This window comes from Vigna angularis, chromosome 1, assembly GCF_016808095.1.
Source record: "Vigna angularis cultivar LongXiaoDou No.4 chromosome 1, ASM1680809v1, whole genome shotgun sequence".
Classification (NCBI taxonomy): domain Eukaryota; kingdom Viridiplantae; phylum Streptophyta; class Magnoliopsida; order Fabales; family Fabaceae; genus Vigna; species Vigna angularis.
In genome coordinates, this window is record NC_068970.1 from 13,554,765 (window position 1) to 13,697,965 (window position 143,201).

Here is a 143,201-nt window from a genome sequence, read left to right on the forward strand (position 1 = left end):
AATTAATAATAAATTTAGTTTTATATTAAAAGGAAAAATTATTAAAATTAGTATTATTAACTTTATAAATATTTTTATACTAATTTAATTATTGATAATAAATTTAATTAATGATAAGAATGGTACTAAAAATTGGTTGAATAATATACCATATTTAGAAGTAAGATTATAAATTTGAAAATTAAGTTATGCCCTTTTTATTCATTGATATTATTTTTTAAATGTAATTTATAGGAGCAAAACAATATTCATTGCGAAAGTGAATTAAAATTGAATACTAAGATTATTAATTCAATAAAGTATATATTTTATTAATTTAAAAACTTGTATTTAAGTTTTACTGAAGTAGTTATTTAAAATAACATTTTTGAATTTTGTGTTGTTTTCTAACAAATATGACTATAAGAATATAAAACATATACATTCCAAATTTTTAAATTAGGTTTTTATTTTAAATTATACAAAACAAAATTTATTATCATTTCCAAAAGAAACTCTAATAATGTATTTCCATTTTGTAAGATTCAAGAAAACAAGAGACTTTGAATTTTTGTTTGAAAATTAGTGTTTTTGAATATATATTTTGTTAGAACATAATTGTTACGTTATTGTTTTGTTTTTATATTTTTGTCCGAGAGTAAAAGGGTCTTTTACTTTTAATTAATTGATGTAGAAATCAATCAAGGGGTGATTGGTGTTTAGAAACTTTAAATCAAAGAGAGAAAACAAAGGAAGAAAAATTATTAGCATTTTGGGAGAAAAAAAGGGGGAACAAAGTGAAACTCTTAATGTGAAGGAATATTGATGGTGTTTTTGGATTGTAGATAAAGTCTTATGATCGGTCAAGTTATGGAAAAGCTTATCTTTCTTTGTTTATGGTTGTATATTATATGTGTTATTGATTATCTTGATTGGTAAACCTCGTTTTGATACATGTATATATGATTACGATTATTGTTGGATGAGAGTATGTGTATGAATGGGCATAGGTTTTATGTAATATTTGTGATAATTTTTTCCTATGAATGTATTATGTATATTTTGTTGGGTTATCCCAACAAAGGGTTTGATGAGAACAAAGTTATGATGCTTTGGAGTTTTCATGCAAATATATCTTGTAAGTGTTGGATTATTGGGTTCCCTTCCTATGTGGAGAATAGGCTAAATAATAAGGATCATTGTGTCTCACTTTATTTTAGTGGAGATAGGTCAGATTATTAAGGCACATTAGAGTCATTTCAATAGAAGGAAAAGCTAAGTGAGACATAAAGGAAGAAAAGAAGTCATTCCTGCATAACATGAAACTTACATTGGTGTTTCGTCGTTGTGAAGTCATTCACCGTTGGATCGGGCTTATTTTTATACAGTGGGTTCCAGACATATGGTTTTTCATTCTATCTGTTCAGATCGTCCATCAGAGGTTTAGTTTGGGAGAAAACAGCCTCGCATTAGCAGTTTTGTTTTGGAGAATTTCATAAAACCTACATTGGTGTTTTCGTTGTTATGAAGTCTTCCACCATTGGATCAAGTTGGTATTTGGACAGTGGGTTCCAGACGCATGGTTCTTCATTATGACCGTTCGGATCATCAATCATAGGTTCAATTTTCGAGAAAACAACCTCACAACAACAACTTTATTTTGGAGAATTTCATAAAATTTGCACTGGTGTTTCCACCGTATTGAAGTTTTTCACCGTTGGATCGAGTTGATTTTTAGGTAGTGGGTTCCCGACGTATGGTTCTTCATTCTAACCATTCGGATTGTCAATCGAATGTTTAGTTTGGAAGAAAACAGTCTCACATCAACAACTATGTTTTGCATAATTTTCATCTTCTTGGTTCTCATTTGACTGATTGAAAATCCTATTTGGTGTTTTTATAAGAGATTCTTTTGCATCCTATTATTGAGGGTATAACATGTCAATGATTGGATCTGAGTGATTCAAGTGATGTATTGTGTGTGTTTGAGTATGTTTAAATGGGTATGTGATGTGCTTGAACGCATGTATGATTTGTTAATTGTGTTTCCACATGATCTAGGGTTGATGTTTGTATATATGTTTGAATGCTTGAATCATGTCCAAGTTGTGTTTCGATTTGGCAATAATGGATTATCATTAGTTATATTCCATTATCTGCACGTTGATTTTGAGTGTGGTTTCGGGAATAATCGATTATTTTGTATGATAATCGATTACCCCTTCCTGTGTGATGTTTTTGGGTAAATCTCATTGAGATAATCGATTATCACAATGCATTATAGTGAAAATAGCGAATTTGATGAAGAATGGACATGAACCAAGCTTAAGGAGCTATGGAACATGATGATAATCAAAGATTGTGGTTAGTGGTTATGTTTAAGGTCAATTTGACTTGTGGTTAAGAGTTGAGCATGAATAAGTGTTGGGATGTACCTAAGTATGTGATTGATGAGCATGAGAGTGAAATATAAGTCTACTTGTTGTACATCGTAAATCCTGGTTCTATCTCCGAATGGGTGCTTCCTTTTGACTTGTGTGCATTGGAAGGAGATTATATGTATGGGAGGCTACAGATGTCCTGTAAGAGAGGCTACAGGTGGGTTGTAGGAGCAGCTACAGTTAGTGAGGTAGGGTACAATAGTGAGATGGACTATTTCTACTATGATATTATGGTGCGGTGATGCTCATGGTGTTGTTCATGACTAGGATAGTCATGATGGTGGTGTATCTATGATGATGATCATGGTACTTGAGATGTTTCTGGTTATGTTATGTTGATAATGATGTTACTATATTGGTTATAGTAAGTAGTTGGTATGAGTGCTAACAAGTGGATAAACCAAGGGTCTATGTGTGAGATGTTAGTAGTGACATTAGGGGTTAGAGATCAAGGATTGATATCGAAGTTTAAGGATTGAGAATCGAGGATCGAGTAATTCAATATGATTGAATTGATTATGTTAGAGGATTAAGAATCTTATTGTTATTACTACTATGTATGAGATGTCTGATTATGGTTGATATAATCAGAATGTATGTATCTTGTTGTGTGTTTGATTATGGTGGTATAACTAGAAGATATATATCTTATCGTGTGTTTGATTATGGTTTATATAATCAGTATGTATGTATCTTGCTGTTATGATTGTTTTATCGGTAGTTTACTCCATACATGTTTGTGTTTGTGTATTTGTGAATGAAATTATCGACAATGATCGTATAATGTGTTATACGTGAACAGATAATGTTAGAAATATTCCAGATGCGTGATGAGGGATGGCAAAAAAATTCGTGCCCACAAATTTCTACGGATAAAATCTGCGACGGATAATTGGTATCTACGGATATTTACTACGAGCGGGTTGCAGGTAGCGGGTATTTTAATACATACTTATAAATAGGTCGAAGGCGGGTATTATATTATTCGTACATGTAGATATCCGCTACGCGCAAAAAATAAAAATAAAAAATTAATTTATATTTTATTAAGTTAAATTTAATTAAAATTAACATTAATTTATATTTTATAAGGTTAAATTTAATTAAAATTAAATTTTAATTTATATTTAATTTAATTTATATTATATTTTATATATATTTTCTAATTTTATTTAAATTTTATTTTAATAATTTATAAAAATATATTTTTTTAAATATTTGTGGATATTCGCGAATATTCATGGGTGTCTGCAGGTTTTAAGCGGATACCCGTGTGGGTAGTGGGTCGGACAGCGGGTGTATTTTTCTTGTTGGGTCGGGTTACGGGTAGGCACTATTCGTGCCCGACCCGACTCGTTGTCATCCCTAGACGTGATTGACTTGAGAGAGGATGAGGAATAACCTTGAAATTCATGTAAAGTTATTTTGTTTTACAAGTTAAAACAATATAATTAGAGTATTTCCTTTGTTATTTTATTACTTAAAATAATGTAATTGAATAAGGTTTTATTTAAGTACATCTTCGCATTATGATAAATTTTGAATTTTAATAACATGTGACATCTCAAAAATCAGGATGTTACACGTTTACTCATATCGATAAGGATATTATTGTAAAAAAAATAATACAAACACAAAACATGTCAACAAAGAATATAAGTTAAACTAATTTACAATACAATAAACTCAAATAAGTCATATTATTATCACACTTAGAAAAATATACATTTCACAATTAGGGTAAAATTAGACTCAATTATCTAAATACATGCATTGATATCGAATTCACTAGAGAAATGCACTTTTGTTGACATATATGGCTCTACAAAGTCTTTGTCATTAGGTTTCATCGTACTACTCATAATGTTAATTCCCTTCACGTGTTAGGTCATTATCCCATCAGGGACTTTCTTCTACTCTCACCATACAACACATTTTACTTTATATGAGTATGAGTGCTTATTGCAGTGTTAGATATCTCATTACTTAAATCCATACATAAATGCATACACTAAAAAAACATATATCAAAAGGATTTTCTCCATGAAGTTTCCTACATTCTCATCAGTTCATACCTCATCCTCATGCATACATTACACTTCATATCACACATTCTCAAGAATATTTATATTGCACAAACTTAACAATATGAATACAATTTGTTTAGGATTTTAAGAATGAAAATGTAGTTTCCACAAAACTCATGAAATTATGTTTTTAAATTCAAATTAAAGATAATTAAATCAGGAACACAATGAAAAAATAAAAATAAACATAATTGGGTAACAGTAGAAAAGTTATATACCAAACAAGCAATATAGGTCAAAGTTGTTAACAACCTAAACTATTGAAATATTACGTGAAAAAATGTTTTAAATACATACCTCCAATCAAAGACCCGGACACTCAAAGTAAAAGAAAATATATTTAGAACCGATTATCAAACTTCCAGCTTTATCTAACTATTAATGAAGTGAGAGTCATAATTTTTTTTAAAATGAATCCAATTAGAAAATGAGGTGTTGCTTAAGCGAGAATTTACTCGATTTTTTGTCGTTTGGACAATAATTTCACAAAAAAGCTGGATTAGGTTATATTATTATTCTCGCTTGAATGACAATGATTTTACTTGAATAAGAATTTAGTTATTTTACGAAGAATTTGACAAAAACATACAAAAACTAAATATCATATATCAATGTCAACTTAGATTTAATTATACAAAACTGAATTAAACTCTAAAATCAACAAAATATGGACAACATCACCCCAATTAAAAAAAATCCATGTTTTCCTTAATACAATATTTCATAATGTAAACCAATATTGTTTAGCAAAAGCATTAAAAATCACAAACCAAACTCATAGCATGCATTTTAACTCATTTATCATAGTTTACATATAAAATCAATCCATCGGTACATGTTAATTCTAAATTCACAATCTCTATGATAAATTAGCACCAAACTGAAAACGAAAATTAAGTTAAAATTAGCTTTTCTTTCCTTAATAAGTTTGATTCTACCTAAAACTCGAAGTAAGAAGGGTGGCTTGTGTAGTATTGGAAGAAGATTGGAAGAGAATGAGTTCTCCCCCTTTCTATGCTGCTAAGTGAAATTGGAAGAGTGTAAAAGAGAAAATGTGTGAAAGAACGGAGGTGTCGGTAATGAATAATTGAATCAACATGAGTGGAGGTGGAGTGAAAGAATTGAAAGACATTATGTTGATACGTGCATTATTATATGAATTTGTTAACATACGTAATCCAATACTAAATGACATGGTGAGAAAAATTAAACACTTCCATCATATTAGTATTATTTTATATATTTCCTTTATAATTCTCCCATCATGGTAAATACGTGGTCCTAAAGTCTCCATGACAACGATACATTATTAAATAAAATAATTAAAAAATGTTCCACTTAGAAATTTCCATTTATACTCTTGGCTTTTATTTTATTCTCTTTTGTTATTATAGTGAAAACAATTTATGCATCATTTTCCATATACAACTATTGTAACATTTATAAATGTTTTTCTTATAAAATATTCAACCCTTTTATATAATATAAGTTTATAATGAAAATAAACGGAAGTTATTCATTAAAATATAATTTTATTCAATTATTCTCTAAAAATTAAATTTATTTTATATTACACATTTAAATATAGAATTTAGATATGTTTATTAATTAATATGAAAATAGAGGGTGTCAGTAAATTTATTGCTTAAAGTTATAAGGTTAAAAAAGAAAAAAAAAAGGCTCACTTAAAATTTTAGGGTGAGCTCATCTGAATCATTTAAAAATAACACTGTTAAATTGTAAAGATTAATAAAGAGTATACTTTTGGAATCTCTTATTCAAAATCATGTTTATATTTTACCTTTGTATTTTAAAAACATGACACCGTGGTGTTATAATTAACTCTATGTTGTATATCATTAAGTTTTTATTTGAAAATATCTAACTTAAAATTTTATTTTTTATACAAAAAATTTATTACCAGATTAGTTCAATGATTAAATCAACCCTTTAATTTTTTTTTGTTTCAATCGTAACTTAAAAACAAATAAATTATCTTGAAAAATGTGAATGTGACAAAAATTTTTAAAGCTTTTATATGATAAGTTTTTAGAATTCATATAGAAAACAAATTTTCTATAATAATAACTTGCATAGATAGTTTCGAGTTTTTATGATATATATATATATATATATATAACTAAATTATTTTTTCAGTTGGTACATTTTAGCAAAATATATCAAATTTAGTAGACAAAAATATCATTATATATTATGCATTCAAAGTTTTAAGGTTAAGGATATTTAAATAATTTTCATTTTTAAAACTAAAAAAAAAAAACAAGAAATCCTCAAACTCTTACTCACTCATAAATCATTATGTGGAAAGGGGATTCTAGAAGGGGTAAGTCATTATCCAAAAAATAGATTTCTAAAATCAGCTCTTAAAAAAAATTCTAAAAACACATCAAAAATTGAAACTCCTGCACATCGTACTAAAAACACAAATAAATTAGTGAAGAGAGTTATGAAAGAGAAAATTATTATTGTTGACTCTGTCCCCTTATTCAGAAAAGAAACCACTATTGGTTCCCTTTCAAATGTTTCCAAGAAGAAGAGCAATGATATACCAACTAATTAAAAATCAACCAGAATTTAGTATTAGTAAATTAGTTATAATGAACCGGTTAGTTCTTAGTAGAACATTACTTTTCAAAGTAAATCACATCATGTAAGTTTATTTTAAACAATTCACATCTTTAACTTGTTTGGTTAATATAAACATGATGTTGTCATTCTGATTTATCATTTGTCGTAGAAGTGAAATTAAGAAAAACAAAACACACTCAATTTCAAATTGGAATTTAAACTTAATAAATTTGTTATCATGCTCATAGTTTAACTGCTACTCCTTTCATTTATATGATTTTATCAAAATTTGTATTAAGAAACTAAAGGCTTTGCAACTATTATGGATTGATGCTAACGTCTTTTCGTGAGGTTTCTTGTTTTTTTTTTTAGTTTTGAAATTATTGAAATTATTGTAAACTTAAGTGTTTTAAACATTTAATAACAATTAGAAAGAAAAATATATAACACAACCCTCTAATAAAAAATCAACATCAACATCAACATTATCAATTATTTTGTTATCAGAGTGGAAAACAAATGAACGAACAGAGTAAGAACAATAAATTGCGGTGTCGCGGGTTGCTGTGTGTGGGTGAGAGACAGGATGAAAATGAGAGAAAAACAAATTGGATAAGTGACGAAAGTGGATTAAGGTTAGGTAAGTGTTTCTAACTTTTTTCAGTTATGCCTACTGTTGGGATGACAAAGAGAAGGTTTGAGTGAGAGAGATAAAAGAGAAATGATTGAGAGGAATGAGAGATAAGAGAGAGCTGAGAAAGGAATGAGAGGAATGAGTGATGAGAGAAAGGTGAATAAGAGTTTCTTGTTTTTTTAGGTTTGAGAATGAAAACGATTGAAATACCCACCTTAAAACTTAGAATCCATACTATATAAAAGTATTTTTATCTACTAAAATTCGATACACTTCACTAAAATGTACCAATTTTCATATGTTAACAAATTCATATATATATAAAAAGAGATTAAAATGAGTTAATGTATATCTTTAAGATATTTTTTCGTTAAAAATGAGATATAATAATATTAAATAGGTTAAAAATCTACTTATTAAAACATAACTTTATTTGAAAATAAATTAAAATTTTTGGTTATCTTACCGAAAGTAATTCATCAGTTTTTAAATTATTATTATAATATATTAAGAATATACTCTTTGTGCAAATTTTTAAATTTTTAATTAATTAATATCTATAATGAAATGAATTAAAAATATTATTACATATTAAATTGTTCTATTAAAATATAGTAATTAAAATAATTTATAAGTATTATTTATTTAAATTACATATTTATATTATTTAAATAATATAATAAAATATTTAAAACTATTTTTATTTAATTTTTGTAATTTGAAAAAAAACGAGAAAAAAAGTACAATGTACTCTGAATTAAAAATGTCAACCTGCCAAATTATATAACTCACTTTATGATTCCTAATATATTTTAATGGTCATAAAAAATTCCATATTGTAATAATAAATTTAAATAAATAATTTAATAAAAAATAGAAAATAACTTTATGAGGAGAATGATTGAGTGAAAGTGTTTAGGACTCATGATTTTTCAGAACCATCCTCTCGAGATTATGTGATGATTTTTATTTTTGTCAAAATTTTGTTCTGTTAGTGATTCTTACTTCAGTTAAATTTTTAATTTTGTTTGCTAAAGTTAGTTTCACCTCAAATATAAATGTTTTTATTTAAAAAAAGTGATTTAAAAAATTGCCGCAAAAATTATGACATAGTGTTCTCTTTAAAAGAAATAACACGTGATAAACATTTTTTTTTCAATTTCAAATCTCCAACAGACTAGAAATATTATTTTTTCCAAATTATTGACTTGTTTAAGTTTTTCAAACATCTAATATTTTTAAAATTTTTCATTAGATTTGTTTATTCTTCTCATCTAATATTTTTTTATATATAGTTTTAGCATATTGTATTTGAAATATTTTTGCTTCCTTTAGGTTTTGTTCACTTGAATAGATTTGGGGAGAGTGATTGAGGGGATTTGGATGTAAATTTTTTATTATTTATTTGAGTGAATTTGGAGATAAATAAAAGTGAATTTGGAAGTAAATTTTTTTAATTTGTCACGTCAATCAAATCTTACACTAATTCTCACAAACTTTACTCCAAATTCACTCTCACTTACTTCCAAATCCACTCAAATAAACAAAAAAAAAAATTTACTTTCAAATCATCTCAAATCTCCTCAATCACTCTTCTCCAAATTCATTCAAGTCAACAAAACCTTAAAGTTCTACATTTCACATCAACTCTACATTTTTTTTTTTCAATTCTAACCACAAGAAAACAATCTCACTAAACTTTTAACCTCAAGTAAATATTCCTCAAACCAAAAATCTTAATTTTAATACTTTATAATAAATAAATGTTAGTCATACCATCAGTACTATAATTAGATTATAAATAACTATTAGTTTCATAAATAAATAAATAAAAATATTTGACTAAAATAAAATTAGTCATACAATCAGTACTATAATTATATTATAAAACTTATTATACGAATAAAAATATTTTCTTATTTTAATTAAACTTAAAATTTAAATTAATACTTGTAATTTTGTAATATATTCCGAATTAAGACATTAAAAAAGTTTAAGAAATGATGATGTGACTCTAAATTTAGGACACATCTTATGTGAGAAATTTTCATAACAAGTAGAATAAAAAATCATAAAAATTGTGGTATGTAAGCCTGACTAAAATTTGATTGACAAAGAATATTCTTAAAAACATTTATATAAAACTATTTTTTGAAAATAAGAAAGTAACACGATATATTTATCAAAAGTTGATTATTTGTCACGTTAAATAATGCGACTAATAAATACTTTTATAATGTAATAAAGTTTCAACTCGTTAAACTTAAATTCTAAGGAAATTATTTAAAAAATTTTAGTAGTGTCCTTTCTAAAATGGGCGGCATTCCAAAAAAAAAATTATCTCTTCTTTTCTTACTAACTCAACTTTTTCTCTTTTCTCACTAACTCAACTTTTTTAACATTTACACTCACTGAAACTCTACACTCCTCTTTAAGGTTAACCTCGGTATTAGTCCCAAAACTCTTATCAGACTTTTCTTCCAACTTCTTAGTTATTTGTCCGATTTGCATCTCCATATTTCTAATGGATGCTTTAGTGCTGTTATGATTGGAGATGGTTACCTGCATAAATTGGTGAAAAGTTTCTTTCAACTTTGTATGTTTTTCAGTGAGTGTAGACATCTATTGTCATAATGATGGTTGTTGCTGTGGCCTATTAAATTGTCCTGATTGTCCCTGACCTTGACCCATGCTTGGGTGAAGTTTCCACCCTTGGTTGAAATTACCTTGACGGTATGGAAATTGATTATTCATGAAATTTACATCTTCTAGGGCCTCCACTGGAAAAGCACATTGACCATTGATATGGTCACCACCACATAGTTCACACATCTATTGTTGAACTTGAGCAACAATTTTTAATTCCTTCGGCAATTGAGCAAGTGTAATTGTTAGATTCTCCAACTGTTGAGTTATAATCTTATTATGAGCGAGCAAGGCATCATTTGATTGCAATTGTAGAATCCCTTTCTGTTGAATAGGAGCTCCTCTTTCACTATGCATTTCATTGTCATTAGTAGTCATGTTCTCTATCAATTCTATTGCTTCCTCTCAAGTCTTACATTTAATATTGCCTCCATCTGAGGCATCTAACATCAACTTGATTTGTAAACTAAGACCTCCAAGAAAAAATAGAACTACTGCTGCTTCATCAAAACCATGCATGAGAGTCTTTCTCAATAAACTTTTGTACCTGTCCCATGCTTGACCTAATGTCTCCTCCATGCCTTGTCTGAAAGAAGAGATCTCTTGCTTCCCTTTGTTGACTTTAGATTGTGGGAAGTACTTATTCAAAAACTTTGCAACCACAACTTCCCATTCTGTAAAAGAATTTAACCATAACTTAGCATTGCCTCCCAATGAGAAAGGAAACAAGCTAAGCTTGATTGCTTCATCTGGCACTCCATTTATCTTCACGGTATTACATATTTTATTGAAGGTGGTGAGATGTTCATATGGGCTTTCATGTGATAGCTCATTAAACTGATTACTTTTCACCAACTGTATCAACGCCGGTTGCAGACAGACTCTTGCAGATTACACCACTATGGTTGGCCCTCAACATTTTAACAGTATAGCAAGGCCGAGGGTCAATGCTGCAAACATGGAGGTAAAACCGACGTTGATACAGTTGGTGAAAAGTAATCAGTTTAATGGGCTATCACATGAAAGCCCATATGAACATCTCACCACTTTCAATGAAATTTGTAACACTGTGAAGATAAATGGAGTGCCAGATGAAGCAATCAAGTTTAGCTTGTTTCCTTTCTCATTGGGAGACAATGCTAAGTTATGATTAAATTCTTTTCCAAAAGGTAGTTTTACAGAAGGGGAAGCTGTGGTTACAAAGTTTTTGAATAAGTACTTCCCACAATCTAAAGTCAACAAAGGGAAGCAAGAGATCTCTTCTTTCAAACAAGGCATGGAGGAGACATTAGGTCAAACATGGGACAGGTACAAAAATTTATTGAGAAAAACTTCCATGCATGGTTTTGATGAAACAACAGTAGTTCTACTTTTTCTTGGAGGTCTTGGTTCACAAACCAAGTTGATGTTAGATGTCTCAGGAGGCAATATTAAATGTAAAACTCTAGAGGAAGCAATAGGATTGATAGAGAACATGGCTGCTAATGACAATGAAATGCATAGTCAAAGAGGAGCTCCTATTCAACAGAAAAGGGATTCTACAATTGCAATCAAATGATGCCTTTCTCGCTCAAAATAAGATTATAACTCAACAGTTGGAGAATCTAACAATGACACTTGCTCAATTGCCGAAGGAATTAAAAATTGTTGCTCAAGTTCAACAACAGATGTGTGAACTATGTGGTGGTGACCATATCAATGGTCAATGTGCTTTTCCAGCGAAGGCCCTAGAAGATGTAAATTTCATGAACAATCAATTTCCATACCACCAAGGTAATTTCAACCAAAAGTGGAAACCTCACCCAAACATGGGTCAAGATTTGGGTCAAGGTCAGGGACAATCTGGGCAATCAGGACAATTTAATAAGCCACATCAACAACCATCATTATGGCAACAGATGTCTACACTCCCTGAAAAACATACAAAGTTGAAAGAAACTTTTCACCAATTTATACAGATAACCATCTCCAGTCATAACAGCACTCAAACATCTATTAAAAATATGGGGATGCAAATAAGACAAATAACTAAAAAGTTGGAAGAAAAACCTGATAAGAGTTTTGGAACTAATACTGAGGTTAAGAGGAATGTAGATGTTAAAAAAGTTGAGTTAGTGAGAAAAGAAGAAAAAGTATAGTAAGAAAAGAGGAGAGAGAATTTATACACATAATTACTTCAAAATGGTATCCTCTGTTAATTTATTCTTGTATACTTAGCTTTTAAGCAGATATATAAGAAAAAAATGGCCAACAAAATAATGTCTCGGTCAATACCTATTATATTATTTTTTTCAAAGAAATATTCTAATACAGAAGCTACATTATGTTTAATAGCAACACACTATACTTTACATTTCTAGACACGTACAGAAGATTTCCTCATAATTGAACTTTTATTTTTAATCAAATCATTCAGCTAACAATACTATTACACCTTTCATTTTTTATTTTGATTTTCTTATTACTAATAAACGATATCTACAACTCAGTTTACGATAATTAACTCAGTCTTCTCCTGCAATTGCAATTAAAGCTTACTCCCTTTATAATTTAGACTCGAAAATCACACCTTGCTTTCTGTGTTTCAAAGTCAGCCAAACTTCACAACCAGGGTGACGCGGGAAAAGAATAGTCATATAATTGCCCTCGTATGGAAACTTCAATTCGCGCATAGAGATCCGGATGCAATGAGTCATGCCCATAATTTACCCCCATAATTGCATATTTTTCTTCTGTACATTGAATTCAGATTGATTCGAAATTCCCTAAATAAGGACTTTTCAGTGCCTTGGAGTGAGGAAGGCTGCAGAAAAACAGCCGTCACACAGATAAGTGTTCCTTTGTACACAAGTACATATCCTTGATAAGGTCAATGATGCAGTGTCTTAGAAAGTGAATTATCTCCTAAAGTGGTCTCTCATAAAGAAGGAATGTCTAAGAGCTTCTCTGGCTGTAAGCCTTTCAGAAGGGTCGAACCTAAGTAACCCCTGCAAGAGATGTATGACATCGCCAGCTGAATGGTCCACATGGTGCATTATAAGGTTCTGCATGTATTTGCGGAGAAAAATTGCTAATTATAGTTAATACACAATTCAAATTGCTAATTGTAGTTAATATACATAATTCAGATTGCTAATTGTAGTTAATGTAAATAATTCAAATTGCTAATTATAGTTAATATAAATAATTCCAACTGCTTTATACAGTTAAATTAAAAAGTGAAAAATTAAACAAACCTGTAGCCTTGGAAGCTTCATTACAGCTTTGATACTATCCCTTGAAGTCGCACCATCAGGCCAATGTAATCTACCTCTCCTAACATACTTCTCAGCATGTCGGCTAATCATGTGCAAAAAAAAAAACAATATAGAAACTCAATAATCAAAATTTAAGTATTAACCCCAATTGAAAGTTTCACATGGTAAGTCACTTACTCGACTCTCTTCAACATGTGCAGTGGTAATGGACCAAGAACCCTTTCCATCATTGCAAGATGTTCTAAATTTTCATGAGTCTGAAATAAAGCTTCTCCCTGTGATAGAAAGTCGCATTTTATAAAATAGAAATCGTAAGATGGATAAGTGCAACAAGTGTAAAAGGTTTGAAAGAGACAAACATACCGTACATAACTCAACCAATATACAACCCACACTCCAAATATCACACGGATAGCTCCAGCCAAGTCCTAAATCAATCAATTGCAAGAATTAACTATTTAGCAGACAGAATTGTCAAAGGAGAACATGCAAACACGCCGTTTAGGAAAGTATATATTATACCAAGGATAACTTCAGGAGCTCTATAATGACGAGTTGATACAATGTAATTCTGATCTTCTCTCTCAAAAGTGGTGCTGCCGAAATCAATAAGCTTTATAGCACTTGATTTGGGAACCCTTTTGAAATAGGAACCAGGAGATCTGGTTGTGCTCTGTTAAAAAAACAACGAATGTCAATGATCTGTCAACCAATCTAAACAAGAAAAACTTTCATTTTATGTTCTCAAGATCCACAACACATTCCAGATTGAAATTAAAGACTCGATCTTGCATAAATAAAAAACTTCCAGGTACACACTCATGCATGAAATGCACCCTAATAGTGCAAACAGTTCCAGAAACAAAAGGTGCACGAAGTCTAAAACAAAAAAGAACGATGTGTATGGAAACGAAAAATACCTTGTAGTCAGGAACTTTGACATACTCTGGTGACACTAGTAGTATGTTTTCCGGCTTGAGGTCAGTATGAATCATCCGCAAGTCATGCATGACTGCAGATTCATAAAATAATTCTATTAGAAAGTTCCCCAGGCGACACAAACAACACATCCACGAGTACACTAAATCTACAATGTGTATTGCCATTACCAGTTAAAGATATAACATAATAGTATATACAAAGTAAAAGATGTGGAAGAAATAGCTTAAAAGGAAGCTAGTTCAAGTAAATACTACACACATGCTATACATTCCAATAGTTGTCTGCCAATCTCACGGACAAGATCAATGGGAAAGGAGCGATAATTGTTTTTCCGAAGAAAATCGTATAAGCTTGGTCCAAGTTTCTCAAACACCTGTTAAAACCATTTAAATTCACCATTGTCTTAACCCCCAAAGTATTTGTAAATTTGGGAAATTATTCCATCACAAATTAAATACTTACAATACAGATATGATTACGATAGTCAAACCAGTTCCGTATTTGCACACAACTGCAAGGAATAAACGCATTTAACCAGCGCAATGGATTCAAGGACTTTTTATTATAGTTTGCTTGTACAAGCATAGAAAATAGATTAGATTAAATCTACTTACCGATTGCCTCCTTTGTCATGTTTACCAAGCTGTTCCAACACCTGAATTTCTATCATGGCTGCTTCTCTATACTTCTTTATCCCTCGAATAATTTTTATTGCAACCATGTCTTTCCTTTCTCTGTCCCAACATTCTAATACTTTCCCAAAAGTTCCTTCACCCATTTTGCTGTGGATCCTATCTGCAAACATAAGAAGTGTCAACAGTGGAAGCGTTAGGACACAAAATAGTTTTTTTCCAAAATATTTATGACAAAATGTTCCTTCGTCAGTTTGAACATATAATTCCAAATTGTTTTCCCACTTTGGTGCACCAACATATAAAAATCTTACAGTAACTTGATTAGCTAAGGTATTAGATATAAAATAAATTAAGTCCACATTTAAAAGTTAAAGATGTGAGGATGCTTGATATATAAGAATAGCAACTTCTTCAAGCAAATTATTACAGCTACAAAATACGTAAACTATTATTTGACCTAGATATATATATGAATGTAAATTTGTTAATGATAAAAATGTTGCAGGAACTTGATTAGTTAAGGTATTAGATAAAAAAAATTAACTCCACATTTAAAAGTTAAAGATGTGAAGATGCATATATATTATAATGCTAAGCTATTCAAGCAAATTATTACAACAACAAAACACGTAAACTATTATTTGCCCATGACATATATGAATGTAAATTTCTTAATGATGGTAAAAGTGTAATTACAGCGAGAAGTTAAATTTTCTCCAAGCGCAAACATGTAATGTCCATCTTTGTCATCGTCTCGCCAAGAGGGAGAACCATTTTGAGCAACTGCCTTAACAAATAGAGAACTAGTGCTATGTTCTGAGGGACCACTTGAAGGAGCATAGCTGGAAATAGTCTCAACATCTTGTCCACAAAACAATCCTACCTGAGCCTACACACAGTCACCCATTCATGTACCACTTAATAGTTAAAAAAACAAAACTTCATCCCGCTGTTATCAACTCAACCAATGCTCTCACAACCACTTCAGAATATTACAAAAAAATACAATCAGTTTAGTGTCAAAACAAAATAAGACAAGCACCTCATTTTCTAAATTCCATTTACATTTGGTTTCAAGGATCGGAACTTGCATAAAGGATTCCCTATTTATAAATAATAACTGCAAAAAGTTTATTAAATTATAAAGAAAATGAACGATCCGATTATACAAATAAAAAAATGAAAATTGATGACAAATTCTAGTTGCATACGTAGATACGAACAATGTTTCACGTCAACAAAATTCACAGAGCAAGAACAAATGCAAAAAAAATAAACACCCACGTCAACTTTTTAACCGGCACACGGTTTCGTTACGTTAATTAAAGGGGGTAAAACAGAATAAATCCTCACAGAAATCCTGAGACAAAAGAAAACGTTACCGACCCACATACCTAATCTATAGATATTCAACCAGATCTACAGGAAACAAAATGGAAGCACGATAACAAGAAAAAGAATGATCAGATCTCAGATTTAGGAAGAAGAAAGTACCTTAGAAGCCTCAGGAATGTCCCAGCCCAACCGTGCTCTCTTTCTCGGGCGTCGATCCATGTGAGTGTGAGGAAATTCGAAAACCCGTTCCATCTCCATGATTCAGATGACTATGAAAACTTCAAAAGAATGGGGAAATTAAGGAGGTGATGGAAAAATATATTGTTTTCGTGAAGATACAGAGCCTTATCTTCAGGAACCCTAATCTTGATGTTAGCCTAAAATTAGCGTCGACGGAGGAGGTTGGGATGAAATCTCAACTTCCACGTATCTACGCATTGAGCGACTTGGTTAAAGGGGGATTCTGTTGCCAGCTTTACACTATAGTTAAATAGGAACAGCCTTTTAACCATGGTTTACTATGGATGGGTGGATTCTCTTTTCCAATTATTTATCACTATTCCAAAACTTTATCTTAAAATAGCTGAAAAATTTAAATAATATAAATAATTGTTTCTATTGATAACTTCACTCTAATATATCATACAATTAGGAATTGTTCCACACACGAATTGTTTATGTTCAATTTCTTGATTAATATAATAAGTCAAAAATAGAATAAATAACTGAAATTAGATTTTTTTTGTTAAATTAATATTTTCCCCCCTTTATATTTATTGTATATATAATACAAATTATATAATTATTCATATTAATAATAAAATTTATAATAAAAAATATTGTTAAATATATTTTTAATGTTTAAAGTTGAAGTGAAATTGAAAATGGTTAATATTTAAAACATTGATATATTTTGATCTTAAAAAAATAAATGAATATAATTTTTTTAACCTAAATGAATTAACTTCTTTTATCTCTTAAACATTTTAACTTAAACCTCAATCCAAAACACTTCTTAACATCAGTTGGTTATATAATTAGCTAAATTAGTAGATAAATTTATTAATTTAAATCATTACTAAAATAATAAAGAATAATACATAATAATAAATCTATATATTAAGTATTTAAATTCTTCTAAAATCTTTAAGTAATTTTTTTTACAAATCAAAATTTATATTAACAAAAAACTATCAAATAATAAGTCTATGTATGTATGTTGATTCATATTCATCAATTCAACGTTTTGTTATTGATTTTCAATAATATTTTTATGATCCTTTACTCATATATTAATATATTAATATATATATATATATATAATCATCACTTGTGGAAACTATATCTATAAAAATATAAGAGTAAGACAGTGAATATTTCAATATTTCTAATGATAAAAGATTTAATAACTCTAATCAATATCTAATATATTAATCATCTTTATAACATACAGAATCAATAAAACAATTGACTTTAAACATAATATTCATTATACACTCTTAAATTAATAATTCAACAATAATTACCAAATATCTATATAATACATTCATCATGACCAAATACTCATAAATCATTTATAACATGAACATTTGAATTTTTCTCTTTCAAAAGGTCAAAAGTAACCCAAAAACTCTGCACTTATCATGTTTCTCTCCTATCTCTCATGAGCTATAACTATAGGTTTGAGAAATTGAACTCACAATTACAACCACACCATGAAGAGAAAATTTTTATATCCATGATACAAAAACCTTCATTGCCATTCACCACTAGAAGTCATACTCTATGTGTCTGATATTAGTCATGCTAGGATAATCCTCTCACGAAATCTCATCTCAATACACTACTCATGATTACTTCACATCAAAGTATTACTTTCACCCTATAAGTACAACAATGCACAATATCACGTAAAAATTCATATAGTTTACTTTACCATGATATTTATAACAAAAGTTCACCATTTAAGTTTTTACAATATTTTTTTTAATTAAGACTACGAGATAAATATCTCTAATTAAAGACATTTAATTGACAATTTCAATAGTTAAATTAAATAATAATGTATATATAATCAAAAGAATGACTCTAGTTTTTAAAATCCAAAATTATAAGGTATGAGAAAGAACCAAAGAGTGTGAAATTTTTGAAAAATTGGTTAATGATGGAGAAACGGAGCGCAAAGAGATAATGACATAAAAGGTTTACCTTGATTGAAGGAAAAAAAGGCAAAAGAAGAAGAAGACACTCTGAAGTGTTTGTTGTTTTGTTTTGGAAGTTGGAAAATGAGAGAAAAGTTGGAAGAAATGGATGAATTATTGGATAAAAAAAAACTGCACCAGTTATTGGAAGAAATTGGCATAAAAAAATTGTTATTAAAAAAACATCAATTTTGATACCGGTTGTGATTACAAAAGTGACATTTTATGTATCAATTATAATTAAGTTATAATTAAAATCAGTATAAAAAAGTAATACTTTTTCAGTTCTAAAATTGGTATAAAAAATTTAATATTTTTTATATCAATTTTAGAATGGATATAGAAAATATTTTTTTAACAAGTATAAAAAAGTTTTTCTGTAATATCAAGACGTCTATAATTATCAATATTATTACAATATTGTAATTTAAATATTTTCTTAATTATTACAATCCACGTATAATTTATAATTTAATAATTCAATAAATTATTTTTAGTAATAAAAGGTTAGAATATATAAAAATAATAATGATACTACAAAATAAACTTAACAAACATTATCCTTCATCAAACATAAAAAAAATAATTACATCAAAGTACTATATATGTTCAAGTATCAAAGAAAAGATAACATTAGTTCATCATGCAATTTTACAACTACAGTTATTCTATAATCCTAAGATGTTTAATTTCCACCACTTATCTGATTACATTATTTGAAGATGGCACACCACTTTCAACATTCGGTGCCTGTAATAAATAAGAAAAATATACCATTAGTACATGAGGGCTAAAATCAATACTACAAGAAGATCAAAGGAGACAAATAAATAAAAACATATTGGTACCTAAAGGGCTAAAATCTCTGTATGATGAGTTATTATCTTTGTACCAATCAACACATTAATCACAATTAAAGACACAAAATTTCAACATGAAATAGAATGTTAATCAAACAATGTTGCTGCACAGCAGGAGACAACAATATCAAACCTAAGTTGCATACCCAATATCAGTGTCACCAATTTGTTGCGACATTGATACTCCGTTTCGTGAGCTCAAATCTAGATAATATATCTCTCAATGCGCTGTTCTTAACAAGCTACAGAAGCATGTAAAGACATTACAAAAGGAAAGAAATCTACATTACAATCATCTTAAATCCATTCACTGTACCTGATGATCCTCATACCCCAAAAGATTATTTACAATATGGCATCTTTCACACTACTTATTTACAATAATTTCTCAAATCACACATCCTTCCATTAAAAGCTAAACTCGATAACATAATAAAGTATAACTCTCCCTAGTTCAAATTACATTAACTAGTTATTGTTTGATCTATAGCAACAATAAAGCATAACACTAATTGTGTTATCAAAGGATCCATATTTTTTCTACAAAAATACTTTAAATAAGTAAATATAATTGTGATTTTAGACACAAACACACACATAAAATGTCATATTAAAATCATCAGATTTTATTCTGACAGTTTTCTAATTACCATATTATAGTGTAAAAAAGACGATAATTTTAAACAATCATCATAATATACACAATTTTTTGTAATGGCAGTTCAATTTCTATTTCCATATTTTGCAACACCTTCAAAGTATGAAACTTTTTTTATGGATTCACTGCTAACCAAGATTGCAAAATTATAATATTATAAAATTATAAAACTATAAAGTTGTAAGACTATAAATTATAAAATAACATATGCTAACAATTATGTTGTCATACAAGTTAACAAAAAATAATGATATGGACTCAATTGAAATGTATAAAATATTTTGCAACTCAATCCACTACACAAATTTAATAGAGATTTTACTAAAAATATTAAATTTATTAGAAACTTATAAACCTAATTAAGAACAAATTATTAAATTTCAATTACATTGTTCATGTACATAAGTATTACTTCTAAGGTTATTAGTGGTTTCTTTATGCATGCTTCCAGTTGTTTTACACACAATATATTCAAGCATATTTTTTTTCAAACAAGTATCTTCAAGCTTTCAGCACACTTGTTATGTGATGATTTTCTGACAGACATGAAACACGCTTAGTATTAAGAAATGTGATTTTTTTATTACAAATATATATTTTAAACCTTTAAATTAACTATTAAATATAATATTTTAATTTATTTTATTACAAATAAAATTATTTAAAACCTTATATAAAATTTGGCATATATATGATTAATGTCAATTTTCTAGTAAATAATATTGTCTTAATTTTTACATACTAAAAATATGAAAATATTCTATCATAAGAATGTAAACTGTTTTATCTAATAGAAAAATCATCTTAATAAAGAAAGGTATAGAAAAATATCAAAATTAAAAATAAATTATATATATGTGTTTGAGTGCTAATAAACAACTATCCTAGTTTTATATTTTTTGTTTGTAATAATTAATTTGCAAATGAATAAATAAATTTAAAATATTATTATTATTTTTAAAATGTTATTATTTTCTTTTTATGAATAAAACATTTTTTATAAGTTTTTTTAATTTTTCATTTTGACTAGAGATGGATAGATGTTAGAGTGACAACATATTTCAAAGACTATTTAAAAAAAAAATCCATCCTTTTGAAAATCTTATATTTTTCATATAAGATATAAGATGCTTTAATGCAAATTTTAAATATTTTTAGTATTGTTCTCAATTATAAGTGAAATCTTACATTAATAATAATAGTCATAATAAATAATCACATTAATGTTCCATAGATAAAAATGAATTTATCAACTCTCAGTGTATAACACAGAAAACATTTCATTAGTAATTATTGTTATTATTTATTTTTTGATAAATTATTGACACACAAAAATTCATCAATAAAAATAATATTATTGGTAAAATTTATCAAAAAAATTATCATCATTAATAATTATTAACAAATATATCTATTGTTAATTATCGAGTTTCCAAAGAATATATATTTGTGGTTAATTACTAAAAGAAAAAATATTTATACATGACTGAGATATTTGTATATATATATATATATCGAACTCAACCACAAAACTTCTTTAACAAGCTCATCGTGTCTAGTTGTAAGGATTGAAGGTTTTTCTTTATTTTTGTGACATTCCAATTATATAATAACCACGATCATATAATATAGGTGTCAACATCCAAATAAAGAGAACAGTTAGAGTATGACGTGTAATTAAGTGTGGAATTACAGTCATCCAAATAAAGAGACGGAATTTTAAACTTAAACAGTTTAAAGTATTGAACACTTCAAGCGTTCAAATAGGAAATTCCTAAGTAGACTGCACTGCAACATCAGTATCCTCTAGTTCTTGCTCCAAGGGAACCTCCTCGACAACATCTGCTCCCATCCAAATGGATGATCATCGCCAAAGAAACATACCCAAACATCACACAACAAAACAAGCAAGGGTGAGCTAGGTAAACAAGCAATAAACATATAGTACAATCAATTCATGTCATCATGCTTAGTTACGTATAAAAGAACAATTAAAGCATACTCATTAAACCACGACTCACACAGTCACACGACTCATCCGGATTAACTGTCGCACTATTGGTCTTCTTTGCACTTGCATAGTTCAGCTGGCCCTCCCCAACACTAGCAAGGTAAATCCCCCAACTTGTCTATGTCTAAATTCAAAGACTATAGACGAGGACCTCCCTCTACTCTCACCACTTACATTGTTCTTCTCTACTTGAGTATGAACAATGCTTTGAGTGTAGGGATAGACATACCAGTTCAAAGTTCCCTACAGTTATACAGAACAACAACAATACTCCACACATCACTTTCATCCATCTCACCCTGAGATGTCCAATTCATACTCAATTTCATCATTTAAATTTGTAGTCATATTATCACAGTAATTTAACATATCTCATGCATTCACATACTTTCCACATAAATCACATCACAGTATACATTCCAAACATTTTGCACACTTAATTCAACCCAGAACACTATTAGACCGAACACTATTTGACTGAACACTATTTGTCGAACGCTATTAGGCCGAACACTATTTGGCCGAACACTATTTGTCGAACGCTATTTGGCCGAACACTATTTGGCCGAACACTATTTGGTTGAATACTATTTGGACGGACGCTAAGATCGAGCACTTAGGCTGAACGCTAAAACACCGAACGCTATTAGATCGAATACTATTAGGTCGAACATTGTTTGGATGAACACTAAGATCAAGCACTTAGGCTTAACGCTAAAACACCGAACGCTATTATATCGAATAATATTAGGTCGAACACTGTTTGAACGAACGCTAAGATCGAGCACTTAAGCTTAACGCTAAAACACCGAACACTATTATATGAACGATCGCTACCTGAGAGCAAGCATCATCAAGACCGAACGCTACCTATGAACGATCACTATCTGAGAATAAACATCATCAAGACCGAACGCTACCTATGACGAGCACTACCTGAGAACAAACATCATCATGACCGAACGCTACCTATGAACGATCACTATCTGAGAATAAACATCATCAAGACCGAACGCTACCTATGACGAGCACTACCTGAGAACAAACATCATCATGACCGAACGCTACCTATGAACGATCACTATCTGAGAATAAACATCATCAATACCGAACGCTACCTATGACAGGCACTACCTGAGAACAAACATCATCATGACCGAACGCTACCTATGAACGATCACTATCTGAGAACAAACATCATCATGATCGAACGCTACCTATGAACGATCACTACCTGAGAATAAACATCATCAAGACCGAACGCCAACGATTTCTACCTGAGAATACATGATCAAGACTGAACGCTAACAATCACTAATACATGACCAAGACCGAACGCTAACGATCGAAACCTGAGAATACCTGATCAAGACCGAACGCTAACAATCACTAATACATGACCAAGACCGAACGCTAAAGATTGAAACCTGAGAATACCTGATCAAGACCGAACGCTAACAATCACTAATACATGACCAAGACCGAACGCTAACGATCGAAACCTGAGAATACCTGATCAAGACTGAACGCTAACAATCACTAATACATGACCAAGACCGAACACTAAAGATTGAAACCTGAGAATACCTGATCAAGACCGAACGCTAACAATCACTAATACATGACCAAGACCGAATCACTAATACATGACCAAGACCGAACGCTAACGATCGAAACCTGAGAATACTTGATCAAGACCGAACGCTAACAATCTCTAATACATGACCAAGACCGAATGCTAACGATCGAAACCTTAGAATACCTGATCAAGACCGAACGCTAACAATCACTAATACATGACCGATCGGTACTAGATCAACACTTAACCGAACGGTAACAAACTAAAACTTATCCGTACGGTATCGATTTAGTCCTAACCGAACGGTAACAACTAACGACCGACCGTTATTTTTCGTGTTCTGCTGAATTATGCAGAATCGCAACCAGACTTCCAGAGCACCATTTTTATCCCCTTTTCCCCAGATTTTTACAACAGTATAGTTCTACAATCTATAAAAACAGATCTATCTTCCCTTACCTCTTGAAGACTTCCTTTGTAAACCTTGAATCTATCTCCACGAGACTTGCAGTACCTTGGCCTCCTTGCAACTCCAGAAGCTCTCAACTTCACTTCTCTCACGGATTTTGCAGCAAAGATTTCACTCCCACAAGTGCAGAACCCAATTCCTCCTTTAAATCAATGGGCTCTTCCCTTTAAGAGAAAGAAGAACTGTGCACTCCACTGGATGGTGCTAGCTGAACGAACCTCAGTCATCCCCTTCCATCCTCAGTGTCGTGTCCACTAAGAAGATGATGATTTCCTGGTGGCTGGAACACTCAAGGTGGAATGATAATTTCTCTCTTGGTGGCTGGAGCACTCACCGTGACTTTTGCTGGACATGTAGCCCCCATCTTCTTTAAATATATATATATATATATATATATATATATATATATATATATATATATATATATATATATATATATATATATATGATCTTACAATCTTCATTTAAGAAAACTTCCTAAAAGAGAGTTTTCCAATGGAACTATCACCTCTAACTTTAAGAAACTTTTTCATTGAATAATTAAAGTAAAAGCTTTCCCATGGGATCTTGTCTAACACTATTTAAAATTATTGAAAAACTTGGAGAAAAAATAATTATATCGGGTTGACGAAGACATTGATAATGAAAATGTGGTTCATATAAGTTGACATGATTGCTAAGGATGAAAATATCACATGGCAATAATATCAACGGTGATAAAGATACGCGTATTTAAATGATATATTGGTTTCAAAAATTGATTCATTAAGCATTAAATTTGTTAAAAAAATTATTTATACTTTATTTATGAATCTAATGATATAATGAAGATATTGGATAACGAGAAATTAAACGAGTTTTATTTTTTTAATTAAGATTTTCTATACGAGATGTTAGTAATTCTTTTAATATGATTTTTAATAAATATGTTTTCGATGAGTTACTTTGATTTGACACATGTTTATCAAATATTTTGGAAATGTAACAAATTATATTATATTATTGAGATGGTCTTCTAATAAAATATATAAATACAAAATTATAATTTACTTGAAAGTTGATTCTGCGCCAAACAAAAACAATCAAATGATATAAAATAAATAAATTGGAACACACATATAGAGTTCGATAAGTTAAAAGAAAAAAAAAATAATCTAAATCACCAAAAGATGAAAACAAAAGAGGGAAACTACTTAAAAAAACATCTTTCTTATTTACTTAAACATGTGAAAACCTTAAATTATTCACATTAAAAAGGAATTAGGTAAATATTTATTATTTTAAAAGAAAATTTAATCAATCAAGAATGGTCTTCATTCTACTATTGTCTACTAACTAATAGGATTGTCAGACCTCGGAAAAACGCATCCAAAACCCCTCCTGTCAGATCATTAAAACGCACTTCAAAACCCTTTTTAGTGGAAGCCAAGTGTCGAGTTGAGAGTTAAGAATTTCAGAGAATGAAAAACAGGTGGCTGCAAGGAATTGAACGTTCGATTTTGGCTGATAGAAGCAAAATCTAAGTTTCAAAAATTTCCTCTATTCCCTGCATGCAACCATTTTCATCTCTGATTTCCGAAACTCCATTTTCTCCTCCTTCTCACTAGAAACTCTATCTTCTCTCTAAGAAAATTCACCCTTTCTCTTCTCCGATCACCATTCAGAGACCGTAGAAGTGTTCCCGGCGACCCAAGCTTCATCCTAAACCAAACAAGTTTCAAGTTTGAACGGGTAAGTGTATCTGTCTTTAGTCGGTCGTCTTCTGTTACATGTAAACCAAGTTCTGGTTGCATGCGGGTGTGTAGTCTAAGTTATTTTTGATTTCATGTGGTTTGGTTTAGTTTGAAGAGTTGTTGATCGTTGAGAGTAGAAAGATTGTAGTCAGACGAACCAAAAACCTACCCTTAGGACGTTCAATCACGTATCCAAGTAAGGGAAGCTTATCTAATTTAATTGTATGTTCGTTTGCACGTTCGCTGAAAATGAATGCATGTTGCTGAGTGATTAAATGTGTATGAAGTATGAATGCTGATATGATTGTTTATGTGGAATATGATTTATTAGTATGATATGGGTTGTGTGAAGTATGTAAATTGATTTTGATATGAATTTTATAAAGTTATGAAGTTATAAGTTAAGAAATGAGTTTGAATGTAAATGGATTCTGGATATGAAATTTTCACTATGATAAAGCACGTTCGTTACTGAACGGTCATTGACCGTCCGGTTTTCCTGGTGAACATAGTTAAAAAGGGATTCTTTCATTTGGAGAGAATCCTAGTGTAGGACGAGCGCCCTCGTGTGGTAATACTATGCTTGAGCGTTCGGCCAAACATAGTTGTGCCTGAGTCTACTGTGATAAACCCAATATATATATATATATATATATATATATATATATATATATATATATATATATATATATATATATATATATGTAATTGTATATTATTGTTGTTCGTAAACACCACTTCAATAGTAACTTAATATATTTATCAAGCCTTTTATTAGAAGTATTTATTAGTGCTCGGTCTTACACCTAGCGTTCGTACTGAGTAGTGCTCGGTCTTATACCGAGCGCTCGTACTCATTTCTTGTATAATCAATCTTGATGAAATAGCGTTCGTCCAATTTCAGTAGCATTTCCTTTACCGTGTTCGGTCATTGACTAACATTCGGTTTCTGTATATGAATGAATTCTAAATATGGTTATTTAACGTTCTGACGTGTCTACATTCATTGGATCCGGCCTAGAGCCTCTGTACTTGATTTATTTTTTTGAGTATGGGTTTGAACTCACGAGAGTCAGTTCATTCAACTGATTCACGTTGTAAATAACGTTTGTCATATGGTATATGATTGTACTCGATTTATTCCTAAATCTATTAGTAACCCTTTCGGTCTTATTCTAATCTGGAACGGCCTCGTTCTTAGTGTTCAATCCTCGTTCTGAGTGAGGACTGAACGTTCGGTATTTGAAGTTATTAGAAATTGTGATAAAGGTGAAATTAAAATGATGGGTAATAAATGATGAAGAGTAAATGAGACTGATGAAATGATGTGAAATATGAACGAGCGTTCCGGGGAGGGACGACTCATGAGTGAAGATTTGAAATTTGGTAAAGTATGACTGTGGTAATGCTAAGCTGTCGATTCATCCTGATGTTCCGTGAGTACTCGTCCTCATGTAGAGGAGGGTAGGTCATGAGTGGGAACGGCAGGAGGTCCTAGTCCTTAGGGGTACTTTGGACATATAGGGCTAACATCGGGTGGCAGCTGTTGAGTGTATCCCAGTTACTACACCACCCGGGTGCACGAACGTCGTAGTTACACAAATGTCATACTGTCCGGACGGTCAGTCTAGTGATAGGCTTTGTATGATACATATGTTGGATTTCTCTTGTGTGTTGGATTGTGTATATATATGTTGATGTATGAATTAAATTATATAAGTTTACCCTGTGTATTTCCTTGTGTTGTCTTGTTTGTACGTTCGTCCTTGTCGTTGTAATGATCATCCGTGTGGATGTGAGCAGAAGGAGACGCGTTACTGGAAGAGGCGCTGGAAGAAGAGAACTTGGTAGAAATCAAAGTTAAGACCGAACAGTAGGGCGTTCGGTCAGTAGGGTAGTTTTTGGTAAGGTGGTCGTTCGATCACCTTTTTCCTTCTTTTGTATGACCGTTCGGTGTTGGTTTTGTAAACCATTCGGTCAAATTTCACTTATCTTGTACAGTTAAGTTGAAAAGTTTATGTAAGGTCGTTCGACCAGAACCGTACGTTCTTTTAATGTTAAGACTGATCTGAGTTATTATTAATTGTTAATATTCTATTATATGGTTTATTGCTATATTTTTGGAATGTTACAAGAATCTTATTAAAAAAACATTATAATATCTTATTAAGAAAAACATTATAATAAGTTTTTGAATGGGATAAAACACACACAAATAATGTAGATAAATTTTTGTTTAGAGATTATGTGATTTATAAAATAAATAATTAAATAGTTTATATTAGATTTTATATACTTAAATATAATTAAAGATTTTCACTTTTATTCACTCAATAAACTCAGTCTTTCTAAATAAAATAAAAATGTCCGAATTTTTCAAACATGGTTTCAAACTAATAAATATATGTGGTGAGATAGAGTGTAATTTTGAAAAAATATTTAAAAATAATCATAAAAACATTATTTAACCTAAAAATGACAATGTAAATTGACTTTCCCAATATAAGAATTTTGTGGACTAATTTTGTTGATTCGCAATACATAACAAATAAATATGTTAAATACTTCATTAACAAAGATACATATAAATAAATTATTATTTAAATTATATAGTAGTTAATTAATACTAAATACAGACAATATAACTGTTTTAAGAATTCAAAAAATGAAAAAAATAACAGTTGTGTGTAACTTAAAAATGAAAATAAGATAAAAAAAGAATTGTGAATTATACATATGAGCCCACTCTGTCTCGTCATGACTCACGGATTGGGAATTGTACATAACGGACTTGTACGAATCAGCATCAGCATATCAAACTACTTGAGATTCTCATCCACTTGATATATAAAACTATTCAATAATACATTCACATATTATTTTTCTACTTTTCAAGATTCCAAACATGAATTGTACGTGTCGTCGAAGAAAACAAACATCCTTTAGATTAAAATAATCCAGTTATGATCTTAAGAATTGAACCGGTGCAGACAATTTTGTAAGAAAAAAGTTAATTTGACACGGATCTGAAAAAACATTCATTGACACTATTTTTAATAATATAATAATATATATTATGATTCTAAATTACTTGGGTCGTACTTTTGTGCAGGGACATGTCAAGTTTACATGGTAGCTGATTTTTTATTTTCTTTTAAATATAAAAGTTATATTTTTATAACCATTTTATTATTATAGTGTGTGTCTGAATGTAAAAATTATATACTATCTTACGTTTACATCATATAATTTATAAATTTATCAATTTTATTCTTTATATGTCTATATAATCAAGCGTTTCTGGCAAAACAGCAATACCAAAAGCCATGATCTTTTTCGTAGTGTTTGGGTTCCTCACGCTCCTTTTCACCTTCACATTGCTCACACAGTTGAGAAAGCCCTCTGCAGAAAAGAGAAGGCTACCTCCGGGGCCAAAGAAACTACCTTTCATTGGCAACCTCCACCAGCTTGGAACGTTGCCCCATCGATCCCTTCAACACCTTTCACGTAAGCATGGACCTCTCATGTTCTTGCAGCTAGGTTCCATACCAACCTTGATAGTCTCTTCTGCTGACATGGCGAAAGAGATTTTCAAAAACTATGACTCTGTTTTCTCTGGGAGACCTCTAGTACACGCTGCAAACCGCCTAGGATACGGTTCAGCCGTGAGTTTTGCACCGTACGGTGAGTACTGGAGGGAAATGAGGAAAATCATGATCTCAGAGTTACTGAGTCCGAAGAGGGTTCGATCTTTTGAAGCTGTGAGATTTGACGAGGTCAAACGTATGCTTGAGGCTGTTTCTATGTCCCCTGGTCCTGTCAATCTGAGTGAACTTACTCTCTCATTGACGAACAACGTTGTTTGTCGAGTTGCTCTTGGCAAAAGGGAAAAGGGTACGGGTGATTCAAATAAGGTTTACAGAATGCTTAAAGAAACGCAAGAAATGTTGGGAGGGTTCTTTGTGGATGACTTCTATCCACATTTGGGGTGGCTGAACAAATTCAGCGGCCTTGAAAGCAGACTAGAGAAGAATTTCAGAGACATGGATCGATTTTACGACGAAGTGATCAAGGAGCACGTTGATAAGTCTCGTGAGACGGCAGGAACAGAGCATGAAGATGTTGTGGATGTGCTGCTTCAAGTTCAGAAGGATCCGAATCAACCCATTGCCATCAGTGACCATCAAATCAAGGGAGTACTAGTGGTGTGTTTATTAATAAGAGAAATGATTATTTGAACATATAACTTTTTTTTAGATTCTTTTTATACTATCTTTCCTTTTTTTCTTCTGAAAAACTATAAAAAATTATTTTTTTAAAATTATTTTATCCTTTTTTTAAGTACTTAAATAAATCTGTGTCATATTACTTTTACTCTATTAATTACTATTATACAAAGGATGTAACACCAACAAGTTAATAACTATTATATTAATATTTTTATTATTTTTTAATTAGCTTACTTATATATATATTATAATTAATACGAGTTTTAAAAGGGATTTTATTTTAAGGATATCAAATTATCATTTCTCATTTATTATTTATTTTTTACCAACATATATTTCACATGTAATAGGATATCATATCTTAGATTATTCTCATTGCATCTCTCTATATATTTTATAACTTAGTCTTATTCTCTCTCTATATATTTTATTACTCAGTCTTATTTAAGAGTAAAACTTGATAACTTTTTTGTATCTGAAGTTAAGATGTCTTATTTTATAATTTTTTTGAGAATCACCTTCTTATATACTTTTTTAAGATTTTCTTACTAGTTTTGTTTCAATATATGAAACTTATAAAAAAATTATACTTTTATAATTTTCACTTATATTTCAATAATTTGAATTTTTAGAAAACAAACGAAATTTTTTAATCTTATATTCTATAATATTATTTGAAATTATATCATATTAATAAAATTTTAAAATTTAATTCTTAAGCTTAAAACTCTTGGACTAAAATTGATTATCACTTATATATATTTTTATCACTTTATTTTGTTATTATGTGTGAAATAAATAGATGATCTTCGCTTGTCATTTCTGGGATTTTTAATCGAAATCTTGTCGGTAGGTACAGAAAGCACGTGGAACAAATGGATGGTTAAACAAAGAAATTAGAAATCAAATGAATTTTTATGAAATAATGCAAAAATAAAATATATTTTTGTATAAATATGAATAATGATATATTTTGACACATTTTTATATTTATATAATATAAAAGTAAAATAATCATAAAAAAATATTTTTTTTATATTTAAAAAATAAAATAAAAAGCTTAGTATTGAATGTAAAATATTTATGTTTCTAAATATCATTTTTCATAAGATATTTGTTTCATCTAAAAGAAAAATACAAAGAGTCGGTGTTGATTTCTGTGGTCCTTTCTCTTTCAAAGGAAGATGTGGAAGGATTTGATTTCCACTCTTTTGAGGATCTTTTCTTGGAGACGTTTTTTTAAAAGAATTTCAGCCACAAAATAAAGTTGACTTTAATTCAATTAGAATTAAGAGAAAAAAGAAAACAAGTCATGTTGATACAATGTTTAATAGAAGACATGTCACTTTTGATTGGTTAGTACAACTGAAGTAGTGCTCATTACTCGCTAATCTGATACAAATAATAATTTTTGTGATTGAAAATATATGTAGGACATATTTGTAGCAGGAACTGATACTGGTGCAGCAACAATGATATGGATAATGAGCGAGTTGATTAGGAATCCGAAAGCAATGAAAAAGGCACAAGAAGAAGTAAGAGAAATTATGGAGGGAAAGGACATGGTAGAAGAGATTGACCTCCCAAAGCTCTTGTATCTCAAGTTAGTTGTGAAGGAGGCACTGAGACTCCATCCCCCTGCGCCATTGCTTGTGCCAAGAGAGACAACAGAGGCCTGCATCATCAGAGGGTTTCAAATCCCTGCCAAAACGAGGGTGCTTGTCAATGCAAAATCAATAGCAATGGATCCAGCTTGTTGGGAGAATCCAAATGAGTTCTTACCAGAGAGGTTCTTGAACAGCTCAGTAGATTATAAAGGGCAACACTTTGAGATGTTGCCATTTGGGGTAGGCCGAAGGAGTTGCCCTGGAGTGAACTTTGCCATGCCTCTTGTTGAGTTAGTGCTTGCAAATCTTCTGCTTCGTTTTGACTGGGAACTGCCTGTTGGACTTGGAATACAGGACTTGAATATGGAAGAAGCAAATGGCATAACCATGCACAAGAGAGATCATCTTTGGCTGAGAGCCACCCCCTTTCACCAGTAGCGCTTTTCTTCTTTTTCCTCAATGTTCAGCTTTGAAAATGGTGATTGTTCATGTTATAATTTAAGAAATTAATAAATATAAATCTTTCGTTAAAAGTTTCAAACGTTTTAAGGTAAGTTTGTTGAAAAGTGGAGATGGAAGAAAATGCAATGCTGTGGAGAAGTTAACATTTAGATGTGTCTGTCTTGATCACATCGGTGTAATGTAAACATCTAAACAGCTTCTGTCTAGTAGAGAGATCTATGGTTAATTAAGGTTGATTTTTGATTTTCATCGTTGTTGTGATCTGACCAAGTTTTGGTTGGTTATACTCTGCTACAAGTGTTGTGTAGGTTGTACATGATCTTTGAAAAACAAGAATGCTCTTATTGTTGGTATGGGAAAGTGAATAGGTGATGCCTAAAGTGTTAAGTAGACCTTTCTTTAATACTCAATTAAAGAAAAGGAAAAATGGTCTTGTGACTATAGTCAAGTCAAGTAATGTAATGTACATTTAAGGGAAGTGGTTGAGATGTAAAAACAAAAATTGAACCTTTTGAAAAAGTAAATCGGTCTTCTGGCTGATAATTTTATTAAGATGGTATAATAGGAGGTGAGAAGGGTGTAAAAGATTCCATTAAATGGGTTTACCAATAAATTCCAGCACCATTAGTCCCATTAATTGCAGCCAACTAATTTGCACATGCAATTGCTTTTAGTTGCCAAAATTATCCAAGAAACATATCTATTCCCGTGATTACTAACGACCAATAAAGGCATTCTGATGCATGGTAGCTCCGCAATGGCTTCAGTAGGCAAACCATCTTACAGAAGACTGAAAAATGAAGAATTGGAAGAAGAGATAGTAAAGAAAGAAGTGAAAAAAGCAAGGGCGTGGCTTAAGTTTCGGGCTCTAGCGGGTAGAAGAAGGCCAAGGCTTCGTGTTGCAGCACTGAGAATATTTCTTAGAAAAAGAAGCAAGTTTCTTTCTAAATTCAGGGTTCGGTGGCGCAAGGCCTTGAAGAGATTGAGGAATGGACAGAGTCACATGAATGATCTGTTTGGAGGAAATTTGTTGCTGATGCAGGCAAATCTTGCTCCTTTCGATTGCGGTAAGAAACCTTACATGGCTCATGGCCTTCAACGATCACCCACGATCATCCTCTAAGATTTTTCGTTTTCATCCTATAAGAAAATTTATATTTCTGTTACTCTCTCCCATTACTATTTATGCAACAATCAAAGATAACAAAAATAAATAATAGTGTTGTAAAAAGAATTCTATAAATTATAAACTATCGTTTTCTTTTGGGGTAGATGGGTTATATGCCATTTTTTCTTTTCTTCTTCTTGTTCCTTAATGTGGACATATGGAACCACAGTAACAATAACTCACTTTATAACCGACAAGTTGTTTTGCTAAAAAAAATATAAGGAAAGACAAATATTTTTAAAGCTTAAACTAAAATAGTTAATTGATTCAAGTTTTGTGGAGGAAAATTTATTTAATAATAAACTTATTTAAACCTAAAAACTATGTATTTAATACAATATGTTATTTACCTTAAATAAATAAATAAGTTATTTTATTAGAGAATCATAAGTCTTTCCTTAATTGTATTTATTTGATTTAGTTAAAATAAATAAATAAATTTATTGGAGAATCATGCCATGTTACACTCTTTTTATAGCTGTATTTATTTAAGGGGATATGGTAGAAAGAAAAGAATTTTCAAAGAATATATTATGGAAGTGATTGATAGGTTAATTGATATGTGATAGACTCTTATAAGTTTCAAGTCTTATTTTATTATAAGTGTTTAATAAATTAGTTAATAAACTAATTAAAAAATGTAAAATGATATAAAATAATATAACGGCATAAGTTTTAAAATATATAAATGAAAATTTTGTTTCAAAATAAAAATATACTATTTAGATTTTTTTAAACCAGTTAAATTCTAATTATTTTTTTAATATTTCTATTTATATTTTAAAACTTGTATAATTTTTTTATTTGTCTTCTTTAAACAAGTTATATATATATATATATATATATATATATATATATATATATATATATATATATATATTTTAATTTTTATTGTTCGTAATTTTCAAATTACAGCATTTCATAAATTATTTATTTCTTTATTTAAAATATTAAATCTTTTTAATTTGAACTATGTTAAAAAAATTTATTTAAATAAATCTGATATTAGAACACAACAATACTGAATTGCATAGAAATGATTCACTTTTATTAACAGTGATCTTGACTTAATAGCCAATCAATGCACCTTTACGTTCGCACTACAAGTGCAAAATAGTCCATTTAACGAAAATAAAGGCTAATGGTAATAGAAACAACAATAATTTAAAATACATAAATACTCTTAAAGACTAAGAATTCTTAGTAAACTAAGATATTATTCAAAACAGAAAAACTGCACTAACACTTCTTATTTCCTCCCTTCAACTAAGTTCTATGAAAGGTTTAGTTTATGTCAGAAACGTCACTTCGAATAGCTTTCCAAGTTTTTGAAAAAATTCAATCTTATTCTTATCCGCCATCTAATTTTGACTTTTCTAATAAACTAATTCAATTGTATCTTTTTGGTAAGATTTTTTAATAAATGAACTTGTGGCCACACATAATAGGATTTTTGGACAACTTGACGATTGAGTTGTTATCACACATCACAGTTGTAAAATCTTCATAAAAATATCCCAACTCTTTCAAGATTTTTTTCATCCAAATTCTTTGACAAACACCAATAGCAACTGCTACAAATTATACGATGGTTGATAAATAGACTGTTTTTTCTAACATAATGAGACAACACTTGAACTCATTAAAAATACATAATCAGATCAACTCATCATCTCTTATGGTATTGTAATAAATTTTATAATTCACAATCCTTTTAGACATCGAAGTACTTTTTATAGCTGAATATCCATTGGTTTTCATATATATATATATATATATATATATATATATATATATTTATTTATTTATGGGTTTGCTAACGCGCGTACGCCTGTTTTTCAATTGGTACGTTTTAGTAATGTGTACCGGGTTTTAGTAGACAAAAATATCTTTATATATCATGGATTCTAAGTTTTAAGGTTAAGGGTATTTTAATAATTTTCATCCTCAAGAAAAAAAAAAAACCCAAACCCTTACTCACCTCTCTCATTCCTCTCAACCCTTTCTCTTTCATCTTTCTCACTCTAATCTTTTCTGTGTCATTAGCTCCAATTGAAAAAATAAAAAATTTCTCTCAACCCTTTCTCTTTCATCTTCCTCACTCCAATCTTTTCTCTGTCATCCCTACTGTAGCCCCAATTGAAAAAATCAAAAACACTTGTCGTTAAACAAGCTTACAAAAAAATGATTTTATAATGAGTTTTTATCTTATAATTTTTGTCTAATATAATTTTATCCAATTTTCACAAGCATAAAGGAATTGGTAATTGACCTGGTCAGAAATACTCGTGGTTAAACAAGTTCTTACAAAAAATGATTCTATAATGAGTTTTTATTTTATAATTTTTGTCTTATCTAATTTTATCTAATTTTCACAAGCATAATGACATCAAAGGAATTGGTAATTGGCCTGGAAAAAAAATCAGAAACACTCATTGTTAAACAATTTCTTACAAAAAAATGACTTTATAATGAGTTTTCATTTTATAATTTTTGTCGTATATAATTTTATCTAATTTTCACAAGCATAATGACATCCAAAAGAATTGATAATTGGCCTGGAGGGTTTTTTTAGAGATGATGATTCAACATATGCAAATTATGAAATTAGAGAGGTTAGTGAAGATTGTGAAATTGAAGAAATCTTCAATGAACCTTTGCCTGAAGGTGAATATGTTAATGACTCAACTCTTTACAAAGGCAAATGTTTCTGATTTTTTTTCAATTGGAACTACAATAGGGATGACAGGAAAAAGGTTGGAGTGAGAGAGATGAAAGAGAAAGAATTGAGAGGAATGAGAGAGGTGAGTAAGGGTTTGGGTTTTTTTTTTTTAAGTTTTGAGAAGGAAAATTATTAAAATACCCTTAACCTTAAAACTTAGAATCCATGATATAAGGGTATTTTTGTCTACTAAAACCCGATACATATTGCTAAAATGTATTAACTAAAAAACAGACATACCATGCGTTAGCAAACCCATATATATATATATATATATATATATATATATATATATATATATATATATATATATATATATATATATATATATATATATATATATATATATATATATATATATATATATATATATATATATATATATATATATATATATATATATATATATATATATATATGGGGTTTGTTAACGCGCGTACGCCTGTTTTTCAGTTGGTACGTTTTAGCAATGTGTACCGGGTTGTAGTAGACAAAAATACCCTTATATATCATGGATTCTAAGTTTTAAAGTTAAGGATATTTTAATAATTTTCATTCTCAAAACTAAAAAAAAAAACCTCAAACCCTTACTCACCTCTGTCATTCCTCTCAATCCTTTCTCTTTCATCTCTCTCACTCCAACTTTTTCTCTGTTATCCATATGTAATCTTAAAAAAAATGATTTTATAATGAGTTTTTATTTTATAATTTTTGTCTTATCTAATTTTATCCAATTTTCACAAGCGTAAAGAAATTTGTAATTGACCTGGAAAAAATCAGAAATACTCGTTGTTAAACAATTTCTTACAAAAAATGATTTTATAATGATTTTTCATTTTATAATTTTTTTCGTATCTAATTTTATCTAATTTTCACAAGCATAATGACATCAAAGGAATTGGACATCAAAGGAATTGGTAATTGGCCTGGAAAAAATCAGAAACACTCGTTGTTAAACAATTTCTTACAAAAAATGATTTTATAATGAGTTTTCATTTTATAATTTTTGTCGTATATAATTTTATCTAATTTTCACAAGCGTAATCCGAAGGAATTGGTAATTAGCTTGGAGAGTTTTTTTTAGAGATGATGATTCAACATATGCAGATGATGAAATTAGAGAGGTTAGTGAAGATGGTGAAATTGAAGAGATCTTGAATGAACCTTTGCCTGAAGGTGATTATGTCAACGACTCAACTCTTTACAAAGGCAATTTGTTTAACAACAAGTGTTTCTGATTTTTTCAATTGGGGCTACAAATGACAGAGAAAAGATTGGAGCAAGAGAGATGAAAGAGAAAGGGTTGAGAGGAATGAGAGAGGTGAGTAAGTGTTGGGAGGTTTATTTTTTTTAGTTTTAAGAATGAAAATTATTAAAATACCCTTAACCTTAAAACTTAGAATCCATGATATATAAGAGTATTTTTGTCTACTAAAACTAGAATGTACCAATTGAAAAACAGGCGTACCCGCGTTAGCAAACCCCTATATATATATATATATATAATTCTTGTTTAAATATTTTAATCAATTAGTATACTTGTTAAAAATACTTTGATATTTAAATTAATTTATTATTTAATTGATTTAAAAATTAGTGTTGTAATAAATACATAATAAAAAGTTCCAACATAACTTTTACATGTATTTATAGGTTTTTTTATGAACTTATTATTAAGATCGAACAAATTTTGATCTAATTCTGTTAAATCTAATTATCAATCTATTTAGTTTAACTGAATGATTAATTGATTCTAATAGATACTAATAAGTTTTCTCTCAACTTAAAAGATAGAATAAATCAGTTCATAGATACCATTTATGCATATACAATATAAAATAAAATAAAAAAACTGACATAACCTAAGAGAACATTAGTGCGGTTCCTATTTAACATATACTAATAAACATGTTTTACTTAAGAACATAAACTATTTAACAGGGACCGCAATAATGATCCATCACTAATACTATTTCAGAAGGAGAAAAAAATGGTTTTGTTTGACTTTAGAAAATAGAGATGAGAAATGTGTGAAGCTTATTGAGTCCATATTGAGGATAATTATGGTAAACAATTACATAACGTAATTACTTTAATAATGGGGGAAAGTCAAATAGATATGTCCAATATAATAGGTTGTATGCTCAACAAAATCTATAGTGTGCATTGTTTCGGAAACTAAGCCGATTTAACAAATAGATTAAAAAATGACTAAAGTGTTAGCATGAGGATAAAATCTATACACATAATCTAATTTCTCTTTTTTTTTTCTAAATCAAACCGTCTTAAAATATTATTTCATTCTTTTTTAAAAAAAATCAAACAACAAACCTCTTTTACCACGTTTTTGTATATGTTTTGTCTGGTATTTTCATTCACTATATTCCTTTACAAATTGTTCAAAACAAAAAAGGGTGTTTCACTCTACACTTATAAGGATTTCATCTTGTATCCTCAATTTTTATAAATGCTCTCATCATTACTGAGGTTGTTGTGCATTAAAAATTTTGACCGAAGAAATTTGATGATGCATTGAATGAATAATGAGCGGCGAATATATACTTCAGTATTCACTTTTCTCATTGCACCCCATTTCATTTCTTCCTCTCCTTCCTTCCTTTAATGGTCCTTCAGATAGATTGAGAAAGACTTTTCGCGAGGTTGTTCATGTTCGAGACAACTGGAGTGTTAATGTTGTGTTGGTGGTTGACATTTGAGCTGGGAGAATTTTTTTTAAGATTCTTACATAAAACAGATGCCTAAATTCATAATAAAACTCTCAACTTATAGTCGATTATCAAAATCCGATTTTTTTTATCGGATTTTGATATGCAATAGAGTATGAATTGACATCCAAAGAAGAAAAAATCAAATTTAATAATAAAACATGTATTGGATACAGAAACCCGAAAAAAAACAAAATTGAATCTCGAAATATGATTCTCCTTGTGGATCCATATGGGTTTTGAAGTTCTTTTATTTAAAATGTTATGCATGATTTAGACCAATCTATTTGGTGTGTCTACGAATGATATTAAATAAATTTAGCATAAATTTTCTCACAAAAAAAACCTCCATTATATTTGGCTTATGCTAAAAAAAATTGTATTTTGTCATGAATAAGACCTATCCAATCTTTGTACTATAAGTTGACGATGTACAAACTAGCTGTACTCATAATTAACCATGAATTATAATTGATATTATATAATTCATTTGACAATAAACCTAAAATTTGGTGTTTTATTTTTTAAGTTTTGCGATCATTCAATTTAAGTACTATTATTTTGGTGTTTTATTTCTTAAGTTTATTACATTATTTTATTAATTGTATAATTTAATTATAAATTTTTAATTTATTCTATTAGTTTTTCATTTTTAATTTTTTTTATAAAATAAATTGTATGACTTTCTTTAATTTATTAAAATAAAATTGGTATGTAAAAAATTGATATGAAAAATTTAAATAATTTTTTAGGTAGTTTTAAATAAATATTAAATATTAAACAAATCAAACATTAAATTCTATAAAATTATAAAAATTTTAAATAAATATTAAATAATTACAAACAATTAATTTTAATTCAAAATAAATTTAATTAATTAAAATATTTATATAATTATAAAATCCTAATATTTCATTGAAAAAAGTAACAAAATATCTTAAAATTATAAAAAATTAAAAACCTATAAAACAAATAAAACATTAAATAATTAAAAGCAAAAATTTTAATCAATTTAAGTAATTCATTAATATATTATTAAAAATAAAAAACTATAAATTCTATAAAATTTTAAAAAAATAAAATAAATATTAAATATTTACAAACTAAATTATTTAATTTAAAATAAATATAATTAATTCAAATATTTATATAAATAATTAATTAATTAAAATAAAACAATTTAATTAAAATAAAAATAAAAAAACTACAAAACAAAAAACAAAAGACAATTCAAATCAACAAAATTTAATCAAAATTTAAATTATTAATTAATTAAAATAAATATATGTATCAAATAATAAAATTTATTAACAATTAAAAAACAGCTTCTACAACCCACATCCACAGCCTAATTTTACATATACAAATATGCTATAAGGAAAAAAAAATTAACAAAATGCACTTAATAAGCTGAAGCTGGAAGCTATCCACGAAGAAGAAGAAGCGAACCTGGATGTGGAGAAAAAACCAAAGTTGTATTTGGAAAAAAAAAAAAAAAGCAAAGAAGAAAGAAATTGAGATTCGAAAGATAAACAATAGTTTTCGAAAAAAGAGATAGTTGTTGAAAGGTGAAAGTTGTTAAAAGAATTGAAAAAAAAAAATCTTCTCCTTTTATTAAAAATTAGGAAAATATTCTTTTAACAATTTTTTTTTTTTACAATTTTTTTACAAAGGCTACGTGGTAGTTTATGATTGATTCGTTTCAAATATTTTTTTGAAAATAAATTCAAACAAATTAACAAAATAGTGACACGTGATCTATTGTAAAAAATTGTTATGAAAAATTGTTAATATATCATAGTCCTACAAATTTATAACATTTTAATTGTTTTCAATTGGGAATAAAACCGTGATTTTTGAAATATTTGGAGGTGCAAGATGAAACCTTCAAGGTGCAGGGTGAAACCCCAAAACAAAAGATTACGAAGGAAGCGTTCTATCAATATTAAGCCTAATCAAGGTCATTAACCCATTTCTTTCACTCTTTTGAATAATTAAGTATAGAGCACTTTCTAAGTGAGAAAAGAGGATTGGTTGGAAAATAATGATATAATTATTTTATTCATTTGATAATTTGTTTTTTAGGTTTAATACTTAATTTGGTTATCTAGTTTGTTAGTTTTGTCCAAAGAAGGTTGATTTTTTATTTGACATCTACACTTGAGGTGTTTTCTTTCCTTTTTATTTATTGTAAAATTGATCATTATTGTGTATACTTGCTATGAAAGTAAGAGATTGTGTGAAACATTACCTTAAAGAGTCATTTTTTATTAGTGCCGTCAAAATGGGTTGAAACCCGTGAGCCAATCCGCCTCACCACGGGTTTGAACCGGGTTGGGTAGGAAAAAAATGCAAACTTTTTTATGCGAGCCAATTTTGACCCGGCTCACTAAGAACTTGGCTTACACGGGTTGAACCCGTGGTGGGTTGGGTTGACTCACCAACCCACCTATTTTTTTTAATTTAATTAAATTAATTATTCAAATCCTATTTCTTTTATTGAAATCAAATTAATTAAATTAATTATTCAAAATGCACAACCTTTACTTAGAAATAGAGCCTTTCGTACTGCTGTCTTTCCAAAAGTTCCGCTATGCAAATAAAACCCTAAGGTTATAGATAAGATAATATTATAGATGGAGATAAAGAAGAATATGCTTCAAGAGAGCATAATAATGTGAATTTATCCATTCAGGACTCCAATTTAATAGATGGATAATATTATAGATTGGATAATTCAGGAATATATCATTTGTTTTATCTTGTTTTTAGACCTATCTAGAAGCATGACAATTTTATCTTGTGTTATATATTTTTGTTAACGACTATATGTAGTTTCTTGGTCAAACGGTTGTATATGTCTCATTAAACTAAATTGACAAAATTTTATGCTTGATAGCTTATAATATATATAACAATATTTCTTTTGTTTCATTTTCTTTTATATCAATTGGTCCAATTATTACTGTTTCAATTTGATCGATCAAAGTAACATGTTAAGAATCTAAGAAGAAGAGGGTGAAAAAAAAGTTAATTAAGTGAGCCAATTAGCCAATCCGTTTAATCCACCAATCCGTGGTGGATCGGGTCTGATTCAAATTTTTTCACCTTGCTAATAAATGAGCCGAATTGGGTTGACTCACTAAGTGACCAACCCGTGGTGGGTCGGGTCGGGTCAGACCAGCTTACCCGTTTTCACAGCTCTATTTTTTATTGTTAGAGGTTAAAGTTACCATGTGAACTTGTAATTTTGTAATCTCTACATCTTTACAATGAATTCTCTTCCAAACTGAGATTGTTTGAAAGAAGACTGTATGTAGGCTCTTTTGAATTGGATCAGTATAAAATATTGTCTGAATCTTGCCTTTCTTTCTTTACATGTTTCACATCTTTGATTGAATGATAAAGTTTATTTAAAACAGCCATATACACTTCATTCTCAAAAGAAGCGTAGATCTAAAATTTTAATCTAATGCATCCCCACTTGGTTGAGGTATATTGCTTTTAACACTTTTATCAAAAATGAAATTATTTAGAATAAGGAAAAGAGAGAAAAGAGTGAGAAAAAAAGTTTATAATTGATTTGATAGAATAATTTTAGTTATATATTAATATATTTAAAAATAATTTATAAACTAAAATTTTAAAAATAATTTAATATAAAAAATGAAAACTTTAAAATGTAAATTAAAGTTAAAATAAAATTTAAATTAAAATAAAAAATTATTATATAATTTTAATAAAAAAGAATTACATTTCATAATAAAAATTTAATAAAATAAATCATCAAAATTTTAAAGAAATGAATTTATCTCATCAACAAAATATATATATATTAAAAAGACATTGAATTTATCTTATTAATTATTTTAATATTTTAGTTTAATTAATCAAACTAAATAATATATATAATTAATTATTTTAATATTTTACAAAGTATATTATTTTTTACTAAATTATAAATTTATTATATATTGAGTATTTGATAAATTTAATTTCATATTTTTTGCTGTAATTTTCTATTTTAATGTATGAAAAACAATTTTTTACACTTAACATCTCACTTAATAATATAGCACATAGTCAATATTTCAAAACAAATAACTCACGAATACATAATGTTAGTTAACCAAAATATAGTTATAATATCAAAATATTTACAAAGATTCTATACATTTAAAGAAATGTTATATTGATCGAAAGTACAAAAGTTTTCAAACAAAAGAAATTTATACATAGCAAGGTCACCTAGAAATTATATTGTACCACCTTCATCTTCTGCTGGACCAATACCTAATTTTTCTTTTACTCACACCTAAAAGTGATAATCATAGCAAAAAGAGAAAATAATACAAACACAGAACAGATAAAATGATAAACTAATTTCAAAAGAAACACTAATATAAAATTGACATTTTAAGTCTTTGAATTTAAATTTGTTTAAAATAAAATAAACTTAAAAAATGCTATGTAATATTTTTGTAAATAAAAAATAATTATTTGAGTATGTTAACCTCATAACAAACTTAAATAGTTACTTTTTAAATATGTTGTTTATTAACAAACTTAAATAATAACCTTTAAGTATGTTTGAAGTTAAACAAACATAAATAAATACATTTTAACATATGTTAGTTTCTCAAAGATACTTAAATTAATGTTTTAATATTCCCAATTAGCTTCCTTAGCTACCCACAACATATTCGCGAGTCCATCTCCTTCTCTAATGGTGACGTCTACTTCCAATGACGAGGGCATAACGAAGAGCGATGATAATATAATGTAGAACTTTTTATAGTGTTACGCCCAATTATCTTTTGTTTTCTAGTGTTACTCACAACATATCTTTGATTAGCCAAGTATACGAAAATTTTGAAAGCGACAGAGCATTTTTATTTGCTGAGACATTGCTAGGTAAAGAAGACGAATACATGTTTGAAGAAAATTTAAGTTAATAATTGCATCCATGAAGAAAAATCTGAATCTCAATATTGGTTCTTGCATAACAGTTTATAATTTGGAGCTATGAATATGACTTTAACTTTGTTTTTATTTTATAGAGTTTTGATAGGTTAATGCATCTAGAATAAACTACAATAATATGACACAAAAATTCAGACATTTAAGTTTTAATTACTATTTTAAATTTTATCATTTTCATTCATGTGAGATTTATATTTTTTGTTTTTTTTTCTAACTTCAAAGCATTGATTTTTGAATTGATAAAAATATGCACATGCACTATTTTATTTTAAGTCCTAGACTATCAATTTTAAGTCAGATATTTTATTATTTATTTTTTATTTTGGAAGTATTTATTACGTATTGGAAATTTAAAATATATATTCGGTTTTGAAAATTTTTGTGTATTGTAGGTTTTGGTTTCGTGCCAAAACAAAATTAATTTAAAAAAAATACTTAAATTCGTTGTTTTTTTATTTAAAAATTTATTAAAATTTAAGTACGTTGATTTACACCATATTTTAAATTTAAATATATATATGAATCTATAATTTACTTAAATTTTAAGTTTATTGATCAACAACAAATTTAAATTTGAAGTTTGTGTAATCAAAAAGCTTCAAAATAATAATCCATTTTGTGGTAGTGAAGGTTCATATATATATATATATATATATATATATATATTTATTTATTTATTATTTGGATACTTCAATTAATTAATGAAATATACATGCTAAAAATAGTTCAATATTTAAATCTATCAGAATCCATTTAAAACTCACTAAAAATTCCAAGTAGTGGAAAACAAGTGTCAAGGAAGGAGATCTGGAAATCAGAAAGTGGAAAACAGGTGGCTGCAGGAGAGTGGACGTTCGTTTTTTGTGACGGCAGTAGTTAATGCCAAATTTCAAATGTTGTGGCACTTCTCTGCATGCTTACCTTCTCCTCCAAATCTCTGAACCCATTTTCTCCTCTTTCTCTCTAAAACCTTCATCTTCTCTCTAAGAAATTCTCATCTTATCTTTCTCCGATCATCACTCAGGCACCATTTCCACTCTTACGGTGTCAAGGGCTTTCGATTGAACCGATCGGTTTGTGAATCTGAGCTGGTAAGTTCTTCTCTTCACTCAGCCGTGCAGTTTCCTGGACGTGCAAACCAAGTTCTGGTTTCATGTGTTGATCACTCTTCTAAAATGATTGGTTCTGATAGTGTTTTGGTTTTTACTTGGTTTAGTTTTGGAAATTGTTGAGCGTTGAGGGTAAAAGGACTTATAGAGGTGAACCAATAACCATATCTTGAAGCGTTCGGTCACGTAAGAGGTAAGGGAAGCTTATTTAATTTAATTTTATTCTTACTTGGAATGATGACATGTTTGTGTGAATATTGGATGAATATGAAGTATGATTGTTACTATGTTTTGGCTGTATGAATGTATGAAGATAGATGTTGAGAAATGTATTGATAAGAGTATGAATTCTAAGTCTGGAGTTTTATGTGAAAATTGATGTTCGTCAATGAAGGTCTTTGATCGTTGGGTTTTCTTGTGGACTCGGTTAAAACGAGATTCTTTCATTTGAAAATAATTCTAGTTGAGGACGAATGTCTTCATTTTGTAATATTTGTACATGAGCGTTCGACCAAGGGTAGTCGTTCCTTGGTATTTGGTTATAAACTTAAGTATATCTATATGTATTTGTATATTTTGTTCGTTCGTGAACACTATTTAAATGGTATCTTATTATATTTATCAAGTTTTTCTTCTATAAGTTTAGTAGTGCTCGGTCTTACACCAAGCACTCGTACTAAGTAGTGCTCGGTCTTACATCAAGCGCTTGTACTAAGTAACTGCTTGGTCTTACACCAGGCACTCGTTCTCGTTTCCGTAATCTATCTTTATAATAAAAGCGTTCGTCCAAACTCCATAGAGTTCGCTCTCAGTGCTCAGTCTTCAACTGACATTCGGTTTCCTTGAGGTTTAGCTTATTAAGAAGCTAAGTATTTATTGGCGATCGATTTCTTCATATGATTCCGTCAAGTACTTATTTGGTGTCCTACAGTACCTGTCTCAATTGGTTTCGGCCTAGAGTCCTAGTACTCGGCCTAGGCTTTATGGTGTTTGGTTTGAACTCTCAAGAGTCAGTTAATTAAATTGGCTCACTTGGTAAACAACATTCGATTATATTAGTCTCTGAGAAGTATTATTATATTCGGTCCTTTTCACAACTAGTGAGTAACTCTCTCAATTTGATTATGTTTGAGTTGGAGACATCTCGGTCTCACTCCAAGTGTTCGGTCTTGTTCTAGATTAAAAACTAACGTGCGATATTTAGTATCCTAAGGGATCATTATTCAAATTGGTTCAGTTGAGGTTTTAATAATGAAAGATGATAGAATACGATATGGATGAAATGATTTGGGTTATGGAAGAGTGTTCTGGGGAGGAATATCTAATGATTTGATATTGGAATGGTAAAGTATGAATGTGGGCACGCTAAGCTGGCGGTTCATCCTGATATTCCGTGATTACTCGTTTCTCACGTAGAGAAGGGTAAGTCATGTGTGGGAATGGCAGGAGGTCCTCGTTTTTATGGTTAATTTGGACGGAACGGACTAACCTCAGGTGGCAGCTGTTGAGGGTATCCCAGTTACTACATCATCCGGGTGCACGAACGTCGTAGCTACACAGAATTCATACAGTCCGGATAGTCAGAGTCTAGTATTAGGCTTTGCATGAAAGAGTTAATGAGTTATCTTGTTTAAATTGATTAAGTGAGATATATGTTGATAATTGAATTAAATTACATAAGCTTACCCTATTTCCTGTCTTGTCCGTTTTGTACGTTCGGTGGTTGTCCTTCTGTTGCAATGATCATCCGTGTGGATGTGAGCAGAAGGAGAAGCTTTGCTGGAAGAAGAAATTTTGGTCGAGGTAGAAGTTAAGACCGAACAGTAGAGCCGTTCGGTCAGTAGTTAGTTTCTTTGTGTGATAATCGTTCGATCATCTGTTGTTTTCTTCTTTTGTATGACCGTTCGGTACGTCTTCTGTAAACCGTTCGGTCTAGATTGCATATTTGTACAGTTTTAATTTTCCCCGTTATCTTGTGAGGCCGTTCGGCCATAAGCGTACGTCTCATCTTTTGTAAGACTGATCTATTAATATGTGATTATTCCCTTATATAATTTTTATATTGTATTTTTGGGATGTTACAAAATCAGTTTAATATTCAATTGGTTTAGGAATTAATATTATAAGGCTTAATACCTCTTTTGGTCTCTCGAAAGAGGGGTTGTGTTCAAAATGATCCTACCTTTTTTAAAAAGTAACAGTTGATCCCAACTTTTGAAAAAACGGTTCAAGTTAATCCTTTTTGCCAACGTCGTCAAAAATTAAACGGTGCAGCGGCTCCCCTGGACAAAACTCAATGACGTGTCAATTTTATGTGATTGCGTGACAGTATTAGATTTATTGACGTGTAAAATTAAAATTGGGAAAAAATAAATTGAGTATGTGGCAACAGATTTTACGAGAGAGGTTAAGAAAAAGAGGAGTTAGGGTTAAAATCAAAATCGCGATTTGGGATTAAACATTTTGGTGAAAACTTTGTTGAAATTGAAGTCTCGTTGAAGGTGAAATTTCAAGAACAAATTGAAAAGCGTAACTCAAGTTAGAGCGAATTGAAAAGCGTAACAAGTATTGCTGGCATGACATAAAGGAAAAGGGAAAGGATCTTGGAAGGGTGGAAAATCCTCATAAACGAACAAAGATCGCAAGACTAGTGATGTAGGTGAAATAAAATAAATTGAAGCACAGAGCAACACGTGATCCTGACACTATATATTTGAAATTAGAAAGGAATTATTTTTAGGAAGGCTAGAATAGTTTTGCTAGTTCCGGTGCAATAATTCCTGAGTAAGGGTTTTAGCTTCTTCTTCTTCATCATCAGAGTACCCCAATATTCAATCACGTATCTCCTAGCAGGGCTTTACCCATGGATTCTCTTCCAAAACTGTGCCACTCTAATATCACTCTCAATCACCACACTTTACCATTTCCCATGCTCTTATCATCTTCTCTCTCTTTCCGCTCTCGACCTCCATCACAGTTTTCCTCTTCGTCGTCGTTCAGGTTGCCTTCCATCAGAGCCTCCATTTCATGCTCCTCAAACGACCCCACGTCTCCCTCCTCCAAAAACGCCCTCCCTCTATCCTCATTTTCCCAAACCCTAAACTCCTTCCTTGCCCCCCTCGCCTAACCACCTGCATCGTCATCGCTGCCACCGCCTTCTTCTTCATGCGCTTCCACCACATGCTCGCCACCGCCGTCACTTTCTCCCCGCCCGCTGCCGACTTTGAGATTGCGCTCACCGAGGAGGAAGCCGAGAGAGTTCTGGAGGAGCGGCTCAGCACCAACCTCGTAAAACCTGTTTACTCAATTTATTTTCTCCCACTTTTAATTTACACGTCAATGAATTTAATACTGTCATGCAATCACATAAAATTGACACGTCATTAAGTTTTGTCCACCGTTTAATTTTTGACGCCGTTAGCAAAAAGGATTAACTTGAACCGTTTTTTCAAAAGTTGGGATTAATTGTTATTTTTTAAAAAAGACAGGACCATTTTGAACACAATCCCTCTTTCGAGGGACCAAAAAAGGTATTAAACCATATTATAATAAATGTTTGATAAAAATTTCAACAATACACATTTAATATATATTTTAAATTTTTTCATATATACTTTTGGTTGAGGTCAACCTAATTACAATTCAATTCTATTAAATATGATTATTAAGCTATTTAGCTTAACTTAATAAGCTATTTTTATAGATAGTTAATTCTTTAACACCGATCATTTTCCTTTCAACTATGTACCTACTGCATTTACACAATAATATTATTAAAATAAATAATCTAACATAAGATGTCTAATACGAGAGAATCACTGTCATCAAATCAGTTAACGGAAAACTTAACAGATTTAGCATAAACTAATAAACGTATTTTACTTAAGAACATAAATTCTTTAATAGGGACCGCACTAATGACCCATCACTAATACTATCTCAGAAGGAGAAAAAAATGTTTGACATGAGAATATAGAGATGAGAAATGTGTGAAGCTTATTGAGTCCATATCGAGTCAGGATAAATATGGTGAACAATTGAACAACGTAACTACTTCCACAATCATTTATAATGCCGGAAAGTCAAATAGATAATGTCCAATATAATTTCTTATAGCCTCAATAAAATCTATTAAAATGGGTTAAAACCTGAAAGTTAACTCGGTCTACCATGGATTCGAGTCGGGTTAGGTTTGAATTTTTTTTTTATATGAATCAATTTTTAACCTGACTCGCTTAAAATTCGGCTTATCCGAGTTGAATTCGTGGTGAGCCAAGTTGATTCATCAACCCATCTAGTTTAATTTAATTATTTTTTATTTTTTGTTTCAATATTATTTGTTAACATTTATTTATTGTATTGTAATTGAAAATAAAGAAAAAGATGTTTTAAGAGAGTAAAATATTATAAATTTATCTAAATGAATGGACAAGTGACATAGAAATTATTAATATTATAAACTTATTTATTCGTCTTTGAGTTTGTTTTTAGATTACATTTGAGTTGTATTTTAATTTTTTTTTATTTTGAATTGACTTTGGAGTTTAACATCATTTTAGTTGTGAAATTTATTTAGATTTGAATTACAAAAAAAATGTAATATTTTTTGGGTTTAAAAAAAAAAATTGTAATGAGTTAGTGAACCAACCTCTTTAACCTACAAACCCGTGATGGATCGGGTCAGATTCAAATTTTTTTGACTTGCTAATAAATAAGTTGGGTTGGATTAACTCACTGACTAACTTGTGATGGGTCGAACCGAATTGGACTGGATGACCCGTTTTGACAGCACTAACTGTGCATTGTTATCTTTGGAAACTATGCCGATTTGACAAATTTCAATAGATTAAAAAAATATTCAAGTGTTAGCATGAGGATAAAATAGTATCTATACACAATCTAATTTTTCTTTCTCTTTTTTTTTTCTAAATCAAACTGTCTTATATTTTATTTTTTAAAAAATCAAACAACAAACCTCTTTTACCACGTTTTTGAATATGTTTATGGTATTTTCATTCACTATATTTCTTTATACATTGTTCAAAACAAAAGATTATGAAGGAAGTGTTCCATAAATATTGAGCTCAGTCAAGATTATTAACCCATTGCTCTCACTCTCTTGAATAATTGAGAATAGAGCACTTTTTAAGTGAGAAAAGAGGGTTTGGTTGGGAAATAAAGATATAAATATTTTATTCATTCGATAATTTTTTTTTTAACTATTGAAGTTCACCAATTATTTATATTTAATTTCTGCATACCTAATTTTAAGTGAAATGAAGGCATACGTGAGATTGAGATGAGGCATCATGCATCTGCAAAGAAATGATACTTTTGGATGTTGTCAACTATCAACCGAACTGCTGAAATCGTGGTTGCTATTGTGAGAAGAAAAGAAAAAACAATGTTGAACCAGTGCCACGCCTTCTTCTCTATGCTAGCCGTTCTTCCCTTCACCTAAAATTGAAGCAAAGTTAAGCCCCATATAATATGACCAAGTTTGACTAACTCTAGTATAGGTAAAGCTTGGTTCTGTGCGTTGTATTTGTAACTATAAAATAATAACCTTGATGAAGAGCATGCTGGGGAACATGAATGTCAGAGGAATGAGAGAAAATGAGCCGAGAAAGTTTACAAAGTCACCCATAAAAGGAAATGCTGCAGCAACGAAGGTGTTCCCAGTAAAGAAAAACGCACGTAGGAGAAATAAGCGCTTTAAGTTCTCCCCTGAATGCATTGGCATGTCGATTTCTAGGAACTTTGTGTCCAACGCCTCCAGAATTGGAGCCACAAACATCTGCATTTTTTTAAAACATCAAGACATGACATCCTTGGATTTGTCACGTGTTTTAGTTTTCTTAAAGTAGTCAAACTCAATTAACCATCTAAAACCAGCAATGGTGAAATATGTACGTACATGTTGGGAGACGATGGACTGCAAAAAGACGATGGCATTGATGAGAACATTAATCCATTTGGGACCACTTAGGTTTTCAGGAAGGTATGCCGACACCGCTGATCCATAAGCCCAATATCCCATTACGAGAACACCATAGTAGAACACAACTCCCACTGTATATTGTAAATACAAGGCCTTCCTCATGTTCTTCACTGCTGGCTTACGTAGAGTGGACTGCATACAAATTGTGCCAAAAGACAACTTCTAATCACACTTACAAATACCAAACCCCGTTTTTCTATTCACAAAAGTATTTATGGTACATTAACAAAATTATTATTTTTAGAGAAATGATAACATATTCTAGATGATATGCCATGGGTTTGTTGTTTTCTAAACGATCGAAAAAATGTATATGAAATTGTTTTATTACTAAATCTAATATGTCCTTCGAAAACTAAGTATATTTCTTAATTATGAAATAAATCTTAAAATATATAAAAAAAAAATGAGGAGTAATATTTTTGAGTTGAAATGGTATAATAAATGATTAAGTTAAATTTGTAGAAATATGACCTGTATCTCCGGGAGCAAGCCACTGGTGTTGGCGACAACGATAGCAGAAATGGCACCAAAGGAATTAAACACCTTACTCACTTGACTGCCACTGATATCGAAATCCCTGTTCGAATTTGATTTCCCTACCAACCAAAAAGATCGGTGGGGCTAGCACAATTTAGCATATGGTTTTTGAGGAGAACAATCATTTTAAACGCGAAAGCCATGCTTAGTTACCGTACCATCCTTTTCTAAAACAAAGAGAAGAAATACTATATATGTGAAGGTGAGCCCCGCAGAAACTCCCAACCAATTTTTCATGGCAGACATTGTTGGGATGGAGAATGAATACAAGAAGTAAGCTGCTCCTGTTATCACTATGTAGTATTGGAGCCTCAAGGGAGAATCGCTAAATTCCGAGTTGATTTCCTGCACACAATATATAGCAATTTTTATCTTTTTTTTTTTTTTTTTATTTTAATATCTTGAATTAGTTTCTCTGAAAAATATTTGACAATGACTAAAAAAAATATCTCTGGGTATTATGCGGCCAGCTCTGAATAGAAAACGAAAAAAAAAACTAAAAAACATAAAGAAGACATTCTAGTAGGAGTAAAAGTCAAACAATTTTATGCTTGGTGATAATAAAATAATGTACATTATTTGTCTGTCATAATTTTTGTTACCTTTAGTGCCTTGCCGCCTAGGAGGATGAAACCCATATTTCCAAGAAGAAGGGTCAAAAACTGGAAAACCCAGGTGATGTGGTACATACCCTTACCTTGACAGAGCAAGGAATAGTTGAGTTGAAGTGTAAATATATGATGCAGAGAAAATGAAAAAAAAAAAAAAATATTACCGTAAACATATCCCATAAGGTCTCTGTATCTAATGAATCTGCGATTATCAACGAAATGAAATGCTGCCAAGAGCCAGTTTGCATAGGCGGTGTAGAGACCCACAAGAAGAAGGCATATGATACCCCAAGTCCAACCCAGTGGCCACATGATCAGATTGGAAAAACTCAATATCCACCCACAGTTGAAGGTTGTCACCAGCATCAACCCCACTTGTTTCCACGAATCTGCATCTCGTAACCAAATTCATCATGAATAGAAAACAAAACACAATCTCATGAAGTTACTGGATACAGTTTCAGAAAGTTAATTCACTACATATACAGGGAATTACCACTATCAATAGTATGAGCAGTAGCCAGCCCAGAATCATTGTTCTGGGTACCCTTTTCTTGACCTTGTTCGATATTCAGAGTGCCTCTTCCTTCTACATCCATGGCCAATTCTTGATCTCTAAAAAAATGAAAGAACCTTTAGCTCCTTTAAAATATGAAAATTTTTAGAAGTGGAATGAATATTTTTTTTTCTATATAAAAATGACAGTTTTGACATTTCCTTCAATGGAATGGGATTATTTTATATTAGCAGACACAGACAAAGGGGTTTATTTTTTTATGAATTGTAATGAAGACCCCTTACTTAGAAAAATAAACCCTTTTTTAATCAATGAAACAATTAATTTTTCTATTTTTTTTTTATATTTGGTATACTAGCTTTGTTTTTGTAAATAAATTGATTTTAATAAATTTTTCTTTTTAGAGTTTTATCAGAGTTTGGTTCAAATTTTTATTATATAACACTATTTAGTTAACAAGTGTCTAACAACCACGACCAACAAGACTAATCTTAACACTTTGAATCATCCAAACGAAAAAAAAAATGTTTATAAAGATTAAAAAGTACATTAAGTTTTGCTTTTGTTTAATTTTATAAATGGATGAATGAACATATATTATTGCACAAAAATAATGACACCTTTTTAATAAAAAAAATCATCTGTAATATGTGTTGACGGTAATTGTTATATTATATATAGTGAGTTTATGATTAATTTAAGAATAAATGACTTCACCGTTTTTATTTATTTTTGGATAACATGTCTCTACATTAAAACTGTTTTTATTTAACTTATTAGATAAAAGAGTTCAAAGTAGAAAATATTAGGAATGAATACGACGAGATAATGTGAGAGAGTTCAACTTTAACTATCTAAAACTAAATAGATGAGAACTGATTTATTCAAATGAAATGATAACGATCAGATCAAATATAAATAGTTTTTACCCATGATCCATAAAAAAATTTGACTTGCAATCTTTCTTTTACCCTCCACGAATATCTTTTTAAAAGAAAGTGAATACTAAAATAGCAACTATCTATTATATGATAATAAATATTCGCAAATAGATTTTATGAGCAGATTTTTTTTTCATCCCAGAAGAAACTGAGGAATACAAGTTAAATAAGATTAAGAATGTAGAAGGTGTAGTAGAAAAAAGTTTGAAAGATTGGGCAAATGCCACAATTATTGCACACCCAAGTCAATTATATTTCAATTAACTAACTACTTCCGTTGGGTAGACGTTATTATTCAGTCAATATATTTTATTCGTAGATTCACCCAACCTCCTTCACTTACTCAAATATATTTTGGGAATCATAAGATTTTGAAACTTAACTTTTATATCCACAAAAACTCTAAAGTTTGACTTTAGTGTAACATTTTATTAGACTCACATTCTTTTACACACTTACAATTTTTTTCAATTCCAATAAATTCAAATAATACTAAAAGGTACTCTACTCAAGAGAAACATTAAAGTTTAAAAAAGTGATTTTATTCTTTTAAAAGTTAAGGTCGATGGATATCTTGTTCTATAATTGTCACTTGTTGTATGATACCTAATTTCGAATCCATATTTAATATGATATTTTAGGATATTTTATCTTATTAATAAAATATTTAATTTATAAATAAATAATAATAATTTATAATTTTCTATATTAACAACTTTAATATATATGGTTTTAAGTTAAACTTATATAATAACAATCATATATTTATTAATAATTTTTAAAATTATTATATATTTTTCATTATGTATATATCTCATATCACATTATATTATTTTTAAAATAAATGTATTAACGTATATAGTATCCAATAACATAATATGCATGGAATGATTTAAATACTTACTATATTACATAAAGGCACTAATCTTTGATCATTGTCAAAACAATATTGGAAAAACCAAGAAAAATAGGTAGAAATTAGACTTAATTATCTTTTTTTCTCTTTCTAAAAGTAATATAAAAGAGTGATAGTAGAGTAACAATGATTTATTATCCGTTTTGTATATAGAAAAGTTCAGTTATGTCATATGTTACTGAACCTGGAAACACCCCCTTGCCTTCTTTACCTTTTTATTCTTTTTTATTTGTTTCTTTCCTACAATTCTCTCTAGCTCTAAGCGTTTCTCTTCTCTTCTCTCCAGCGTCTCTTTACATCTTTTGAAACAGTTTTTCATCGTTATTTCTCATTATGTGGACAATGATCAAATTCTCTCGTGATTTTCAATTTATGACATTTGAACTCACTTAGTTGAAAGAAAAACACACTAACAATTACAAAGGAAAATTAAAAATTATATTATGAAGATATGGATTAAGTTTTAGGATTTTGTGGTGTACGTGGGACCGTATGGGCGTGGTGAATGTTTGGTGGGTCAAGATCATTGAAAAGGCAGACAAGTCCAAATTATCAATATCATTAAATATCATCCAATCAAGATTATTGGTAAATGCTGTCAATGAATTGTGGTTAGAGGTAGTTAATCAGAAATTCATCTTAAAATTTATAAATACAAGTCAAAGATAAGAAGGTAAATAATTACATTTATTATGAATTTAAAAATTTAATGTAATTTTCAAGTTAATCACTTACTTGAATGTTTGAATGTTAGAATGTCTTTAAAAGATATAACATAGACTTAGATAAAGAAAGATTTTAAGTAAAAGTATTCATAATAACCTAAGGTGATTTGAAAGAAACTCTAAATAAGTGTTTTGTGGATTTCCTCACCCTACATCCGAAAACAATTATATATGTTTGGTTAGGAATTTTAGTTGTTTTTGTATAATGAGCAGTGGAAGTTGACATGGGTTGAGGGGGATTGTTTGCTCTATGTAGCATGCAAATTATAATGCTTCACAAAACGAATAATAGAATCCCAGACGTATTTCACACCATAGTTGGTGTGGGCTACAGTGTACTTTCAGTTTCATTTTTTTTCTTATGTTCTAATATGTATTAATTTATTATTATTATTATTTATCTTGCTTGAAATATTTTTTCTTATTTTCTTATTGCATATTAATTTTTTATTATTACTATTATTATTTATCTAGATGATTGAAATCTCAACACACTGATATTTTTTTGTGTACTTGAAATCTTATTTAACAGTCAATATTCTTAGCACGTTTTTTGTGGCGTAATCCTAGGCTTACTTTTTCTTAGGTACAATTAACAAATTAATATTATGAGTAAACTTAATTATTCCACTAAAAAACAAATATCCTTATTATCTATGCATTTTCTGTCACTTCTTATTGTCCATGCTTATAAATTAAAATAAAATTTGCAGTCGCATAATATATATTTTTGACCATTCATATTTTTATATATTTTTTTCACAAGACCGATGCTATTGTGGTCATGGCAAGGATTGGAAAGAAAAACAAAAATTGACATTTTACTCAGTTATTATTTTCCTAGTTTTTCTTTTTTCAATAGTAAAATAATACGATGATTCTTATAGTAACTCATTTTTTATTTCTTTATCATTTATCATCGTTAATACATAACTCATTTTTACTTTTATTAAAGCAAATTCCTTAATTTTTAAAGTGAAGAGTAATATAATTGCCCAACTTTCTATTACCATATTACTTATTACTTATAGCTCTGAGTTTTTTAAAGATGGACACACACCAAATATATAATTCGAAAGTAAAAAGTAATACTCTGTTGAAACAAACCGTTTCTGTATTTCCTTATTATTAAAAGGCTACAAACCTTTTTTTTTTAAATAAAGAATGTTCATTTCATCTTTCATATTTTAAAATCAAAAGGAGATTGAGGCAAACCTATATAGTTTTTTCCGATAAAATCCATAAATGTCTTGTTTTTCTTAAGATAATGTGGAGGAGATAAATTTAGTTTGCAAAGTAGTAAAGACAATCTATTCACTTAACATTTTTTAATAGTATTCATTGAATGAGTTATATTGGATTGGACTGAATTTATTATTTAATCAATTAAAACTAAACTAAGTTTCATTCAATTTTTGTAATTTTATTCTCAAACAATCGATTATAAATAGATTGGTTTATGTTAGATTACTTGAGTTTTTTTTTAACTAATTATATTAATATAGCTTTGTATAACTTGTAAATATGTCATTCTTTCATAGAGATAAAAAGGATATTAGAAAGGAAGAGTTCATGGTTAAATTGTTTTATCAAAATAGAACAAAGAAATAAACAAGAATAAGGAATGGGAGAAGAGGAAACGGGAACCATGAGAATGATGTTATACAATGTTAGATGACTACGGTCACTAACAAAGAAATTCATTACATAAGTGATTTAATAAAAGAAAACACGTATACTTTGTATTCAAGGGTAAAAAAAGACAAAGATGATATAAAGTTATACTAAGACTTAAGACTTATGGGGATAAAGATGTGCATTGAAAATCAACCTTATCACTTAAACGGAGGATTGTTGTGTCTATGGGATAATGATGTTTTTCTTTTTTATGAGAATGGAAAGATAGCATAATAAATATTGTGATTGTTAATATAAGTCATCCTGGGATCTGGAGAAGAAAAAAGAGACTTTGAATGATTAAGAGAAAAGAAAGAAGCCATAAAAGTCTAAAATACATCCATTAATATTATAAATTATAGTGCTGTTAAAACGGGTCATTTGACACGACCCGACTCACTATGTGTTTGTCACTTATTGAGCAAACCCAACTCGACTCATTTATTAGTGAGCCGAAAAAATTTGAATCTGGCTCGACCCACCACCACGGGTTGACTCACTGACTCATTTAACTTTTTTTCACCCTCTTCTTTCAGGATTCTTATAACGAGTTACTTTGATTGATCAAATTGAAACAGTAATAATTGGACCAATCGATATAACAATAACAAAGGGTTTTGCATAGGCAGAATAAGAGTTTGAGTTGCAATGTTTTTAGTTTTATTGAATAATTAATTAATTTCATTTCATTAAAAAAAATAGATGGTTTCATTGACCACATATCACATAACAGTTTTCTTAAAAAATAAATGTAGTATGTCCTCCTGGTGAGAGAAACTACATGGTTTATGTTTAGAAGAGATGTTATATATGGTCTAGTGATACATAAAACATCAGTTTTAGGCACAACCGATATAGTCTCCCTTACTAAGAAAACATACTACATTAGTTTCCTAGGAAACCGATGTTATATTTCTTTCTTTAGTTGTGCATAAATACTACATGTCCTACTATTAGTGATACATATTTATAACAAGTTTTTCTTATTTATATTATTTTGATCATATACTTTTTTAAATAGTTATTCATTTGTACTTGTTTTAAATATATATTTATTTTTTTATAATCAAGAGTGATTCAAAACACTCCAATTTATTTTGTTAAGAGAGTTAAACGGTATTTTAGTCGATTAAACTGGTGCAAACCAAGATTAGTGAAAATTGTTTGTAATTTATTGAAGTTAGTAAAACTTTTTAAGAATTCTTATAAAAGAATTTAACTTAACTTAGATTGAACGAGCTACTATAAAACGAACTTTTATTTCTATCCTCTTTTTACTGTGTTTTTAAGTGATTTTAAAAAATTTCAAAATTTCAATATTTGTAAACCGTCTAATTCCAACAAACAACCTCTCACACTCTTTGCAAAAAGAAATTTAAACTCTATTCAAAATTTTCCCTATTAAAGTTTACATATTATTTCAATATTTGAAGTAAACATGGTCATATCACTGTAAATCATCCATCATGAAACATTAAAATAGAACTAAATAGATTAATCACAAATATATATATATATATATATATATTTTGAGATAAAACAAAAACAAAAATATATTTCAACTGTGTATTCTCTTTTGTACAAAGCAAAATCTTCGAGCAAAATTTCTTCTGTTTGGTTTCAGTGACTAAAATAAATCACTTTGTATTTTAAAATACCGAAAAAAAAACTCATTTTATGAGTAAATCAACAATACCTCGTTAATTAAAAGACTAATGTTTACTTAGAATATTGAACACCAAGATTAATTCGCATGAAATTTTTATTATTTATTGACAAACTTATTAACCTGGACAATAATAGTTAGGACCAATTTTAATATTTACTTAAAAGAAGTTATTCGAAGTAAGATTTCTCCGATAGAAAAAAAAAAAAAATCTGGGGTATTTTTGATTGTACTTCCTAGGAGCAACCAAAACCCTCCACTTCTAATGTTCAATTATACCCCTTATCCTCTCTTCTCCTCAATCTCGGTGTGGTGCTTCGGTTCTTCTGTGATGTCATAAACTCTATCCATGTCTATGCCTTTCTCTCTCACAACCACGTCTTCCTTCAACTCTCTCACAATGGCGGAATCATGCATTCTCTCTCTCCCTTCTCTCTTCCGCGTCAATAACAAAACCCTTTCTCTCTCAGTTCCCTCCAAGCGCCTCAACCTCAAGCTTCCATGCTCCAATTCTTCCTTCTTTCCCCTCACCACCAACACCACCCGCCTCCCCTCTCTCCTCACATTCGTCGCCCAGACATCGGATTGGGCCCAAGGAGAGGAAGGCAACGCCATATGGGAGAACGAAGGCGAAACCGCGTGGGGAACTGAAGAAGGTGGCGATGACGGCGCGGAGGAAGTCACCGGAGGGGGTTTCGCTCAACCACCCGAGGAAGTTAAGATCTTTGTCGGGAACTTGCCTTATGATATTGGTAGCGAGCAATTGGCTTTCCTTTTTAAGGAGGCTGGCACCGTTGAGGTTGCTGAGGTGAGTGAGTCTTTGTTTATGTTGGTATTTTCTTTAATTTGAAGTTTCAAACGTTTGATTTCAATGTGGGTGTCCGTGGTTTCAGGTAATTTATAATAGGGTCACTGACCGGAGTCGTGGCTTTGGATTTGTCACCATGAGTACACTTGAAGAGGTTGAGAAGGCTGTCAAGAAGTTCAGTGGTTACGTAAGTTGTTATGTTGCTTTATATTTTGTTTTTGAGTTAGTAGGGTTATAATTGTGGTCCAATATTCAAGTGGAAAACTGTGTTAGAATTTGGATGTTTAATGGTGGATGTGTAGAATTATGGAATTTAAGTATTATTCTATTGTTTGGGTAATTTTGTGATGGAATGGAACAGTAAAAAGATTGAGCATCAACATTATGTGGTATATTCCCAGATTGTCATGCCCAAGATGTAGTCAGAAGTTTGATTCCTTTGTCCATGTCTATGAAAAAACATCTTTTGAGAGATGTTAGTGTGGGTGCTTTTAGTAATTAGTTTGTGACTCTTGGCCCGAAAAGAATCTAGGTTCACAAAAAATCAATTGAAGGGGAAGAAAAAGTGGTATTGGATAAAATGGGATGGGATGGGATGTGTGTGTCATCTTGTTATACTTCTTTCCATCTAGTTTTAAACAATCCAAACAATGGTGCACAGGAGGGTAGGATCAGTCCACTCCATTCAAATGTGACATGCTGACACTATTCTTATTCTCAATGTTAAGATCCCAGTGTAAAAGTATAAACAAATGTGTCCAGGTTTGGCTACTTATGGATCCTGAATTCTATGACTGCACATTACTATCTCCCTCCTTCCCCCTTTATTTTCCCCAAATGAAATAAAATTTGGGGTGAATGTGAGAAACTATGATGATAGATTTGTATAGACAAGAAGGGGAAAATGTTATTAGTATAGTTGCTTCTCTTTGATTATCTTCAAAGTGGTTAACCTATGACACTATGAGGTTTGGCCTTGTTCTAATGATGCTTTGTTCTCCTTGTAATAAATGTCTTCGAGATTTAAATTGTGGCAAGGAATTGGTACAAATGTTGAGACCCAAACTTGTAATCGATAGATTTTACCCAATGTCATCTGCATATCTTATTGCTTCAGTGCCTGCGTAAATAGAAAAATTGGGACCTCCATGCTATTGTATTTGAAATATTATTGTCTGTGTAGACTGTTACTTTTACTGAACGAAATAAAACTGAATTTTATATTTTAATTTTGTTCTCATTAGATTTTGTATGAGTATGGACACTTTTCTGCACATACAAAGGCCTTTCGACTAAGCTGTTCTTCCAAGTTGAAATGTGTCTTTTGGGTGACATGTCCTTTGCTGGAATAAGCATGCCTATTGATTTTCTTATCTGTCTAGTTTTATTGTGGTTTCTTGAGTTGTTTTTGATCTTATCCATCTTTCCGTGACAGGAACTAAATGGAAGAGTGTTGACCGTAAATAAGGCTGCTCCAAAAGGAGCACAGCCTGACCGCTCATCACAGCCACCACGAACCTTGAGTTCTGGTACAAGAATCTACGTTGGGAACTTGCCATGGACTGTTGACAATGCTCGGCTAGAGCAAATTTTTAGTGAACATGGTAAGGTTGTGGAGGCTCGGGTGGTCTTTGACAGGGAGAGTGGTCGATCACGTGGATTTGGCTTTGTCACAATGGCCAGTGAGGCTGATGTGAATGATGCGATTGCTGCTCTTGATGGTCAGGTAAAACACAAGTACTTTATTACTTGATCATTTGTGGTAACATTACAAGGACTGCTTGTGTGTTTCATTCTGGGGAGTAAAATTCTGATATAGTGGTTCTGATATTATTGCAGGAATTGGATGGGAGACCAATCAGAGTGAATGTTGCAGAGGAAAGGCCTAGACGCAACTCCTACTGAGTGGTAACTTGAGAGTAATCTTCCATGTCCGACTGATTGAGTTCCCTTTATACAGTGTCAATTTTTACCTTCTTTGGCAGCTGGTTTCAGATTGAATTTGCAGATCTTACTGTTATTAATTCGATGTCTAGATGAAAATGATTAAAAGTTACAATTCAAACTCTAGGGATTTTGGAAAAACTATTCATTTTCTTTTCTCAACCGTTTTGTTTGCTATTGATGCTCGAAAATATAATGTTCCTTTGAATCTTCTGGTAAATAGAAATTGATGCGAGCATATTTAAGACTGACTTCATGCAATATAGATGTCAATCTGTCACGTCATCTGGTGGATTCCTTATTCAAATGGTTACACCTTTTACAGTAAAAGAAATTACAAGCACAGATAAATCGGCTTGTCCCTTCCCTTTGCATGGGGAATTTCTCTTGTCTGAAGGACCAGGCTTTTCTCCTGCCATTGCAGCATAATAACTAACCAATGGTTACAGTGTAAAAGACTCTCTTTGAATGAATATTTAGTAACAATAATCAACACTGGAAGTGATTAAATACGTGTTTAAATCTATTTGTCAATAATCCGTAAGGTTAGTGTAATTTCTAAGCACCAATTCTCTAGAAAATTAGAAAAATTAGGAAATATTTAGAGCACCGAGGCCTTCAATGTTTGTTTTCATGAAAGAGGATCGTCAGTACAAAACTTGGCACAAAAATCCCAGACACATGCATGATTTTTCACGAAAGTCACTCCGGTACGATGATTTAATCTTTGAAATTATAAGATAAGTATGGTTGACTAATTTTGCCTTCGGTGCCAAAAATATTCTGATATCTGACAACATTGCGATGTAAGTGCAGGATTTTCTAAAAGGAACAAAAATATAAGGTTTTATAAAAGCAATAAAAAATAGCCTATGGTCTTTTAAAACAAAAAACATGTCAATTGATTTGTCTCACTTTCAAAATTAACAAGAGAAACTCAAAACTATATAGTCCTTTCAAATGGTTTCTCTAGCCAATAAGTTCAGAAATATCAGTTCTACCTTATTCATTTTAAACCTCGAATTAAATAAGTTTTAAGTTTCGATATTTTGAACAAACTTATTTGCAAACACTTCTACAGAAGAAAAACATGAAGGAAAATAAAATTAGTTTTTTCATAAATTAGAATTAATTTATTTATAAACTAATTTGTAAAAGTTCATTTATATTGTTCTAATTTTTTATTTCTAATTTATGGGCAATAGGAAGAAGCATTTTTTTCTTTACTTGAAGTACTATGAAGAAAATTGTTAAAATAGATCCTTGATCAACTCAGATTCAAAAGATAAAGACTAAATTTAATTATCATTGATTAACACTAACTATTAATAATTGCTAGCTTCAATAATTAAACTAACTAGTAATATATATAATTTGCGACTGATTAATATATTACTTCATAATTAAGTCTAGATTTTTTATAAGCCAACTGATGATTATCAATGCGTAAAGAATAATAAGAGATGTGTCATTATAATACATCCAGATGACACAAGACATACAAATTAAACACCCACATCCCTACCAATTTTAACAATCACAAAAAGCATCTTAAACCCTTCTACTAAGAAGCATTAAACATGCCCCAAATATGTACTCAATTTATAAGTTAACATCTCAAACTCAACCGATGTTGCAGAAAAAGTGTGAATATGAATAATAAATATGATTTTAACCTATGCTGCTACATGAACACAGTAAGTTAAAGTTTAAATTGTACGTCAAGCAATCAGAAATATTGTGATAATAACTTCATGATACAACAGTTACCATATATAGCAGGTTTTTTATTTGTTTATAGGAAGACATTATCAAAACTGTATTCTGTCAATTGTTCAAAATCTTCTTCTCAGAAAGTGCATAATACGACACAACTGTTCAAGTTTTCGACTCAACTACTTACATAGAAAATAATTTTTTTATATATTATTCAAAGCCAGAAATTAGATTCAGATTTCAGACAAAGAATGAGAATGTTTATGATGTAATTATTACTACTTACTACTGTTCTGAAGGACCAACACGAATCATTTGTTTTAGGGCAAGAAAAGAACAGCAGCTTCAACTATACAAATTCTTACAGCACGTGGTACAGACAACCAAAGCCTTCCAGACATCCATTTCACTAACCACGTAACTGAGCTTCTCTGCTAGTGAGAGGCACATAACGAACCGAAGTCTCAGTCCGGATACTGATAGAACCATCGGAGTTCTTGTCCAAGACCTTTAAATCTTGAAATATGTTCCCAACAGGAATAACCATTCTACCGCCCGGCTTCAACTGGTCAATAAGTGGTTGAGGAATTTCTGGTGCCGCTGCTCCCACATGAATGGCATCATATGGAGCAATATCAGGCCAACCTTGCCTCCCATCTGTCAACACAACAATCACTCAAACATTTGAAATTATTGATCCGCCAACTTGACATAGCAAATTATTTAAGTGCTAAAAAAGCATCAATAACCATGCAGTTACCACCGCAGAACAGAGGACAAGAGTTACAGAAAGTGAATATGGACACTCGCAATCCACGATATCTAGGAGTGTCACAACATGAATGCTTATGAATAAACTCTACTTTTAGATGAAGTTTACTCAGTCACATTAATCAAAGTCCAAATCCTAACCATCAGGTTACTTGAGTATATTCAATCACTTCAAACTGATGTCAAATCCAGATCATCAGGTTATAAATTTTTGTTTAACTGAATGACTCGTTAAAGTTATTCAATCCTTTGCCTCACATTAAGCCTTCGACAGCCATATCTAACAAATGGACTAGGTTAAACCGTCATTATCGATTACATCAAGTGGAGTTGTATTTTGTTGTGGAAAAGAGTTTCGATATTTCATATAAAAGGAAATCATAGAAACCGTACCACCACAATGCACTGAAAGGGAACCATCTTTCAGTGGTTGAGCTGCAGCACTTTTTTTAATATTCTCAATTGAAAAAGAAACCAATTCAGGAATATGTTCCACACCAACAGCACGGCCTTGAGGTCCTACCATCAAGGCAAAGCATCCAGTTAGGTATCCCGTTCCTGCAAAGGGTCCAAAGTATGAATAGTTTGCATCAAATGCAGAGAATAAAGAGAACGAAGGCACTAGAAGTTTGTTCCTGTTATATAGAACATCATTTAATTCTGTATTGCACAAAGGAACGAACAACATTGCCACATTGAATTGGGATTATGCAAATCTGAGAGTAATGGTGCTATCAATACAAAAAATCAAGGATTTTTACATTATAAATCTCCACATCTACCTTCTACAACCTCATTAAGGGAAGGAAATAAAGCATTCACTATTTTCTGTACACCCTTGCCAGTACAGCCACCATCAACATTTTATGTAGTCTATCCATGACTAGTAAACAACAAATCCACTACACCAATAGTAGTTGAATAAATTTATTTCAAATAAGTTTTTTTTTTCATTTCTCTTTAATAAATTAGAAAAAAAATATAATAATAGTAGCAAGAAAATAGTTCATAGACTATACCAGAGCCAACGTCCAGAGCACGCATCCCAGGCTGCAAATTCTTCTCCAGCAACTGAAGGCACGTTGCATGCATATGTGGCGCAGAGATAGTAGCATTGTAGCCTATCGGCATAGGACTGTCAACATAAGGTTGAAGTCCACCAGGCACAAACAAAGCTCTATCAATGGTTTCCATTACTTCACCTACCTTCCTGGAAGAAATAATTCCATAACTCTGCAAATTATCTACCATCCCTTTGTTCTCGTTGAGGGCACTTCCAGACCAGTATTGCTGAATTTTTTTGAAAAAAATATATTTACTTTAGATTACTTCTAGTTTTAAATATTACAGAAAATAAGAGGATAAACTAAGAAAGCACAAGCATGTAGCTCCCGTTATTCCTTTTATCTGAACTGCACCCCTGTGGTGAGCAATCAGAGAGAATAAAAAAGCTAAATTTATGGTATAAAAGCAGAAGGGACCCAGAATCATCATCGGCCCAAAATGAGTAAACAGTTCATACAAATACACTGTAATTGAACATGCATAACACTGGTCAACACTAAAAGGAAGCCCAATAACCATTGTAAGTTATAATACGGAAGACGATGTTTATACTCCTAAACGAGAATTACCATAAAATTCCAGTCATGATGAATATGTTAAAAATTCAAACAGAATTAGTTTACACACACTCAAGGAGCCGCTCCTCAAGTAATGCAGTTGAAAGACGGAAACAAATTCATAATTTATGAATTTAGTAGCTAAGTTTTAATAAAAGTTGAGAGCAATACAAGGATTCGACGTAAATGAGGGAAGAAAAGACAGGAGCTGTTTCCGTCGGTGAGGAACTATGTTCGACGATCGATCGCAGTGATAAACGACGAAGAAAGAGAAAGGGGTTACCTCCATCGTATAGAAAATAGCGTTCTCCGGAGCGAAATTAGGGTTCAGGGATCAGTAAGGATTTATTGTTACAGAGCGACACTGATGCAGTAATTGGGACAGGTTTAGATCATTGTTTTGCGTTTAAAGAACGTCGGTGTTTTTCGGTGTCTTGTTCAGTTGTAGTGCTGCAGTTTGGTGTCGTTGGCATGATGCCATCTTTCTTTTGCCACTTTACCTCACGCTTCCTCTTCACTAAGGGTACGTGGGCTTTTTATTAAGTTACATTTGGTGCTGGCTTTTCCTGCACCTCCTCTTTTTCTTCCTACACCCTATAATACTTATAAATCTCAAATTATTTCTCATGAAAATTATAATAAAAGATAAAAATATCTCTACACCTCTTATTTTTTAATGTATTCTAAGTTCTGAAAATTAATTTTGGATTTACATTTTCAAATTATTATATAATCCCTGATATATTTTAAATTGTGTAATTTAAAAAATATTTTTGAATTCAGATGTATGTTATGAATTTTAAATATATTTTTTAAATATATTCTAAATTGTGCACAAACCTTATAGAGATACTGCATTCTAAAACATTCCGTGTATTGTTGAGGAAACAGCCAAAGCAAAGGGAGAGAGAAATTGAGAAGCCATTGGCGTCTGCCTTCGCGTTCAAAGACCATCTCATCTTTGGTCTTGCTTGTGCTTCCCCAAGCAACCCTTCACCTTTGGTTAGTGTTTCCAGATTTAAAAAAATATTTTGAATTATATAATTCCAAATGTATTAAAAAAAAGTTGGAGGAGGATTTTTGTCTTTATATTAAAACTTTAATGAGGAGTAATTAGGTATTTGTGAGTATTATAGGTGTAAGAAGAAAAAAGGGAAGTGTAGAAAGAAGCAACCTCGTTTTCATAAAGAGATATTGGACTTTATATAAGTTGGGTTTACCTTCTCTTAGTTTGATGATGAAGGAGTTTCTTCTTGCATCTTCGTAGTTTCCTTTAAGCAATTTGAAAGTATAAATTACTTTCAAAAATGCACAATTTAAAAGTAAAAAAAAAAAATTTAAATGGTATAATTCGAGAGTTAAAAATGATTTATAAACTGAGTGATTTGATTTTTTTTTTCAAAAAATATTTTGGAATTATATAATTTGGACGTTATTTGGCTTTTGAATTAAAAATCTGAGTCGTTTGGCTTTTAGATTACATAATTCAAAACTTATTTTTTTGACTTTTGAATTGTATAATTTGAAATTCTTTTCTAATAAAAAAATGGCTTCACAATTTTGACGTTATTTTTAATTAATGATTTTACTCTTTTTTCTTCGGTATAGCAAAAAGAAATTACACTTCTTACATGAACTAAATGAAAATGTAGACTTCAACTTCAAAATAGTTAGATAAAGCGAGTGAAGGAACAACTTCAATAGTCAGTTTTCATCCCTTTAAATGTCCCTGGAAAGAATTAGTTGTATACGACATCTTCAGACCAACCAATCTTAATGTCCTTTCTACTAAATTGATGATGCGGGGAAGTAGAAATTGCATATAAGGATTTCAAATGAATTAGAAATCTAATAGTAACTGAGGAAGAATAATCTCAAGATGAGTTGGCTCTATTTCACTAGCACCCTCCGCTTCTGCAACAGCAGCAGCACGTTGAACAGCCTCTGCATTAAGAGAAAGGTTTATGTCAAGGTTAAAAAGATTATGAGCAAACTTATAGTCAAGACCAAGCAGGCACAATGCGTTTCTCTTTTAAGAATAAACCTGTGATAAATAGCCGGAGAAGTTCACAGGTAAGCTTCAGAGTATTGCCATTAGCTGGATTAGAAACGATGAAGAAATGAGTAAAACAAGTCAATGTTCAATTTGCAATAACAAAACCATGGCGTGACGTGATCACAGAACACCCCCCAGAGAATAAATCCATCAATAGAATGAAAAATGGAGACATGGCATAAATACCAGAAGTTGTGCGACTCTTCTTGGATGTTCCAACTCCTACCTGTAGGAGTAAACCCAATGCAACAGTGAAGCAAGGGATATCATGTAGTTGAAGAGAATAACTAAAATATTAGAGAATGTAGATTCTACTTAGGATGTTATTGCTGTTGATGGCACCCAGTCAGCCATAGATTACAAAATATACTATGAAAAACAAGATATTTGTTGAACTAGATATATAGACATCTTAAACTGAAGACAAATATAGCAAAACCTAAAAAGTGAATACAAGAAATTGAAAGGGGAACAACCAGAGCCAATTCCCTCGCCAAAAATTTGGGGAAGGTTGTATTTTACAATGTGATGTGTTGAAAAAATTACGCACTCCTTGTATTTCATGCTTGCTACAGAGATCTCTCATCTATGACAAAATCCAGCAAAAAGCTTCCTTGCATACACAAAATAGCTTCACAACTAACTCCAAACATTTATCAACGGCCAAAATTTCTTAATCAGATAGCACATTCTCTACATTGAACTTTTCGGTTCATTGTCATTCAGGGTTATATGATCAGAGTTTCAATTATAATTTTCTTGAAGAATGCGGCCAAAAGTAACGATTGAATAAGATTTTGTGACAAGCGTATTCGTATGCACCAAATCAACAGACACTGAAGTATGATGTGTAGGCACCATGTAGCTAATAAAGCGGTTGAACTTGAAATACCTCACGAACAAGACTTACAAAACAACAAATGAACAAAGCATGAGATAAAATAAAAGGAAAGAAAGAAATGGTAAGTTTGCATTGCCAATAAGTGGATCACTCTTGAACCAAAAACAAATCATGGGACTGTACCATATGTCAATAGGGACAATAGAAGAGACCATGGAAATAACCTAAACCAGTAACAAAAAAATGACCTTACGTCACTTCACACTACTATAAATAAGAACAAGGACACTAATAAGGACATAAATGTGATTGCCAAGGTTTCTAAAAAGCTACAGAAACGTAGTATCAAAATTAAAATCCAATGCAGTAAACTTAACAGAATCCTAATATATGAGCAGATCTGCTTTTTTTTTTAATCGTAAGAATCGGGTAGTTTAGCGAAGTAATTATTGGAAATAATAGCACAAAACAATCCCAAATTTTCGAAGTCCCACAGCATAACAAGGGAAATTCAGAAATTATATCGTTGTGAAGAAACAAACACAAACAAAAGGGTTACGAGGAATAGAAAAAAAAAATGAGAGGAAATTGCAAAGAACCTCGGAATCCGGAGCGTCGTTAGGTTCAACACTTTCCCGCTCTGAAAATTGGAACAGAAGAAAAAGAAGTTAGTGATTGGGGTAAAGTGGGAAGGAAAGCAGAGTAAGAGAGAAGAAGTGTGGGACCAAGGGCTCGCAGTGTCCAAAAGCGCTTCAAAATGGAATGAATGAGATCCTGTTACCCAATTTGAAGGAAGAAGTGAGGTATACAGAAAATCAATACATCATTTGCCTTGTAAAGAGAGAGTAGGAAAGGGTTTTAGGGCTGTACACACTCCAAGGTCACTTCCTCCATCGTAAAGCTATACTTTCTGTGCTATTCCGATCACCGCCACAGCCTTCACCAAACACGCCTTTGGATTTGGAGGCAAATAAAATGACACAAGAGTCAGAAAACTAGCTACTGTGCGGTTACTTCCTCAACATGTTTGGATGGGAATCTCATTTTACTTCGCATAGTTTGCCGCCGCGGAAAATTAGAGCAAAAAAAAAGGTATATGAGAAAATAAAATAACAGCGCTTAATTAAGTTTAAAATTTATGATAAATTTATATATTTTTTATTAGGTTTTTATTAAATTTTCTTAAAATTTATTAAATATTAAAATTATATTTTTAATTAATTTTTGTTGTTTAATTCTTCTGCTAATTAAGTGATGTTGTTGATGTTTTGTTTAGTTATCTTATTTATTTATTTTTATACATTTAGAGGTGACTCATTCTGTAAATACTATATTTTTGTGGAGGTGATACTAAATTAGTATTTTTTAGCATCATTGCATCAAATGTTTTACTTTTGCCAATGCAAAATTTATTAGAAAATAGTTTACTTTAAGTTTAACTTAATATTGTATAATTAATTTGTAAGATAAGATTTGTACAAACCTAAACTTAAATAGTATGTATTATAAAATCGTTTTATTTATAATTAACGTGAGATTTCTAATACAATATCTCAAACCAAGACATATGTCTCTTAAGTGTGAATGAAACATTAGTAGGTGATTTGATAGCAAATAATACGATAGATTTATCAAATGAAAAATTTCGCTAAGAGTAGTTAAATCTATAGTTCTGACACCTTGTTAAAAGGTGAATTTTAAGTTAAATTCAATTTTACAAAATCAATAATTAAAAAGATAAAATTAAAAAAACAAGTGTGTAGAATTATAAATATATGTATAAATAAAATAAATTTTTAGTTTTTAAAATAAAAATATTATAATAATATTGTGTAAATAAATTTTTATTATTAATAATTATTTAAATTTGAAAAAATAGTTACTAAAATGATTAAAGTATACATAATTATTATATAATGAGTAATTATTTGAATTAAAAAAATAGTTATTAAAATGATAAAACTGAAAAATAATTTTTTTATTATAAGTAATAATTTAAATTGAAACAGTAGTAATTAAGAAAATAAAATTAAAAAAAAATGACACCAAAAAGTGTATCCTCTTTAAGTATAATTATAGACGATGATTTGTAATTAAAATTAGATTTCTATTTCAATTATTTATTCAATATTAAAAGTATTTGTTGCCTATCATTAGGATGTAAGTTTAATTTTGTTAAAAATAAGCATTAAAGTCACATATGATATTGTATTTAAATTTCATTATCATATTTCTTAATGGAAATTTGCTATATGGAACATTTGGGTTTTCAAAAACCCATTGGAAAGCAAATTATAACCCTAAGCATTTGATCCTCCACTAGATTGATACTTAATGGCTATTAAAGAATATAGTATAAAAAGTATTAATTTATGTACCCGAATTTAAAATTCACGAACAAAAAAATTAATTTAATGCAAGTTAATAATGCCTCGCTATACTTCCAACAAAACCTCTTCTATAGATACTCAGTATATTTTCTTGCCCAAATAGGAGAGACAGAACGTAAAGGGGGAAAAAGTAGTTCATAAATAAATTCGTGAATGTATTCGATGAAAGAGAAATAAAGAAGTTGTTACTTGTAACGCATTTTTTCATATTTTTATTTATTTTCCCTATTTCCACTCACTTTATTTATTTATTTCCTTTTTATCAAGTCAATCCATAGGAAAATAATTGTTTACCACTCTGAACTGCTTCACTGCAACAAACAATTCATTCAATCTTTACCAAACACAGTGGGCGAAGAAACAAAATAAAGAAAACAGAAAGGCATATAAATAGTATTATTTTTTTATGAATAGAAAGTTACAGATTTTTTTCTTTTTTTCTCATCTCTATTCTACTCTAGCTCACGTAGCCTATAGAATTACTTTAGAATATCAAATTCGAGTCCGAACTATTTGAAACTAACTTTCTCATTCAGCTTTAAAAAAAAGAACTTTTTGAATTAAAATTCAAAACAGTCTCCCATTTTTGGGAGAATATTTGGAAAAAATGACATAGTGTAAGAGGTTATGAATTCAGTAAGAGTGGCGCAAAAGGGTAAAGGAATCAAAAGCTTATGATTCCCAAGGAAGTGGGAGGATTACCATGGAAGCATGAATTGCAAGCTGTTTCCTCCATGGTCTAGGGGTATGTGGTGATCCATGGTGCTGGAGTTTAGACAACGGATCTGCTTTCAACACACCCAACCGCTTTTTTCTTATTTCTATCTAATCACTATTTAAATTTAATTACATTACATGCATATTAAATACTAAGAAACAAGTGGTTGGTCGTATCTTTTTCGGACAACATAGAACATTTTAGTATTTCAGAATTTTCAGACTGTAATCTTGTTTTGTGCTTTTTTCAATTGTTAATAAAACCACAACCGCCACCACATCACGTTTGTTGCATGCATTTTTTCAAACTCTGCACAGATCATTTTCTTTGAGTTTTGTTTTATCTTTTAGATTTCTGCAACCAATTTTCTTTCATCTTACAACAATATTTGCAGATTATTTATTTAAAGTTCACTGTCAATGTGAATATAACTTTTACAACAAGATCGAGATCTACTTGAAATTGGAAAGAAATATAAGCATGCATAGCATCATATCATATCAGACGAGCTAATTACAAATTTTCGTAATTATTTTGATGTAATTTACGCACAGGAACATTCCTTCAGTAGCACGAAATGGACTTAGGGAGTCTGGTTAAGTTCTGGATTTAACTATTATGTATTGCACACTCACACAATTAGTATCAGAGTTTTAACCTAGCCAACTAAGAGCGTGCTCAAACGGTGCATTAGGTGCGCACAATCAGGCCGAACCAAACAACTCCCACACCTTAATCTCCCCGTCTAGGCTTCCACTGAATAGACTAACGACGCCGTTTGAGTCATCGTCACCTCCCGCAAAGGCCACCAACGACTTCACCGGTTTCTCGTGCCCTTCCAACACCGCCCTGCAACTATACCCACTCCTCCCTCTCTCCCGTTGCCAGATCCTAACCGTTAGATCCGCGGACGCACTCGCCAACAAACCCGCCACGTGGATAAGACACAGTATGGCTCCACTGTGACCCCTCAACGTCTCCATCTTCACCGCGCCGTTTTCCTCGCACCCCCACTCCCATCGGCATATCTCGCCGTCGCAACCGCCGGAAAACAACCCCGCGCCCCCGCCGTCCAACGCAAGCGCATTCACCGTCGACTTCTGCCTTCCAATGCTGCTCACCAACACGTGCCGTTTCCCCTCGCAGTCTCTTCTCCAAACCTTGATGCTCCCATCCGCGGAGGCGGTGTATACGATACCATCTCGGTTAACAACCAGAGCGTTGATCGCGTCCTCATGCGCTTTGACGGACTCCAAACACCGGAAACTGAACAAGTCCCAGACCTTAAAGCTCTTATCCCACGAAACCGAATACATGAGCCTCTGGTTCACGGCTAAACCGGAGACGGTGTCGCAATGCTGGATCCAGAGCCTGGACTTGTGGCGGCGCACGCTGACGTAGTTTCGGGGAACGATGCAGCGGCGGAGACGGTCGGTGACGGTGGGGAGGGAGGAGAGGAGACGATGTCGTTTGGAGGGAGTGATGAGCCAGACGCGAATGTTGCGGTCTTGGTGAGCGGTGAAAACCCTCGAGTTGGTGAAGGCGATGGACTTGACAAAGCCTGAGGCAGGGCTTTGGTTGAAGGCGTCGATGTGGGAGTAATGAGAGAGGTCGAAGACGTTGATGAGGTTTAGGGAAGCGGCGTAGAGGAGGTTACGGTGGACCGCGAGACAGGTAATGTGGGGTGTTAGGGTTTTAAGGGAAGCCACGCACCGTTGTTGGAGCGTTGCGGAATTGTTCATTTTGGAAGTGAAGGGTTGAGAAGGGTGGAGTGAATGAAGAGGGAGTAGCTGAAGCGGGAACATAAGTAGTGGTTGGGATTGGTGTTGTAATGGTACGTGGCATATGTGTGAGGCTATACACTTGGCAAATGCCGAATGCTCCGCTCAGTAACTTGGTGGGGTAATAAACCAAGTGGTGGGCTCCACCTACGATTTGTTGGACCCTACGAATCACGTTAGTCAACCTGGTGCTTCTGCCCAATGCAAATAAGGAAAAAAATGCAGAAATTTTATATGCAATGCAACAGTGTTTCGGTTTTCTTATGTATTACATTTATTCAAATTTTTATCTTGTAATTTAAGGAACATTTTAATGTCAATATTTATTGCATTTGTTATTAATAAAATATAGATTCATTCAAAACTCTTCCGGACTATAAACAATTAAATCCACTTATTAAACAGAGATGTTAACATTTAATTGAACTAATTTCATACGAAAAGTAAAAGTAAAAGATGAAAACAAGTATCTTTTAGCTAATTCATTAATTGTGACAAAATTAATTAAAAATTACTCAATATATGAGAATCTTTTTCTCGTATCTAAAATCTAAAGAAATATTATGAAAAATTCAAATTCTTTCTGGGCATAACCATAAAGAAAACAACCTTAAGGGTCATGTTGTATCTTTTAGTTTTATACATTAAAAAAATTATCACCTAAATCATATATACATAAATTTAATATTAATATAAAATTATTTTTTGTATAATTTATATAGATCAAAACTAACAATGTAAAAATTTGAAAATATTTGGAATAAGTTATTTAATCACTTTATGACTTGTTATTAGTGTTATATTTTAATAAATTTTGTTACGAATAAGTTAGAATTTAGGAATCAATTGATAAAATATATTTTAATAAGTAATTTGATTTTCCACTTATATATATATATATATATATATATATTCACTTTTATTAATTTTATAACATTTTTTTATTAGATTATCCTTTCTTTCAAACCTAACTGAGAGAATAATTTTTTTTGCTATAAATCATAGATGTAAAATTTTGTATTAGTATAAAATTATTTATTGTTTCATTTATATAAATATGATATATTATATACATTTTTAAATGGTTATATTATATACATTTTGTATTAATTTAAAATTATTTTATGTCACAATTATAGTATATACATTATATTTGATCATCTGACTGTTGTCATTTAGTTTTAACATGCATAATAATAATATAATTTTTTTAACGAATACAAAATCAGAATTCACTTTTATATAAGTTTATTATAATATGTAAAAAAAGTTATACCAGTTTAATTTGATCTGTATATTACCCTGTGTAACAAACCAGTTGAATAAAAAATAGAATACTACTAAGTGATCTATTATGATAATTTTTTTTTAAAGAATATCATAATATAGTACAATAACTATTTGGATATAACTTACCATATTTTAATATATAATTAATGTACTAATATTTTTAATATATTATCTAATTTCCTATTATATCACTTTTATACTTTATAGACAAATTTGACGGTTATTTATTACTATTCTTCATCTCTCTTAATTTTATGATAAATGGATAAAAGAATTGAAACGTTTATTAGTTCGACAAGGAAAGAACATGAATGAAAGAATGAAAAAAAAAATGAAATTTTAAGCTTAAAATTAAAATTAAAAATCTATTTTTTTTTTTAAATTATAGAAGGGTCTAGGGTGCTGTCCACAGTAGATAGGATTGTAAATTATATTATTATTGTTGTTATTTAATGACGTATGATATTGATTAAAATTGTACCAATATCAAGAAAGCGTTTGTGCTAAAAACTTAAAAAAGTTAAACTAATTAGCTGTTAGCAATAGTTGTAAAGGTTATTAGTTGGTAGTTGATTATAATTAGTGAATAAATTAATCAATGCATATATATAATTGGATAATAAAATTGGAAAATGTTGTATATGTATCTATATGTGGGAAGTGAAAATGCTATAATACATTAGGATAGCTCTATTGATGTTTATTCGATCTAGCTGGCTAGGTCGTCCATTATTACTTCAAACAATGGAGACACACACATGATAGTGAGTTAAATTCTATTCTTTTTTAAAAGTGTCATCATTACTTCTCTTTCTATATACTATTTTACGTTAAAAATTTCCAACCAATTCTAACTTTCTTATTCATCCACTTTAATTTAACCTTTCTTCATTCTTTACAATTTTCACATCTTTATCTTTCTAACGTAATTATGCTCATTTTCTCTTAGCTTGTCAACCCTTTTTCATTGGCAAGTTTCTTTATCAACCTTCGTTTTCACTGAAATCACATTATTCTGTGTTCTTCAGGCATCATCATATACCAAAGGCGAATGTAAAATTTTATAAAATTTTCTTGACTAAATGTCTTAATTATGTTAAAAGTTCCATATTTAAAAAATTTCAAGTCCTTTTCGCTATAGTTAAAAGTGTCACCATATATTCTTGCATTACCTTAAAGAAATCCCTAGACATCGACAGTTACTTTATTTCTTTTATTTTTTAAAAGTTTAACTTTTATATATATTATTGGTGTAATAGGTATTTTCACCTGGTTATAACCATATAAAAATCATTTTAGATATGAGTTAATAATTATTACAAAAATTATTCTATTTTACACGGCAATGTAAAATTAAATAATACATGAAAAAGTATTTATATTATGAATGTATCACACTTTACATTCAAACCATGAACGTATTCCAATTTTAATACTTAGTCTCGCAAGATGTTTCCCTACGTAACTCATGTTTCAGCTTCTTTTCTTTTTTCTTTTTTTCTATAAGATTCATTTTTTTTAGCAGATAGAGGTTACGTTTTATTTTTTTATTTTTTGAAAAAAGAAATATTTTTAAAGTTCAAATTGCATTATATTTTCACTTTTTTTGAAATGTTTGATACTTCTTTTACCTTCTAAAGTATTTTACCATTTAGATCACCAATAATGATACTTAAAGTCGTACAGCTAGAGTATAATTGTATTTTGAAGTAACGAGGGTGACAACACAAAATTTGCTCAAAACTACATCATATATCTTTTTTGTGAACACTAAAATCTACACAAATTATATATCGTGAACTCTACAATCAAACTTTAATTGTTACTATTTCTTCTTTCTCATTGGAAGAATGTATATGCTTTGAAATTACCATCTATTATGTTATTTGAATGAACTTTTATATTTATGAGTCTTTATGGTGTACTTATATTAATAACCCTAATATGTGATCAATTGTTTAATCATCTTAATAGTAGTTTGAGTGTTTATCAATATGTTAACTAGATGTATTAAGACATTAATTATAAATTTATTGTCGAGATATTCTTGAAATATTATTCATACAATTCTCAATATGGTAATCTTATGTTTATTTTGATAGTTCTCAATTATAAAACTATCTGTGCATGAAATTTTGTAATCACACAAGTTCATTTTACTATATATATATATATATATATATATATATATATGTATATATATATATATATATATATATATATATATATATATGTATTAACTATCCAAATGGATCATAAAACCTAAAATAGTTAGAAAAAACTACTGTTTTTCAAATCTCATCAAGTAGTTTTTTATCCTCTTTTAAATTTGCAATATCATTTGTGTTAAAGTTGACATCACATAAAAAAAAACTCTTAAAGAATATTATTATAAATAATAGAACGTTATATATAAATATATATGTATTATATATTTATCATTATATATTTTTTATTTATAAGTTTTTCAAAACCAAAAACACGTAATCATTCTTGAGTGTATGTTATATTTAGGAATGACAACAAGTCGGATCCGATACAGATAGTGCTTACCCGCAATCTAACCCGTAAAATGAAAACTTCACCGGCTATTCGTGCGGATACTATTTTAAAAAAAAAACTCACGAATATTTTCAAATCTGCGGATACTCACAAATATTAGAAAATATATATTTTATATATTTTTTAAATAAAATTTAAATAAAATTAAAAAAATATATATCAAATTTAATATAAATCAAATAAAATATAAACTAAAATTTAATTTTAATTAAATTAAATTTAATAAAATATAAATCAATTTTATTTTAAATTAAACTTAATTAAATGAAATATAAATTAACTTTTGGTTTTTTTTTATGGGTAACGGGTACCTGTGAATCGGGTAGAATAATACTCGCATCCGACCCGTTTATAAGTGGGTATTAAAAAACCTGCAACCCATAGGTAGTAAATACTCGCAGGTACCAACTATCTCTCGTGAATTTTATCCGTGGGCATATGCATACACAAATTTTTTTTGCCATCTTTAATTATATCTCATTCAACATTTAGTTTAAACTCATTTGTTAGATATGCACATATATCATCACATAACACTACTCTTCATCATCCCAATGAAGTATTTTGAAAAAAAATAAGTATTACATATAAGCTTTTTTAGAATGACATTTTAACTTGAATAATATATTTCTTACTTGATTTATCTTTCAATTTAGTGTTATGTTAAAACTTAAATGATATATTTGTAGAGCTCTTAAAATAGATTAAAACTCGTGAACTAATCTGACATATGATGGATTTGAGTCAGGTTGGGTTAAAAAAATTACAAATTTTAATATGAACCAAAAATGAATTCGGTCCACTAAGAACTTGGTTAATCTGGATTGAACTCGTGGTAAGCTGAGTTAACTCAACAACACGGACATAAAAAAACTCACATCACTCTTAACTTAATTGTTCAACTAAAAACGCAAGCAAACATTTTTATTTAGATTTTGGAAAAGAGATGTCCACGCTCATTATACTTCATTCACTCTTTACCTTTGTATTTATACTTTATTGAAGTTTGAGCTTTATTAAGATGAAGTCAATATGTTGGATTGACTTTTGAGATTATTTAAAATTATGATTTAGTTTTTGAGATGAATGACTTATTTATTGTTTAAAATGCAAAAAAAATGAACATTTTGAATTTTGGCTACGTACTAAAAAAAATGTTAGATTAAAGAAAAAAAGTTGTAATTTTTTAAAATAAATGTATTTTTACCCGTTTAATCTATCAACCCGTAGTAAGTCAAGTTGATCTTAAATTTTTTGAATTTACTAATAAATGAGTTTGATTGGATTTACTCACTAAATAATCAATTCATAATAAGTTGGACCAGATAATATATTTTGATAATTCTACTTAATTGAGTCTTTTTCTTTCTTAATTAAACTTTCTCTCTCTTAATTAAACAAACAAGTGACTGAAATAATTAAAAGAGAAAAAAGTCATTCTAGTCAATTTGTTACTCAAACTATCACCAACCATGTCTTAGATCTTATCCCTTAAAAATTAAATAGACATTTAAGCCATTATATATACACTATCACAGCATTAATTATCACCTTTTAACACTTTCTCAAGCAACATTCTAATTACTTGAATGATATAGCTTTGTCTCATGTTTTGAAATAATCAAACATTTAACTTATTCATTAACATATGAACTAAATCCCTTGTACAACATATATTAACACACACGATGTGAATCAAAGTATAATATACATATATATAAGTTAAAGAAAATTTATTTTTATCTAATGGAGTAAATAATTAAAAAAAATTAGAAGTTTAATACGCAGGTTGCTATAAAGCATGGGCCTGAATAAGGGTTAGGATAACTGTAAAATTAATCTCTTAATCATTTATAAAAATCCTATTAATAGCCTCCTTTAAAATACTCTCTTTAAGTTTATAATATAGAAACGAAAAACTTGTTTTAAGAAAAGTTAAGATTACTTTAGCTAACCCATGAAATTTTGTAAACTTTTAAAAATTAACAGTGACTTTTGTTATTCATCCACTATAATGCAAACTTTATCATATTTATTCTTATTCTGTGATCTTTCTCCGCATATGAACTCTGAATCATATTTTATTGATTATCTGTTACTTCCTCTATGAAAAGTTGGTTTGAATAAATAAAGTATACATACATTTTTTGCGTCAGTCATCAAACTATATATCAATAATTTTCTATTGTTGGGAGACATTATTAGGATACCTGTGCAAGAAACATGAGTTTGATGAAATATGTAGAATCCCACCGAATAGGAATTAAATATGTTTTGTGGCCCTCGAATATTACAAAATATGTAAATGGCAATCACAAAAGCATTAAACAAGGGTGAACAGTGTATCACAGGGTTCCATTTAAAAACTAGTTGTGCTTACGTGCCTGCACAGAATCATATCATTGCCATAAGGTTCGGTTTAGCACTCTAGCTATGAAACGTGTCATTCTATGTCTCATTTTTGTCATTACTTCCCTCCAATGGACTTGCACCCAAAATTATATTCTTTTGGGTTCATGGAATGCAGCAAAAGCTTCTGTATATTTTATAGTGGGATCAAACTTAAGTTTTCTTCATTCATGATTATGTGCATATATGTAACAGACCACTTAGGTTGATTTTAATATTCGAATAATATGGAGCACAACGCATGTATATCGTTGATTACGATTCCTTGGTGCCTTTTTCTGAGTGAACAAAAAGGTCATGGAGATAAATTAGTGCGCTGACTTAAGTGCTGACCACATCTCTAGGAACACTTAGGTTTCTAGGTAGTGTGTTTAAGAGTTTTGAGACTCTTCCTTTCATGTTATGGTTTAAAAAAAGTGTCAAGATTTTGCTTTTTGTCGAATGTAGGTGTAATTGATGTTATATATATGTGTGTATGATTACTAGAGCAGGCTAAGTTTGATTGAGGCAAAGTGCAGCTTTTGTTTCTCCATTATATACTTGCTCAATTAGAATGTGCCAAATATATAATGTAATCTTCCTTCTTATGCATGTGCTTGTTTATAAAGCTTTATTTTTTTTGCATTTTTAAAAAAGAAAAATATTAAAAAACTTGAGCGTACGTACTTTCTACGAGATTAGTGTGTGTGCATTTATAATTTTTTTAACCTGCTTAAATAATCAAAACCTAATAATAACACAGTTTATAATAAAATGAGTACGAGATTACAAATGTTGAATAATCAACGTCTTCATATAAGCCTTTATTTTTCTAGAAGTTTATAAATTCAGACTAATTTTACATAGTAATTATGCAATTCTTTAACTTAATACTTATATATGAATAATGTTTTCAGTAGTTTTTTCTAATTGAGTATCGGATAATCTTTTACTAATCTGATTGGTTTTTATTAACAATATTGTAGCTATAGTACAGAAAATAAAATTTGAATCTTGAGAGACTTCATTTATACTTCGAAAGAAGAATACTCTTTTCCAATAAAAAAAACTATTCATTAAAAAAACTATTCATTACGGGCGGTTTAGCCGTAACCTATTCAATAAAAAAATATTAATACTTTGAAGATTTTTTTCCACATATTTTTAATAAAAAAACTATTAAAAATGATTGTTTTTGAACTTTTGAAAGTTTTTATAAATATTAATAGAAAATTATTTTTTGATATATAATTATCGTAAATCGTTCAATATGAATTTAATTTTTATAAAGAATTAATAATTAAATAACTGTGTACTATATTACATAAGTGTAACATATTACCGTATAAAATGGATAATGATTGTCACTACATGACCATTAAACACAGCTTTTAGCATAATTTTATGTTCATTAAATTTAATGAACAAAATATGTATTCTTATACTTATTCATATATAAATTTTTTAATAAAATTAATAACAAGGAGAGGACACAAAAGAGATGTCCAATAAACTGTGTTCTGAGCTATATTATCATCCTAATTTAAACCATTATATTAAAATTAGATAAACAATATTCAATAGGTTCAATTTTATAAATTTAGTATTATACTAGGTGTATCCTTCTTATACATTTAACTTTTTAGGGTATCGTTAAATATATTTTTAGTTTTTAAATTTTGATATGAAATTAAAATTAATATTTATTAAAAAAATTGATTTCAAAATTTAAAAATAAATAGATATAATCTTTTTAATTTAATTATGTTATTTCTTTTAATGTGAAACACGTTTTCTAGTCGAAATTAAAGTAAAAATGTGTCAAACAATCTCAAATATTAAAAAAAAAAACTAACATTATACATGTTATGTTCTAATGCCCACACTAAATATGATCTGAACCCAACTTACATATTATTTTAATGGACAAACAACTCAATCCTTGGAACATACCATAGCCCTAGGTGGTGAAGAGCTGATAATGAAGTATCAAACTTTTTCGTCAATGTGAGCTTTTATGAAATATTAGCCTATACTATCCCTAAAGTAACTTTTATCCATTGAGCGATGATCATGTTACAATCGTGCAGTGGAATGTTTGTCTGTGGACAAAAAAAGAGGGGTGAATTGATTTATACATAAAACTATGCCTTTTAAAAAATTTATCCTTTTATAAATTGATTTATAACAAAAATCGATTCTTTATAAATCATCAACAATAGAAATAAATAGTATAAAAAAAAGAGAAATTGCACAAGTATTTTATATTGGTTTGGATAAAAAAGACTCCACATCCATTTGTTAATCTCTTAAAAAGGAATTAACTAATCACTAAGAAATAACCAAAACTTATAATCACAAAGAATAAAGTTAAGGCATCTCCTTTGAAACACAAAGGATGAACAACACCTCATTCGACATAAAGGACGAACAACTTTCCTAACAACAACAACAATGTTTAATCACTCAAGACACACTTAGTGAAAGTTTTCATTCTACCCAAATTAGGTTTTTCAAAGTGTGAAAGTTCTCACTTTACCTAAACTAGGTTTTTCAAATCCCCATTTTCACAAACACTGAGAGTTTATCTAGCACACAACTCTTAAACCTCTAAATAAAAAGTTGTATTAGAAACCAGGTTTAGTCAAAATATATATAAACTCTTATTTTGAAGAGTAAGTTAGAAAACTAAAGTCTTTTCACAACTATCACTGATAATCAATTATCATAAATGTCAATAGATTGTTTCATAAATTTTTTTCAAAAAATATTTTCTCGATGTGATAATCTCTTACCAGAAGGTGATAATAAATTATTCCAAAGACTTTAGGAAAATATGAAATTAATTGTAAGAATCGATTATCATTCACAAAGATATTTAGAAAATTAAAACTTTCATTAAGTGTTCTACAAATTACAATACTTCAACAATTAAATTCTTATTTTTCAATGTATTTGTTGAACCAAACATTTTTTAAATCTTAAACACTTCTCCATGAGTCATCATTACCAAAACTCTTTATTTGAAGCATGATGTCAATCTTTTTCTTTTGCTAATTGACCTTTCCACTTGACACTAGATCATCAAGGTTGACTTTTGTCCCTACTTAATGGATGGTCTTGTAATAAAGCTCCCTTCTACTTTTGCATTCGAGGGTCAATCTTCGTTTGGCCTTAGGAAATCTTTGTACTCCTCTATTACCTTTAGGGAGACATACGTCCTATATAAACCTTCTATTTGAGATTGTTAGAATTCTAGCTTTTTACCAGTGGTAACTCACTAATGGCTCTCTCCCCTTTAGAAGAAGACCTTCTTTACTTTTCACCTAAGTTGCACTTTAATGTTAATTGAAAAACACGTATGATACATTAATAAAATTTAAAATAATTGTATTAAAAAAGTTATAGTTATTCAATTTTAATCTTTAGAATCAAAATGTATCAAATAAGGACAAATTACATATTTTATCAAAGTTTAGAAATTTAAAAACATTTTTAATCCTTCAAAAAATATAACAAGAAACAAATTTTAATAAAATTAAGAATATAAATAAATTGTTTCTAAGAATTTTCATTTTATTAATTCCCTTTATTTTTCTTATTTTTTAACTCAGGATAATTTAGGAAATATATAAAATTAAATAAATTTTAATAAAATTAAAAATATAATTAAAATATGTTTTAAAATGCAATTTCTAATAATCTTCATTGTATTGTTTCTTTATACATAGTCCTTTCGATCCATCCACACCTGGAGAGAGACTACTGCAGCGTGTTCTTTCTTCTCTTCCAAAATCCATTCCCTTCTACACCTTTTCTTTGCCTATTCTCTCCCTTTTTCATTTTTCATATTCCTACTCTTCAATTCACGAACGGGGAGGGAGGAACTCGTCGGTGGCTTCCAAGGAAAGAGGGGATTTCCTAGACGCAATTTGCGAAGTGTGGACCAACTTTATTATGTTTCGATGCTAGTTTTAAGCTTTCGTTTTCGTTGTTGGTTAATGGGTAATCTTAATTTTCGATTGATTGATTGATTGCCTGATTTTTCCTTGTTAGGATTATGAATTGATGAAACGCTTTAGAGTGTTTTTAATTTCTTACTTTGGATATTTTTCTTGAATGGTGTTTGTGTGCTTTGCCAAATGTCTGTTTCTCAGGTGTACTAACCTCTTCGTCATTATTAATTATGTAGTTATACATATGGGTGGTTGGGAAGAAGAAAGTCAAGGGGTGTGTTTATGAGGGTAGTTTGGAAAGAAAAAAAAACATGGGGAATGAATAAGTAAAATTGGGTGTGTAAAAAGTCAGGCCTTGTTCATGTATTGTGAGACCCAAGATTTTGATGGTAGGGATTTGGGTAAACGCCCTTTGTCGTGGGACGCTATTTGCAGGTTTCTACTTTAAACTTGAAAGATTTTATTGTTATTTTTGTGGAAGTCCCTATTCCATTCGATCTTAGCTTTCTTAGTGGATCCTAAATTGTAATCTCTGCTTATATTTTCTCTGGATTGTAACTTTCCAGGAACCCAAAAGGTTTATGCTTGAATTCTGTTTTTGTGCTAGTAATGGCGAAAACAAACAAGTCGCAAGAAGAAATTGCGTGTGAAGCTATTAAACACGCTTTGAAGGCACTGCGGAAGCGCCATTTGCTTGAAGAAGCCGCTCATGGTCCCGCTGTTCTAGCTCTTTCTAGACCCTTTGTTTCTCAGGTCTCCTCCCTATCATTTCTCTGACAATATTCATGCTTCTTAAGAATTACCTAATTTGGGGGGTGGTGCTTTCCAATTTCCCCTAATTTTATTTTAGAACTTTGTTCAATCATCGGTTCCAATAGAGTAGTTCATGTGTACAATTTTCACTGTCTAATATTAATTGGCCTTTGACAATTGACAATGTTCCCCCTTTCCTTTACAACTATTAGAAATTTGGGGGCGGGTGAAGATATTGAGTATTATATTTGTCCGGATCATGGTATGTGTCTAGCAGTTTAGCAAATTGGAAATCTTCTACTGAGGTTATTGTTGGATCTATGGTTGTTCTTGAAGGGCTCTGAATGGAAAGAGAAAGCAGAGAATCTTCAAGTGGAACTTCAGCATTGCTACAAAGCTCAATCTCGGCTGTCTGAGCAACTTGTTGTGGAAGTAGCTGAGTCCAGAGCTTCAAAAGCGTTGGTTCAAGAGAAAGAAATTGCAGTTGCTGATTTGCAAAAGGAATTGACCGAATTGAGGTTGCGCCATGTTTCTTATGCATTGTTACGGCCTTTTTTTTTTTCAATTTGTGGCAAATGATTATGAGTTAAATTAACGTTGCAGGGATGAGTGCTCTCAATTAAAGGAAGACTTGGAAGAAAAGTTTAAATCTCTAGAAGTGCTTGTTAGTGAGAATACTGAACTTAAAGCCCAACTGGAGCAGATGACTACTAAAGCAAATAAAGCTGAAGCTGAGAATAAGATGTTGATTGACCGCTGGATGTTGGAAAAGATGAAGGATGCTGAACGCCTAAACGAGGTACACAACATCTTCTTTATTTTCCATTTGAACTTTTGGAATTAGATATCTAGTATTGGTACAATTCTTGGAACTAAGTTCTGCCTATACTTACCTGCTTCTGGTGCTGGCTTGCTTGCCTCATTCGGCACTGTTTCGCCAATATTGTTTGTTCTTCTGAACTAACCTTTTGGTAGTTTGAAATCTGAACCTTGTCTTTTAGGATAAAAGTACTATGATAGTTACATTAGTAGTGTAAGTTTGTTATGTGTAGGATCCTAACAAAACCTTGATTATACTTACTAATTTTTGTTGCACATGCTAATTAATAATTTAGTTCCTACCACTTTAGGCTAATGCACTATACGAAGACATGGTCGAGAAACTAAAGGCCAGTGGCTTAGAGCAACTTGCAAGGCAGCAGGTGGATGGCATAGTTCGCCAAAGTGAAGAAGGTGCTGAGTTTTTTTTAGAGTCAAACATTCCTTCCACATGTAAATACAGGCTTCGTGCACATGAAGGTGGTTGTGCTTCCATGTTGTTTGAGTACAATTCCAGTAAATTGATTACTGGGGGACAGGATCGCTTAGTTAAAATGTGGGATACAAATACCGGATCCTTATCTTCTACACTTCATGGCTGCCTTGGCTCAGTATTAGATCTCACTATCACCCATGATAATCGATCTGTCATTGCTGCAAGCAGCTCGAACAACTTGTATGTATGGGATGTCCACTCAGGCCGTGTCCGTCATACCCTTACTGGCCACACAGATAAAGTTTGTACTGTTGATGTGAGCAAGATTTCAAGTCGTCATGTTGTCAGTGCTGCTTATGACCGTACCATAAAAGTTTGGGACCTAGTGAAAGGTTACTGCACTAACACAATCATTTTTCACAGCAACTGCAATGCTCTCTCCTTCAGCATGGATGGTCAGACCATATTTTCAGGACATGCTGATGGTAATCTTCGGTTATGGGCCATTCAGAGCGGAAAGCTACTCAGCGAGGTTGCTGCACATACATCTGCAGTTACATCAATATCCCTTTCTCGAAATGGAAATTTTGTACTGACCAGTGGAAGGGACAATTTGCATAATTTGTTTGACGTGCGATCTCTTGAAGTTTGTAGCACACTAAAAGCGGCAGGAAACAGAGTTGCTTCTAACTGGAGCCGCTCCTGTTTTAGTCCAGATGACAATCACGTTGCTGCTGGGTCTGCCGATGGATCTGTGTATATTTGGTCAATTTCTAAAGGTGATATAGTCGGTACGCTCAAGGAACATACTTCTTCTGTTCTATGTTGTACGTGGAGCGGGATCAGAAAACCCCTAGCTTCAGCTGACAAGAATGGGGTAGTTTGTGTCTGGACATAATGGCCTTTTGCATACACTCTGCTTTGATTCCACTAAAATTGAAAAAGGCTTCAATATATATATGCAAGGAAGTGTGTGCTATGGCTCAGTTGACTGCCTCAATTCTTCATTTCTGTTTTATGTTCATACAAGGTATATTATCAACCATGAATATTCCATTTTTAACGAAGTTTCATTTAAACTGGTCTCAGGGATTATTTGGATGAACTTCTTCACAATAACTTTTAGGAGAGAAAAATAAGAAAACAATTTAGAATTTATTTTTCTATTTAGCTAAAATTAGCTTATATAGGTAAGTTGATTTGTAGAAAGTTTCTTATATGATTTCCTCAAATCATTTGTGTATAAGTACATTTAATTTGTCATGAAGTTAATTTCAATTTCTTCTTTATTTTGAGAAGTAGTTATGATGAATTTTGTCCAAAAAGGTTCTTGGTCTCAAGTGAAATGAGTTGGCTAATTTGTGACGAACGTATGAAGCCCTTCTGCTAGATACAAATGTTGAATTGACAAAATTTGTCCAGAAGTCACCAGCCATCTGCCATTAATGTGTATAGATAATGGCCAATTAAACGATTATCTGGTAACTTGGTTCCATATTCTGTGATTGCAAGTTGTCATTCGTAACTTATAACGTTAACTACAGACTTACATGTATGCTCTGGTACTGTAATTGGTATTTTGACGACATTCTGTGAGTGTAACCTTTTCTTTTGCACGCGCATCTGTACTCACAAAACTACCTTTGCATGGTCAATCCACCAGTGATTCCCAACCAACCCGATGAAGTGTCATCGATGAAATGCAGAAACAGATTAAGTTGGATTTTTTGTAAGGGCGGGGTTGTGGAAAATTACTACTTTATAAGGAATTTTTTTTACATCCTATAAAAATTCGAGTCACTCTCTTTCATTCTGGAATTGGGTATTCTGAAATATAATTTTTACCCTTCAAAAAACAGCTCTACTCTAGTGAAAATGCATGGTTCAAGAATTTTATACGATATGAGAAATTGGGTCCATGGTAATGAACATAGATTTTTAACTCCTGACCCTTAGCAGAATAGAAGTAGACCTTCAGTTTCTTAGATCACCGGTTCCATTGAGCTAAATAAGGTGCTTGATTGCCCTAATGTCTGTGTACTCGACTGAATACGTAAGAAGTTAACATGACTTTTTAAAATATCAATGTTCGTAATATACTTCTTTGAGTTTTTGTAATTTATTTAGATACAGAATCTAACTTCATTTTTTTTATACTTTGAATGTTTTTTCTTTTAAAATTTTAGGTACTAAGTTTGTCTCGTACATAATAAAATTTGTGCTACAAAACGAAAATAGAAGAGAATGAGAATAAAACATCTTCAAACCAGAACTTTGAGTAATTACAATTTTAAACATCTTTAACTCCTCGGCCATTCGGCCTCAGGTACTTAGCCAAATTTGGCATCGGATGTTCGGCCCTTCGGCCTCAACTGCTCGGTCATTCGGCCTCAGGTATTTAACCAAATTTGACATCGGATGTTCGACCCTTCGGCCTCACAGGTACTTAACTAAATTTGACATCAGATGTTCGGCCCTTCGGCCTCAACTGCTCGGCCATTCGGCCTCTCAGGTACTTAGCCAAATTTGGCATCAGATGTTCGGCCCTTCAGCCTCAACTGCTCGGCCATTCGGCCTCACAGGTACTTAACCAAATTTGACATCGGATGTTCGGCCCTTCGGCCTCAACTGCTCGGTCATTCGGCCTCTCAGGTACTTAGCCAAATTTGGCATCGGATGTTCGGCCCTTCAGCCTCAACTGCTCGGCCCTTCGGCCTCAACTGCTCGGCCATTCGGCCTCACAAGTACTTAGCCAAATTTGGCATCAGATGTTCGGCCCTTCTGCAGGGAACATTTTTCAACTCGGTGAGGCAAACTCTTCGTGAGCTCTCACCTTGGTCTTAGGGCACGCTCCTAGTGAACTCCTAAGACCTAAACCTAGCAGGTGAGGCAAATTTATTTCGTGAACTCTCACCTTGGTCTTAGGGCACGCTCCTAGTGAACTCCTAAAACCTAAACCCGAGCAGGTGAGGCATATTTCTTTCGTGAACTCTCACCTTGGTCTTAGGGCACGCTCCTAATGAACTCCTAAGACCTAAATCGAGCAGGTGAGGAATATTTCTTTCGTGAACTCTCACCTTGGTCTTAGGGCACGCTCCTAGTGAACTCCTAAGACCTAAACCGAGCAGGTGAGACAGATTTCTTTTGTGAACTCTCACCTTGGTCTTAGGACAGGCTCCTAGTGAACTCCTAAGACCTAAACCGAGCGATGAGGCAGTTTTCTTTCATGAACTCTCACATTGGTCTTAGGACACGCTCCTAGTGAACTCCTAAGACCTAAATCAAGCGGCAAAGCAAGCTCTTTCGTGAACTCTCGCCTTGGTCTAAGGGACACTTCAAAGGAACTCTTAGCGCAAAACCCGCTTGGACGATAAAGAACGCATGCTAGTATGAATTGAAACTCAGGTAAAATCCTCTGCCGATCGATATAACTTTATAAACCCAACGCAATATAAAAAATTTTGCTAGGGCTTGGGAGGCTTATGTTTCTATGGGCTCATAGCCGACCGAACGGTAAAGGTGCAGAAGAGTCGGCCGACCGATGATACATCTCAAGTCAATGAACCGATTGGTAAAAACAGCCGTTAAGGTAATCAATAATAATAACTGTCGGGGAGTTAATAAAAATAATTGTCATTTATTGACAATTAATATTGTCATTCATTGGTGATTAATGAGTCAGACCTAACGGTAAGCTCATTATAATTTATAAATATTTGTCTCACAAAGAGGACAAATAACTTTTGAACTGAACTTTGAACTCTGATAACTAAATCTTGATTACAAGATTATTACGCAAAGTCACTGACTTGAGCGTCGGAGTGTCTTTTGCAGGCACCCTCCCCCGCAGCTTGGACAAAAAGAAGGGAGAAGACAACACAACTGGATGATGGAGCAGACAACTTTGAATGTTTTGGATTAGGGTTCTAAATCCTGCCCAAACAAATATCAAACATATTTTGCCTTTGTTATTCTTATAATGTTTTGAATTTAGTTAGCCCATCTAAACTTATCCAGATAAGTTTGATTAAATGTATAACAGTAAGCCGAGCTTATACACCCATTAAAATGTTCCTACTACAGAATGTAAAATTTACTTATGCAGAATATACACTTTTCCTCACTAATGTTTATCACGCAGCACGAGCCACAATTTTATATAATTATGTTTCAGGAGGCATGTATATGCATTTTTTAAAACACGACTAGTGCTAGATTTTCTATCTCTTTACAATGGCCATTAAATATCCAGGGTCTGCAGAAGTCTAACTAAAGACAAAATTGAATTTTATGCACAAAATACATAATCCAGTAAGAAAGAAAAATACACGAAAGAGTAACAGGAATTACGATGCTTTGACACGTCAAAATTTTCTATAATAATTTTACACTTCATTTTTTTACTTTTCACTTTTTTTTATAAATACAAAATTTTAGTCTTTTTGTAACTATTTTACTCTGTTGTTAAATGAATGCAATATATGTTAAAATATACTTTTATTCTACATGAAATGAATGGAATTTGGAAAGAGCGAGTCTTGATAAACTAAGGCACGCGACTCATCTCTGGCCATTTCATAAAATCGATTATCATCGAGTTGACCACACTCCGTGAACATGGCCTACAATTGTTACAACCCAATAAAATGCCTCTTCAGGAATTCATTCCGTTTTAATTTAATCTTTCAAGCGATTTGTTAGAGACCAAAGCATTACGCTAATGTATTTCTTTGCATCAAGCAATTAGCAAGCGTGAATAGTTGGAATCAAATGATAATCACTGAATATCACAAAAAATCTTTCACATGCCGTCATGGGAATGGGACATAAAACTTCTCCTAATACAAACCAAAGAAGCATTTTCCATTCTCCTAAAATGATCAATAAATCCAAACCTTTTGGCTAATTAGCTTTCCTCTACTGTAACAACATATTAAACATCAATTATACCGGAGAGAAGTGATATATTTAAATTTTACAGAGAAAGTACTTAACAAATGACAACATTGAATTTATTGATGACACGCTAATTCTCATATAAATTGTACAGAGTTTAGTTTCAAAAGTTACCAAATTCCTGTCCTAACTTGTGGACTTTCACAATCTTACTACACATGCACTGCAAGGAATCATGCAGTTGGAAAGTATACCTGATTGCACTTTGAATTTGTTTGAGTTTGTACATGTGGTACTGCACTGCTTTCACAAGCGATCGCGTAAGCTACAAAACCGTTGCCATTACTTTCAACTCCTCCTGATGCTACAAGCACAGTGGCTCAAAACCAGAAGCAACCCATGCTCTCATTTTGCACCCTCATTCTCAATTATTAAAGGTAATACCGTGAACTACATGCAACCCAAATGTGATCCTTCGAGCACACAATATATAGCAGTTTTATAAAAGCCTTTAAATTTGGAACTTATCTGCCAAATTATTTTTGCCCCAATAAGATAAATCTCTTGACTTTGCTTCCATTATATAAAATCTAAGAAATGTACGTAATTCAATTAATGTCACTGTAACAGCCTTGCATGTTCATCATTATTGATTGTTGATGCCCTTAAGTTACTTCATTTTTTTTCTGCCAGATTGATTTTCATTTCTCTATATAAAGCATGTCCTTGATCTCTATTTCTCACATCTTCCATTTGCATTGATATAATATTAAGCAACGCAAGATGGAAATGAAAAAGGTTTTGTGGGCTGTTTTATTGTTTGGTTTTGTTCTTGGAATGGCCGAGAGCTTTGATTTTAACGAGAAGGAGCTAGAATCGGAGCAAGGGTTGTGGGATTTGTACGAGAGATGGAGAAGCCACCACACGGTTTCACGAAGCTTCGATGAGAAGCAGAAGCGCTTCAACGTGTTCAAAGCCAACGTGATGAATGTCCACAACGCGAATAAAATGGACAAACCTTACAAGCTGAAGTTGAACAGGTTTGCTGACATGACCAACCATGAATTCACGACCACCTATGCTAACTCGAAGGTAGGTCACCACAGAATGTTCCGAGGCATGCCACTTGGGAACGGTACTTTCATGTATGAGAACGTTGATAAGGTTCCTTCTTCGGTGGATTGGAGGAAGAAAGGTGCTGTCACTGATGTAAAGGATCAAGGCAAATGTGGTAAACCAATTTATAATTTCATTTTTTTCTATTGAACAAATCACTTGGGTAATCTTTATTTGTTTTGATGAAGTTGGAATAATGTCTGTTGTTTTTTAATGTCTTGATGTTATAGGTAGTTGTTGGGCCTTTTCAACGGTTGTAGCCGTTGAAGGTATTAACCAGATCAAAACAAATAAGCTGGTGTCCTTGTCTGAGCAAGAACTTATAGATTGCGACACTAAAGAGAATCAAGGATGTAATGGTGGGTTAATGGAAAGTGCATTTGATTTTATCAAACGACATGGCATAACTAAAGAAAGCAATTACCCTTATGAAGAAAGAGATGGAACATGCGATGCATCAAAGGTTCACGTTGATCTTTTTTTTGTGCTTAATATTAATTTACTTGACTTCATTGATTAGGAATTTAAAGATAAAACAAAATGATATTACAGGTGAAGAAACCTGCAGTGTCAATCGATGGGCATGAAACTGTCCCAGTGAACAATGAAGTTGCGTTGCTCAAAGCTGTTGCTCATCAACCTGTATCAGTAGCCATTGATGCTGGCGGATTTGCCTTCCAGTTCTACTCAGAGGTCAACTCTTAATTCTGAATTTTTTTTACTTATTTTCTGTTTATGAAAAAATTTATCTGATCATTCTTTCAAGGTTTCTCTTTTAAACACCTTTTTTTTCATCCACAAAACTTTAACACAAAACCTGCTAAATTACTTTTACTCAAACAAACCAATAAACTATTAGTATTATTAATTCTAATCTATCTCTTCCTTATAACCTTTTGTGAATAGTTTTAAAGCACAATTAATTACCACAAAACATGGTTCTTAATTATCTAGTTTTCAGAAGAAAAGTGGTTTTGTGTGTGATCATAGCTTGCAAATAATTAAGTGCAGGGAGTATTTACGGGGTTGTGTGGCACTGATCTGAATCATGGGGTAGCAATTGTGGGGTATGGAACAACTCGAGATGGAACAAAATATTGGACAGTGAAGAACTCGTGGGGATCCGAATGGGGAGAAAATGGTTACATTAGAATGGAAAGGGATGTATTTAACAAGAGAGGTCTATGTGGTATAGCAATGGAAGCCTCCTATCCAATCAAAACCTCCTCCTCCAAATCCATGGAACATTCTTCTCTTCTCAAGGACGAGCTTTGAATCATTTCTTCATAATTGCTATCTGATTTCAATAAGGGAGGAAAAAATAAAATAATTTGTTCGATCTATATTGTTTCTGCTAAAGGATCGCCTCCTACTCCCTCTAATATTTCTATTCCCAATTATCTACCCAAGTTGTGAGGTTTGTGTAACATAGTAATATATAAATTTTTAATAATATTTATTTGTTAATATTATTAATCTAAAATATTTATTCTTAGATCACAATATAAAATAATAGATAATCTTTTTTTTCTCTTTCCCTAATCATGCACTGAAATAAATTAAGTAACCAAAATTTAACCATGAACAGAACTGTGTCCAATGATCATTTTTATCCTCAAAATCATGTACAAAGTTGTGTCTCCAAAGCCCAAAACAACCTCTTTAATCGACAGAGTTATTCAATCCGGAGTTTTAAAAACCCGAAAGAAACAGTGTAACAGTGTACCATAAAAGTAGTAAGTTTTCTCAAATACTCTTTCAAATTTTCAATCTCCAAATAAAAAAATTGGGGACCTTTTGCTGATACGGGGACCCCTGAAATTGCTCTTAAAAAGGCCCAAACTTTTCAGAAATTGTGTGGTGAAAATACTGGTGAGATTTCACAATCCCATTTCTGATAGAAACAAGTTCACTTTAATATTTGATTGAGGTATACATTGTTGAAATAAGGTACTATTGTTAACCCTTGTGTATTTGATCAAGATACATAGTAAAAGTTGTCCTTCTTGATCTTCTTTATCAAATATATAACAAAAACAACTTTTTTCCTATGTGAAAGAATTCTTAGTTAAATGTGAAACAACATTAGACTAATAGAAAAGAACTTAGAAAAAAACATGCACCTTGGAACAATTTGAAAAGAAGAAATGTTCTCAGTAATGTCAACCCGCAAACAGAGAAGAGGAAGGAAGAGAATGTCTCATTGCGTGATTAAAAACCCACGCGGCTAGGTTTGTTCGAGAAAATGAAAGTTAAAATTTTTTAAAACTCTGATTAAGGTAAAGGGTAATTGACCTTAACATAAACTCTGATCAAGGTAAATAGTAATTGATCTCAGCGTGCCACACAATTACTAACCGAACAACTCATTCAATTTTGGCGAGAAGGACAACTACACCATTAGATTTTTAATGTTGTAAACAAAAATGATTATCTTGAACCATTTTTTTACAAATTAAAACATTTGTAAACTTTTTTTAAAAAGTAAAACCACTTTGAACAAACATCCTCTTTAAGAGACCAAAATAGATATTAAACCTAAATTATAAATATAATAGTAAAAGAAGAATAGACACTAAACAAAATTATTTTTATGTAATATTAGAAACCGTATTTTTAGAATTCGAATTCATTATTTTTAATATTTTGAAGTCGTGTTTACAATCTTCACCTATTTACATAATTTTTTAAAATTGTCTATGTACAGTTTCTTATTCTGGACTGAATTAGTTGTATCCGTTGCATTTTACTTCAAAAGGAGCTACATCAGTAAAATTTCAATTTTTGCTAGATCAATAAGTTTTTCAATTAAATATTGATGTAATAAATATAGACGAGCAAAAACATATAGAAAAAAATAACAAGATTTAAAGTTATAGGTGGCTATTTTGTGAAACATTAATTAAATCCTTTCTCTGTACTTAATTTGAGGATGTTGGGAAAGAGTAAATTCACTTTCAGCTGTTGTTTTTCTGAAATGTAAAAGCCTTTTATTTTTTTCACTTGTATCCAATGATGTAAAACTAAAAGTTATTTAACGAAATTTATAGAATAATTTCGTGAGATTATTTTAGTATCGGAGAGAAGCATGATACTTCACAGATTTAGAAGAAAAAAATGATACAATTTCATATTTTTACATTTATTTATCATGGAATATAAGGATAAAATAGTCCTGAAAGTATAAAGTTTTATATTTTTTTAATAAAAAAAAGAATAAAAAGGAAAAAGAAAATTAGATGCGTAAATCAATATTTTTCTTTAAAAAATATATAGTTTTGTGTCAATGTTATTTTTCCACTCCTCTTGATGCTACAAGGACAGTCGCTGAAAACCAGAAGGAACCCATGCTCTCATTTTCCACTCTCATTCTCAATTAATACCGTGAACTGCAATGCAACCGAAATACGATCGTTCAAGCACACGATATAAAGCAGTTTTACAAAAGGCTTTAAAAATTTGGAACTTATCTGGCAAATTATTTTTGCCCCAATAAGATAAATATCTTGAGTTTGTTTTCATTATATAAAATCTAATAAATGTAATTAATGTCAGTGTAACAGCCTTGCATGTTCATCATTATTGATTCTTGATGCCCTTACGTAACTTTATTTTGTTTTTTCTGCCAGATTGATTTTCATTTCTCTATATAAAGCACCTCCTTGATCTCTGTTTTTCACATCTTCCATTTGCGTTGATATAATATTAAGCAAAGCAACATGGAAATGAAAAAGGTTTTGTGGGCTGTTTTATTGTTTGGTTTTGTTCTTGGAATGGGCGAGAGTTTTGATTTCAACGAGAAGGAGCTAGAATCGGAACAAGGGTTGTGGGATTTGTACGAGAGATGGAGAAGCCACCACACGGTTTCACGAAGCTTCGATGAGAAGCAGAAGCGCTTCAACGTGTTCAAAGCCAACGTGATGAATGTCCACAACGCGAATAAAATGGACAAGCCTTACAAGCTGAAGTTGAACAGGTTTGCTGACATGACCAACTATGAATTCACGACCATCTATGCTAACTCCAAGGTGAGTCATCATAGAATGTTCCAAGGCATGCCACGTGAGAATGGTAGTTTCATGTATGAGAACGTTGATAGGGTTCCTTCTTCGGTGGATTGGAGGAAGAAAGGTGCTGTCACTGATGTAAAGGATCAAGGCAAATGTGGTAAAGCTAAAAACTTTCCATTTTTTTCTGTAAAGTTACTTGGATTCCATTTAACTTGTCTAAAATGAGAAAGTAACGTAAGTGTCACTTTTATTTTTCAATATCTTTTTAACTTTCTGCATGTTCTTTTAAGGTTGACATTATCTTTGTTTGTTTCAGGGTAAAGATACCCAAAAACCAATTTATAATTTCTTTCCTAAAGGCGCTCTCTTTGTTTTTGATGAAGTTGTCATAATGTCTGTTGTTTTTTAATGTCTTGTTGTTATAGGTAGTTGTTGGGCCTTTTCAACTATTGCAGCCGTTGAAGGTATTAACCAGATCAAGACAGGTCAGCTGGTGTCGTTGTCTGAGCAAGAACTTGTAGATTGTGACCCTGAGAATTCAGGATGCAATGGTGGGTTCATGCAATGGGCATTCGATTTTATCAAACAATATGGTATAACTACAGAAAGCAATTACCCTTATGTAGCAAGAGATGGAATTTGTGATGCATCAAAGGTGCACATTGATATTTTTTGTGCTTAACATCAATTAATTTACTTGATTGATAAGAAAATTTAAAGATGAAAAAAAAAAATCATATTGCAGGTGGAGCAACCTGCTGTGTCAATTGATGGGTATGAAACTGTCCCCAGTAACGATGAAGCTGCATTGCTCCAAGCTGTTGCCCATCAACCTGTATCAGTAGCCATTGATGCTGGCGGATATGACTTTCAGTTCTACTCAGAGGTCAACCTCTTCCTCATAACTTTTTTTGTGAATATATAGTTTTAAAGCACAAAACATGGTTCTTAATTATATAGTTTTGGAAAGAAAATGGTTTTGGGTGTGATCATAGGTTGAAAATAATTAACTGCAGGGAGTGTTTACGGGATTTTGTGGCACCGGTCTGAATCATGGGGTAACAATTGTGGGGTATGGAACAACACAAGATGGAACAAAATATTGGACAGTGAAGAACTCGTGGGGATCCGAATGGGGAGAAAATGGCTATATCAGAATGCAAAGAGACTTAGATCTGTGTGGCATAGCAATGGAGGCTTCCTATCCAATCAAAAACTTCTCCTCCAAACCTTCTTCGTTTCTCAAGGACGAGCTTTGAATCATTTCTTCATAACTGCTATCTAATCTTATTAAGGGAGAAAATAAAATAAAATAATCTGTTCGATTAATATAACAGAGGTTGTTTCTGCTTAAGGATCGCCTCCTACTCCCTGTAATATCTCTATTCCCACTTATCTATCCAAGTTCTCAGGTTTCTGCATCATAGAAATATTTAAACTTTTATTAATATTAATTTTAAATATTTATTATTATATCACAATGTAAAATAATAGATAGTTTTTTTTTTCCTTTTCCTAATAATGCGCTGAAATAAATTAACTAACCAAAATTTAACTATGTAACAGAACTGTGTTCAATGATCATTTTATCCTCAAAATCATGTACAAAGTTGTGTCCCCAAAGCCCAAAACAACCTCTTTAATCGTCAGAATTATTCAATCCAGAGTTTTAAAAACCCAAAAGAAACAGGTAAGTCTAAAAATGTACCAAAAATTTAGTAGACGAATATATTGACCCAACAATTTAAAGTAACAAGTGTTATACGTGACAAAGGTGACACATGTCAGATGACACAATGTAAGCAGCAAGAACGAAATTGACTATGTTCACCAAATTATTTTTACTATTTTCTTTATTTTCACTATAATAATTCAACAGGAGAAAATCAAATTGACTGCCTACATTCTAAAATGAAAGAATTTATAAATTTTATTCTTAGAAATATTTTCCTTTACAAATTTAACTTTAAAATAGAAAAAATAAATGTAGTTTTCTTTCTTTATTTTATTCCCCAATTATTATTTTAGTGAACTGAACCTTTTAAATAATTTCGTATTATATGTAACAGTTTATTTTATGAGTACTTCCATTTTAATAAGTTATCTGTGAATCACATTTTGATAAACACTTAGATGAATTTGAACTATTTGAATGATATCCAATATTTTAATTATAGAACATTTTTTTTTCTCGGATGACATAAAGAGAAAAAACCAAAAATATGTGTAAATATTTACGTATGAGAACCATAGGTTCTATGTAACTTCTCTGTATTATTTTATAATTTCTACATAATTAATCACTTTAATAAATTGTTTAATAAATATAATGATTCTGACCTATTTAATTATATATATATATATATATATATATATATATATATATATATATATATATATATATATATATGATCCAATAATTGCTACCAAGCATGCTCTTTCGGCTATGCCTCAAAATTGGAATTTATGCACTTGACTTTGTGTAGGAAAGGGGCCTGTAAGCATGGTGGTCACATATTAAAGCTAATGGGTTCCTGAAAGACATCACTAACGCCTCATTAGCTTCCTTTTGCTTTACAAATGTGTCCCCGTGTTGGCTATTTCATAGGACCAGTGTCTGTTGGTGTGTACCTTACTGGGAGACCTATTCTTTCTTTAAGGACTCTAATCATTATTCACACTTTTCTCTTCTCTCTCTTATATGGTAATTACTGTTTCTTCTTCTGCCCCAATCATACTGTTCCAAGACATTTTTAAGTTCCTCCAACACTTCCAATGATCAATCATGTCATTCAAAACAAAACATAAAAAAAAAATGAGCAAAAGAAAAAAAAACTTGAAAAATAAATGTAAATAGTTATCTCTTTAAAGTTAAAATGGTTAAATAATAAATATAATTCTAATGAATTTACATTAAGTAAAGCAATTATTAATATTTTAACATCATTTACGTGTCATTTTATGATTGATTCAAGTTAGTGTTTATGATTATTATTATTGATTGTGGAGTAATTTTGGGCCAATCACAGAATGACACGTAGATGATGTTAAAATATTGTCAAAAAAATGTTGTCAAATTATCATTATCCTTTCTAAAATGAAAAAAAAAATTTCTACACGACCAGTTATCAAGAAGGATTAAGAGTGTTTCTTTTTCAAAAAAGAAATGGCAGTTGTATAATGAATTTCTAAAGTTAATGTATTACTTAAGGGAAAAAGGAAATGCATTTGTTTTTGTTCCTTACGAAACTAATATTGTTAGTCTTCATTATAGTTCTACAATTCGCATTTCTAACAACTTGTAATATAAGCAAAAACTTAAGGAGACTAACTTTACATGGAGTAGCTGTTAAAATGTGCAATTTAGTTTTAAATAATAACTTTAATATATGTTTATAATATCATTTTTGTTAATTTAAAAATGACACTAATTATAACTATCTGCATATTTCTCTTGAGTAAAAAATATGTGTTTTGAATAACTATTCTTTATGTTGGGATTAAATAAATTAAGATATGTCTTTGAGACAATCAAATTATTAGTAAATGAGAGAGTATTTAATACATTGAATTGTAAGTATTAATAATTTTCAGACTTCTATCAATTGCATTAAGAGTAAGCAAATTAAAAAGTCCAAAAAGATCTAAAGAGGAGTTCAAAACTTCTTAACATTATTCATATAAATATTTGTTGTCCAAATGCTTTATATCACTTTTATAATTAATTACGTTTATATCACCTTTATATTGTAATTAAATTTTACATTGTTTAAAAATAATTGAATGTTTATTAAAAAATTTCAATATATTTATTTATTTTTTAAAAGTTACATATGTTTTTTTAATTGAGTTAATTTAAAAAGTACTAATCAATTTATTTTTTTAATTTAAACTATTTTTAAACTGAACTATTTTTAACAATTTTTACGGTGTACAATTTTTCTATATCCTAGTATAATAAAGTATTTGATATTTCAATTTTTATTTTTTATTTTTTTAAATTTGAATCACATAAAAATATAAAAGAATTATTAAAATTAGTATAATAATTAATTATGTATAGAAGATTGAAACAATAATAAAATCAAATAAATAAAGGATAATAAGAAAATAATTTATAGTTTATGAGCTCAAAATAATCGTTACTAAATATTTTGATGGTGATAAAAATAGTTTATAAATTAAGAAGGAGCCTATTGATGTTTGAAATAACTTGGCATCCACAGAAGCTTACCATGATGGAAAAATGTAATGAGAAAACGCAATGTAAGGTTGAGAGAAACAAAAGTTACTATTCAGGTATTCCTCTAATAAAGAGCGAGGTACAAGAAGTTTACACTGTCCAAAAACCCTGCTTTACAAGAACAAGAAACTTCCCTATCAACACGGAACACATCGTCCTAATATTCATAGTAATTTAAAGCTTCTAATCCCGTGATTGTTTATTGTGCCTCTCATCTCCTCATCTCGTTTCCTCTTTGGAAGAGACAGAGAATACATCACTTTGGCTGAGGCCACCTTCCGAGCTAGAAGTTTCCACTTAGCATCATCCTTTCTCTTCTCTTGCTGCATCTTCAACTGAAATTGCCTGTCACATTCACCCAAAACACTCGTTTAATCTTTTCGAATAATATATAAGACAACACACTCATCACAAGATTACAAGAAAACAACATCACATGGAACTTAAAATATACATTTTATATTACACAACTTGCGAATTTAGATAAGAGCAATGCTATTTCATAAGATAAACATGAAAATATTAATATCATTGTTCATCTGTAAAGTTAATAATTAATTAGAGGAGTGAAAGATAAAAGACCGAGGCTTAGTACGCTTTTTTTCTTTTTTTATAATAAAGGAAATGTATCACCAACCAGAGATATTTTTATGCGGAGGGGGTCCCGTCCATGATCTATACCTGTCATGAATAGACCCAACTATGCAAGGAAAATCTAACAACTACACACCATGTTAATTCGATGGAATTGATGGCGTGAGTATATTGATTTTGTGAAATGTATTAGAGCCGTGACTAGGACACGAGTAGGAAGTATCTGGTGGTGGTGAAGATTCTTAGGCTGATAAAGGATGAATAGATGACAACTATGATGGACCTACGGAATAATGACGCTAGCCGTCCCTCAGAAAAATATCAGACCACAAACACCAAAATTAATCATCCACATGAACAGAAATCAATTCACCATGGGATCCCAACTCCAATAATTCAGGAACCAGATATGGGAATCAGATGAAAGATCACAACCACATTATGTTATTTCTCAATTGAAAACGATTTTATGCTCCCCTAAACAGTCTAATTCCTTCAAACCACACATCAACTTTCTTACTTATCATCATGGCAACAAGTGGAAAACAACAGCAACAAAATTATTTCTCAGTCTTTGTAGTTTGAACTCCAGCTTCCTCTAATTAGACTCAGCCCTATTCTCCTATCTATTATGAAACAAATAAAAGTAGTCCTGTAATACTACTCTTGTGTGCCTGGAACAACATTGTTTAGGACAACTCCAATATTTTAAGTGATTTTTTAAACAGCTTTCATTCCAACTCATTTCTTCGGTGAAAAATTACTTCAAACAATTTTAAGTACTTCAATAAACATCTCATCTCTTTGTCTGGAGATGCTCTTAGAGGTATTAGAAAACAAGAAAAATAAAAATAAAATAAAAAGATTGAAATTAAAAAATAATAAATCAAATAAATACTACTACTACTAATAATAATACTAATAATAATAAACACCCCGTTAATTGTTTACAAAATGAAAAGTGGGGAAATTTCTGCCGTGTGAAACCAGCATATCCACAACTCAGTACTAGAAAAGAAAAAAGAAATTAAAACTAATTCTCAAACTCTATCTCAATCACACGTTCTCTTATTCAAGGAGGCGTCGTTTGGTTTGGGGACAGGAAAAAAAGAGATAAATGTGTGAAGAAATGAAAACAATATAAAAAAGGTTACAGTAAACCTTTTACACAGAATTGAAAAAATATACAGAAACACAACCGTTCGTTATAAAAAAAAGGATAATTGTTTTGTTATAAATTTAATAGAACCGTGATGTTTTTCTCTTTATCATTTTCCTTTTTCGGTCTCTTTTTGCCATTAAACAAAACTATTTATTTTAAAAATACTTTTTGGTAAGAAAAAGGACAACATGAAAAGTCTGGACCAGTACTTTTTCTCTATTTTACATATTTGACTAATCACATGCTTAAAAAAAGTCATAAAAGACCATAATTAAATATATATTAATTATATGTCAAATATAATATACCTCTTTAATATAATATATCCGCAAAGAAAACACGAGTGTGGAATTCAATTTAAAATTGGGAATTACCTGCAGAAAGGAACCTTGCAGGAAGAATCAGTTTGGTGGCAAACGTATGAATGAAGTCGAAATAGTTGCCACATCCGTTTGCAGCGGACGCAACCACCGCCCATTCTTTTCTCGCACGTGGCAAAGTGGCGGATCAGAACCTGAAGCCCTTCACACGTGGAGAATCTGCCACAGGGCCTCCTCTCTCTCTTCACCTCCGAATCGTAGGGACCAACATGGGTGCACCCCTCCGAGCATATGTGTTCCAGACACTCCATCGCCTCGCTCAGTTCTCCGTACAGACCCTGCTCCATCCTATACCTTCTCGATTTCTTCTTCCTCTGTCATCAATCATCATTCATCATTCCCAATCCATAAACAAGCAATTCACTAATTCATGGGATTTCAAACTTAGTTAATTATTCAATTACCGTTTCGTGTTCGTCGATGAAGCGGAGAATGTCGAGTTCGAGCCAGGGATCGTGTTTGACGAGGAACTTCCACCCCTCGGTTGCTTCCACCGCTTTGAAGTTATAGGTGAGGAGCTTCATGCATCGGAGGTGGAGATCCGGTGCGTCGCAGAGGCGCGCGAGTTGCAGCACGTCCACCACGTTCTCTGTGGTCAAGCGCTGGGCCAAACCCTTGATGCATCTCTGTTTCAGCTGCGGCACCAGGTACACGTGCGACAATGCGAGCAGGTGCATCCCGTACTTGTCCATCACCTCCTCAGTGCACCTGCGGGGGGTATCTCCGTCATTTTACAAAATCCGGCCGAATCAAGATAGAAGATACTAATCTGTGTTTGTATATAGTAGTTACCTGGAGGAGTAGAGGAATCCGACGAAGGCGATGACGGCGTCGCAAGGGACGCCGTGGATTTGGATAATTTTCTCGGAACTCCGATGCTTACGTGGCCGATCTATGAAGTTCTCGAAAACCGGCGACACCGAAGCCTGTTCGGGATAAAGAAAAAAGTGATTAAAACAGAGCAATGAGAAGAGAAAATGGTAACAAGAAGAGAATATTAGAAATGGAAGACAAACCAGAACGGCAGCGTGAGCTGGAATGCGTGTTCCTTGGGAACAGTGTATGAAGACATCGGGTTCGGGTAAGACCCGGGTGGTTTGGTAGTCAATGGATACGGTTTTGGGAGCCATGGAGAAGGAGAAAAGAAAATGTTAATAAATGAAATATGAGAATTGGGGGAAAAGAAAGAAGCAAAGACGGAAGATGAATGTGAAGAAGTATTTATAGTTGAAAAGTGGGGGATTCGGTAGGGGCTGACGCGGGAACTGTTGCTTGGGGGTGACGTGGAGCAATTGGTGTCTGATTTATCCCACACGCGCCATTATTTTGCCACATTTTACAGTTCACACCAGTAAATGAAGCTGTCTTCTGTTACCTTTCCTTCTACTCTATCTGTCTCTCACTCCATCCAAGTTAGGTTTTTTACCATTTTCTATTTCCAAAAGAAAAACAGCCATTATGATCAATTCATCACTATCAGAAACAGAATCCTAAGAACAATTTTTTAACAAAAAGGTGATGGAGCAGGATACAGTAAGTTTATCTCATGTTTAGTTAAGGAACAAAACATAAAGGAAAGAAAGTAAAACAAATAACATGATTTTATTTTTTTAATTCTTTGACTGTATAAAAATAGTATAAGGAAATAAAAGAGATACACGTCTAAAAAATATATAGCAAATATTTAAATGTATTTTCGTTTTCTAAAATATTTGTATATATGCTTTTTTATATTTTAGATTTTTCCAAAGATTATTTATTTTCAACTTTCTTTTGTCTTTTCTTTTATTATGAATTATACATTGAAAATATAATTATGGTAATAAAAATACTGATAATGATGAATAAAAAACTATTTTTCGGAACATAAAATGGAAATACTTTTTTTATGTAAATAAAGATAATTATGTATAAATTATTTCCAATTTTTAATATATTATTAGCAGTGTTATAACTATTTTCACCTTTTCGATTTTTTATAACATTAATTATCTTAACTAATATTTTTATTTTAGTGTTAAAATAATTATATCTAATATAATAGGATTACAAGGAAACAGTAAAAAAGTGTTTTTCTACAACAAACTCTAAAAATTGCTAAAAATATGAAAAAAATATAAATAAATATTTGTAAAAACTAATATTATAAACTGTCACATTTCTAAGAGCTAAACATTTAATAAATAATATATTTTTATATTTTAACCCGTATAATTTTGTCATCCATCTTTCCTCTCCAGATTGGATATGGAGAAGACAGATATTCAAGGTAATACCATTCTGTCTTTTTTTCTCTCTAGCCTTGTTTGCATACATATCAAGTAAATGTTTATTTTTCCTTTTTTAAATATATATCCTTCTCCTTCCTCTTATCATTGCCTTCCAAATTAAATGTTATGTTTGATCGGTTAGACGATAAGAAATAGTAGATAGAAATATTAAATTTGAATCGAAATATGTAAAACAATTAAAAGTTAAAAAGAATATTCAAAAAAAGTGAAAATTAGTATAGTAAATCACAATAAATTTTTTTAAAAAATGCATTTTATTTCTAGATTATTAAACAAATTCAATTATTTTCATATGTAACTTCTATCTCGATTTTCTGATAAAAAAAATCTAATCTTGAAATAAATTGTATTAGATAAAAAAAGGTTATAAATACATTCTATACATGTTCATTCGATATTTTTATTAAAATTTTATCTATTTAAAATTCTATTATAATGTCTTTATTTTTTTTAACTTTGGAAAATAATTAAATATTGATGCACGATAATGTTAATTTACATTATTTGAGGATAAACAGTTTATTTTTTATTAGGACTTTTATTTCTCTTCATTGAACGTTTAAATTTAGGAATATATTTCCTAAATGTATTTTGTTAAAGATATGAATATTTAGGAATTTATTTCTTTATTAGATGACTTTTAATAATTAAAGTTTAAATTTAATTTAATATTATAAAACTAACTTAATTAGGTTACATTCTTATCATCATTTATATTATTATATTTTATTCATATAGACTTATGAGATTTTTAATACACATCATCACATCAAGAATATATTAAACATGAGATAAAGAGAGATTAATTATGGATAATACAATAGATCTAATAAATATCACTAAAATAAGTAGTAGAAGTAAAGTCTAATTTGGCCCGATTACATACCAAAAAAAAACAGAATGTAAAACTAAAACATAAAACAATGTAACAAGCACATGATCCAATTTGACTCAACAGAACACATGCAACAAATTTTTAGTATAAGTGATCATAATATATTCATCTCTTATGTTATTTTCTGTTTTATTTTTACATTCTGTTTTGTTTTTGCATATACTATCTTAAACCAAATTGAGTTGTGTTAAATAGTAACAAACTTTATTATTATCTTATAGAAATAGATTTCCAATTTTAATAAGGTCAAAGTATATTATATTTTTGTCATATATATATATATATATAGATGAGGTGAGATCTCCAATGAGAATCTAATATTTAAAATATAACAAATATATATATATAGATGAGGTGAGATCTCCAATGAGAATCTAATATTTAAAATATAACAAACCTAGTATGGATTAAGAGTAAATTGTGAAGAATTTATGTATATTTGAAAAATAAAAAACCTAATATGGAATAAGAAAAGGATTATTTTGATATAAGTTTTGACATTTATTACGTGTGTTTTTTGTGGAAATGTTATAGGTTAATATTGTTCAAGTGATGTCACATACTATACAAACAAGTAAAGTTTAGGTCATTTGTGACGATTGTATGCATCATTCATTGTTCTTAAGTGTCAACTTAGACACTCAAATTATAAGACACATAACTAAAGAAAATGCTCAAGCGATAACACGATTGTTCAATCTTTGAAACTTGATGATGGTACTTCAGTTTGAAAAATATGTAAAAACATAATGTGCTCTTAAGTAAGGATTTAAGCAATGATATAATCACTCAAACATTAGTGAAATAATATCTTAAGTTTTTAGAACTAATTGTAGACTACACAAAAGGTGTATCAATCAAGGGATGTGCGCTTAAACATAATGTTAGTTTTTTAAATTATTTGTGTAGTTATATATGTTATTATGTGATGTGTATATGATAATGTTGGATGATGATGTATGCAATTAATGTGATATACTTTATGTTATAAGTTGTAGATATGTATATATGGTAGTGTTATCAAAACGGGCCACCCGGCCCAACCCAGTCTAGCCCACCATGGGTTGGTCATTTAGTGAGTCAACCCAATCTGCCTCATTTATTAGCAAGTCAAAAAAATTCAAACCCAACGCGACCCGCCACAGGTTGATGGGTTAAACGGGTTGGCTCACTTCACTTAATTACAAGTTTTTTTTAAAATAAAAAAATTATAATATTTTTGTAATTCAAATTTAAATAATTTAACTCTAAAATAAGGTTAAACTCCAAAGACAATTTAAAATAAAAAATTAACATACAACTCAAATATAATCCAAAAGTAAACCCAAAAAGCGAATAAATAAGTTTATAATATTGATAATTTTTGTGTCACTTATCCATTTATAAGATTAGAGTATTGGATAAATCTATAATATTTTGCTCTCTTGAAACATCTTTTTCTTTACTCCCATTTATAATAAAAAAAATGTTAACTAATAATGTTAAACATAAAATAATAAATAATTAAATTAAACTAGGTAGGTTGGTAAGTTAACCCGGAACCGGGTTCTAAGTCAACAGGTTAAAAATTAGTCCATATAAAAATATTTTATTTTTTTCAAACTCAACCCGATTCGAACCCGTGATAGACTAGATTAACCCACATGTTCCAACCTATTTTGAGAGCACGGCTTTCATGGATATGGAAGTGTTATCTCTATTAAGTATTGTGCATAATAAATATATAATAAAGGTATTTGATATTATATTAGTATAAAGGAAGATATATTAAACACAAAAATTATTAAGAGTGAAATATTTAATGTTTCACTACTAATCAAACTAAATATATTAGAATTAAAATGATAAAACAAATCAAATAAAATTCTTATATCGCCACTTTTTTAATTATATAATTTTCAACTAAATAAATATTAATATTTAATGAAATGTGTTTAATATGAATATATTAAATGTAATCTATTACACTATTTTAGTCATATGTGATTATCTATTTAAAGTTATATTTAAATTATTATACATGTGTAACATTCTCCAGAGTAAATGAAAACTAGTGTTCTTTGTATCTTTTATATTAATATCATTAACTCCTTTATAAGTTTTATTTAACATGCATAAAATATTTATACAAAAAATGAAACACTAGACTAAAATAAAATAAGAATTCAGAAAGTGTTTTTGTCAGACCCCATTAAAACGCACCCAAAACTCTAAGTAGTGAGATCTATGTGCCAAGAAGGGAGTGAGTGTCTCAGTTAGTGGAAAACAGGTGGCTGAAGGAGAGTGGTCGTTCGTTTTGGGTGACGACAGTATTTAAGGCCAAATTTCAAATAATGTGCCACTTCTGTGCATGTCTTTCTTCTTCTCCAAACTGTTGAAACTCTTTTCTCCTCCTTCTCTCTAAAATCTCCTCCTTCTCTCTAAGAAAACCTCACCATTTCTTTTTTCGATCACCTCTCAGGCACTGTTGGAACACTCTCGGCGTCAAGAGCTTCCACTTAAACTGATCGGTTTGTGATTCTGAGCTGGTGAGTTCTTTCTCTTTAAGCATGTTCGTTTAGACTCGCATGCAACTCTCTAGTTCTGGTCGCCTGAGTGGGTAGTATTATTCTGAGCATTTCTGGTTTTCTATGTGGTTCAGTATTCCTAAAACGTGGCCATCGGACGTTAAGTCTTTGGTAGTAGGAAGCTCTAATTCTGCATAGTTGAGCGTTCGGTTACGTGTCGAGGTAAGGGAAACTTATATAATTTGATTAAATTATTGTTTGAACGTTGGCATGTTTGCATGATACGTTGTTTGATTATTTGACGAATATGAGATATGTGTGTACTTCTTGTTTGGACGTGTGGATGGATGAATGATGCATGTTGTGAATTGAGTTGAGATAAGACTTGATATTCAAACTGTGGTAGTCTGAGTAAAGGTGGTAGTATGGTCGAGAATTGTTAACGAGCGTTCGGTTCTTCTTAGGAGTACATGGTCTTACCTGAGTCTCATGTCTTGGAGATAGAATCTAAGAGTTTTCCTGTAATACGATATAGGATTTGTTAAACTTTGACCGAGAGTTCGGATTAACCATTCCGTTCCCCTTTGAGCGTTCGTCTATATTAAGTTCTTCTACAAGGAATTGCGTGAGTGAAGATCGGGTTATAATAATAGATATGTATAATGAATGTTCGGCCTAAGTGTAATCCTTCTTTAGGTTTCATAAACAGTTTAGTTCATGTATCATATACTACTTAAGGTCGTGGACGTTATCGTTCTTTTTCAGTAAGACTAAGTGTGGAGTAATTGTTTATCTATATATTCATTCTTTCTATGTAAATTATGATCGTCTTGGATAAAGCGTTCTGTCTCAGTAACGCTCGTTCCTGATAAGCACTTGGTCTTGGGTCATTGCTCGTTTTATAGCGTTCGGTTCTACAGGGCTCGGTCTTAAACCAAGCGCTGGGTCTTGTTTTCTGTAATATATATTATTACCATTCTTAGAATGAGAGTCTTCATTCAAACTCAATAGCGTCTGTTACTTCATAGTTTCTCATCAGCATTAGTATTTAGTGTAAATCAGTGTTGGTCTTTAAAAGGTGTTCGGTCAGAGTCTTAGTACTCGGCCTAGGCTTCGTGGCGTCCGATTTGAACTCTTAGGAGTTTGTTTATTGAAGTAGATGAGTAGCGCTCAGTCTTGTTATACCAGTCGTACTTGGGCTATGATAAGAATGTATGCTCTTATTTCATTTGAATATGTGGATGATAAAGTTTGCGAGAATTTGAAATGTGATGTGTATGAAATAATTTGGTTATGAACGAGTATTCCAGTGAGGAATATCTCAGAACATGGTTATTGATTTGTAAAGTGTGAATGTGGGCAAAGCTTAGCGGGCGTTCATCCTGATATTCCATGATTACTCGTTCTCATGTAGAGAGGAGTAAGTCACGTGTGGGAATGACAGGAGGTCCTAGTCCATAAGGTTAACTTGGACGAAACGGATCAACCTCGGGTGGCAGCTGTTGAGGGTATCCTAGTTACTACATCACTCGGGTGCACGAACATCGTAGCTACACAGGATTCATAGAGTGCAGACATTCAGAGTCATGTGGTCGTTATTTGCATGCATGGATGTATGAATCATGATATGGTCGTTGTTGGTTTTGTTATGAATGTTGTATGTTATGATTGAGTAAATTAAATTACATAAGCTTACCATGTTTATCATTTTTGTCTGTGTGGTACGTCCTGTCGTTGTCCTATTGCAATGATCATCCGTGTGGATGTGAGTAGAAGGAGAAGAGCTGTTGGAAGAAGTATTGCAAGACGCAGAGGAAGTGAAGGCCGAACCTTAGGGACGTTCGGTCTGATATTAGCTTTATATTTTGTAAGACCGCTCGGTATGAGTTCCTTTTGTATAACGTTCGGTCTAGTGGCAGTTAGAGTAGTGGTAACTAGCGTTAGTTTTTAATTCCCTGCTGTTATGTAAGGTCATTCGGCCGTAATTGTATTTAGCCGAGCGTTGAACTGATATGTGATATTGTTAACATGTGATTATTCTCTATATGGTTTTACACTGTATTTTTGGAATGTTATAGTTTTTCCCTATGATCTTGAGTTGTACTATGTAATCATTTTATAAATTAATATTAAAGTACGTCTAATTTTATATTTAATTAATGTAGGAGGAATATTAGAAATAATTGTGTAAAATATTTAATTAATCGCGTCTAATTTTATATTTAATTAATGTAGGAGAAATATTAGAAATAATTGTGTAAAATATTTAATTAATCGCGTTTATAGTTTTATAGTTTTCAATCAACTTTTATCTAAGAAGTGTCTTAGAAATATAGTAAAATACATTGTTTTATAAATAAATACATAAAAACTAAATAAAATAATTTATTTATTTTAATTTCAATTAATTATGATATATTATCTCAAAAAATTGGTGGTGAAACTCCACAAAAAAAGTATTTGAAGTATTCTTTAAAACCAAAAAAATGTCCCTCTTTTAAGCTAAGAAATCATTTCGTCTTCTAAATGTTAATTGATAATACTAGAAGTTTTATTTATTTTATAAGATTTAGGGGTTTTGATATTAATTTTGTAATTATCTTTAGATACGTTACTTACAAGGACGATGTTCTCCCAGGAATGACTGAGTTGCACAAGGAATCAATGAGTGCCACAATATAGTTAATATTTTGAGAGAAAACTTGTTTTCTTTAATCTCAATTTTCTGATTGGTATAGTTAAACTAAAAATCTTATAGATTAACAATCATGTCGATGAGTACTGTGAAGAAGATATTTTGCAAAACAGGAATCCATCAGTTACAATCACAGTATTATCGTGTCATTTCATCATAGGTTTTTTGATTCAAAGATGAAAAGATTGAAGTAAAATTTGGTATCAGACAATCTTTAGTGATATGTGTTTGTTCCTTCAAAAATATCTTGGTTGTTTTGTATGCATTCGAAAGAGAGACATTCGTCCTTCGATTTTATTTATGACAAGATGGGCTTCCTTCTTTTTTGTATTTTGGAACTTCTATTTAATTTATTCTCACTGTTTTTAAAAACATTAATTTTATTACAATTTTATTTAACAGCAGATTACGGATATTTTTATGAGTTAATAGATTTTGATAATCATAACCAACATTTGAATCGTATTCTTTTTTTGTTATTTAAATTCACATATGTTTTTATTCTTTTATTTTTCTTTTTTCTTAACTATAATAAATAAATATATATATATATATATATATATATATATATATATATATATATATATATATATATATATATATATATATATATATATATATATATATCTTTACTCTTTCCTCTTTCCTCTTTCCTCCTTCTCTTAACATTTTTTTCTAACCATTACCCCACCATTTATATAGAGAGGTAGTGTCAAAATTTTACTTTGCAAGCATTAATGGTTTGCTTTGATTTTAAGCTAAATATTCATTAACTCAGTTCAACTCAAACTGACAATATCTTCAATGACCTAACCAGACTTTAGTACATGAAAGATAACCTTTATTTAACTTAAAACTAATAAAATATTGAAACTAATAGAGATGATTATATATTAAAATTGATTTGTTGAGAATTTTTGTGTGTGCATTAAATAAAGCTTTTAAAGTGAGCTTTTAAAGTGTTGAATATAATTTTTCAAAGACCTACACCCCATTTCACCTCTGTTAAGTGTTTGCATTCTGTACACCCCATTTCTTTTAGTGTTTTCCTGTTGAGTGTTCTCCTTATTCTTTCCTTGAGTACAACAAAAAGAAAAGAAAAGAAAATAAAGATAATAATATTTAGAATTTAAACATAAAGCAAGTCAAACGCATATTTACATAAAAAAAATTTAATAAAGAATAACTATTAAAGTTTTCCAAAATGCTCATTCAAATAAGTTCTATCATAAATTAACATTTGTCTTATTATAAGTTCATCAAGTCTATTAGTTTGAAAGCATTCAATATCCGAATATTTAAAGTTGTCAATTGTCTTTCAACTTATTATTATTTAACGTATTTATCTACTTGAATTAAATTGTTGGATGATCTACATTGAACTGGAATGATTTATATAATAATCTTAATAATGTACATTAAGATAATTCAATCATAACATTTCATTAAAAAGTATTAAAACCTTCTTTCAACCTTCGAATATACTTTGATCACTTATTAAGTTTAATTAAGTTTAAAGTATATGATAAATTTGAAAATTTTTAATTGAATTCTTAATAAATTTTTATGTCTCGTATTTAATAATTGTATGCAATAAAATTATTAGTACAATATATTTATAATAAAAAATAAGCATTCTATGTTTAATTTTAGGTGATAAATTGACATATAAATAGAATAACGGTTTTTGTTCTTTTATATTGGGTTTTCTCAATATTATAATACTCTTTTTCTTTAAAAATGGATAACGTCTTTTCCTATAAATTCCTTCATACATTCTTTTATTATTTATAAAATATACTGAATAAAAAAACATTTAGTATACACTCTCTTCTAGTTTGACTAGTTTGACATTTAGAAAATACCTAATTAAGTTTTAAATTTCGATCTTCAATTAAAACCTACTACTGAATTTTTTATTTATTGAATATTTAAAATTTTAATACTTTTTTAATTAAGTTTTAATAGCTTATCAATTAAGTTAATATATCAGGATCCTTTTAATTTGTTATTTTTCTTTTGTATTAAAGTGATAATACATGCAAGATTTAGTGGGTAATATAAAATGTTATTATGGATAACATAATATAACAAATTATTTTTATAATTTTAATTGGAAATATGTCTAATAAAATATCAAAAACATCGTTTATATTTATGATTTCCATAACCAACATATTATTTTATAATATCCATTGGTTGTTAAGATTGAATGCCGAAAGGGTTATAAAAGTTTACTGGTATTGTTATTAGGGTAATTAGATGATTAGATGTTGTGATAAAAAATGTGAAGAGTAGAGAATAAAGATAGATAATGGATTTAATGGAAAAAATGAAAGAGGAGAAAATAGTTTAAAGATTCTTAAATGCAGCTTGGAAGCTAAAAAGGCAGAAAAATCATCTAAATAGAAGGAAGAAGAAGCAAAGAAAAAATGAAAAACACTTAAAACTTTTAATCTGAAAGGTCATCATAGTTTTTGTCTAGAACAACTACCATTTAAAGTTTTTAAATTTTTTTTATTCACCATATAATAATACTAGTTATGTTTTCACCTTTTTTTTCATTTAATAAATACAACTATACTTTAAAAAAATACATTATTCTTTGAGTTATTAGCATTCATCTATAACCTAACAAAATAATCTTTCTCAACGAGTTTATTTCCTTGCACAACTTAAACTCAGGTTTCATCAACAGAAATCTACATTCATTACCTAAATCAGCTATATAATAATTAATAGTTTAAATTTTTAAAAATCAAACAAACATAAATAATATTTTATGTTTATAAAAATATTTCTTTCTAGAAACAACTCAGAAAAATTATATATATTTCGTAATATATATTTTTTATTCATATTATAATGAATCCATACCCAACTAAATTAATACCCCATCCATATAAATCACATGCAAACGTTTTAAAACATGTCCAAATACAGAAAGTGGGAACTAAACTAACATTGAAAAAAAAACAAATTTATTGAAGACCAATCTAAATAGATTTTTCGTATTAAAATATATTAAAAAAATACGAAGTAGAGACCAAATTAAATTCATTCATAAAAACCCAAATTGTTAAAGAGCATACATGTCCTTACAAAAAAAACAAAGAGAAATATTATCCATCTCAAAAATATATATAATTTTTAATTCAAACCTAGCAAGACTATTGATACACTTATTATTTTACCTTAAAACATGAGAGTTTCTAAAAAAATTAAGTTTGTAAAGTTTAACACAATTCAACCATAAGTTTATTAATTTCTAAGATATAACATCACTTTTTGTAAAAAAAATAAAAAAGAAACTTAAAACTAAAATAAAATGACACTCTAATCAGAGAAGACAGCCCTGTATGTTAATAAACAAGTTTAATAACATAACCTTGATTTCAAAGCATAGCATCTCATATTGTAAACATAATGATTACCAAACATATTTCATTAAAATATTCAAATGTCTCCGGCATCTCCTATCACACTTAAATTTGAATTCACCAAGTTGTTAGATGTTAGTGTCTTTTGCAAAGTAATATTTTAGAAAAAGTTAACAAATATTACGAATGCATAGGTCAATAGGATTTGAAATAATTTTGTAGAAACCTATCAACAACATTCTTATTATATGTTCAAATTGTTCTGATTACACCTAATAAACTTACGAAACAGTTGGCAAGTGGAGAGAGAGTAGCAGTTAAAAAGGGAAATAAAAAATAATGAAAAAGTGCAACGGTCTCCCATTTAATGCTCACATGGATAGGTACACATCAAAAGTGTATTACATTTCATCTGACGTGGAATGGATAAACCAGCTCATCAGGAACGGGAAAGACGTGGAATGGATAAACCACCAACTTCCTTCCAAACGACCCTTCCAACACCCAAAAGCTCATCCAATACTTTCATTTTTTTCTACCAACTTTTAGGTTTTAATTTCAGTATAATCTTATGTATTAAAGATAATAGAAAAGGAAAATAAGAGAAAAATGAAATAAGTTAAAAATTTAACTAAAGTAGAAAGGTGAAAAAATGTTTTTTATTTCGAATATGAGGTCAAGTCACTTCAAATATCTATAAAATTTCTTTTTTATTGTCGTCCGGTAGCTAGTCCTTCCCGTCTTCGTTTTCACTTCACTGTCTAGAGGGGTACCTGCCAAAGGTTGTCGGATGCTTAAGTCAGCAAATTGTCCGTACGAAAGTTCAGTGTAATGGTGTTAAATACACAATAAATGTGATCATCTACATCTTACCTTTGACCTATATTTATAGTTTTTGGCATGTGCTTGAGATTATAGTGAAACCTTAATCTCGATCCAGTTTCACTCCAATACCCCTAATTACCATTTACCTTAATCCTTGTAGAGAAAACTTGTCTATCAAATAAGGCCGAACGTCCCTGATCATAGTTGTTCGGTCTTAACCTGCTAGTCCAGCCGCATTCCTTCGCTGTTTAGTTGTTTCCTCTTTTCCAGAATCGTCCAATTTACTTGATGTGGACTATTAGGTAGGGTCGTTCGACCCCTACGATACATTTTTGTTTCTATTTTATCTCTGATAAAAAATATGATTATATATATATATATATATATATATATATTGTTGTGGTGGGAGGTGTAAATGTGATGGTGCGTTGAGATTGAGTTTTGAAAACTTTAGAACATTCGTCTAAGCTTTTAGTTTAAGAGACTAAAGAGTAAGATAAATGTGTGATATTAAACCTAATTTTGATGAGGTTAATGGTTTAGGTGAATTTTGAAGTGATGTCATAGATGTTGACTGTTATAGCAAGACATATAAAGGATCAGATAAGTGTTGTGTAAATGATAATTTGTTGAGTTACAGAAAGGACTTAAGGGGTTTAATGAGAGGGAAGAAGAGAAAAAGTAGATGAAGAGGTAAAAGAGAAATGTAAAAGTTATAAAGAGGATGACGGATAGAAAAAGAAAATACAGTTGTTTTATTCTCCTATGATGATTTGGGGATATTCTTGTTTAAGTAAACGTGGATAAGAAGGAATACATGCAGAAAATTCTGCAACCAACGATGAAGTTGGATGTAATATCCAAGTTGGTTATTATTCTAAATTTGGAAAATATAGGCAGATAATGTTTCGGAGATCATCTGGAGCTTGTAGAGTACATACAGAAGCTGTTAAGAGGGGAGAACAAACTCCTACGTCTCGGGGTGCTATAATGACTTCAAAAAATATTTTGGAGTTTAGAGTTTGGACCACCCTGAAAATGAATGAAGTAATTATTAATGCAATTTATTATTTATGTCGGAGCCGACGCTGCTAGATTTGTGAACATTATCACTCCCACGGTAGTCCTGTGCCCGTGCTTGTGTTTCACGCTTTTCTTATTTCATTTTTTTTAGAACTCCCCGACTAACATAAAAGAAAAACAAAATTATTATTATTTTAGGTTGTTTACATTTGTGGTCGGGAAAGAAGTAATGACGATAAATGTATATTTACCTAAATTGTCTTAATAATAGATATAAATTTATTACTATTGTATTTATAACGTGGAAATTTATTTTTGCTGTATAACAATACCAAATTTCTTATTCTTTTTCTTTTCCTTTCTCTTTTTCTCTTGTTTTCTTCTTTTTCAACTAATAAATCTAAAATAATATAAACATGAAAATTTAATAAGTTTAAAATTGATCAAATATATAATGTAAATCATAAATAATAAAGTTCAACTTCAAGAAAAACAAGACAAGCATTCATATTTATCAATGATTGAGTTTTCCTACAAATAGTTACACGTCAAAATTATAGTGAGAATATGAGAAATTAACCTTCATAGAGAAAAATATTTGGAAGAACAAAATTTCTCATTCAACTCCATACAAAAATGACAAAAAAATATCATTTTTAACCACTAATAGAAATTTTAACTCACAAATTAAAAGCCGCCACAGAGAAAGAGCTTCGTGCATGAGAGAAAATTAAAAAAAAATATGAACGTTGTAAATTATTTTAAAACACATTTATATTTAACTTATATTTTTTACGTCTGATATTTATAAGTATATGTTGTATATATCTCAAAAATAAATTTATATATGATGTTTACAAATCAAACATAAATATTAATATTTAATTACAAGAATCTCACCATATATTTTCTAAATTTGTTACATGCATGTCAAACATAATTTCAGTCACCATATATTTTCTATATTTGTTACATACACGTCAAACATATAATTTCAGTGATATGGTAATCTGTTTGTGTATTAGTATTAGCGCAACTAATTCATTTTACGACCTCTCTCTGAATGGTTAAAGTATGTTATATGATATACCTTTGCACATGAATTCATTTCTAGTGAAATTATTCTCGTAAGTTTTTTTTTTTGGTAAATTCTTAGAATATATTGTGATTGCGTTTTTATTCTGAATAAGTTCTCACCAAATTGAAAATTTATTATTTATTTTTTTACATAAAAATTGTCACTGATGTTTCTTTTTACTTTTGTGTTTTTTTTTGTTATTCATGTTTGTATACACTAAATGAAAATATATAAATTAAAATGTTAATTTTTATTGTCTTTAATTATAAGAGTGTTATTTTAAAATATAATATTAGGTGTTCTTTAAGATGTAGTAGATTTATTTTTAGATGGTAATTATTTTTAGAAACAAAGTTAACCCCGACAGGCTAAATTGAATTTTCTTCGTGTAATTTAAAAGAGAAAAATATAATTAAAAAATGTGATAAATATTTTAATTAATTATAGTATGATTAATTATTTATAAGAGTTTATCTTTTTTTTTAGAAAATATCATTGTGGTTATTTGATAGATAGATCTCTAAAATATTAATATTGGATTATTAGACATTAATTTAAAGATATTAAACTGATAATAATTTATGGATGGTGTTAAATAACATATTAATATCATTACTATTATTACTAAAAAGGTGAGAAATATATTTAATAAATAAGATACTATACTAACTAAATGGTTAAAATCATTATTATTGGTGAACTGAATCAAGTTTATTACTACTTAGAATTAGTTTGGTGTATAAACTAATATAGAAAGAAAATTGGATATTTGTTTTGGTGTAAGCTAATATAGAAAGAAAATTGGATATTTTTTCATTACTTCGTGGAATTCACCTAAGGACATAATTTTTATTATAGTATCATGTTTCCGTATAAAAATTCACAAGAGATTAAACCCTAATTTGCTGGTTTAAAGTTAGTACATTTTTTATGATTAAAATCTTTAAAAAAAAATTGGAAAAGTCAAATTAATTCATAAATCGAGAAAAACATAAAAAAAAAAAAGAATTATAGCAAAAAAAAAGAACTATATTTCTCAACAAAAAAAATAACGTTTCGCGAAAGATATGCCAATTATTTAGGTTAATAATCTCAAAATTTTCCCAAAATTCATTAACAAATTAGTCGATTCTTGTTGTTTCAAATATCAATGATGTTGTTTCATTCATCCAAATTGGTAACTCCAATTTTTTACTTTTGTAAGACCTTTAATCTAATATAGGAAATATAAGGGGGGAAACATTAATTATGACATATCTCCCCTCATAATTAATATGATAGGACGAAAAAATATTAAATAAAAGTAACACCCGTGGTAAAAATAATCTAGAGTCAAATAAAGAACATATAAATTTAAGACAAGATTGAAGGTAAATGGAGTATACTCATTTTTAATAAATTAATTTTGAAGACAATATTGAATTGTAACACCTTTCGTTTTAATTTTATAATAATAATAATAATTCGTCAAGGTTTTATAAGATTTTTTTTTTCAAAAGAATATCAACATTTCAATTTATACTAATAATTCTTTTAGTTGGTAAAGTAGAGTTTCTCTATATATTTTTTTGCTCATTAAACACTTTTGATTATGTTTTTATTTTTTACAAATGAACTTTTTATCGTAAATATATTTATGATTATAGAATCACTTAACTCCATTATATATTGTCTAATGTTGATGTTATTTTATCTGGTCTATAGATTAAACATTGTACCATCTAAATGTATATGATATAATTACGTCTACTATAGCATGTAGTCTGTATATAGTCTAATGTTGACACTTCAAACACATTTATTTATTTTTATATTATTTATAAAATTAAATATTCTAACCATCTTCAACATTTGATAAAGCACATTGTCTACCTTTAAATTTTAAGCAAAAGAAAATTAATATAAATTTTAAGAAATATTTTGCTGTTACACGTTCACGAATTTTTAAATTCAACACAGTTATTTCAAATCACATTTACTTTTATGTTTGTGATTACTTATGATCTTCGTCGTTTTTTTAGAATATACTTACATTCATCTTCAGTTATAAAGTTATCTTCAATACACTAATGGGAAATTTTGCATAGTAAAACAAAATAAATAATAATTTTAAACTGTTAAGATTTAAATATTAAATACTAAAAGACGCTACATTGTTCGGAAAATATCTTTAATAATTGTTTGTATGAGCAAGCAAACACTGATATAAAAGTTAGAGGAGGAGGTACACGTCCGTATAAAACAAACGTCTCAATAATTGGTATTAATAGATATGACTTTGTCTAGTCATCACTCCTATCTTCCCACATCTCTATTCCATTTCAGCAAGCTTAACATAGTCTTTTTTTATAATATTTGACACATGTGTCATTTTATTATTAACTTTTAGACCTTGTTCTTTTGAGTGGATTTGAGGAGATTTGAGAGGATTTGAAGATAAATTTTGTTGTCATTTATTTGAGTGAATTTAGAGGTAAATGAGAATGAATTTGGAAATAAAATTTGTGAGAATTAGTATAGAATTGTATTGACGTGACAAATTAAAAAAATAAATGTGTCAAACACGTTAATATAATAATAAATAAATGATATGTTATAAAAATAACACAAATATTATATCAAAATATAAAAATATGCTTATTAAAATGTGTCAGACCCCATTAAAAACACACTCAAAAACCCCAAGTAGTGGGATCCATGTGCCAAGAAGTGAGTGAGTGTCTCAGTTAGTGGAGAACAAGTGGCTACAGGAGAGTGGCTGTTCGTTTTGGGCGACGACAATATTTAAGGCCAAATTTCAAATGTCGTGCCACTTCTCTGCATGCCTTTCTTCTTCTCCACCCTGCTGAAACCATTTTCTCCTTCTTCTCTCTAAAATCTCCTTCTTTTCTCTAAGAAAACCTCATCATTTCTTCTTCCGATCACCTCTCAGGCACCGCTGGAACACTCTCGGCGTCAAGAGCTTCCATTTAAACCGATCAGTTTGTGATTCTGAGTTGTATTCCTAAAACGTGGTCGTCGGACTTTAAGTCTTTGGTAGTAAAGAGCTCTAATTCTGCATAATTGAGCGTTCGGTTACGTGTCGAGGTAAGGGAAGCTTATATAATTTAATTTAGCTTGTTGTGTTGAATGTTTGTATGTTTGCATGATACGTTTGATTATTTGATGAGTATGAAATATGATTGTATTGCTGGTTTGGACGTGTGGATGGACGTATGATATACGATGTGAACTGAGTTGGAATAGAGTTTAATTTTCGAACCATAGTATTCTGAGCAAAGGTGATAGTATGGTCGAGCGTCATTAGCGAGCGTTCGGTCTTTCTTGGGAGTGCATGGTCTTACTTGAATTATCATGCGTTAGGGATATTGTTTAAGAGTCTTTCTGTAATATGATATAAGAATAGGTAAACTGTAACCGAGAGTTTGTATTCATCGTTCAGTTTTCGTTGAGCGTCTGTTCATGTTAAGTTCTTCTTTAGACTTCCTAAACAGTTTAGTTAAATGTGTTATATACTACTTAAGGTCGTAGACATTATTGTTCTTTTCATTCAGAATAAGTGGTGGCTCAATTGTATATATATATTCATTCATTTTCTGTGAGTTTATTAGCGATCGGTCTTGGACCAATCTTTCAGTTTCAGTAGCGCTCGTTCCTCATAAGCACTTGGTCTTGAACCAGCGCTCGTTCAAAAGTGTTCGGTTTCTACAGGGCTCGGTCTTAAACCAAGCGTTGGGTCTTGTTTTCTGTAATATAGTATTACTGTGCTTAGAATCAGAGTCTTTATTCAAACTAGATATCGTTCGTTAATTCATAGTTTCTCATCAGTATTATTATTTAGTATAAGTCAGTGTTGGTCTTTAAAAGGTGTTCGGCCTAGAGTCTTAGTACTCGGCCTAGGCTTCGTGGCGTCCGGTTTGAACTCTTAGGAGTTTGTTTATTAAAGTAGATGAGTAGCGCTCAGTCTGGTTAGTTTCTAAGAAGCGTTATTCCAGTCGTACTTGGGTTATGATAAGAGTGTATGATCTTATTTCCTTTGAATGTATGGATGATTAAGTATGAGGAAAATTGAGATGTGATGTGTATGAAATAGTTGATTATGAACGAGTATTCTAGGGAGGAATATCTCAGAAAGTGGTTATTGATTAGTAAAGTATGAATGTGGGCAAAGCTTAGCGGGCGTTCATCCTGATATTCCATGATTACTCGTTCTCATGTAGAGAGGAGTAAGTCATGTGTGGGAATGGCAGGAGGTCTTAGTCCATAAGGTTAACTTGGACGGAACAGATCAACCTCGGGTGGCAGCTGTTGAGTATCATAGTTACTACATCACCCGGGTGGACGAACGTCGTAACTACACAGGATTCATACAGTCCGGACAGTCAGAGTCATGTGGTCGTTATATGCATGCATGGATGTATGAATTATGATGTGGTCGTTGTTGGTTTTGTTATGAATGTTGTATGTTGTGATTGAATAAATTAAATTACATAAGCTTACCCTGTTTATTATTTTTGTCTGTGTTGTGCGTCCTGTCGTTGTCCTGTTGCAATGATCATCCGTGTGGATGTGAGCAAAAGGAGAAGTGCTGCTGGAAGAAGTATTGGAAGACGCGGCAGAAGTGAAAACTGAACCTTAGGGACGTTCGGTCTGTTATTAGCTTTATATGTTGTAAGATCGTTCGGTATAATTTATTTTGTACACCGTTCAGTCTAATAGTAGCTAGCGTACGTTTTTAAATTCCCTGTTATTATGTAAGGTCGTTCAGCCATAATAGTATCTCGTTCTGTGTAGAACTGATGTGCAGTATTGTTAATATGTGATGATTCTCGTATATGGTTTTACACTGTATTTTTGGGATGTTACAAAATGTGATTAAAAGATCTGTATTAAAATATTTATTTCTTTAGTTCTATAATTTTGAAATACAAAAAAAAATATTTTACTTTGTCATCTTACACGATCTATATATTCAAAATATTTTTTATATTGCATAATTTGAAATCGAAAGATAAAAAAAAAATCAAAATTATATAATCTGAACATAAAATAATTTTTAAATAAAACAATTCAAAAATAAAAAATAAATTTTAAATTATATAATTTAGTGTAATCATTTTTTTGAATTTTACAATTCAGAAATTATTTTTATTTTTAAATTTTACAATTCAAAAAAGTGTAAAATATTAACTTTTTATATTCATGGAGATGCAATATGAAAATATAGTGCAGGAAGAACTTGCTCAACCCAGTAGTATTCACGTTTTAGGAGCATTTTTTTTTCTTTATTTAAGGATTTCTTTTATTTTTTATCAATAGTTCATGAATATTATTATTATTATTTATAAATGTACAGAATTTTTTAATTAAACCTCTTCCACGGATATAATAAAATATTGAACTAAAATCCCGAAGTACCAATTAGATCAATCCTTCAAGTAACACAATATGACAATGCCAGTGATTGACGATCGTTCGAGAGTTGTTCCTTCGTCACCCAATTGTTTTCTATATTTTTCTAATTTTTTTATTCCAAAATTATCCTTTCTTACTGAAGGACAAAAAGGAAATGGAAAATGCAAGAAGTAGTCCGTGTGGTGGTGTAGAGAACAACTCTCCAATCATTTGGCTAGGCCCAACCCAAGTTTTATTTTGAACATCGGCCCTGCTTGAGGCCCATTGGGGAAGCTAATGGTAGTGTATTTTTTTGAACAGTAGCTACCACAGTTGTAACTTGAGTTTTAGAAAGTGCTTCTGAGCATACAAATTTATTTTTCTTCAATATAAAGTATAATATAATAGTACAAGTATTATTAATATTATGATTACATATTTTCTATATTGACAAGTATATAATTTAAATTATTATTTATAATAAATAATTAACTTCAAAATATATTAAACATATAAATAAAAATATTTATATATAAATTATATTCATCATAAAATAACGTATATTGTTAGTTTAAATTATTAATACTTTTCTTAAAAACAGTTGAAATTCAAGTTAGTACTAAAGATATTAAAAATAATAGATTTAAATATACAAAGTGTTAAAAAAAAATTCAAAGCGTTATCATAAAAACATAAATAAATTACTTTCTTAAAAATGAAAGTTAATGGCCTTCTCTTATTCATACACCAGAAGACTTAGCTTTTTAAACATGAATTAGGCTCAATTTACTTTGGGTGTTGTTTCCTCCCCCATCACCCTATAATTTTGTCCACCTTCTCACATTATTTTAAATACAATTATATCCTTAAGTTAAAAATATTTTTACTTTTACCCTATTTTAAATAATTTGAAACCCTAATTTTACTTTCCCAGCACCCACCCATGGAACTCTCTTCCCCTTTCCCCATTTTTGTTTCACCTCCCCACCTCCCGCACTTCCATTCATTTTTCTTCCCAGTTTTTTTTTTGTTTGAAAGGTTCATTGCCGCCGTGGTGTGAAGGAACGTCCAGAGTATCAACCAGCGTGAGGAAGTATACATCAACGCCCTAATAAAACAAACTCTAAAATAAAAAACGTAACCTTTAAACGGGATGTGACATCTTCAACGGATATCAACATCCGTTTTAGGTAAAACGGATGTCGACATCCGTTTTTCCTTAAACGGATGTCGACATCCGTTGAAGGATGTTGACATCCGTTGAAGGATGTTGACATCCGTTGAAGGATGTTGACATCCGTTGAAGGATGTCACCTCAGGTTACGTTTTTTATTTTAGGGTTTTATTTCAAGGTTTATTCGAATACGAGGAAGCACTCCACGCACTGCACCACTCCACGCACTGCATCACGAGAGGGAGACTGCTTGATAATTCTTTCCACCACCACCAACCTTTGCAACTTGTAGTATCTCACAACGACGAAAGAAAGAGAGGAAGAAATATAATGTTAAAATGAAATAAAAGTATTTTACTCATGTACGGGACTAGAATAGGTTATTAATGAAATAGGTTGTGAATGGGTAAAATTAAAAAATAATAACCCTAAAAGTAAAATTTTACTGAGGGACAAAATAGTAAAGGAGAGGTGGAGGGAGAAATGTGTGGTGGTGGAGGGAGCAACACCCATTTACTTTATACACAATTGGACTAATACTCTATATCAGCACCCTGCGTGTTGCTCCCTTTACCACTTCAAGTACTCTTGCACCTCCCCATTATTTTTTTTATTCCAAAACTATCTTGCACCTCCCCACTATCCTCAACGATCTCTCTTTTTCTTTCTCCATTGATGGAGCATTCACATGGCAATTCCACATAACCACAATCAAACATGTTCTCAACGATTTTCACCTATGATTGACTCCAATGCAGATTCTGCACACTACAAAATTTTAAAAAAAAAGTAACAAGGAAAAGTTACAAAAAAAGAAAAGGAAAGCCATATACCAACGTTCACCTTGCGCATGGTGTCCTCATATTCATAAACTTTCTCATGAAAATGCCACACAGGCTTTCCACTAGGAGCCCCATGTGCATTACCATCAACGAGAAGGTAGAGTCTTCTATCAAGTGCTCTTTGTAATGACCTAAGTAGACATGTAGTAACAAGTAAAAGAATGAGCAGTCACACGAAAACTATGTCTGAAGGAAAATTCATTTCTTTAAAATAAAGAAAAATAAAAGGGATATAAAGAATTAGTTGTCATGTGCATGCTCCATCAATGCGGAGAGAGAAAGAGAAATTGTTGAGGATAATAGAGAGATGTAAGGTATTTTTGGAATAAAAAAAATAATGGAGAGGTGTAGAGCACTTGGGGTGGTGGAGGGAGCAACACCCTATCACCCTTTATCCGAACAATGGATATGGGCCTAGACTGGCAAATGAAGACTGCTTCTTCCTGTACCTTCCTTTTTATTTCTTCATGCACTCCATAAATTGTGATATTACCATTTTTACCCTTCATTAAAATATATTAGAAAACCCCAATTCGAACGTGAAGCCACTGAAGATGTTCCTCCGGATAATGTTGATGAAGTTTCAGAAGGCGAAGAAAAACCACTTTCGGATCCAGAGTCTCTTAAATTCTTAATTATGGACTAGGCCCACTTATTTGTTATAAACGGCTCACTCAACCCACTTTTTCTGCACCTACATTTTTAATAATTTTGGCAAATGTTTAAAGGTTCATAGATATTGATATTTTAGTAACTTAAAAGTTATATATATATATATATATATATATATATATATATATATATATATATATATATATATATATATATTAGGTTATATGGATATTTTAGCAACCTAAAATAGAAGTGGAGATGAGTAGAACTGTCAAAATGGGTAATCCGGCTCAATCCGATCCGACCCATCACGGGTTGGTCACTTACTGAACCAACTCAACCCGGCGAGCTAAAAAAATTTGAAATAAAAAAATCATAAGTTAAACGGATTGGCTCACTTGCTCATTTAATTATAAGTTCTTTTAAAATAAAAAATCATAACTTTTTTTTAATTCAAATCTAAATAAATTTTACAGTAAAATGATGTTAAACTCCAAAGACAATTCAAAATAAAATAAAAATATTATAAAGAACAATTAAGTTTTTAATATTGATAATTTTTATATCAATTGTCCATTTATAATATTAGAGTCTTGAATAGATAAATTTATAATATTTTTCTCTCTTGAAACATATTTTTTATCCACATCTACAATATAATAAAAAAATGCTAATTAATAATATTGAAACACAAAATAATGAATAATTAAATTAAATTAGGTGGGTTGGTGAGCTGCCATAGGTTCTAAGTGAACTAGATTGAAAACTAACCCACATAAAAAAATATATTTTTTTTAAACCCTTGGTGAGTCGGATATTTTCTCCAATAAAATTTCTCCATTTAATTGTTAAATCTTTTATTTCTCAAATTAAAATTCATTTAGTATAAAAAAACACAAAAACAAAAAATTACACACAACCACACAACCATACATATCGTAACAAGTTTCATAACTTCATTACAACCTATAATTGAAAAAGTTGCATCAAGCAATCAAAATGTAACTTATTAGCTTAATAATTCCATAAAAGAAGAACATTCGACACCTAAGCACATCTTCAAAACAAAATCATCAATATCTAACATAAATAATATAACTTATCGGTTATCCAACTTCCTTAAGTTGTAACCATTTTAAAACATCAAAATACAACTAATACATACAGACACTCGAATCCAATAAATTATTGATACACTAATCAGTTTAACTTCATCATTTCAACTAATTTTAACATTAATTCAACAGAACGTATATTTAAAAATCATTCAAATAAAAAAACTGGATTTAATTACTCTTAATTAATCTAGTTAGTGAAATTTGTATGTCTTACTAGCTCAAAAAATGTTATAAGTTTTTTTGGAATGAGCTATTTACTATATTGGTCTACACTAGTTTGAAGCATAAAAATATTACAATATTTTTGGAAAATTTATAAATTCAATTATAAATACTGTGTAGCAATAAACAAATCATTTAACTAATTTACCTCGTTTAAACCATTATATAAGAGAGATACATCTTTTTGTAATCACCTTTACTTTCATTTTTTGCTTTGATAATTTTATCTTTCAATCAAATAATATGTTTTTCTTTTCAATTACTTTTACTCTCTCCAATATCACTATACCATTTTAATAAATTGAATAATGGTTATATAACAATGACTTAAAATATTGTCTAACAGAGGAATGAACCATGATTTTTTAATTGATGGTTATATATACTGAGTTTTATTTGTCTTTAGGTTATAATAAATAACAAAAACGTTGCACCTTAGAACATATAAATAGTTATAATCAATAATTATTAAAATGTGGATATTACAATTATATTTTTAAAATTGTGGATAATTTATACCACTTATTTAAAAATGGGAGTAGTTTAAACAATGTATTTGAAAGTGTTGGTAGTTTAATTTAAAATATTTCATATTATCATTATATGAACCTATAATTAAAATTGTTCTGCGTGGAAGATTAGATAGATTAAATCACAGTAAAAAAGCTAGGACTACTATGTTTTTAAATAGAAAAAATTACACTCTAACATTAACTATAATATATTAACTATAATTTTAACTTAATAGTAAAAACTTGACTAATCACAAATTCAATTTACAATTAACTTTAAGAAAAAAATAAAAACTGTTGCCTTTAAACAACCACCAACGGCCATATAAACACCATTGTACATATGTTGGTATGTTCTAAATATGATTTACTTAAGTTTTAAAATATCTTAAAATATCAATTGCTTATAAATGATTGTGAACATAAGGCGTTGCCTCATCCACATAAGCAACATGCTTTTTTTTTTTAAATGCAGTAGTGTCTTTTAGATATACAAAAATCTTTATATTAGTTCAAAATATAAAATGAGTGTTTAGAGTTATTGTTATTTATTGATTTTAACTTTTTGTTAATATTAAGAATATTTAAAATTACAAATAATCAGAAAATTAAAAATTGGATAACATTTTTATTTGTATCAAATTTAAATTATGTTAGAGTTTACTAAGATAGTTAATTTTAAACACAATTAATTAAAATAATAATTTATTTTATTTTCGTAAAATAATTTACAAAGGAAATTAGATGAAATATTATTCAACTATTTTTTGTCAATTAGCACAAATATTTTTATTTACAAAATTATATTTATAAGAACTTTTAATTTATAATTTATAATTTTCAGAGAATATTTATTATTATTATTATTATTATTATTATTATTATTATTATATATATATATATATATATATATATATAATTTTACATTTAAATTCAAAAACTAAAAACATATTTAATCTAATAAACTTAAACATTATCACGTGATAAAAAAACATATTGATTAATTTAACGTTTTTATTGTGAGGTGAGCTTTTATAATATATTGAAAGTAGTGTTATGTTTTATAAAAAGAAAAATAAAAAGTTTGAATTGAAGGGTGAATTTAAATGTCTACCCACAATCAGATGCATGAAATACGTCAATGAAAAGAAGTTCCACTGCAGAGGTTAAGTTCATCACCATGTGCATCTTTATCTTTTTCTTCCACGCCTCAATCTTCATTCCCCAATGGCTGCTTCACCTCACCTACCTTCGCTATTTCCCCCAAACTCATGCAACACTCTGTCGTAACTCTCGAGGATTCTGTCCGACACTTTTCTTCATAAATATTCATTTTTAATCTTATGCATTAAACCTTCAAACACACATTTATCTTTGTCAATAAATTACTAAAACTATTTTATATCTTTTCAATCTACCTTCTCACTTCAGAAATGGCCGTAGAAAAACATTCACATTTGTGTTATATTTTATTTCTTTCTCAAGATATTTTGAAAAAAAAAATAACTTTAGAAAATGATGGTAAGAAATAGAGAGCTATTTGTTTATTCCGGAGAAACTATATTGAAAAATAAGTTTTTGTAATGAATTCAAAAGGATATAAACAACACCATTTTTTATTTCCTTTTTTTCTCAAGCTAGAATAGATATTTAATTCCAAGTCCTATACCCAGAACGTGTCTAAGCATAAGACCACAAGCTAAAAATATAAAGTTCTGGATGGAAAGTGTTAGCAATACACGCATTCTATTTTTAATACAAATTTATTAAAACGAACCAAAATGAGATGGAAAATTGCATTTGTAGTTTAAAAAAGTGTTGTTGTTGATTTTCATTTCTAAATAAATAGATAGAGTGATGCGATTTGGAAACGTGATTTTGCCATATTTCATTTTAGAATCTTTTCCATTTTCTAATAACTCTCAGTTATTGAAAAATGTATTCACAATCTGTCATTGTTTTTAATAAATTAAGACTCTCGCTAACCAGTTTTTTAGAAAATTAAAAAATATATAAAAGCACGTTAAATATGATTAAAAAAAAAACTCCTTTAAAATATTTGAACAAAAAAAATGCTTGACGTGTTAACGTCATAAAATTATCATTGTCCTGAAAATGAGTAGGTCTGAAATAGAGGCAGACTATGAACTTTAATTACAATATTCAAATCAGTGTTTGGATTATATTAAATTAAATATTAGTATATCAAGCAGTTCTATCGAAATCTAATTAACATAAAATTTAATTTCCAATGTTAATTTATATCTATAATAACTTAATTTGTTTTAATTATAAATTGAAGTGAACTTGATAATTGAAAAGGCCATTAAATATCATTATTGAATCTAACAAATACCTAAACAGTTTGTAGTTGCACCTTTTTTTTGGTGGATTAGTTAACAGTTATTTCGGTCGTTGAACTTTTTAGATTGCTCTGCACTCTGCACTCTGCACCGATACATCAACCATTTCACCTTGATTGGTGGGATTAGAATATTTTATTTTAAATGCACTTTCTTTTTCCGTGGTCTTAGTCAACACTGTGCACTTGTGTGTCTGCGCGTGTGTCGGCTATAAAGAGAGAGAGAATTAAAATTCCAACATAATCACATATTATATATATATATATATATATATATTTTTTATATCAATATCAACTCTTCTGCACTTGCTTTCTCACATACCAGATTCACCAATTTGGTTCTGTGAAGTTTACAGCCAGAGGTTGTAATCATACGAGAGTAGACCATATCAGAAACCCCAAAAGACAAATAGTGAAAAACAATGTGAGAAAAACTAAAGAAGGAAAGAAAAGAATAGAATGGAAGAACAAAAGCATAGGAAAATATACAGCCTAGCTAAAGAAATGACCGTAGGTAATTAATAGGGTCATTCTTTTTCATTTTTTTAATAATTTTGTCTCGTTTTCGTGGAGGGGTCATGGTCATAATCAGCAGCGGGAACCCTTCCTGCAGTTGAGTGCACCCGCATTGGTCGTTATGGAGCCCACCAGCGAAGATGGCCTCGCGCTCAGGCTAGAGGCTCTTGCATAGCTAGAGGAGGCTCCTGCTCCCGATGCTGTGAAAAACGCACCGTTTACCATTAGGTCTCCTTCTGACCTCCAATTCCACCCTTTCCATTCATTCTCTGGTGCATCCTCATGCTTTGTCACCTACACAATTTCACAAATCAATATAAATATTTACTCTTAATAAAAACACTTTCCTATTCGTGATTATATCAGGAATAATACCTCTTTGCTGAATCTGTCATCGGGTGCAACGAACCTATTTCCTTGACTGTTGATGGTTGGGTCGGCACTTCCTCCAATGGCATACATTTCCCAGTGGGTGTAGTCATTGTTCACCACATGAAAATATCCATGCCTACACCTGCACGCATCACCAACATTTTTTCTCTTTCAAATTTCGCCACCGGGACCCCACATAATTGAAAAAGTAACCCTTTTGCTTTGACTGTTTTCCCTCCCTCTTTTTCTCAAATTTCACCGGCAAAGCAATTTTGGAAAATGGAAACAAGATTTTACTTTTACTTTACTTTATCACTTTACCTTGGCATCCTCTGAACGAGCCCTTCCCCAAAGTGGTTGAAAGCAATTGTGACCTGCATGTTCTTGTCTTGAGTGTAGGCGTCGCTGTGGCCCAAAAGCATCACTTTATCATGGTGAGTCATGTAATTGTTGGAGATGGTAATGGCGGTAGACCCATGAATGGCATCGATCAGCCCATCATTGCAGTTAGACAAGGAGCAGTGGTCAACCCATATGTGGCTTCCTCCAAAGATCGACACGCCATCACCGTCGGATACGGTCCTCCACCCGTAGTGCCTTGGGGAGTCCCGCACCATAGCATTCCCCCCTTGCTTACAGTCGTGAATATTTATCCCGTGGATTATAACATTCGTCACATACTGTATCGTAATGCATGGCCCACCCGCAATGTGCACGCTGGCTCCTCTTCCGTCGATCGTCTTGAACGAGTTCATTATAAGCTCCTCCTTCAGCTTAATCACCATGTCCCTCGCGAATATGATCCAAAGAGGCTCCTCCTGAATCACCGCGTAACGGAGCGTCCCCGGCTTAGGCGTCACCGCGTTATCGTCGCTTGAATCCGTCACCACGTAGATTTTCCCGTTCTTTCCTCCAATCGCGTTTTTCCCAAACCCAATTGCACAATCCGCCAGCCTCTGCCTGTTCTTCTCCCAGTTCGGGTCACACCTCCAACAGTCGTCTATTGGGTTACCTGTCCCACATGACAGGTAACCCAAATTCCTCCTGGCCACAGAGGCATTGATTTTCCTGCATCAAACAGACAAAAATATAAAATTGATGGCAGCAACATTACGTTGTCTAACAAATTTATGCGGCATTTAATAAGAAGTGTGTGACAAAATATGTTGGTAACATTTGTGTGAGTACATTGCTTTAAGACGTGTGGTGTTAGAGGTAGGAGGTGTGGGTTTGAGTGTGGGTTTACCTGTTAACTTCTTGGGCAACCAATTCAGGGTTTTGAAGCGGTGAAGAAGAAATGAGAGAGGGGGTGAGGAGAGAGAAGAGGAGGAAGAGGAGAGAGGTGGAAGTGGTGGCCATGTGTTGATTTGGTGAAGTGTGAGGAGAAAGTACGTAGTTGGAGGGGTATATAAAGGAATGAAAGCAGGGCTAAACTGAACATGTAGGACCCAGGTGCTTCGTGATTTCTGGTTTTACGGGATACCAGTTGGGCAGTTTTGTCCGTTAAGCAAGCCCCAAATGATGGGGGAACCTCCCGAGTAACATTACCCCCAGCCTACGAGTAAAACAAAACAAAATATGAGGAATGTGCTATCAAATGATGTTTTCTTTTACCACTTCTCCACTACTGTAACTCTCACTTCCCTGTTGTTGCTTTTTAACACTCATAATAATTAATATTACAGCATAACAACCTGCGTTTCTCTAATGAATACCATTATGGTCCCAAATTTCAAAAAGTTCCGGGCTCCATGTTGACACATTAGCTTGCATAAGCTCTGAGGATAATGAAATTAAGTAGGCATGGCGCAACGAGTAATGGGCAGTTTGATTAATTGAGTTATTCAAGGGGCGTGGTGAAAGTAAAAGCCTCCTCAAAAGGAGGGATCATGTGATGCAATGAGGTGTTGGCAACTTTCAGTTAACTGTGTTCATATTGGGTGTCAAAATAAACTCTTCACCCCATTTTTGGCACCAAATTCTCTATATTTTGACTTTGTTTCGCATAAGCGAGTTAGATCGTGAAAAATTGAAACGTTACTGGGTGGAAGACATTGACTTGGTTGCTCCTATGGGTCCATCTATTACTTTAGCTACAGAGGCATCTTGGAAAATCTTGAGCTTGATACCCATATATATCGTGCATTCTTAATTGTTCTAATCTGAAATTAATACGATTAGCTGTCTATTTTTATTCTTAAAAGATTTTTCTAATTTATTCTTATCTGCTTTGTTCTTCTTTTGTATGGTAATATTAATGTATAACATAAGTGGTTGGTTATGAAGGAATAGCCATATTCAAGAAATTAATGAATTAATAGAGAGTTGAAGAGGAAATGTAAGCAGAATGATAGAAATAGAATGATGAAAAGATACACCGACAGTGAGAGAGGTTTGATGAAGGCGTGGATAAGAACCATTGGTTTTTTGTTTGGTATTGAACTTTTGGTCTAATCATATTGCCCATAGGTGCTTGGTGTTAAGCATATAGGTATATAGATGAGTTAGCATAGAAAGAAAAAGAATACCATTTAAGTGTTGGAGTTGTGAAATTGTAAGAACCCATATTCATAATAAGACAGAGACGCCTGAAACGACATGAGAAATTTTTTACTCGAGCTGCCTTATAATTGCCTTCTCAATCATATCCTTGGATTATATGGGGTCCCCAACTCTCGCTTTGCTTGCGTGACAAGGGAAAACAATTGCGTTTTATTGTGTTAGTAAAATCCAAAAACATTAACTTTTATTTCGATATCTTTTTTCTTCCGTCATTACATATACACAATTGTTTGTGATCAGAAATAACTTTAATGTTTGAATATGTGAAAGGTTTAATTTATATACACTGTCTTATATAAATTCACATTATGATAATGTGTTTTATATGAATACACTGGTCATACGGTCATGTCTTGATAGACAATACAGTCATTACCACAAAATTAACAATAACATTAATTAGTTTAAAGTAAAACAAAATTATTAGTAATTGGATTGTGATTAATCTTAAAATTATAAATACACGTTAAAGTGAAAAAACATGTAATTACATTTATTACGTATTAATTGTTATAATTGTCAAACAAACACTAATTTTAGTATCAAAGTAAAATAATAACTTTAGCATCGAATAAAACTAATAACAAACTACGAACAGTGATAAAGATAAACATTTTATCTATAAAACTTAAAATACATGTATGCTTGATCTCATAACAAAATATAGATACTAAACCACTCGAATATTAAAATAAATTTATTTTGCTCCAATTTTCAAAATAATCAGTTTTAAGGGTCAAAATTATATATAATATGTGGTTTAATATCTGCTTTTATACCTAAATAAGTCAAATATCGAGGATATAATAAAGTTAACTTCCAAACAATATATTGCAATCTAAATGTATTGCTTTCTTTCAAAAATTGGTTTTTACCCTTTTGTGATAAGTTGTAATTTGGTTTTTACTGACAAATGAGAGAAATTGAGATTAGTTGTAAACATTTATCTGTGTGAAAATGGATTAAAATTAATCTAAAAATATATTCCAATCCAAATACAGTATTTGATTTGTTTTGAAAGGAAATAAATATTATTAATAGAACTTTTCTATTTTAAAAAACAAATGAGTGTATACACGTTGGGTTAATTTATCTTCTTAGCTAAACTACAAGTTTGTATTTTTATCATCATTTCAACAAGATATGATAAGTGTTACCTTTTTAATGAGTTAAAATTACATATATTTGTTAGTAATGATTTCATAAAGCGTGCTAGAAAAAAATTGATATTAAAGCTTCATTTGTTAGGTTTATCGTTAGAAATAACTTCGCTAACTATGTTCTTACATTAATTTTCTTATATATAAAATTTTTCATTAATCACTGATAAATACAAATGAACTAAAATAAACATATTTATCGACAATTTTATACTAGCTTTGCTTCAACTTTATTTTGAAAATAATACTTTTAAGTAATTAGAATTTTAAATATTTAATTAATTTTGAATTTTTAGGCTCAATCACCTAACTTTTTTATATCATCCTTGTGTAAGATTCATTTCTTATGTTTATAATTGATGGTTTTAAAAATAATAAAGGTAGAGATTATAAATTATATTTAATATATAAATTAAAATTTTAATTATTTAATAATATTTTATAAATTTGATCATTCTATCTCTAAATTTATTTTCCTTATCTTTTCTCTAAATCTTAAGTTTTCTCTTTTCGGTTATGTGCTTCCATGTGAGATATGAACTAAATAAATAATTTTTTGTTAGGTTGTATATATAGTAATATGTTTTGTTTGTGAATCAGGTCACATAGGAGTAATATAGGAATTCTCTAAATTTTTCTAGCTTTAAAAATATTCTTAGATAAGTAAATAAATTGAGGTACGAAAAGCTTATTAATGAAATATAATTGAATCAAGTTTTTGAGTTGAATAATTTTGTAAAAATGGGTTGTATTAATTGCAGTAGAAATTCACTTTAATTTGAAATTGTATGGAGATGTTGCAACTAACTTACTTGGATTAAGAGTTTCGAGTAATTTTTCCTGTATATCTAACAACATTTGATCAATATAATCAGTTTTACTTCTATCACACATTTGATAATATGTTTCATATTTTTTTTCCACACAAATATTTTTAAACCATTTATTAGAAAATGAGACTTCCAATACACCCCTCACGCCGAGGTATATACATATACTGATATCATATTAGAAGTAGACTTTAAGCCTAACTCAACCCTACAAAATCGACTTCTAAGATGAAGTTTGCACCCACTTAGAAACTATGAATTAACCTTATCTCTACTCGATGTGGGACTTCTAACATCATTTAATATTAAAATAATTAATCTCATTATTTTTAAATACCATTTCTAAAATATTATTTTTTAGATATTTACATAATAATTTTTCTCAAAGTCCCAGCATGAGACATACATCTTACTCTAAAATTTAATTAATTCTTATAATTTTTTGTTTAATCTTTTTTGAATAGGAGAGAATTAAAAAATATTTTATAAAAACATTGAATTTGTCTATTCTATTGCCTATTTCTTTTATTTATCTCTTCTTATCACATGAGATAACGTTTAAACATATTATTTTTCTTCTCTCTAAATATATGCTAAATGTTAATAAACTTTTTTTGTGTTCATAAATCATTCTCTTATTTTATTTATGTTATTATAGTGGGTTGTGTAACATTACAAATTCTCACATTAATGTAACAACCCAACTTTTTACATTAATGTAACATCCCAAATTTTCACACTTGATAATTAACATTACATTTACGGTAACATTCCGTAATCTCACCCTTTAAAATTTCCTAGTTAATATAAGTCTATACATGTAAAAAGATTCTAATTATAGTTCTTCTACTCCTCCCTTTCCTTGGCACTATGTGAGGCGACATTCCTTCATCTGCTCCCGTATAACGAATTATACGATCATCGCACATACCCAAACACAAAACACAAACAAGTAGGGTGAGCTAACATGCAACAAATCATTTATAAGACATGCATAATTACTTCGATACAAACATCATATAATAATTATGTCAGACACCCTCATACCATCGTACCACAATTCCTATTGAACACTCGTCCCACAATACCCAATAAACACCAAAATACCCAATAAACACCAAAATACCCAATGGACACTCATTCCATAATACCCAATAAACACTCATTGAACACTCGTCCCACAATACCCAATAAACACCAAAATACCCAATAAACACCAAAATACCCAATAAACACCAAAATACCCAATAGACACTCATTCCATAATACCCAATAAACACTCATTGAACACTCGTCCCACAATACCCAATAAACACCAAAATACCCAATAAACACCACTATACCCAATAGACACTCATTCCACAATACCCAATAGGCACTTATCCCAACGATATTCAATAGGCACTTATCCCAACGATATTCCATAGGCACTTATCCCAACGATATGTTGATGAGCGATACAACGGAAAGTTTTTCACTTGTAATGTCATTCTTAGTCCCCTCACTATGTCCAAAACCGGCACATAGACCAGGACATTCTGCCCTCCATACCATTCATAATGTTAGTCCCCTCACTATGTCCTAAACCGGCACATAGACCAGGACATTCTGCCCTCCATACCATTCACAAGGTTAGTCCCCTCACTATGTCCTAAACCGGCACATAGACCAGGACCTCCTGCCCCTCTCACCACATAATTCATCATTCTCTACTTGAGACTGATTGATTATTAGAGTATCAGGATAACCTCCAACTTCATGACCCTCAACATCAACATATACGCACATACCATGTCATTACAGAATCTCTCCACGAAACTCATACAATGCTCACATTCCTTAACTCATATTATACCATTACGAAATCTACCCATAATCCTCATACACATACCATGACATTACAGAATCTCTCCGCGAGACTCATACCATACTCACATTCCTCGACTCATATTATACCCTTACGACATTTCCCCATAATACTCATACATGTTCAGATGCATAAATTCAAATCAAATAAACTTCAATCATTTCAGAAATCATACAAACTGAATATATTCCAACAAGATATATTACATGATAATTTAACAGTACATAATCTGTACACAAGATTTAAGTTAAAAACTTGTCGAGGAGACTTCCAGGAAAGAGAGGTGCGTCACAATGGACAACTTAAGTACCAAGTCTTTCCTTAGCCAAAGTGTTCCTCAACTAGTTTTTAACAAATTTCTTATTAACAGATTCAAAACATTAGCATATAATATTTACACCGAATATCAATATAGATAAACATACAGTAAGCATTAACAATATTCATACATAATTTCAAGACATGAATAGTAATAAAACAGTACTAAATCATAATATAAAAGCTTAGAAAGATTAGCTCCCCTACCTCTATTCCAGATTCCTCTTGATCTGAATTTATTTCCCCGAAACCTTTCAGAACCTCTACTCTTCTTGCAACTAAAAATTTCTCCCTGGCTCTTTCTTCTCTATTTCTCAAGCTCTCACTTGATTCCTCTTTTCTTGGTGCAAAATACCCTTCCCTCCCATGGCTATTTATAGTTAAAAAAATTTACTATTCATTAATATTTTAATATTATTTATTATTTTAATATTATTTAAAAATAATATTTCAATCATTTTCTCACCAAATCTGATCCTAATTTCTACCTACTACTTTCTTCCATGCTAAGGAATCTTAATGCTGAAAATTTATTTTTACTATTTACTTTTTACTATTTACTATTCACTTTTTACTATTTACTATTCACTATTCATTTTTTACTATTCGATTTTCTTAAAAAAAAAAATACTAAATAAGTTATCAAAAATTTTAACCTCTCCTTCTAAAATTACTATAATTTTATATTCAAAATATATATTTTTCTATCCATTAAAATTATTATTACTAATAAAATGCTAAAATTTACTATTATAAATTTTTTTTTTTCATGGGTCTTACGGGTTGTCTGCAATTTAGTTTTGACAAAGTGACAATTACATGCTTATACTACTTTTTCTCCTATCTTTTAATAAAACGACGTTCACTTTTTCTTTTTATAAAAAAAAATCATGTTCATTATATTTAAAAATGTAACATATTAACTATAATGTAATTGAATTTATTAAAGTTGAAATTAAAAGAATTAGAAAGGTTAGTGTTGCATATAAATAAATAAAAATCGAAGGATTTAATTCTATAAAAATTGCATCTACCTATCCTAAATATAAACTTTTTATATGACATAAAATAGATATTTCATGTAATGTGCTTTTAATAAAATAACACATACACGTGTGTGTGTATATATATATATATATATATATATATATATATATATATATATATATATATATATATATATATATATATATATATATATATATATATATATATATATATATATATATATATATATATATATATATATATATATATATATATATATATATATATATAAATACCCTTATATATCATGAATTCGAAGTTTTAAGGTTAAAGGTATTTTAATAATTTTCATTCTCAAAACTAAAAGAAAAAAAAAATCTCCAAAACCCTTACTCACCTCTCTTATTCCTTTCAACTCTTTCTCTTTCATCTCTCTCATTCCATAAAAAATGATTTTATAATGAGTTTTCATTTTATAATTTTTGTCTTATCTAATTTTATATAATTTTCACAAACATAATGACATATGAAGAAATTGATAATTGGTCTCGAAAAAACTGTTAAACAATTTCTTACAAAAATGATTTTATAATGAGTTTTTATTTTATAATCTTTGTCTTATCTAATTTTATCTAATTTTCACAAGCATAAAGACATCCAAAGAAATTGGTAATTGGCTTATAAAAAATCAGAAACACTCGCTCTTAAACAATTTCTTACAAAAAATGATTTTATAATGAGTTTTCATTTTATAATTTTTGTCTTATCTAATTTTATCTAATTTTCACAAGCATAAAGACATCCAAAGAAATTGATAATTGGCCTGGAAAAAAAATCATAAACACTCGTGATTAAACAATTTCTTAAATAAATGATTTTATAATTTTTGTCTTATCTAATTTTCACAAGCATAATGACATATGAAAGAATTGGTAATTGGCGTATAGGGTTTTTTTAGAGACGATGATTCGACATCTGCAGATGATGAAATTAGAGAGGTTAATGAAGATGATTAAATTGAAAAAATCTTGAATGAACATTTGTCTGAAGGCAAATATGTCAATGACTCAACTCTTTACAAAGGTAAATTGTTTAAATATTTCAGATTTTTTCACTTGGGGTTCGAGTAGGGTGACAGATAAAATGTTAGAGTGAAAGAGATGAAAGAGAAAGAGTTGAGAGGAATGAGGGAGGTGAGTAAGTGTTTGGGGATTTCTTGTTTTTTTAGTTTTGAGAATGAAATTATTCAAATATTTTTAACCTTAAAATTTAGAATCCATGATGTATAAGGGTATTTTTATCTACTAAAACCTGGTATACATTACTAAAATGTACCAACTGAAAAAAATGTATTAACAAACCCCATATATATATATATATATATATATATATATATATATATATATATATATATATATATATATATATATATATATATATATATATATATATATATATATATATATATATATATATATATATATATATATATATATATATATATATATATATATATATATATATATATATATATAATCATATTTAAATAAAATAATAAGTCATTTAATAGTATATTTATAAGTGTTTATTTATTTATAAATAATAACGAACCTTATTTTATTAATTAAACTATAATTATACTACCTCAGACACGCATATTTAACTTCTTATATTTAATTATAGAAAATCATAAAAAAATTAATATTCATAAAAATTTGCTTTCCAGACAAGCACGATAAAGAAATTTATAATTAATATTTGAAATTAATTCATTCTTGAAATTTGAAAGTTAATTTTTATTCCGAAAATTCTCACTAATTAACTTCAAAGTACTTTATTGTTTTATTCTCCGCAAACACAAAACAGGTCTGTGGTAAAATGAAGTGCCTCTATAATAACATTTTTAGCATCTATAAATATTTTTAAAATATTGACAAAAATGGCATTAATGCATGTGGGTGTTCTAGATTTGGCTGGATTTGATTTTTTTAATTTAAAATTTATATAGTTGGATTTGGATGTAATATTAAATTTAAAATAAATCAAACCAGTATTGTTTTATTTACTTTGGCTGATTTATCTTTTTTATCATCCCAAAGATACTTGTCATTATTTTTTTAAAATTTTCAATATGAAATATTCTAATTTCTTCAGAAAGGAACCCTATTATTTAGTTATAATCTGTTGCCTTTCAACTTCAAATGCATGTTTGATTGCCAAAAGTGTAAAGATTTTAAAACCTTAGAAACATCAAAGGAAAGAAAAAATCATTAACTAATAAATCATACAAGTAGATGTTTTAAACACCCACTTTGCAAATGGGTCGCTGAAGAACCTCCTCCCAAGCTCGTGTGTATTCGAACAAAAGTCAATAAGTTCCTCATAATTTAGACCAACATTCGTTCAACCTAAAACACATGCTATTACATCAAGATATTTCTTAATAAACCTCAATAAAATATTATTACTATATCCAATATTGTTTTACATGTATTGCCTATTTAATTACCTTAATTAAAATATATAATTCCATTTGATAATGGTATCAAGCTTTTTATGATCGATAAAGTATTTAATTTCTTAATAAACAGTTTATTTATATTTTTAAGTTTTTTATCTGTCATTAGTTTATATTTTTTTAATTATTTATCATCTTAAAGTGTTAATAGTAACTTTCTCAATAATAACTTGTTAAAATATTATATATTATAAAACGTAAAATAGATAAATTGTACATTAGAAAATTAAAAATAATTCAATATAAAGGAAAACTATTTAATTTCTCAATGTTCCACACATATATATATATATATATATAATATTAAATGAAATGTAGAAAGTATTGAAATTGTGTTATTTTAAGATTGTTTATTAGAAGCGATAAAGTTTTACAGAGAAAGACAGCATCTCGTATATACATGTTAAACATTTTTCTATTTTTTTTAATCACTGCTTAAGCTCATTCGTTCCTAAATGTATCATAAACCGTGTGAGGAATTTATTTTAAAATAAGAAAATATCCATTTAAGAACAGGAATGTGGGGTGGTTGCTTGTGAAACAAATCGTTAGGTATTATAAATACTTGTATATTAACATAATTGTTTGGATTACGACAACAAAGGAGAAATGTAGCTGCAAAAAAGGTTTGTTATTGCGTCTATTCAACATTGAATTGTTTATAAACTTTTGCATTAAAAAAGAATCTACAACACTATCTATATGATGATAAAAATAATGATAGTGATCAAAGAATGTTTGCAGACGTGTTAATTTAAATTAAACTAAAATATCGTCCGCAGAGATTTAATTTCTTTTCACATGTAACGGTAAATATAAATATATTAAAGGGAGTCATGTTGAATCATACGTACGTGATTCGTGAATGATAATATTTTTTATTATAACGCTCATTAAAGTTTGCAAACGGAGGGAATATGGTAATTAATCTGGTAAACCTTGTTGCGTATCAGGCTTGGAATAAAAAAGTTGTAATAATTGAAAGTGTGAAGGTTGAAAAGAAAATGGAAGAAGTGAAGATAAAAAGAAGGGTACGTGTCTATCCACTAAAAAAAGGAAAAGATTGCATGTAATTATGGAAGATTTTTTACTTCTAAACCACAAGTCATGCCAGCACATGATTGATGAAGCAGAAGAAACACCTTCATAAGTACTGGATATAATTAATTAGGATTATATTTAAATCAGCCCAATGGAATTAAACGTGTTTCATGTAATAACCATATCACATGATTTGGAATGATTGTGTAATCTCTTTGTCAATCTCTTCTAGATATACATTTTTGTTAAGAACCAATTAACACCTTAATTTTTCTGTTTACCTTCATCCGTTCACATCAACGAACAGTAAGCCATATCCGCACACGGCTAACCAATAATGACACAGAATATGTACCGAAAATAACAAGATCTAAGAATGGTGAAACATGACACGAGATTGAGTGGGATTGATGATAAAATCACAGGTTGCATTCTGTGACAAACACAGATGTTTCACTGCGCTTGTCCTACTAAAAAAGACAGACGTCGTTACGCGCACAGGTAAACCCCTCCGATTTAATTCTTTAACCTTAATGCATTGGAAACACAAACGGCCTTATCTTTGACTAATACGAGAATTGCTGGATCGAGAACAGCCAGGCCAGGGAAATAAATAATTGATGCTGGGTAGTGGTGTATGAGGTGATATATATTGTGATAATACTCGGAAGATAACCGCAACGTTTCAACAGAAAAATAATTGAAAGTTGGTTTGATGGGGATGGATTTGAATAAGGAAGACAACAAACGTTGAAAGGAAAGGTATCTGAACATAAAGATGAACAGGGAATTCAATCAATATGGGAAAAGAATTTAGTCTTATCTTGAATTTCATACACATGAGTGATAAAGCAATAGTGTTTTGTCATTGGTAGAAAAGAGTTTGTTAAGCAACTTCTGTTAAAGATTCCTTACAAGTGTGTTGTACACGAGTGAAGGACAACTTTCATTGTAATAGTTGCCTTGAAAACGATTTATGCAGCTGGAACCATGTAGTAGCAGTGGTAGATTGACATTACATTACATTACATGTAGATGAGGTGGATTAGTTTCTGACGCAGTATATTATATTATATTATATTATATTATACTATACGAACATGGTTGATGCGAGGGAGTTGTGAGAGTATGCATGCATGTGTGAACAAGAGGCATGTGATACTAGGAAGTAAGTACAGTGTCCAATAATAAAGGTATGAGTGATGAGTGTTTTGACAAGTTTGGTTGGTGTATATTTCTCTTATCCAATTTGGTGGAGGACAGAATGGTGCCCATGGGATGGAGAAGAAGGTTATTTGGAAGCTAATTGGTAATTGCCACTGAAGAGGTTAACATGAGGGCCTCATTTGGTCCCTCTCCTTGAACAAATATGGCCGAGAATCGTTGTTCGTGGCACTTTTTGTTCACCATTACCTCACTCAAATAAAACACCTTTCCATTCTAATTATTCGGACAATAAATGGTGTTTGTTATAAATCTAATATCCCAGTTGCTATAATCCTTATCCTAAGCCAGTGGCTATGCATTTGCTTACTTGACAACAGATGAAGAATTATTGAGTAGTGTGGAAGTGGTAAGTGAGTCGTAGTCCATTAATCAAGGAATAATTTGATGAAATTGGGAGTAAAATGAGAAAGGAAGAAGGAATGGGAAAAGGAAGGGCGTTGATGTGAAAGTGCATGTGGCGTTGCATGTGCAGAGGGAAGAAATAATTGTTGTTGTGAGAGAGACTGCCACATGGCATGGAGAAATAAGCAGAGAGAAGAGGTTGGTGTGTAATTGTCAGAAGTACCCTCTTGGAACCACCACTTCCTCAATCTTTGATCTTTGACTCTTCAGCTCAACTAACATGGCTGTGCTTTTAATAAAAAACAAACCCTACCTTAACTGCTTTACAAAGACCCTCACGTTGCTTTTCTCCCATAAATCTCCCCTTTCGATAAAGCTTGATTGGAATCAACCGTTCGTTTACTCCTTTCAAAACGACAACCAAATGTCCCCCGTGTCGTCGTAGGAGCTTCCCGTTGCGCCATGTCAGCATCGCATACCGTGTTCTTCTTTCACAGGGTGAAATTTCGGCGAAGTTTGCGGTTGGGAAAATTTAATTTAATATAACGTAAGAGAATCAAAGCACTGAAGAAAAGAGGGACCTACCAAACCCTTCACCCCATGTGCTTCTGTCTTTTTAATCC

At 30.4% G+C, this 143,201-nt stretch overlaps 12 protein-coding genes across 20 annotated transcripts; 5 read left to right on the forward strand and 7 right to left on the reverse strand.

Moving 5' to 3' along the window:
* Positions 1–12,637: 12,637 nt before the first annotated feature.
* LOC108343621 (serine/threonine-protein kinase AFC2) lies at positions 12,638–17,022 on the reverse strand. 3 transcript variants are annotated; one of them, XM_017581981.2, is made up of 11 exons: positions 16,705–17,022; positions 15,907–16,099; positions 15,190–15,370; positions 15,038–15,086; positions 14,834–14,948; positions 14,554–14,645; positions 14,156–14,306; positions 13,997–14,061; positions 13,811–13,908; positions 13,613–13,715; positions 12,638–13,420 (listed from the first exon to the last, which is right to left on the reverse strand). In XM_017581981.2, exons 1-11 carry the CDS (start codon positions 16,801–16,803, stop codon positions 13,274–13,276), a joined length of 1,293 nt encoding a protein of 430 aa, XP_017437470.1. In that variant the 5' UTR covers positions 16,804–17,022; the 3' UTR covers positions 12,638–13,273. The 3 variants fall into 3 exon arrangements, with proteins under 3 accessions (XP_017437470.1, XP_017437471.1, XP_052726632.1); XM_017581982.2 differs by lacking the exon at positions 15,907–16,099; XM_052870672.1 differs by lacking the exons at positions 14,834–14,948; positions 15,038–15,086; positions 15,907–16,099; positions 16,705–17,022 and having other exon boundaries at positions 15,190–15,359.
* A 12,332-nt stretch (positions 17,023–29,354) lies between these two features.
* On the forward strand, positions 29,355–32,603 carry LOC108324633 (cytochrome P450 71A9). Its single transcript, XM_017557580.2, has 2 exons — positions 29,355–30,261; positions 31,719–32,603. The coding sequence occupies exons 1-2, from the start codon at positions 29,383–29,385 to the stop codon at positions 32,328–32,330; spliced, it is 1,491 nt and encodes a 496-aa protein (XP_017413069.1). The 5' UTR covers positions 29,355–29,382; the 3' UTR covers positions 32,331–32,603.
* A 17,622-nt stretch (positions 32,604–50,225) lies between these two features.
* Positions 50,226–52,926, reverse strand: LOC108340329 (proline transporter 2). The gene is made up of 8 exons (XM_017577630.2): positions 52,711–52,926; positions 52,379–52,603; positions 52,206–52,300; positions 51,762–51,948; positions 51,538–51,662; positions 50,980–51,195; positions 50,629–50,859; positions 50,226–50,519 (listed from the first exon to the last, which is right to left on the reverse strand). Exons 1-8 carry the CDS (start codon positions 52,811–52,813, stop codon positions 50,370–50,372), a joined length of 1,332 nt encoding a protein of 443 aa, XP_017433119.2. The 5' UTR covers positions 52,814–52,926; the 3' UTR covers positions 50,226–50,369.
* A 5,986-nt stretch (positions 52,927–58,912) lies between these two features.
* Positions 58,913–61,570, forward strand: LOC108330441 (28 kDa ribonucleoprotein, chloroplastic). The gene is made up of 4 exons (XM_017564949.2): positions 58,913–59,464; positions 59,550–59,651; positions 60,900–61,190; positions 61,304–61,570. The coding sequence occupies exons 1-4, from the start codon at positions 59,006–59,008 to the stop codon at positions 61,367–61,369; spliced, it is 918 nt and encodes a 305-aa protein (XP_017420438.1). The 5' UTR covers positions 58,913–59,005; the 3' UTR covers positions 61,370–61,570.
* Positions 61,571–63,307: 1,737 nt separating this feature from the next.
* LOC108332017 (protein-L-isoaspartate O-methyltransferase 1) lies at positions 63,308–66,020 on the reverse strand. Its single transcript, XM_017567105.2, has 4 exons — positions 65,801–66,020; positions 64,915–65,185; positions 64,289–64,453; positions 63,308–63,781 (listed from the first exon to the last, which is right to left on the reverse strand). Exons 1-4 carry the CDS (start codon positions 65,804–65,806, stop codon positions 63,534–63,536), a joined length of 690 nt encoding a protein of 229 aa, XP_017422594.1. The 5' UTR covers positions 65,807–66,020; the 3' UTR covers positions 63,308–63,533.
* A 1,179-nt stretch (positions 66,021–67,199) lies between these two features.
* On the reverse strand, positions 67,200–69,474 carry LOC108336413 (protein MHF2 homolog). Its single transcript, XM_017572862.2, has 6 exons — positions 69,285–69,474; positions 69,140–69,188; positions 69,014–69,054; positions 67,760–67,799; positions 67,562–67,615; positions 67,200–67,461 (listed from the first exon to the last, which is right to left on the reverse strand). Exons 1-6 carry the CDS (start codon positions 69,306–69,308, stop codon positions 67,358–67,360), a joined length of 312 nt encoding a protein of 103 aa, XP_017428351.1. The 5' UTR covers positions 69,309–69,474; the 3' UTR covers positions 67,200–67,357.
* Positions 69,475–71,974: 2,500 nt separating this feature from the next.
* Positions 71,975–73,301, reverse strand: LOC108341490 (protein JINGUBANG). The gene has a single exon (XM_017579169.2). It carries the CDS (start codon positions 73,262–73,264, stop codon positions 72,227–72,229), a length of 1,038 nt encoding a protein of 345 aa, XP_017434658.1. The 5' UTR covers positions 73,265–73,301; the 3' UTR covers positions 71,975–72,226.
* A 9,971-nt stretch (positions 73,302–83,272) lies between these two features.
* On the forward strand, positions 83,273–86,803 carry LOC108322089 (autophagy-related protein 16). 7 transcript variants are annotated; one of them, XM_017554066.2, is made up of 6 exons: positions 83,273–83,548; positions 83,736–83,934; positions 84,066–84,252; positions 84,589–84,770; positions 84,856–85,051; positions 85,383–86,803. In XM_017554066.2, the coding sequence occupies exons 2-6, from the start codon at positions 83,861–83,863 to the stop codon at positions 86,403–86,405; spliced, it is 1,662 nt and encodes a 553-aa protein (XP_017409555.1). In that variant the 5' UTR covers positions 83,273–83,548; positions 83,736–83,860; the 3' UTR covers positions 86,406–86,803. The 7 variants fall into 7 exon arrangements, with proteins under 7 accessions (XP_017409555.1, XP_017409563.1, XP_052726677.1 ...); XM_017554074.2 differs by having other exon boundaries at positions 83,273–83,482; XM_052870717.1 differs by having other exon boundaries at positions 83,273–83,934; positions 84,107–84,252.
* Positions 86,804–91,124: 4,321 nt separating this feature from the next.
* On the forward strand, positions 91,125–92,988 carry LOC108332589 (vignain). Its single transcript, XM_017567914.2, has 4 exons — positions 91,125–91,634; positions 91,750–91,982; positions 92,072–92,212; positions 92,531–92,988. Exons 1-4 carry the CDS (start codon positions 91,187–91,189, stop codon positions 92,792–92,794), a joined length of 1,086 nt encoding a protein of 361 aa, XP_017423403.1. The 5' UTR covers positions 91,125–91,186; the 3' UTR covers positions 92,795–92,988.
* Positions 92,989–95,212: 2,224 nt separating this feature from the next.
* On the forward strand, positions 95,213–97,002 carry LOC108332796 (vignain). The gene is made up of 4 exons (XM_017568102.2): positions 95,213–95,686; positions 95,955–96,184; positions 96,275–96,415; positions 96,546–97,002. Exons 1-4 carry the CDS (start codon positions 95,239–95,241, stop codon positions 96,786–96,788), a joined length of 1,062 nt encoding a protein of 353 aa, XP_017423591.1. The 5' UTR covers positions 95,213–95,238; the 3' UTR covers positions 96,789–97,002.
* Positions 97,003–99,801: 2,799 nt separating this feature from the next.
* Positions 99,802–103,105, reverse strand: LOC108341747 (BTB/POZ and TAZ domain-containing protein 1). Its single transcript, XM_017579431.2, has 5 exons — positions 102,925–103,105; positions 102,701–102,834; positions 102,313–102,616; positions 101,903–102,222; positions 99,802–100,117 (listed from the first exon to the last, which is right to left on the reverse strand). The coding sequence occupies exons 1-5, from the start codon at positions 103,036–103,038 to the stop codon at positions 99,937–99,939; spliced, it is 1,053 nt and encodes a 350-aa protein (XP_017434920.1). The 5' UTR covers positions 103,039–103,105; the 3' UTR covers positions 99,802–99,936.
* A 25,960-nt stretch (positions 103,106–129,065) lies between these two features.
* On the reverse strand, positions 129,066–131,130 carry LOC108324725 (probable pectate lyase 5). Its single transcript, XM_017557690.2, has 4 exons — positions 130,973–131,130; positions 130,048–130,794; positions 129,730–129,868; positions 129,066–129,648 (listed from the first exon to the last, which is right to left on the reverse strand). Exons 1-4 carry the CDS (start codon positions 131,083–131,085, stop codon positions 129,427–129,429), a joined length of 1,221 nt encoding a protein of 406 aa, XP_017413179.1. The 5' UTR covers positions 131,086–131,130; the 3' UTR covers positions 129,066–129,426.
* Between the last annotated feature and the right edge of the window lie 12,071 nt (positions 131,131–143,201).

Coding starts and splice junctions, on each gene's coding strand:
- LOC108340329 (XM_017577630.2), bottom strand. CDS start 52,813: ATGGATGTAGAAGGAAGAGGCACTCTGAATATCGAACAAGGTCAAGAA. Junction 52,604..52,710: donor TGCTCATACTATTGATAGTG/GTAATTCCCTGT, acceptor TACGAGATGCAG/ATTCGTGGAAACAAGTGGGG. Junction 51,196..51,537: donor GCTTGCTCCCGGAGATACAG/GTCATATTTCTA, acceptor ATTTGTATGCAG/TCCACTCTACGTAAGCCAGC.
- LOC108332589 (XM_017567914.2), top strand. CDS start 91,187: ATGGAAATGAAAAAGGTTTTGTGGGCTGTTTTATTGTTTGGTTTTGTT. Junction 91,635..91,749: donor AAAGGATCAAGGCAAATGTG/GTAAACCAATTT, acceptor TTGATGTTATAG/GTAGTTGTTGGGCCTTTTCA. Junction 91,983..92,071: donor GAACATGCGATGCATCAAAG/GTTCACGTTGAT, acceptor ATGATATTACAG/GTGAAGAAACCTGCAGTGTC.
- LOC108341747 (XM_017579431.2), bottom strand. CDS start 103,038: ATGGCTCCCAAAACCGTATCCATTGACTACCAAACCACCCGGGTCTTA. Junction 102,835..102,924: donor CAGCTCACGCTGCCGTTCTG/GTTTGTCTTCCA, acceptor TATCCCGAACAG/GCTTCGGTGTCGCCGGTTTT. Junction 102,223..102,312: donor TCATCGACGAACACGAAACG/GTAATTGAATAA, acceptor GATTGATGACAG/AGGAAGAAGAAATCGAGAAG.
- LOC108341490 (XM_017579169.2), bottom strand. CDS start 73,264: ATGAACAATTCCGCAACGCTCCAACAACGGTGCGTGGCTTCCCTTAAA.
- LOC108332796 (XM_017568102.2), top strand. CDS start 95,239: ATGGAAATGAAAAAGGTTTTGTGGGCTGTTTTATTGTTTGGTTTTGTT. Junction 95,687..95,954: donor AAAGGATCAAGGCAAATGTG/GTAAAGCTAAAA, acceptor TTGTTGTTATAG/GTAGTTGTTGGGCCTTTTCA. Junction 96,416..96,545: donor ACTTTCAGTTCTACTCAGAG/GTCAACCTCTTC, acceptor AATTAACTGCAG/GGAGTGTTTACGGGATTTTG.
- LOC108324633 (XM_017557580.2), top strand. CDS start 29,383: ATGATCTTTTTCGTAGTGTTTGGGTTCCTCACGCTCCTTTTCACCTTC. Junction 30,262..31,718: donor AAATCAAGGGAGTACTAGTG/GTGTGTTTATTA, acceptor AAATATATGTAG/GACATATTTGTAGCAGGAAC.
- LOC108336413 (XM_017572862.2), bottom strand. CDS start 69,308: ATGGAGGAAGTGACCTTGGAGTGT. Junction 69,055..69,139: donor TTGGACACTGCGAGCCCTTG/GTCCCACACTTC, acceptor TCCAATTTTCAG/AGCGGGAAAGTGTTGAACCT. Junction 67,616..67,759: donor GAAGAGTCGCACAACTTCTG/GTATTTATGCCA, acceptor TTTCTAATCCAG/CTAATGGCAATACTCTGAAG.
- LOC108324725 (XM_017557690.2), bottom strand. CDS start 131,085: ATGGCCACCACTTCCACCTCTCTCCTCTTCCTCCTCTTCTCTCTCCTC. Junction 130,795..130,972: donor GTTGCCCAAGAAGTTAACAG/GTAAACCCACAC, acceptor TGTTTGATGCAG/GAAAATCAATGCCTCTGTGG. Junction 129,649..129,729: donor ATGACAGATTCAGCAAAGAG/GTATTATTCCTG, acceptor GAAATTGTGTAG/GTGACAAAGCATGAGGATGC.
- LOC108332017 (XM_017567105.2), bottom strand. Junction 64,454..64,914: donor TGCTCTGGACGTTGGCTCTG/GTATAGTCTATG, acceptor GACCCTTTGCAG/GAACGGGATACCTAACTGGA. Junction 63,782..64,288: donor CCTTTCAGTGCATTGTGGTG/GTACGGTTTCTA, acceptor TTGTGTTGACAG/ATGGGAGGCAAGGTTGGCCT.
- LOC108330441 (XM_017564949.2), top strand. CDS start 59,006: ATGTCTATGCCTTTCTCTCTCACAACCACGTCTTCCTTCAACTCTCTC. Junction 59,652..60,899: donor TCAAGAAGTTCAGTGGTTAC/GTAAGTTGTTAT, acceptor TTTCCGTGACAG/GAACTAAATGGAAGAGTGTT. Junction 61,191..61,303: donor TTGCTGCTCTTGATGGTCAG/GTAAAACACAAG, acceptor ATATTATTGCAG/GAATTGGATGGGAGACCAAT.
- LOC108343621 (XM_017581981.2), bottom strand. CDS start 16,803: ATGGAGATGGAACGGGTTTTCGAATTTCCTCACACTCACATGGATCGA. Junction 15,087..15,189: donor CATGACAAAGGAGGCAATCG/GTAAGTAGATTT, acceptor TATTCCTTGCAG/TTGTGTGCAAATACGGAACT. Junction 13,716..13,810: donor CACATGTTGAAGAGAGTCGA/GTAAGTGACTTA, acceptor GCACATGATTAG/CCGACATGCTGAGAAGTATG.
- LOC108322089 (XM_017554066.2), top strand. CDS start 83,861: ATGTATTGTGAGACCCAAGATTTTGATGGTAGGGATTTGGGTAAACGC. Junction 83,935..84,065: donor TCGTGGGACGCTATTTGCAG/GTTTCTACTTTA, acceptor GTAACTTTCCAG/GAACCCAAAAGGTTTATGCT. Junction 84,771..84,855: donor AAGGAATTGACCGAATTGAG/GTTGCGCCATGT, acceptor TTAACGTTGCAG/GGATGAGTGCTCTCAATTAA.